The sequence below is a fragment of the Sturnira hondurensis genome, unplaced genomic scaffold (genome assembly GCF_014824575.4).
Source record: "Sturnira hondurensis isolate 20B ecotype Veracruz unplaced genomic scaffold, ASM1482457v3 Scaffold0021765, whole genome shotgun sequence".
NCBI classification, from domain to species: Eukaryota; Metazoa; Chordata; class Mammalia; order Chiroptera; family Phyllostomidae; genus Sturnira; species Sturnira hondurensis.
This window is the reverse complement of record NW_028094396.1, coordinates 1,733,096-1,851,861: the sequence shown is the minus strand read 5'-3', so window position 1 is coordinate 1,851,861 and position 118,766 is coordinate 1,733,096. Positions and strand designations below refer to the sequence as shown.

At 39.0% G+C, this 118,766-nt stretch overlaps 1 protein-coding gene and 1 non-coding gene across 3 annotated transcripts; one reads left to right on the top strand and one right to left on the bottom strand.

Annotated features, from left to right (window-relative positions):
• The first annotated feature begins 846 nt into the window (after positions 1 to 846).
• LMLN (leishmanolysin like peptidase) lies at positions 847 to 75,706 on the top strand. 2 transcript variants are annotated; one of them, XM_037033676.1, is made up of 17 exons: positions 847 to 1,065; positions 15,012 to 15,109; positions 15,785 to 15,815; positions 16,931 to 17,013; positions 17,498 to 17,615; positions 26,450 to 26,628; positions 31,878 to 31,983; positions 35,966 to 36,060; positions 37,148 to 37,265; positions 39,155 to 39,262; positions 42,611 to 42,687; positions 55,487 to 55,597; positions 59,621 to 59,753; positions 61,458 to 61,617; positions 63,215 to 63,345; positions 67,925 to 68,135; positions 73,548 to 75,706. In XM_037033676.1, the coding sequence occupies exons 1-17, from the start codon at positions 847 to 849 to the stop codon at positions 73,646 to 73,648; spliced, it is 2,079 nt and encodes a 692-aa protein (XP_036889571.1). In that variant the 3' UTR covers positions 73,649 to 75,706. The 2 variants fall into 2 exon arrangements, with proteins under 2 accessions (XP_036889571.1, XP_036889572.1); XM_037033677.1 differs by lacking the exon at positions 55,487 to 55,597.
• A 28,096-nt stretch (positions 75,707 to 103,802) lies between these two features.
• Positions 103,803 to 103,934, bottom strand: LOC118978321 (small nucleolar RNA SNORA51). The gene has a single exon (XR_005064689.1). It is a non-coding gene; the product is annotated as a small nucleolar RNA SNORA51 (small nucleolar RNA).
• Positions 103,935 to 118,766: the final 14,832 nt, after the last annotated feature.

Below are 118,766 nucleotides of genomic sequence, written 5' to 3'. Positions count from 1 at the left end.
AAGTGTTTATACTTTGTCATTTTAATTGTTTCCTCAATGGGGCCACAGATTTGTCCCAATTTTCTAAATTTTTTTGTAGTTCCTCACAGCTCATTTTTTTTCTTGTACTGTATTTTTTCCATTACTGTTTATCCCCCTTACACCCTCTTCTACCTCCACCCATATCCCTCCCCTCTGCAATCACCACACTGTTGTCCATGTCCATGAGTCCTTTTTCTTTTTAGCTCTTCCACTCCCTAACCCCCACCCTCCTGCACGGCTTAGTTTGGAAGGTTAGTGCCCTTAATGGCAAGGATCCACCCAATCTCTTACTGGGTTAATACAATTTCAATTTTGGGGTTTTAAATAAGGGGTGGGGTTGAATAATAAAGGACAAATCGTTGATTTTACAGTAAATGACTTCAAAAGAAATGGACCTGCAATTGGTGACTTACGATAAGAACTAAAAATGAAAAGTATATTCCATTCACCTTTTACATCTAGTGCTAAACCATAAAAAATTCTGCAGCAGTTCATGTTTATCTAAGCCACCTGGCACCTAGTGGGTACATATCCTTTCCGGAAATAACTGAATTAAAGAGTAAAAAACTCCTCAGTAAAGACTCCGACATACTGCCAGCCCTAAAACCATCAACATCACTAGTCTCACAGGCCAACTCACGTGGGCCGCTAAACAGCATTTATTGGCTGACTTCGGGCAAAGAGACTCGTCCCAGGTTTGCGTTGAACTTCTTGCGGGTGACGCTGGCCAATCAAAAACAGCTTTTCGCTAAAGGCCCCCCCCCCCACCTGTCCAAAGTGGTGAGGGGCGGGGCTGGCGCCGGGCGCGGAGGCGTCACGTAGTCCATGGTAACGACGCTCAGCCCGAACATGGCGCCCGAGTGGGGTGGAGGAGTGAGTTCCTCGGGTTCAGGCCCGGGCTCGAGCCGTTGGGGCTGGAGCAGTCCTTTATGGGTCCAAGGCGTTTTACTCTTGTTGGGCGCTCTGCGGGCCAGCGCTACATCTATTCCTGTCTCCTTGGGCAGTTCACCTCCTTGCCGGCACCACGTCCCCTCTGACACTGAGGTAGGGCGGCGGTGGGGCGGGAGCGGGCCCTGTGAGGGTAGAGTAAAACGGGAGGCAATGGCAAAGAAAGTAATGATTGGAACTAGGTGTACGGGAAGAGGAAGCGAAAACTGGGCCAAAGACTGAACTCATGGATGGTTGAAATCTGCCATCAATTCCCTTCCTCCACCCAGCGAAGCGCTGTGTGGCACTTAGATCTCATCACTTTCATGTGCGTAGAGTTGAGCGTAGCAGGTAGACCTAGAGCAGTGATTTCCAAATTGGAGCATGCATCACAGTCACCTGAAGGGTTTGTTAAATCACAGATTGTTGTCCAACTCTCCTACTTTCTGACTCATTAAGTCTGGGATGGGTCCCCAGTAATTGTAGTTCAAGTTCCCAGATGTTTGGTGATGTTGATTGTTCAAGGACCACACTTTAAAGGTTTGAGAAGGCATTAGAGAGATATTGGCGGTTTTGAGGAGACAAAATTCAGGTTTATTTTCAAGTTACCTCATCACATTGCTTGCTTTACCCTGTTCTGCCCTGGAAGTGCCTGCCTCCTTCCCACTCCATTTTGCTTCCTGTCTAAATTCTTTCAGTCTCAGTTTAAGTTTCCTTAGCTCAAGTCATCCTGTTGAAGCCACACTAGCAGAATGCGCTTTCCATTTCTTGGTAGGTCTTATATGTACTCTCTTCTCTCAATCAGGTACTACTATGTGTTGCTGGCTTATTTTTTAGGCATGTCTTGCTTTGGTAGTTAAATTTTTTCTTAGTATATATTTTTGAAAGTTTTATTTGTTAGAGATAGGGAATGGGAGGGAGAAAGAGAGGGAGAGAAACACCCATATGCAAGAGAAACATCAGTTGGCCGCCTCCTGCATGCCCCCAACCTGGGACCTGGCCAGCAACCCAGGTTTGCGCCCTCGGGAATGGAACTGGTGACCGAGACCCCTCACTTTGCAGGACACCACTCAATCACTGAGTCGCGCTAGTCAGGGCTGTAAATTGTAAGGTTCCTTAGAATCAAGTTCCTGTCTTATACTTTGATTACTCCACAGTACTTAGTTCAGAGGAAGGTCTCAAAACAATCACTATTCTTTGAGGAAAGGAGACGCAGTAACTGGGGTTGCGTGTTGTGATTAGTTGTACAATTTGTCATATTACTTTATCAAGAAATGTTAACCTAGAAATCTTCAGTTCAGCCCAGAAATCTAAAACCACTTATTTTTGTGGTAATTTACAAAAAATTCTATGCATACTGTTCAACTGTAAGTGCCAAAACACTAAGTTTGGGTTTTGTAGTGGTATTACAGTTTTTATCGGGACACTGCATTTTGGCTGAATTATTTTATTTTTTTAGGCCCTTAGCAACTTTTAAGTTTATAATACATTATTGTTGTCTATAATCACTATGCTAATGTACTAGATTTCCAGGATTTATTTATGTACTGGTTACAAGTCTGTACCCTTAAACAACGTATCTCCAATTCACCCACTCCTCTGATAAATTCTTTTTAAAATAATTCCCACAAGGCCCTATGCTTCTCTCTTTTAATTTAGATTAAAGTAGGCAGTAGTTCAAACACCTGCAAAATCTCTGTTAGAAGGAAACTCAATAGCTGTTTTCTCCTAGTGGTTTTTGCCAGTGTACAAATGTCCAACTTCTATTTTAATATCTCCATGAATAGGGGAATTATCTCCAGTGACAGATCCTATGCTTTTTGGAGACTAGAATTGTTCAAGTTTTTTTAAAACAATTTTTAAGGATTTTATTTATTTATCTTTAGAGGGCAAGGGAAGGAGAGAGGGAGAGAAATATCAATGTGTGGTTGCCTCTCACATGCCCCCTACTGGGGACCTGGCCTGCAACCCAGGCATGTGCCCTGACTGGGAATCAAACTGGTAACCCTTTGGTTTGCAGGCCAGAGCTCAATTTGCTGAGCCACACCAGCCAGGGCTGTGTTTTGTATTGTTTTTACTTTTTACTATACAAATTAAAACTAAAAACAGACTAGTATAATGAATTCCCATGGATTTATCACCCTGCTTCAACACATCAATATTCTGTCATTCTTGTTTCGTGTACTTCTATCCATTTCCCATCCTTCCACTTGCTACTTTTTAAAGTTTCAGAAGGTGAAATTTACATATATTGAAATACAACAGATGCAGTCATATAAATTCATGTAAAACTCACAACCCAATCATAATGCAGAACATTTCCATATCTTCAGGAAGTTCCCTCCTGTCTGGTGCCAGTCAGTCTCCTGTCCATCCCAGGCAATTATTATTCTGATTTTTATTTTATATTAGATTTAGATTTTACAACAGATCAGTTTTCCTGTTCTAAACGTAGTTGGCATAAATGGAGTGATACAATATGTATTATTATATAGTAGATTATATTGAATTTTTAGTAGTAAATCAACCTTGTGTTTTTGGGATAGACGCTACTTGGTCATGATATATAATTTTTATATACCTCAAAATTCAATTGGCTAATAGATTGTTAAGGACTTTTGTGTCTATGTTTATGAGTGATGTTAGTTTAAAATTTCCTTTTTTTGTCAAGTTTTTGTTAGCTTTTGATATCAGAATTATACTGACCTCACAGAATGAGTTTTGAAGTGTTCCATCCTCTTATAAAATTGAAATCAGCCCTGGCTGGTGTGGCTGAGTCAGTTGGAGCATTGTCCCATGAACCAAAAGGTTGCTAATTCAATTCCCAGTCAGGGGACATACCTAGGTCGTGGGTTTGATCCCTGGTTGGGGCATGTATGGCGACAGCCAGTCTCTGTTTCTCTCTCTCTAAAATCAATAAACATATTTTTTTAAAAATCTGGAACAGAACAGAGAGCCCAGGAATAAACCCAAGTTTCAACAGTCAATTAATATTTGACAAAGGGGAAAGAAGCATAAAAGGGAGCAAAGATAGCCTATTCAACAAGTGGTATTGGGAGATCTGAACAACTACATGCAAAAAAATGAAACTCAATCACAAGCTCATACCATACACAAAAATAAATTGAAGGTGGATAAAAGACTTAAGTGTAAGTTGTAACACCATAAAAGTCCTAGAGGAAAACATTGGCAGGAAATCTCAGATATTCCACACAGTAATATCTTCATGGATATGTCCCCTAAAGCAAGGGACATAAAGGAAAGAATAAACAAATGGGGCTTCATCAAATTAAAAAGCTTCTGCATGACTAAAGAAAACAGCATTAAAATGAAAGGAGTGCTAACCATATGGGAAAACATATGTGCTAACCATTGGAAAACATTTGCCAGTGACACCTCGGACAAGGGCTTGATCTCCAAAATATATACAGAACTCACACTACTCCACTGCAGGAAGACAAAAAAAAATTAGAAAATGGGCAAAAGACCTGAACAGTCACTTCTCCAAAGAGGACATACAGAAGGCCCAGAGATATATGAAAAGATGCTCAGCATCACTAGCCATCAGAGAGATGCAAATGAAAACCACAATGAGATACCACCTCATACCTGTCAGAATGGCCAACATAAACAAATCAACAAACAAGTGTTGGAGAGGCTGTAGAGAAAAGGGAACTCTAGTGCCCTGTTGGTGGGAATGCAGACTAGTGCAGCCACTGTGGAAAACAGTATGGAATTTCCTCAGAAAACTAAAAATGGAAGTGCCTTCTGAGCCAGCGATTCCACTGCTGGGATTATACTCTGAGAATCCTGAAACGCCAATCCAGAAGAACCTATGCACCCCAATGTTCATAGAAGCACAATTGACAATAACTACATAGTGGAAGTAACCTAAGTGCCCATCAGTAAATGAGTGGATCAAAAAATGATGGTACATATACACAATCGAATTCTACACAGCAGAGAGAAAGGAGCTGCTACTGTTTGTGATAGCATGGATGGAACTGGAGAGCATTATGCTAAGTGAAATAAGCCAGTTGGTTGGACAAATACCATATGCAATAAGCCAGTTGAGGGACAAATACCTTATGATCTCACCTTTAACTGGAATGTAATCCACAAAAGAAAAAAGCAAACAATATGTAACCAGAGTCATTGAAATTAAGAACAATATAACAATAGGGAGGGGGGAGGGGACTGTGGGCAGAAGGGTTTTTAGGAACTGCTATAAAGGATATATGGACAAAACCAAGGGGGAGGGTGGAAGCAAGGGTGGGAGGTGGGTTTGGAGGGGGTGGAGGGGAGGGATGGGGAGAAAACAGACAACTGTAACTAAACAACAATGAAATAGAAAATAAAACTCTAAAATCAGTGAACATTTTTTAAAAATAAAAATAAAATTGAAATAATTTCCTTAAATTTTTGGTATAGTTCATAACTAAAACCACATTGGCTTGGAGTTTTCTTACAGAGAATTTTTTAAATACCTTTTTTGAGCTATAGTATATATACTGTGTCATAAAATTTATTCACCTAATTGTCCAGTGAATGATTTATTTATTTATTTTTTTAGAGGGGAAGGGAAAGAGAGAGGGAGAAAAATATCAACATGTGGTTGCCTCTCGTGCGTCCCCTGCTGGGAACTGGTCTGCAACCCAGGCGTGTGCCCTGGCTGGAAATCGAACCGCGATCCTTTGCTTCACAGGCCTGCACTCAATCCATTGAGCTACTCCAGACAGGGCTCTGTCCAGTTGGTTTTTAATAAGTTTACAGAATTATGCAGCCATCACCATAATCCAGTTTTAGAAAATTTCTATCACTCCAAAAAGATCCTTTGTGCCCATTTATACTCAATCCCTATTTTCAAGCAACCACTATGTAGAGAGGTTTAGATAAAACTCTTTCTCTGATGTAAGTTTATTCATGTTTTCTACTCGATGTTGTCATTTTGGGTAACTTGTATTTTTCAAAGACTTTATTTCATCTGAATTGGTTAATTTATTGGCATAAAGTTGTTCATAATAATTGATCCTTTCTAAGAAGTTAGAAAATAGTCATGTGGATATAAAATACACCATAGCGAATATAGTCAATAATACTGTAATAACTAGGTGTGGTGCCAAGTGGGTACTAGAATTATCAAGAGAATCACTTCACAGATTATATCATATCTAACTACTAGGCTGAACACTTGAGGTAAATTTATAAAAGAGTTACTTTTTCGTCTCTGTAGGATCTGGAGTGATATCTGTTCTTTCATTTCTAATGGGGTAATTGGTGTTTATTCTGTTTTTTCCAAGTTCAGTCATGCTAGGAGATTATTAATTATATTAACCCTCACAATAACCAGTTATTGCCATTGGTTGTTAGATAATGGTAAAATAGATAATGATTGTTATCTATTTTATTGTTTTCTGTTCTTGATTTAATTTTCTCTTATTATTGTGGATTTACTTTGTTCACATTGTTAGATGGAAACTTAGATCATTGTTATGGAGCCTTTTTTTCTTTCTAATATAAACATTTAGAGATATAAATTTTACTCTAAGTAGGTACAACTTTATGTGTCACAGGTTTTGACACATTGTATTTTAAATATTGTTTAGTTCTAAGGGTTTTTATTTTCCCTGGCAATTTTTTCTTTGATCCATGGGTTATTAAAAATGTTTAAAATATAATTTCTAAATATTTGGTCTTTTCTAGATACCTTATGTTAATAATTTCTAATTTAGAGAGTATCTTCTATAAGGTTTCAGAACTTTGAAATTTGATACTGTTTTATTTATACTTCAACATATGTTTTATCTAACTTCTCATGTGTACTTGTAAAGAATATGTATTTTATAGTATAGGTTTCTATACATGTTAATAAGGTATGGTGATTGACAGTTTAGTTCAGATTGCTATATCCTTACATTTTTTTGCCTAATTGTTAGTGTCTTATAAGTCTCTAAGATTGGTTTTGGCCATGGTGAAAGCATAGGTAAACACACCTTACCTCAGCACACAAGTATAGCAGAAAATACAGCTAGCTATACTACAAAACAAATATACCCAGAATTTTCAGAAAATCCAAAGATAATTTAAAAAAAAGAAAGAAAGAAAATCCAGCTGTGTGAAAGGCTGACAATGAAGAATTTAAAGAAGCCACATTCATCCAGATGGGTAGGAGGGGTGGAGATGCAGAGAGGCACAGAGGTGGGAACTGGTGGTTCTAATCCATATGTGGTGGATAAAAAATGGGAGGGATAGCTCAGGAGTGAGGGATGCTAGCTCCAAGTCCAGACCACTCAGCCCAGGGGCCCAGCACCAAGAGGATAAGTCCATATAACTTTTGGCTGTAAAAACCAGTGGAAGAAATTGTATCCTCTTTAAGGGCTCACAACAGACCTCAGACTCATACAGACATACCACCTCTGGGATTCAGCACCAGGGCAATAGCTGCAAGGGCACTAGTGGCCTACGGAGAGAAAGTAAAGCACAAGTGGGAAGAGAGCTTCCACCTGAGCAAAACTACCAAGGCTAGGCAATGACATTTTCCCCTCTCTGAGACCTCTCCCACACAGAGCACCAGAGCAGTCACACAGGTTGCCCTGCTCTAGTGGTTATCTAAAGCTCAGCCCCATACAATTTTTTTTGTTGATGAATATGTATTTATTGCCATTTTATTTTATTTTTATTTTTAAAATATATTTTATTGGTTATGCTATTAGTTGTCCCATTTTCCCCCCTTCACTCCCCTCCATCCTGCACACTCCCTCTCACCCACATTCCAATTCTTTGGCTTCTATTTTCCCCATACTATTCTTACCCTCCCCTGCCTATTTTCTACCTGTCGTCTATGCCACTTATTCTCTGTACCTTTCCCATCCACCTCCCCATCCTACTCCCCATCCTACTCCCCTGTTGCTAACCCTCCATGTGATCTCCATTTTTTCTGATTGTTCCAGTTGTTTGCTTAGTTTGTTTTTGTTTTAGGTGTGGTTGTTAATAATCGTGAGTTTGCTGTCATTTTACTGTACATGTTTTTATCTTCTTTTCTTAATTAAATCCCTTTAACATTTTATATAATAAGGGCTTGGTGATGATGAACTCCTTTAACTTGACCTTACCNAAATTGTATCCTCTTTAAGGGCTCACAACAGACCTCAGAGTCATACAGACATACCACCTCTGGGATTCAGCACCAGGGCAATAGCTGCAAGGGCACTAGTGGCCTACGGAGAGAAAGTAAAGCACAAGTGGGAAGAGAGCTTCCACCTGAGCAAAACTACCAAGGCTAGGCAATGACATTTTCCCCTCTCTGAGACCTCTCCCACACAGAGCACCAGAGCAGTCACACAGGTTGCCCTGCTCTAGTGGTTATCTAAAGCTCAGCCCCATACAATTTTTTTTGTTGATGAATATGTATTTATTGCCATTTTATTTTATTTTTATTTTTAAAATATATTTTATTGGTTATGCTATTAGTTGTCCCATTTTCCCCCCTTCACTCCCCTCCATCCTGCACACTCCCTCTCACCCACATTCAAGTTCTTTGGCTTCTATTTTCCCCATACTATTCTTACCCTCCCCCGCCTATTTTCTACCTGTCGTCTGTGCCACTTATTCTCTGTACCTTTCCCATCCGCCTCCCCATCCTACTCCCCATCCTACTCCCCTGTTGCTAACCCTCCATGTGATCTCCATTTTTCTGATTCTGTTCTTGTTCCAGTTGTTTGCTTAGTTTGTTTTTGTTTTAGGTGTGGTTGTTAATAATCGTGAGTTTGCTGTCATTTTACTGTACAGGTTTTTATCTTCTTAATTAAATCCCTTTAACATTTTATATAATAAGGGCTTGGTGATGATGAACTCCTTTAACTTGACCTTATCTGGGAAACACTTTATCTGCCCTTCCATTCTAAATGAAAGTTTTGCTGAATTGAGCAATCTTAGATGTAGGTCCTTGCCTTTCATGAGTTGGAATACTTCTTTCCAGCCCCTTCTTGCCTGTAAGGTTTCTTTTGAGAAATCAGCTGATAGTCTGATGGGAAGTCCTTTGTAGGTAACTGTCTCCTTATCTCTTGCTGCTTCTAGAATTCTCTCTTTCATTTTAATCTTGGGTGATGTAGCCCTGGCTGGCGTAGCTCAGTGGATTGAGCGCGGGCCTGCGAACCAGACGATCGCGGTTCGATTCCCAGCCAGGGCAGATGCCTGGGTTGCAGGCCGGTTCCTTGCAGGCTAACTACCAGCAGGGGACGCACAAAAGGCAACCATACATTGATGTTTCTCTCCCTCTCTCCTTCCCCTCTAAAGATATATAAATAAATAAATAATCTTTAAAAAAAAAGTTTAATCTTGGGTGATGTAAGTAAGATGTGCTTTGGTGTGTTCCTCCTTGGGTCCACCTTCTTTGGGACTCTGAGCTTCCTGGATAACTTGGATTTCCTGGAAGTCTATTTCCTTTGCCAGACTGGGGAAGTTCTCCTTTATTATTTGTTCAAATAAGTTTTCCACTTGTTGCTCTTCCTCTTCTCCTACTGGTACCCCTATAATTCGAATGCTGGAACGTTTAAAGATGTCCTTGAAGTTCCTAAGCCTCTCCTCATTTTTTTGAATTCTTGTTTCTTCATTCTTTTCTGCTTGAATGTTTCTTTCTTTCTTCTGTCCCACACCGTTGATTTGAGTCCCAGCTTCCTTCCCAGCACTATTGATCCCCTGTACATTTTTCTGTATTTTACTTAGCATAACCTTCATTTTTTCATTTAATTTGCGATCAAATTCAACCAATCTGTGAGCATCCTGATCACCAGTGTTTTGAACTGTGCGTCTGATAGGTTGGCTACCTCTTCTTCTCCTAGTTGTGTTTGTTCTGGAGTTTTGATCTGTTCTTTCATTTGGGCCTTTTTGTGTGTGTGTCTTGATGCACCTGTTATGTAGTGAGGGGCGTAGCCTTAGATGTTCACCAAGGTGGGGTAACCCATGTTGCTGTGTTGTGATACTGTATGTGGGGGAGGGGTCCAAGAGGGAACAGTGGTGCTTGCTCCACTCTATGCCAGATTTCAGTCACTTCCCACAAGCAAATTGGGCCCTCTTGGTGCTGATTCCCATGTTGATGGGTTTATGTACATTCTAGGACCCTGTGGGTCTCCAAGGAGCTCTCCTGCGAGGCTGGGAGTTCCTGCTCCTTGTTTGTTTTGCTTGGTTTATCTGAGCATGAATGTGGAACCACCTGGTCTGCCACTGCCTTGCTGGCCAGCTGCAGCCTCACGTACCGTGTTCCACAATCCACTCCCTTGCTGGGTCCACCAGCCACTCCCTTGCTGCAAGTCCTCTCCGCCCCCTGCCCAACTCCACCCCTCCTACCAGTCTGGATGAATGTTTCTTCTTTAACTCCTTGGTTGTCAAACTCCCATACTGTTTGATTTTTTTTGTCAGTTCTGGGGTTTTGTTTTTAAATTGTCGTTGTCCTTCTTTTGGTTGTGTGAGGAGGCACAGTGTGTCTACCTGCACCTCCATCTTGGTTGGAAGTCCTGCCTATTTTTAATTTTTTAAATTGTTGTTCAAGTACAATTGTCTCCATTCTTCCAACACCACTTCCCCCAATCCCACCTCCCTGCAGTCCTTCCCCCCTTTGGCTTTGTCCATGGGTCCTTTACACGTGTTTCTTGACAGCCCTTCCCTTTCTTTCCCTGGTTATTCCCCTGTTATTCCTCTTCTGCCTCCTCCCTGTTTACTGTCAGTTTGTTCTTTATTTCAATGTCTCTGGTCATATTTTTCATGCTTCTTTGTTCTGTTGATTCAGTTCCACTTACAGGTGAGGTCATGTGGTATTTGTCTTTGACTGCCTGGCTTATTTCATTTAGCATAATGCTCTCCAGTTCCATCCATGCTGTCCTGAAGGGTAAAAGCTCCTTTCTTTCTGCTGTGTAGTATTCCATTGTGTAAGTGTACCACAGTTTTTTGATCCACTCCTTTACTGATGGGTACTTATGTTGCTTCCAGCACTTGGCTATTGTAAATTGTGCTGCTGTGAGCATTGGGGTGCATAGGTTCTTTTGAATTGGTGGCCCATACAATATAACAGGTGCACTAAGACAGGGAGTCAGAGCAGCTCTACCTAATGTACAGAAACAAACACAGAGAGGCTGCCAAAATGAGGAGACAAAGAGATATGACCCAAATGAAAGAACAGAACAAAACTCCAGGAAAAGAACTAAACGAAATGGAAATAAGCAACCTCTCAGATGCACAGTTCAGAACACTGGTAATCAGGATGCTCCAGGAACTTATTGGGTATTTCAACTCCATAAGAAAGACCCAGTCAGAAATGAAGGTTGCATTAAGTGAAATAAAGAAACATCTACAGGAAACCATCGGTGGAGAGGATGAAGCTGAGAATCAAATCAATGATTTGGAACACAAGGAAGGAAAAAACATCAATCAGAACAGCAGGGAGAAAAAAGAGTTAAAAAAATGAAGATAGCCTTTGCAGTCTCTGGGACATCTTTAAATGTACCAGCATTGTAATCATACGGGTACCAGAAGAGGAAGAGCAAGAAATCGAAAACTTATTTGAAAAAATAATGAAAGAAAACTTCCCTAATTTGGTGAAGGAAATACACATCAAGTTCAGGAAGCACAGAGAGTCCCAAACAAGGTGGACCCAAAGAGGACCACGTCGTAGTTAAAATGCTAAAGGTTAAAGATAAAGAGAGAATGTTAAAAGCAGCATGAGAAAAAAAGACAATTACCTACAAAGGAGTTCTTATAAGACTGTCAGCTGATTGCTCAAAAGAAACTTTGCAGGCTCGAAGGGACTTGCAAGGCATTCCAAGTGATGGAAGGCAAGGACCTACAACCTAGATTACTCTATCTAGCAAAGATATAATTTAGAATGGAAGGGCAGGTAAATTGCTTCCCAGGCAATGTGAAACTAAAGGAGTTCATCATTACCACGCCATTATTATATGAAGTGCTAAAGGGAATTATTTAAGAAAAAGATGATCAGGCCCTGGCTGGTGTAGCTCGGTGGATTGAGCGCAGGCCTGCGAACCAGAGGATTGTGGTTCGATTCCCAGTCAGGGGACATGCCTGGGTTGTAGTCCAGTTCCCTGCAGGCCAGTTCCCAGCAGGGGATGCACAAAAGGCAACCATACATTGATGTTTCTCTTCCTCTCTCCTTCTCCTCTAAAGATAAATAAATAAATAAAATCTTAAAAAAAAAAGATGATCAAGACAGTGAACATTAAAACAGCAGTAAATTCACAACTACCAATAATTGAATCCAAATAAACTAAGCAAAGAAGCAGAACAAGAACAGAATCATAGAAATGCAGATCATTTGGAGAGTTATTAGTTGGGAGTGGAGTACAGGGCAGATGGGAATAAAGGGGAAAAATGGGACAGCTGTTAATAGCATAATCAGTAAAATATATGAAAAAAAGTTTAAAAACTTTGTACTATATCTATTCATCTTTTTCTCCCCCTTAACATCTCCCAAACACTGATCTTTGTGCTGTGTCTATATTTTTGCCTTTTCCAGAATGTTGTATAGTTGGAATCATATGATATGTAGTCTTTCAGATTGCCTTCTTTCACTTAGTAGTATTCATTTGAGGTTCTTCCATGTCTTTTCATGGCTTGAAACCTTATCTTTTAGCTCTGGATAATATTTCATTGTTTGAATGTACCACAGTTTAATTATCCATCACATACTGAGCAACTTGGTTGCTTCTAAGTTTTGGCAATTCTTAATAAAGCTGATATAAACATCCATGCATGAATTTTTGTATGGACATGTTTTTAACTCATTTGAGGAAGTACCAAGAGCACATTTCCTAGGTTGTTATGGTAGGCATAAGTTTAGTTTTATAAGCAACTGCCACACTGTATTCCAAAGTGGCTGTGCCATTTTGCATTCTGAGCAGCAGTGAATGAGAGTTCTTTTTGCTCCACATCCTCATCAGCATTTGGTGCTGTCTGTGTTCCAGATTTTGGCCATTATAATAGGTGTGTAGTGATATCTCATTGTTGTTTTAATTTGTGTTTCTGTGATGACATATAATGTGGAACATCCTTTCATATCCTTATTTGTCATTTGTATATTTTCTTTTCATGAGGTGTCTATTAAAATGTTTGGCCTTTTTAATATATTGGGTTGTTTTCTTAATTGTTGAATTTTAAGAGTTCTTTGTATATTTTGGATAATAGTCATTTATGAGGTGTGCTTTTTGCAAATATTTTCTTCTAGCCTGTGAGTTATTTTAGTCTCGTGAAATTATCTTTCATTGAGAAGTTTTGAATTTTAATAAAGTTAAATTTATCAATTATTTCACTCATGGATGATGCCTTTAGTGTTCTATGTAAAAAGTCATTCCTATACCCGAGGTCATGTAGGTTCACAACTATTGTATCTTTTAAGAGTTTTATGGCTTTGCATTTTACATTTAGATAGGTCTGTAATCCATTTTGAGTTAATTTTTATGAAGGATGTTAGATGTGTGTCTAGAGTCACTTTTTTCGATGTGAATATCCAGTTATTCTAGTACCTTTTTAAAAAATTATTTATTTAATTATTTTTTAAGATTTTTATTTATTTATCTTAGAGAGGAAGGGAAGGAGAGAGAGAGAGAGAGAAATATCAATGTATGGTTGCCTCTCGTGCGTCCCCTGCCAGGAACCGGGAACTGGCCTGCAACCCAGGCATGTGCCCCGACTGGGAATCAAACCGCGATTGTCTGGTTCGCAGGTCCGCGCTCAACCACTGAGCTACGCCAGCCAGGGCCAGTTATTCTAGTATCTTTTGTTGAAAAGATTATATGCTTCATTGTACTGCCTTTTTACCTTTCTCAAAGATCACTTGACTGTATTTATATGGTACTATTTCTGGGCTCTCTATTCTGTTCTGTTGGTCTTTTTGTTTCTTCTTTTGCCTCTCTATAGGCTTTGTAGTAATTCTTGAAGTTGGGTAGTGTCAGTCTTCCAACTTTATTCTTTTTCTTCAATATTGTGTAGGCTATTCTGTTTTTTTTTGCCTCTCTACATAAATTTTAACGAACTATAGAAATGATCCCTGAAAGTTACGTCTTTCTATTTAAATTTTAGAATCAGTTGCTTTATATCCACAATATAACTTGCTGGAATTTTGATTGAAATTACATTGAATCTATACATCAAGTTGGGAAGAACTGACATCCTGACAATATTGGGTCTTTCTGTCCATGAATATGAAATATCTTTCCATTTATTCATTCTTTTATTTTTTCTTGGTAGTATACTTGAATTTCAGTTTACTAATATTTTTAAAGAGTTTATTTTTAGAGAGAGGGGAAGGGAAGGAGAAAGAGGGGGACAGAAACACTGATCAGTTAACTCTCACAACCCCGAAGTGGGAGCCTGGCCCACAACCTAGGCATGTGCCCTCACTGGGGCATGGAACTGGCGACCCTTCAGTTTGTGGGATGAAGCTCAACCCACTGAGCCAAACCAGTCAGGGCTAGTTTATTAATTTGTTTTTAAAAGATTTTATTTATTTTATTTTTAGAGAGAGGGGAAGGAGAAGGGGAGAGAAACATCAATGTGTGCTTGCCTCTTGTGCACCAACTACTGGGGACCTGACACACAACCCAGGCATTTTCCCTGTGTGGGAATCAAACTAATGACCCTTTGGTTCTCAGGCCAGCACTCAATCATCTGAGCCACACCAGTCAGAGCTAGTTTATTAATTTTTTCCCCAAATTTTTTATTTAATTATTTTTCAAGTATAGTTTTCTGTCTATTACTCCCATCCCATCCCACCCCCGTGCTCCCCTAGTTTATTAATTTTTTAAAAGATTTTATTTATTTTTAGAGGGGAAAGGAAGGAGAGAGAGAGAAATAGCAATGTATGGTTGCCTCTGGTGTGTCCCCTGCCAGGAACTGGCCTGCAACCCAGGCATGTGCCCCGACTGGGAATCGAACCGCGATGGTGTGGTTCGCAAGCCCTTGCTCAATCCACTGAGCCACACCAGCCAGGGCTAATTTTTAAGTCAGGACCTCAGTTGGCTGATCTATATAACATCTTTTTAAAATCTTTTTTTCAGGTCATAAATAAGGTCCATCTTAAGGCAAATCATGTTGTAAAAAGAGATGTTAATGAACATTTAAGAATCAAGACTGTGTATGATAAAAGTATTGAAGAGTAAGTACATATTTATATTGTCACCTTTTTTATTAAGAATTAAATTATTAAATATATTTTATGTGTTATCTGAAGGTTCATAGATTGAACTAAGTGCCAATGCACCTTCAAGATGGAATTAAGCTAAAAATACTCTTTAGTTGGGAAAGATGATGACCATGAAGTATGATTAAAATTTATACATCTGAATAATTTGAACAGAAAAAATGTAGATCTATTTAGCTGTGGTCAATAACAGACCTAGAAGGCACCTCTTCAGTGGTTACTTGGAAGAAGAGTAAGAGGAAGTGCTTACATATACAATAATAAGAACATTTATAAAATTATTAACCAGAGATGATATAGTCTAAATTTATTATCTAGTGTAAGAGGGGTCCAGAAAACAGATAAATTATGAATCTATGGTAGTTTATGAAGCTCTATTAAGCATAGTTGATGTCCTTTCCTATCTTGAACTTCCCAAATGAATGAAATAGCATATGATTATGTACAGTGCTGTGTTTTGGCACAGAGTAAATTCTCAACTGTTCATTGAGATAAATTAAAATTTGGGGGGGATCTATACTGTATGTTTCCACAAAGCATTCCTTGGGGCTTCTGCCAGATGTTCTGAATAAACGAGACCGTGCTCTGCCCCAGCATTGCAATTCTTATGTTTCATGTTGTCAATTTCAGGTTGCTCCCTGAAAAAAGATACCTTGTTAAGGTAGGTAAAAAAAAATACTCATGGCTTGAACTGGGTACTTAAAATAAGTATATTTAATTATGTAAATTCTACTTCAGTAAAGAAAAATATATACATGACTTTTGTGAACAACTCAGTAAGACTTGTCTGAATTTGGTATTATGTTAGTCTTTTCATTTTATAATTTAATATTAAATTAATCTTCTCATTTTCTTGTTCTCTCAAGTTTTGGGGCAGGAGAACATAGTGTAAGGATAGTGTAAAAAAGCTGATTTTTTAAATACATTGAGATTATGTTGTGGTGGAAATGCTTATTTTTCTGAAGATTAATTGACCTGAAAGGATGATATGCCAACGTTGTTTATAGAAGCGCTAATCTCATTAGTTTTTTAACTGTTACAGAGAGACTCAGACACACACAAAGCCAATTGATAATTGATTACAGAAGTAAGTGAGGTTAAAGCAAATCTTCTAAACATAAGACTGACTTTTTATTTTCCTAAATTGAATTATTGGGATAACATTGATTAATAAAATTATGTAGGTTTCAGGTGTACAATTCTATAATACACCATCTGTAAATTTTATTGTGTATTCACCACCCCAAGTCAAGTCTCATTCCATCACCATTTATCCTTCCTTTACCCTCCTCAACCTACCCCATCCTCCTCTCCCTTTGGTAATCACTATACTGTTGTCTGTGTCTATGAGGCTTTTTGTTTCTTTGTTTGTTTGTGTTTTGCTCATTCCCTTCAGCAATATAAAATTTTCTTAACATAAACTACTTTAATGTTGGAACCAACCAACTCAGTCCCAAATATGAAGTAATTTAGATTAATAGTTGAGATTTATGTTTTCCAATATTCTATTTAAATGGAGATAAGGAAGTAAGTTTACATCTAGTGTTCTTTCCTTAAAATCAGCTAGAAAAGTAGGAAATTCCTTTGCACCTAGACTTATTTACTCTTTTCCCTACTCCTTGTCATACAACCTTTGACTAATGAATATCTGTATTCCAGAATTGTAAGGCGCTTTTTTTTACCCTCAGTCATTAAAATCCTGTGCCTACTTGTTTTAAATGTAATTTATAATTTGAGTATAATTCTGACTGGTTTCTTTTTTCAACTTTTATTTAGAACAAACTTTTCCCACAAGCTATTTCTTATTTAGAGAAGACTTTTCAGGTTCGCAGACCTGCAGGCACTATCCTACTTAGCAGGTATGTATGTCACATTAAACTCAGATCATTTTCCTGTCATTTAGCACTCTGCCCTTCCCATTCTAACCAGTATGGCAAATTATTAAATTTATACTAGAATATTTCATTATGCCTTTTCTTACAGACTAACATGCAGGTATTTTTAAAGAATATAAAAGCATCTGTTGGGTGATCACTCTTTTCTGATTTTCTGGTACATGGTGACCTACTAGATGTTTTCCCAGGGTGTAGTTGTTCTCTCCCTCACTTTCTCTGTTTCCTTTCTCCCTTCTTTGTTTGTCCTGAGTATTAGCTTTATGAAATATTTGGGTATTTGAAAACCCAGATCAGGAGGATTTCCCATGAAACCAAAATTCTTTCTTAGTCACTTTCTAATTATCAATTAACGAATATAGCAGTTACTAGTTTTTTTTAAATGCCTTTCACTGATATAAACTATTTTTCTTTTTTTTGTATTAAACTTTGATGTTCAAATGAACTGTAGACAATGTGCAACAAACCAATACCTACGGAAAGAAAATGATCCCCATAGATACTGTACTGGAGAATGTGCACAGCATACAAAATGTGGCCCAGTTATAGTGCCTGAAGAGCACCTCCAGGTAATTCAGCCTGCTCTTGCAATGTTTCTATTCTTAGAATAAATATAATGGAAATTTTGAATCTGTGTCAAGAGATTTTTAAATTTAAAAGCTTCATTGTTCTACCCAAAGTAATCACAGTTAGGTATACTGATTTTATTCTTTCATTGGTTTTAAAATGAATTTAATGATATTTTCTTTCCTTTTTAAAATTTATCTCTGGGACTGCTTATTCAGTTCAGCTTAGACCTTCATCTTTATTCTCTAAAACATCTTTTAGCAGATATATATTCGAAAACTATAAAGGACAATTTGACATTATCTCTTAAAATTAAAAAAAATCTATACTTCAACCCAACCTACAAATATATTCCATAAAAACACTTATAAATATGTAATATATGTACAAGGATATTCTTTGTAAAACTGTAAATGCGACTCTTTCTCTTGCTCATGACCTGTACTCAGTCTGTGTGTTGGCATGCTCACTCTGGCCCAGAGCACATGATCACATGAGTTTAGCAGCTGCTGGAGTCCACAGCTTAATATGAAGCAAAAACTCTGGACACAGGCTTTTGTTTTGGCCTTGTTGAAGACAAAGTTGGACCTTTTTTCATGGTGGAATGGACAGAGAGGGGACACAGGGGCAACCTTCTATATGAATAAACCTTGTTATCACACCACAGTCTCCCTGCATGGGTTCTTGAAATGCTTTCCATGTGATCCCATGGAAGAACCTGATTTCCACCTACAACATTTTGCGAGCCAGCAGGAGGGAGGGGATCTATGGTTTGTGAATATAACAAGGATGCCAGCCTGTCCAACATCGTAATCCTGTAGACATTACATATGCTGCCTCCAAGGGACAGCTCACTGACCTGAATTTTGCAAAATTCCTCCACCATGTATGAAGACTCTCCTACCGTTTTATTCCTTTATTCCTTTAACAGATAGAAAGATCCTCTGAGCCTGGGAATAGACAGGACTACACCCTTGACAGTAAAAAAAAAAAACAGCTACAGAAGATGAGACCTGCATCCACTTACCCTTGTAAGATTGTAAGGCTTAGGGTCTTCGGGGGGAATGTTAACGTAGGTAGTTAGCTAATTATTAATAAAGAAAGTAAAGTAAAGGGAATTAGACATTGAGCTTAATAGACTGGTGTAGCCAGGGGGCTACAGCTTCACACACTAGAGCATCATAGCCTTGCTCCACCAAGGCGATTAACACTCCTTTCATCTACCCTGGTACTGTATTGCTAGGGGTGCAAAAGGAGGTGCTTGACCATAGAGGTCTGTCAGTCTAACCAGAGGGTGAGCCCATCAACAATCCCATGAAAGCTTGGGAAGTTCATTAGTTATTTTGAAAAAGCACCTGGTTTATCCTGAACCCAAGGTAATATAATTCCAGGGGAACAATGAAACTCTTTCAATCTGTCTTGCTTGTTACCTGCACTTGCCACCTGTGTTTGCATACTTTCTTGCCTGGGTGTGTGCAATCATGAGTTTAGCAGCTACTGGGGCCCACAACAGGTGGTGTGGGCTCCAAAATACTGAGCTTTATTTTTTAAAGATTTTATTTATTTATTTTTAGAGAGAGGGGAAGAGAGGATGAGAGAGAGAGAAATGTCAATGTGTGGTTGCCTCTCACATGCCCCCTACTGGGGATCTGGCCTGCAACCCAGGCTTGTGCCCTGACTGGGAATCAATCTGGTAACTCTTTGGTTTGCAGGCCAGCACTCAGTCCACTTAGCCACACCAGCCAGAGCAAGGACTAAGCTTAATAGGAAGTGAAAACTCTCAACATTGGCTTTTGTTTTGGCCTTGCTAAAGACAAGGTTTGACTTTTTCCATGGTTGAATGGATGGAGAAGGAACACAGGAGCAGCCTTCCACATGAGTAAACCTTGTTGCCACATCATAAACACCAAAATACACTACAAATATGCCTGTATTATTATTAGTTAAATTATAGTCTAACCATGTAATGGAATACTCTGTAGCTGTTGAAGAATGAAGTAGATCTCTACATACTGACTTGGAAAGATATTTAAGCTCTTAAATGAAAAAAAGTTTTAAGTTAGTATATGTAGTTAGCCTATTATATTTAAAAGTTACTAAATTATTCAACTTTCAGTAAAGCTGAAATAAAAACAATTTTTAAAAAGATACATTCATACAATAAAAATTTATGAAACTTTCTGGAGGTATATACACATACTAAAAAATCTGAACACACACCAAAATCTGCTTTTCTTTAAGAGTTGTATTGTGCAGGACTTTTTTTTTGGTATGGTATATATTTTTGTAAGGTTCAAATTTTTCATAGTATATTATATCAAAAAAGATAAATTTAAATGCATAAATCAGAATACAGTTTATTATACTTTTAAAAATATGATTATTGCTATATTTTGTATGTTGGACTGTGTTCTCACATTATAGAAAATGAATATATTACTAAACATTGATTTGTAACCAAAGTTAAGCGTTTGTTTAGATGAAGTTTACTTTGTAATTTTTTTCCTTTTTAACATTTTTTATTGTTGTTGAAGTACAGTTTTCTGCCTTTTCCCCCCACTTCTTCCCACCACCCCATCCCTCCCCACCTCCCTTCCCTGTTCCCATCCGCCTTGTTATTGTTCACGTGTCCTTTATAATTGTTCCAGCAAACCCTTCACCCTTTCCTGTGGGGGCCCGCTAGGCCATAAGGGGACCAAGGACAGAGTTCTCCACTGTGAAAATGGTGGATGAACTTGGTTTCTGGTNCTTTTCCCCTATAATCTCCTCCCCTGTCGCCTCTGGTCACCATCAGCCTGTTCTCAATTTCTGTGTCTTTGGTTATATTTTGTGTGCTTGTTTGTTTTGTGGATTATGTTCCAGTTAAAGGTGAGATCATATGGTATTTGTGTAATTTTTTTCTTAAGGTATTTAAAGCTCAGTAAACGCTTTTAGACCCCTATGTATTGGCACTAATACAACTAAATTACTTTTTTTCTCAAATTTCTTTAGAGTATAAAGGTTTGTAGGGACACATTTAAAAATTAAAATAGCCCTGGGTGGTGTGACTCAGTGGATTGAGTGCTGGCCTGCAAACCAAAGGGTCGCTGGTTTGATTCCCAGTCAGGGCACATGCCTGGGTTGTGGGCCAGGTCCCCAGTATGAAACATATGAGAAACAACCACACACTGTTGTTTCTCTCCCTCTCTTTGTCCTTCCTTTTCCCTCCCTTTAAAAATAAATTAATAAAATTTTAAATAAAAATTAAAGGAACTTGTTAATTACATATCCATCTCTTTTCCCAAGACATTAAAGACATTTCCTACACATTTTAAAACATGTATCTTCGCTTTGGTTCTAAGGCAGTTTTTGTTTGTTTTTAATTATTTTGGCTTTTCCAAATTCTGCTTTCTACTTCTTGAGAAACCTGTGTTTTGTTTTGTTTTTGTTAAGTAAATGAGTGATCATGGGAAAGCTTTAAAATCACATCTTTTAGTAACACCAACTATTAATAGGTTAAAGTTATTGAATTTAAAAAATATATATTTGTTAGAGAAGCAAGAGTAAACAATGTAATGAAATGGGCATTTCTGATTTTTCTCTCTTTTCAAGCATCACTTATGCATAAAAAATCACAATTTACTGATTTTTCATTTATAATTTGAAGATAATGGTTGTTTAGGAACTTTTTAAATAAAAGAAGTTCTCTAAAAACAGATGGACAAAGTACAATTTGCTTAGAAAGCTAGAAACAAGGGTAACATTACACAATGACTAACCTTTTTACCTTATGTACTTCTGTATTTAAATTTTTAAAGATACATGAATTATTTATAATAGGAAATATATTAAATAAAACATTTTAAAATAATTTTGAAATAACTGTAGATTTGTAGAAAGTTGCAAAAAAAAATGTATAAGGGCAGCAGGTATCTCAAGTTTGTGCCCCTTGTCCTGCTTGACTTCTCTTGGGGCATGTACAGGCCAATGTTTCTAGAAGGAAAATGGAGCAAGAAGCCCAGTCAAAGGCAGCCCTCTGATCAAGGTTTTGCGACTTTCTATATCAGGAGCCTTCTTCTCCAGACATAGGAGATACTAACATATGTGTGTCTACTGATGGGCAATAAGCACCTCACAGATTCCAGCTTTGGAACAAGAGACCGTGGTGAGACCAAACCATTGCTTTTGAAGTTGTCAAAATCCGTTGGTACACAAAAGACACTTATACTATGAAAGAGGTTATTTGGGGGGAGCTTTGCCCACAGAGCTCCCGTCTGCCATGAGTGAGAATAAGTCTACCAAGACTCCTCACCATGATCTGCGTGGGGAGGAAAGGTGGCCCATCTCTCAAAGGAGAAGAACCAGGAGCCTTTTCCTCAATGGGCTTTTATTGGGTTCAGTTTGCACAGGTGTACTGGTGAAGCTCATCAGTCATTGTCAGACAGTGAAGATCAAACAATAGATAACATACAAAGAGCTACGGGGGTTTATTCTGAGTCAGGTTCAGTTAACTAAGGGGCTATAAAACTTCGGAAAACAAACTCATTTCCTGCTCAGACCCTTATCACACAATTGAGGGCATTCTTAGCAAAGCAGGTTTCACAGGAGTTTATGTATTCTTTCTTAGGCCTGATCACCCCGGGGAACCTGCCCTTTCCACCACGGGGCTGCACCGCCCTCGTCATTGTTTCAGGCTTAAGTCAGGCAGGGGAAGCAAGGCAGCCAAGAGATTAGGAGACTTCCTGCAGACAGAATGAGGACTCAGGCTATGTCAAAGCTGAGGGGCAAGGGTCCATCACCCCCTTTTTCTATAGCCCCCCCCCCAAGTCCTTCCCTGTGGGGCCCCTTTTGACTGTGCCTGTCTTAGGTTGTCCCTCCCTTGAGGAATCTTACCCGTCATTGGCTAACTAGTCAGGCTGGGGTCAAGCAGGGTGACATAAAGGGGGCAGAGGCCCCTACTAGGGAGATAAGCTCTGTCTCCTTAGCAGTTTATGGTCCCAAGATCTCTCACTCAGCCTTGGCTATGACGAGGTGGGGGTTACAGCTTCTGAAACCAGGCAGGGTGGTTCCCAACCAGTTATATTTTATCTTGGGCAATATATTATGAATAAACAATTATATGATGAGAAGGAACAACATATTGTGTATCGTTCAAATGATCTAAGGGGATTTGTTTGGAGTGTCAAGTTTCTCTATGGAAGAACACAGGAAAATATATACAGTGATCTACAGAAACTTGGTAGTAGTCAATCAGCAGGAACCATCAGATTCAGGCACATCTGTGAGTGAAAACAGGTGTCACCTTGAAGATAGTAGTGAAAAAAAACCCTGTGCAAGAGCTATAGGAAGTAAAACCTTCATCTTCAAAGTTGGTTTCTGGACCATCTCTATCATCTAGACGGAGAACAATTAGTGACACAGAAGAAAACTTGGGTGAATTACTCAGGGAACATCAAAGAAAGTGCCACAAATCTGATAGTATTTCCTTTTCCTTTGGTGAAAGCCTTGCTCTGTGTGTAATAAGGGAGATACGTTGTGAAAGAAGCAGTAGGAGTGGGTCAACAGGGACTCCATCAAACCCAGATCTTGATGCTGGTGTAAGTGAACCATCAAGTGATTGGTTGGATCAAGATTAACTTTCAGATAGATTCAGAGTAGAATTTGAAGTTGAGTCTTTCAATTCAGGAGATTATAACCCTACTAAGGTTATAAGAAGGACAAGAACTTTCAGATGAAGATGATGAAGTATATCAAGTTACTGTGTATCAGGCAAGGGAGAGTGATACAGATTGATTTGAAGATGATCCTGAAATGTTCTTAGCCAGCTATTAGAAGTATCTTGCATGCAATGAAATGAACCTTCCCCTTTCATCATATTGTGGGTCCTTTGTGAGAATTGGCTTCCTGAAGACAGAGGCAAAGAAAATGGGAACATGCCTGAGAAGACCAAACTAGAAAGCATAAGCAGAAGAGGGTTTTGATGCCCTGATTGTAAAGAATATGTGTGTGTGTGTGTACATATAATGATTTCCAAGAATCGTATGTTGAGGAAAATGAAAAGATCACATGAGCCTCCCAGTCCCCCAAAATGAAGACTGTTCTCAGCCATCACCTTCTAGTAGCATCATTTATAGCAGCCAAGAAGATACCAGAGTTTGAGAGAGAAGAAACACAGACCAAGAAGAAAGTGTGGAATCTCATTTTTCCAATAATGTCATCAAACCTTGTGTGATTTGAATTTGCCAAGGCTGACCTAAAAATGGTTGCATTGTCCATGGCAAAAAAGGACATCGTAGGGTATGCTTTCTTTACATATGCAAAGAAGCACACAAAAGCCCTACACACACAAAAGCCCTACACACACAAAAGCCCTACACACACAAAAGCCCTACACACACAAAAGCCCTACCTGGTATGTAGACAACCAATTCAAATGATTGTACTAATTTATTTCTACTAGTTGACCTACCTATAAAAGTAGGTTTATATGTTTCTAACTATATATATCTAAAAATTTAGACATGAAATTTTACTTTTTTACATGTATCAAAGCAAGAAGGTATGTTAGTGCATCTAGGTTTGTGTTGTGTAATTTACTTACTTTGGGAGACAGAATAGTGAGTATTTCCTTTAGGGAAATTTCACTTCTGTTTATATTTTATGTTTGGGTTTTAATGAAATTTGAATTTAACATATAGCTCATCCTTTATTCTTGCCCCTCATTTAAATAATTTCCACTTTCTCTCAAAGAGGTATCTTACCTTTTAAAAAAGTTACTTTAGGTAGGACTATAAGTGTAACTTATTTAGTATCTTTCATGTAAGAAGAAAAGTTTGTGTGAAAGATATGATATTTAAATTTTAGATATTCTTAAACCTTTTGGTTCTTAGTTTCTCTGCTTTTTAGAACCTCTTAAAATACTCTTTCCAGATAAAGAGAAATTGGTAGTTATAATTACTGTGTAGGTAAAAATCTTACTATCTCAGCTTCTTTGATATAATAAAGGATAAGTGGTAATGATGTTAGTTTGAGAAGTTATTGAGAATAACCATCATTTACCCATAAACAAATTTTTTTAAAAAATTTATTTATCTTCTTAGAGGGGAAGGGAAGGAGAGAGGAAAGAAACATCAATGTATGGTTGCTTCTTGTGCATCCCCTGCAGGGAACTGGCCCCTGCAGGAAACTGGCCTGCAACCCAAGCATGTGTCCTGACTGGGAATCGAACCGCGATCACCTGGTTCACAGGCCCGCACTCAATCCACTGAGCTACACCAGCCAGGGCTTCCCATAAACAAATTTTAAGGCTCCCCTGTACAATTTGGACTTGTCCTAGGCATCTTATAGACCGTCCCACGCCTAGTTTCTCTTATAGACTCTCTCCCACGCCTAGGATTTAATGCAATGTACTGTTTAAGTTGAAAAATTCTAAGACACTTGGAAGTGCCTTCATGGGCTGGGTTTCATGGTTCTTTGAAAGTTACCTAAGTTTCAGACTTTTGCTTAAGGCCAGTTTTAGAAACCAGTAAATTTACAAAGACTAGATGAGAAATTTAATAAACAGAAGGACTGTTTGTTATTAAACTAGCTGGAAATGTCATAACTTGACTGAAAAATTGTCCAAAAATTTTGCATCACTTTTCTTTAAGAATGATAGTGTCAGAACATAGGGTTCTAAGATATCTCAAATTGCATAGATTAACATCTTGATTTATATTTAAATATAACTCTTCAGCAAACCAGTGAAAGTAATCACTTTGATTGAAGGTCCCAGTGTTTTACTCCCATGTATGACAGTTGTCCACACTCAGATGTGGACAATAAAAGCAGCTGAACTACATTTAGAAGGATAATTTCCCATAGCAGGTTTGGGCCAGTTACTAATGTTATAGTGTATTAAACTTTAAAAACAGAAAACATACTTGTGACTTACCTGTGTATACATATGTTAAGTACAAAACAAATGGCTGAAGTGATTATTACCTTGGCCAAAGAGTGATGCTCAAATTCAGTAAGCTTTATTAATGTAGGATTTATGATATTTTAAGTGGAATTGTTTCTGAGGACAGTTGGTAGTTAAAATGACATAAACACTGTACATTCAGGGTATGTTAATGCAACAGTTATTCTATTTACAAAACATTCAGATCTGTGCAAATAGTCTCATTAGGTATGCATATGCATTAGACAATCTTGATTGTCTAAAGTTTTGGTTTGGTGTACTTAAATGTATTGATTATGAACAAATGATTTATTAAATATTTTTAAAAATGTATAAGGAGGCCCCGTATAAGTTTCACCTAGTTTCAGGGTTTAAAACTTTTTATATTTCTGCACTGGCTGGTGTGGTTCAGTGGATTGAGCGCCAGCCTGCAAATAAAAAGGTCACCAGTTCGATTCCCGGTGAGGACACATGCCTGGGTTGTAGGCCAGGTCCCTAGTTGGGGCATGCAAGAGGCAACTAGTCGATGTATTTCTCACATGTTGATGTTTTTCTCCTTCTCTTTCTCCCTTCTTTTTTCTTTAAAAATAAAAATAAATAAATCTAAAATAAAGAAAATCTTTAAAAATATTTTATATTTCTTTTTTCTGTCCTGGCTAGCTGCCCTTTATAAACAGCAATTGTTTGTTTGGATTAAGATTATATATTTATGATGATTTTACATAAAGTAGAAATTTTAGTAAAATAAATTCAAAATTAGAGACAAGAAGTGAATGGAAGGAAGTATGGATTTTGATGAAATTTGAGAGGTACATAAAAATTATGTGTATTCACAGTCTGGATTCACTATAAATTGAAAGTCCCCACAGCTAACTTTGTCTTGGTCTGATTTTCTGTTACTCACCATGAGCACAGCAGTGCAGGGTCTGCCGTGGGGGTAAGTGGCCCTGTGGAGCCGTGGGTGTGCCTGACCAAGAGGGCGTCCAGGATGCTGACTTTGTTCTCTATGTTGGTGCTCTGGCCACTGAGAGGTGCAGCCATGAAAACATCATCTCTTATGCAGCCTATTGTCAGCAGGAAGCAAAAATGGACAGGTAAACTTCACATGAAACTTGCTTTCCAAGATCTAATATGGGAACTCTTAATAGATACTGTATGTGTTTGGAATACAAGAAGTTTGCATCTTCCAGTTGTCTTCAGTACTAAGAAACAGTACACTGCCTGGATGAGGATGGGGTGGGGAGTTATAGGATTATAACTCCCCCCCCCTCAGGTTATTGGATTTTATGGGTATGGTAATGTCAGTACCAACTCCAAAGAAAAAGTCTCCTGTTAAGAGAATTTTTTTTTGGCAGTAGAAACCTTACTGAGGAGAGAATTTGAACTTAAATTTTAGCAATTCTGTGCTAAGCTGTAAAATATTAAAAATAACTTCATCTGTTGTAATTGTCATATCATTTGATATGTGCTTTTACTTAGCTAAATTATCATTTAAAAATTAAAGCCCATTTTTTTATTTACAAAAGGTTTCTAAAAGATATTTCCAGTGGAGCAGCCTTGAAATGAAAAGTTATTATATATCCAGAAGAAAGACAAATCAATTAAAGGCAATAGAGATTTCAGTCTCAGCATAGACTCCATGTAACATTCTCAAATCTAGGAGAGCTGATGTGATCAATTCATGTGTATATAAGGATCATTGCTAAGGTCTTGAACAGTCATGTGTCTGTTCAAAGGCGTACTGGCTTTAAAGAATTGTTTCGATTGTATTGACATAATTTATTGACATAAATAAATATTGACAATTGTATTGACATATAATTTATTTAAGGAAGAAAATTATTTGTTGAACCAAATAGTCATACAAAGGATACACTGATATGTGCTTCAGAATTATACTGTCAGTACAGATGGTGGTAAGGTCAAAATCAGCATCATGCATTAGGAAAAGTACTCTATAACCATGATACTACATAATTGTTGATCCATGAAGTTAGCTCAAAAATCTTTAGTTTCTGAATGTTCAGAAAGCTTATAGTCAAATATTAAATGTATGTTTTACAGAAGAAAGTACTGTATGCTTTTCAGATATGTAAGTAATATTATTTAATAAAAAGTATATATATTTAATAGAGTATTCCTTTTTTCCTGAGAAGCTGTCATTAAATTTGTGATAGTTTATAATTAATGGTGCTTTGGTATCAAGGAAAAGTGGTGTTTAAAGTGCTAAATGAATGATAAAATTAGTTACTTGATAAAATGAGATAGTTTCTTAAAGTAAATGATTTTGAGAAATATATCTTCATAATAGTAGTACTGTAAAATCATGGTTCTTTGTCTTGATTTGAACCGAATGGATTAAACACACACATACACACAATACCTCATTTTGAATATCTCATGGTGAATGTCAAAAGAACATTGTGAAACAGTGTGTATGTGATTCCATATGTGTTTTCAAACTCTCTCTATATTTGAGTGTGCTAAGGGAAAAGTCAGAAATAGTGTTATCAACCATCCCATTGCCCAGGACTACCTTGTTTTAGCACTGAAAGTCCCATGTCCTGGGGAACCCCCTCAGTTCTGGCAAACCAGGATAGCTGGTCACCCTAAAAATAAAGCACTTCATATCATTGATAGCTGTTGTCTCTAATAGTGGAATTTAGTGGAGGTAGATTGTAAAACAAAAAATTTTCATTTTTCTCTCTCTATATATATTTTTAATTGATTTTAGAGAGAGAAAGAAGTGCAAGGAGAGGGTTAGGGAGGGGAGAGGAGGAACATCAATTTATTGTTCCACTCATGCATTAATTGGTTGCTTCTTGTATGTGCCCTGGCTATGGATCAAACCCACAACCTTGCCATATCAAGATAACAACTTTGACCAACTGAGTGAGGGCCCTTTATATATTTCTGTTGCAGACTGCTCTGCCTGGTTCTAGGAATTGTAACTCGACCCCTTGTGGCTAAGGGCGAGGGACTACCTCTGGAATGCGAGCAGCAGAGACAAACCTTGTCTCTGGTAGCAAACACTGCCTCAGTCTCCTCTCCCTGCCCCCAAAGCTTGGTCAGAAGTCAATGACGGGTAAGACCCCTCACAGTGGGGGGCAACATAAGCCAGGCTCAATCACGTGGGAGGCCTTCATGGAAGGACTGGGGGGGGGGTGCTGCAACAAAGAGCAATGGACTCTTACCCCCCCCTCCGGCTTTGACGTAGCCCAAGTCTCCATGTTTTCTGGGGAGAAAGCGCTTCGGGGCTCTAATCCTCTAAAGCCTGAATACCTGATGGGGAGAGGTGCAGCTCCTTGCCTCGGTAGAGCGTGTCCTGGGGAAAAATCTGGCATCACAAAGACTTCCTGATAAACCTGTGAAATCTGTTCTGCTAAAAATGCTGTCGTTCATATGTTAAGGGTTCGCGAGCAGGGAACCCTAAAACTGTTCCTGACAGACTCTGACTCATACTAAAGCTGTCAGATTTCTTTGAAATGTTATCTACTGTTTGATCCTTGCTGCCCTGTATTCCTGTGTATTAGAACCCAATAAAAGTCCCTAGAGGAGGGGGCTCAAGGCCTTTTTCTCCTTGGAGAAACTGGCTGCTGCTGGCCTTTTACTCCTGAGAAACTGGCCACTGCTCATGGCCTTTTTCCTCTGGGAAAATGGCCACTTCTCCTCCCCAAGCAGATCACATCATATCTCTGTCATGGTTACTTTCATCTGTGGGGGCTGGGGGGACTTGCAAGGAAAGTTGCCCCCAAATATTTCTATATTATTTACATATATATATATATATATATGCAGTGAGCTTTTATTACTTTTTTATATAAAAGACATTCTAAACTGAACATGTTATTAGGAACATAAGGCTTCCCTAGGGAAGTGGAGGGAAGGATATAAAATCCCATGTTGAGATGGGTCTAGATCAGTGATTTCAACCTTTTTAATTTCATTGCACACATAAACTAATTACTAAAATTCTGCAGCACACCAAAAATATATTTTTTGCTGATCTAATGAAAAGGTATAATTTTGATTGATTTATCCCATAAAAGTAATAGTAATTAGCTACCCTTTTTGCTCCAAAGTGACTTTTTAAAAAATCAGGTGCCTATACTTATATATAAGGACTTCTGGTACCAAGAATTAACCAATCAGATGGAACCTTATTATGTGAGGTGACCAATAAGATGCAATTCTGTTATATGACCTATATATTTATGGTTCAAGACAGCATTCATGCCATGGCCTGGTAGCTCAGTTGGCTAGAGCATCATCCTGATACGCCAAGATTATGGGTTTAATCCTCAGTCAGGGCACATAAGAGAAGCAATCAGTGAGTGTATAAATAAGTGAAACAACAAATTGATGTTTCTTTCTCCTCCTTTCTCTCTCAATTAAAAAAAAAGCTTTCACGCTGGACAACTATGCCCTTATTAATTTGACAAGCTAAGGGAAAAGAGGTCAGTGTTCCAGGGGGGGTGAGCGGAGGTGGGAGAGGGGATTGGGGGATAAATGGTAATGGAAAAATAGAATTAAAAAAATGAACTATTAAAAAGATTCTTGGGGCACACCAGTGTGCCACAGCACACCAGCTGCAAGTCGCTGGTCGAAATAATGCTGATATCTAACAATGCTTAAACTACCTGGAGTATCTAACTGTCTCTTGACGAAGAGAATCCAGCATGGCAGTTGTCACATAGATGAGAATCCCGCGGCCCAAAAGTGCATTTCGGTTTCATTGCTGTACTGTTGTTTGTTTCTCTTTGATATGAATGAGTAGCTGAAAGAATAAATGTTCTTTGCATCAGTGAATATGAAGCTATTCATCTATGTCTTCTCATAGCTGGGGAAAGATTTTGGTTTCTTCTGAGGAGAATGTTGATGTTGGAAGAAAGAGCAGTATCTTTGGTTGTCCTTTTGTAATTTTTTCAAAGGAAGTAAAACTTTCCTTCAAAACTGCTGTATTGCATTAATTCATTCCATGAGTATTTGAGTGCCTAAGGTTGCTGGCAGACTAGGTGAACAAAGGACTATAAATTACAGAGGGAGAGAGATATTAGTTAAATTTTCTCACAAATAAATTTAAAAATATGATAACTATTCTTTGTAGGAAAAAAACAGGGTGCTGTAATAATATACAAGAAAACAAAAGGGGGAACATAATTTAGATCAATTAGACAAACAAGGCCTCGTTGAAAAAGGGAAATTTTAGCTGTAACATGAACATTGATAGGCTTCCGCCAGATAAAGAGGTAGAGAAAGAGCTTATGGTAGGAAGAAGCCGTGGGTACCTGCTGCTGTTAGAAGACACTTCGGTGGACACTGTTTGAGGATGAAAGCTTCTTGGGATGGATTGGAGGGGAACACAGGGCTGTTTTAGTCTAAACGCTGTAGAAGTCCCCGATGGGTTTTAAGCCTGACAATGACATTCATTTTATATTTTAAAGGTTACTGGCAATGTTTTGGTAACTGAAGTATATATATACATTTTCCTAAGTATAAGTTTGTTGTTTTCAAGTGTGAAGAAATGATGTTTTTTATTTAAATAAGACAAATGTTACTTTGTAAATAGATCATCAAAGTTTAGTGAGTTTTGTGGTATTTCTATGATAAAATGTTAAGGTAGTGGTGGAAGAAAGGCCCTTGGGGTTCCTTACCATTGTCTGTGTGTTTGCCATAGCTTTTGAAAGACAGGTAGGTGCGTGGTGGAACTGACCTAATTACTCTGGGTCCCAGTCAGCTCTTGGACTCTCAGGTTCTGAGTGCAGAGGAGATGTAGAATTCTGTAGATTCTAGAAGGTATACAATGTGAAAGAAGATAATGCGAAGATAAAGATTTTTATATGAATAACCAGTGTTGGCACAGGAGAAAGGGAATAGTGAGATGGAGATAAGAAGGTTCAGCAACTTTCAGCAATTGGAATAATTTGCTTATTGTCCTGTTGTATATCTGGTTTCTCTCTCTACTTACTAGTTTGTCCCTTTGCCTGTTACTTACCATGAAATGGTGAAGTTAAATGTGGATTTCTCAAGTAAAATAGTGTTAAAATTTGAATTTTTTAGTACATTCCTTTTTTGGAATATATTGACATATTTTTAAAAATTCATACTACAGTATAATTAACTGATTAAATTCTTTTGTGGTGTTGATTAGCCGTGCCATAAGAACACAGAAATATATGTCTTCAAAGTAAAATGCAGTGAAAGTTCAATGTCATGGTACAAAATGACATTTGGTATTTAGCAAAGATTCTTCTGACCTTAGCCAGTTTATGATAGAAAAAGCTAGATATTATAGTGCCTATTGCTCTAGAATATAATGGAAATTCAATGTCTGTTTTAACAGGCCGGTAGCAGGATATGCTAATCTGTGTCCAAATATGATCTCTACCCAGCCTCAGGAGTTTATTGGGATGTTGTCCACAGTGAAACATGAGATTATTCATGCCCTGGTAAGTTTTGCTATTAACTGTTTTTTGTTTTGGGGGGTTTTTTGTCTTGGTTTTCTGTTTATTGTACTCTCATTTTGATGTATATATAAAATTTTTTTAAAGATCCTTTTTTTTAAAAGATTATTTATTTATTTATTTATTTATCTTTTTTAGAGGGGAAGGAGAGAGGGAGAGAAACATCAATGTATGGTTGCCTTTTGTGCATCCCCTGCTGGTAGTTAGCCTGCAAGGAACCAGCCTGCAACCCAGGCATGTGCCCTGACTGGGATTGATGTATATATTAAATTTTAAGATTATGTAGATTCTTAGATTCATGTTCTGTAAAACCTAGTTGATTAGGTTTCTACCTACAGAAAATTTATAATGACTAGCATATGGGCTAGGTTGAGTTATACTACTTAAAATAATTAAACAAGTTGTTCCATTAGGCAAAAAGGGGTTTTGAGAAAGTGATTAAATTTCTTCAGGAAAAAAACATTACTTTAGAAAAACTGACTTTCCTCTAAAATGACAACTGATATACAAATTGCAGATCTGATCTACTACAGAGATCTCATTTCTAAAAGTCCTTTTGGTCTATATAGGTTTTCTAAATTTATATATATTACCTGATTCAGAACTTCTTTCATATCTCTAATATATCCAAAATAGTGAATTTTTACTATATGTCTAGGGAGTTAAACAACATTGCCTAAAACCCTAGGAAATGTTCCTCTGATGTTATTTATGTGTTTATGAAGTAAGTATGTGGCAGTAAAATAGAGACAATGGGTGACACATGTGGGTGTAATTCTTCTTAATTCTGTCACTAAAAAGCTTTGGGATGTTATGCAAATACTTAGCCTTCATAAGCCTCAATTTCACTTGTAAAATGAAGCTAGTGGTACATACTACAGTGGATTTCTTTTCTTAAAGATTAAGCCATTTAAATGGCTTAGCACCTTGATATACATAATAAGGTGTAATAAAATTAGTGACTATTATTTATTAGTTTTATTTAGTGAATTAACATGTATGACCTTGAAATGCAAGCCTCAGGTTTTTTTAAATTGATACTAGAGAGAGAGAATGGGAGAGAGAAAAATGCCAATTTGTTGTTTTGTGTATTTAGGCATTCATTGGTTGTTTCTTGCACTTGCCCTGACCGGAGGTTGAACCTGCAACCTTGGTGTATCAGGACTACACTCTTACCAACTGAGCTACCTGATCAGGGCCCCCAACCCAAACATTAAAGAAATGTATTGATTTACTGGAAATACAAAGTGTGGGGTTCAGGACTAACTTAACTTTACAGTCCAACTCCATTTCCCTGTGCTTCCCTTAGTTGCATCCTTCTTACGAAGCTTCAGTCTTTTTTTTTTAAGATTTATTTATTTATTTTTAGAGAGAGAGCAGGGAATGGAGGGACAGAGGGAGAGAAGCATCAATGTGTGGTTGCCTCTGGGAGCCCCTACTGGGGACCTGGTACACCTCAACCCAGGTATGTGCTCTGACTGGGAATTGAACTGGTGACCCTTTGGTTCTCATGCTGGCACTCAGTCCACTGAGTCACACCAGCCAGGGCAAACCTCAGTCTTTAAATCTGCAAATACATTGAATGACTCAGTGAAACTGTAGTGTAACCAGATAGCACTCATATCTTTCAAGTTAGGAAATTCTAAAATGAATTATCTGTTTTTCCTTTATTAAAAAGATAAGTTATGCCTGCTAAGTTTGGTAAAAGACAAGCATCATTCTAAGCAGCATTTTAAGCTTTAAGTTTTTAAAATCTGTAGATACTTGATGAAAGGACCAAAGGAGGCCCTGGCTGGTGTAGCTCAGTGGATTGAGCACGGGCCTGTGAACCAGACAATCGCAGTTCGATTCCCAGTCAGGGCACATGCCTGGGTTGCAGGCCAGTTCCCAGCAGGGGCCAGTTCCCAGCAGGGGATGCACAAGAAGCAACCATACATTGATGTTTCTCTTCCTCTCTTCTTCCCTTTCCCTCTAAAGATAAATAAATAAAATATTTTTTTAAAAAAGAAAGTACCAAAGGAAAACAACAGGTTTTAAGTCTAGTTCATAAATGAACATGAATGCAGAGGTCAGAAACATTAGGTAAACTAGGTTATTAATAGACTCACAAAAGAAAATATTCAGTTAGCCAAGAAATGTATGAGAAGTTATTCACCCTTACTGTGAACAGTCAAGTAATTTCAAATGAAAGTGAGGCACAATTGAATATAAAAACATGTGTGAGAATTATGCAAATTGACTTCAAGTTAGTGGTTACCCTCTGGGAAGAGAGGGAGGAGAAAGGGTTTAGGGAACGAGGCTTCAGCAGTATTTACTCTGCAGTGTTTGAATTCTTAAAAAAAAATCCGAAGAAAATACGGCAAAACTAACATCTTAAATCTTCTTAGAGAGGATGTATAAGTTTCTATTAGATTTTTGAAACTTTTTTGTATATTTGAATCATTTTAAAAATGGTTAAAGAACTCTAAGAAATTTAAAGATTAGTTTAAGTCTCAAAAACTATCCTGGAAGATGGTAAGAATTAAATGTTTAACCACAGATACTCCCTGTAAAGTCAAATATGTTCATAGCTGTCACCCACAATCACCCATGGTACTTTGAATACTAGAGAGTCCTGAAACAGGAGTGCTTAGAAGAATTTCCTGGTTGATAGGGTAGAAAAAATGTGCACTTAGAATATTATAGAGGATGAGACAAATCATACTATTTAAAGCTTTATATAACCAGTGAATTGTATATTAAAAACTAGATTTTCTTAGCTGATTCCATTAAGTGTCCTTTGTTTCTTCAGAGATTAAAAAAGAAGAAGAAATATAGTGATAAAAGAATAATCTGGATTCCATTAATCATTTTGACAAGCCTTGAATGACACAGAGGCCACAGTTATGTAAGCAAGGAAATTTGACAGTGAAATTAAGTGATCATTTATGATTGTTAGTTATTTGAATATTAACTATAGCAGACTCTCATGTATACATAAAGTAGTTACAGAAATGCTTTGTTTTAGTTATTAGATTAGGAAAGAAAGCAAGAGAAGAAATCTCACTAATGAAATAGGAGATAGCAAATGTCAACGATTTTTATTTTTGCCCATTTTCTCATCTTATTTGAGAGAGGAGAGATAGAGAATAGTTATTTGAATACCTTTTTGTGAAGAATACATTATCATTAAAATTGCAGTGTTCTTAAAATGCTATTTAAAAATGTGATTATAAACATACAAATTCACATTGTAAAACAATTTTGGGAATGTGAGTGATTTACATATTACCCTACCAGCAAAAGAACCACAGCTAACATTTTGATATATGTGTTTCCATTCTTCTCTTTTTTGTTTTTTTTGGGGGGATGGAGGGAAGAGAAAGAAAGGAAGATTGCCTCCCATGTGCTCCCTGACTGGGGATTGAAACCGCAGCCTAGGTGTGTGCCCTGACCGGGAATGGAACCCACAGCGTTTTGTTGTATGGGAGGACCTTCAGACTACTGACCAGGGCTGGTCTTTCTTAACTGTGCTCGCACACAAATACCACACACACACATTTGCACTTTAAAAAAATGAAAATATCTATTAAATGTGGACTTTGGGATCAAAGACTGAATTTTTATGAATGCTGTTAGGAGCACACTTGATCACTCATCCCTTACTCTAAACTGTATTGTTGTTCTTAATAGTCGCATTCCCTGGATGCGATTACAGAGTTTGGTAAGTTCTCATGAAGATCAACTGTGATAAACACATTCTTAAACAAATAAATGCATTGTCTATATGCATTTATAGACAACTAACTTTTGGTTTCCTCACTCTGTAACCTCAAGTAATTGGAATTTAAAATTCAGAAATATGAACCACTTGTCCAGTTCCAGTGTGAGAAGTTCCTGTAGCTTTCATTTGGTTACCTCAGTGTATGATGTCTCCAGTCAGGGTTGATATTTTCCACTTTAAGATATTTTGAACTTTCTCTTACAGGGTTTCTCTGCTGGGCTGTTTGCATTCTACCATGATAAAGATGGAAATCCTCTGACATCAAGATTGGCAGATGGTCTCCCATACTTTAATTATAGGTATTTGTTATATTTGTTCTTGTCCTCTTTTAGGAGGGTACTAAGACTAGAACCTGAGAACCGTAGCATGTTAGGTGCCATAAATAGCAGTGATTTTATGGCTAGCCTAAGGAAATTGTAGCTGTTAAAACAAAATAGGATATAAAAGGTTATTTAGCTTCACTTTTCATTTAAAGATGAAGCAGTTGAGAACAGAAAGGTTAAGTGACTTCAAAGACCCCAAACTCTCCTTGCCAGACAGGGCTCTTTTCCACCGTATTATAACTGGTACTGCTTTACAGTAAGACCACGGGAAAATGTGGGTTGCTTATATTTTGGTTTATTAATAATTATTGCCTCTACATGGAGATATGTACATGTAAACTGACATATATTTTATTTAGCACAGCATATTAACTATGATCTTAGAGGTTCAGGGCCTAAAATAAATAATATTTAAAAACACTAAAAATTATCAAGAATTATATGTAGAATATCAGTTATAGAACTGTAATTCTTTGCATGTGTTCATATAAAAGTCTCTAGTCTAAGAGCTCATGTCCACAAAAGGAGGACGTGCACGAGATGCTCATGGCAGTTTTGTTGTTAATACCCCCCAAATGGGAACTACCCAAAGGTTCATCAATAATAGAATGAAGGAATAAGTTGTGACATATTCCTGTAATTGAAAACTACAAAGCAGTGTAAAAGGATGCACTATTGCTGCATGCAAGTAAATTATACTTTCCCACTACAATAAAGTGCCATTATTTTTTGGTTACATTTCCTTATATACTTGGATATGTCTTTGGACTTGCTTTTACTTTTAATAAATTTAGTGAAAGGAAATAATTTATTGCCATTTTAGCCAAGTATTGGCTATGTGGACTTCAGCAAGTTACTTAATTTCTCTAAGCTTCTGTATCTGTATCTACAAAATGGTAATGTACTCTCCTGAGGCTGTTGAAAAGATTAAGTATTATCAAATACTTCAGAAGGACTTGGTCCATAGTAAGGTCAAACATTTTAATTCATTGATATTCATAAACACTTAAATTTAGTGTGGTGAATTTATGAAAGTGACCGTCTTCATGTCTTTTAACTACAGTCTTGGATTATATCAATGGAGTGATAAAGTAGTTCAAAAAGTGGAGAGATCATGGGATGTTCGAGATAACAAGGTAGTTCCTCACACTGTGTATCTCCTAGTAACACCTCGTGTTGTTGTAAGTATTACTGAACTTAATGTCTCATGAGCCATCTGCTCTTTTCCTTCACTAGTGTCCTTTCTTTACTAATCATTTGTTTAAGAATGTATGATTAAATTTTAGAGCCTACAATAGGAAAAATAATATAAAGGCAATACAGTAAAGCTACAGGCTCAGAGAAATCTGAGGAAATGGAAATTTGGCAATGACTCTCCTGGTTCCTATTTGACCCACTGCTTTAAGCCAGTGTGCCTGGTTTGATACCTCTTAGGATTACTGGTACTGTTTGCCTAATTGCTGGTCATTGAATTTGGGTTTGTATTAGTGAGAGTTCTCCAGAGAAAGAGAACCAGTAGGCTGTGTTGTTGACAGATGCGGGTAGAGGGATTTTATTTTAAGGAATTGGCCCCTGTAATTGTGGAGGTCTAGAGAATCCATAATCTGATAGAGTAGGCTGCAGGGCTGACAGGCTGGAGACTCAGGGAAGAGTTGTAGTTTGAGCCCAAAGGCAGTCTGCTAGTGGAATTCCTTAGTGCTCAGGTAAGGTCAGTCTTTTTTCTTTAACTGATTGGATAAGGCCCATCTAAATCCTTTCAACTAAATTGAATGTTAATCTCATCTCAAAGTATCTTCATGCCCTAGCCTGGGGACTCAGTCAGTTGGAGTGCTGAGGGTTTGATTTCCGATTAGGATACATACCTAGGTTGCATGTTCAATCTCCGGTTGGGGCACCTATGGAAGGCAGCTGATCAATGTTTGTCTCTCACATCATTTCTTCTCTCTCTGTCTTCCTTCCTCTCTCTCTAAAGTCAATAAAATATATCCTTAGGTGAGGATTAAAAAAATTGCATCCTCACAAAAACATCTAGAGTAATGCTTCCCCAAATATCTGGGCACAGTGGTGCTGTCAAGAAAATAAAAAATTAAGCATCACACTCTTATATAATGACAGAAACATTCTTTCTTCTTTGTTGACTGAACACAGCTCTGTCTGCCTTCTGAACTTTTGCACTACTCTTGGCATATTTTCCATTCCTGGAAATGTCTAACTGAAAGACAGGCAAAAAAATGAACAAAATTGTATTCTGAGAAACAACTTACTTTTCCTACTATGTGGATATGGATACTGTATCCATAATAAAAACAGTTTATACCTAATTAACGTTGTTGACACACAGTAACAAATGGCAATGGTACTAATCTATAACTTTGTTGAAATATATGTGAGTTAAAGTCAAAATCTTTAAATGGATAAAAATATGAAGAGAAATAGTAATTTACTAGCAGAGTGTGACTTTATGAAAATATTTTATTTAATTAAGAACCATATTTTTAAAATATGTTCTCACCAAAGTAATTTTTTTAATCCTCACCTGAGGATATGTTTATTGATTTTAGAAAGAGAGGAAGAGGGAGAGAGAAAGGCAGACAGAGAGAGAGTGACAGAGAGAGAAACGACGATGTAAGAGAGAAACATTGATTGGTTACCTCCTGTACATGCCCTAACTGGGGACCTAACCTGCAACCTAGGTATTTGCCCTGAGCAGAAATTGAACCCACAACCACTTGGGGCGTGGGACAATGTTCCAACTGACTAAGACACCTGGCCAGTGCACCAAAGTAATTCTTTTTTTTTAAAATTTTTATTTTATTTTATTTTTTTATCAATGTATGGTTGCTTCTCATGCATCCCCTGCTGGGAACTGGCCTGCAACCCAGGCACGTGCCCTGACTGGGAATTGAACCGCAATCCTTTGGTTTGCAGCCCCACATTCAATCCACTGAGCTACACCAGCCAGGGCCCCAAAGTAATTCTTTAATGTCTACTTTATTACATCTAGCATGATAGAAAATTTGCCATTTCCTTATGTATTTTTGTAAGGTTTATTTTTTTTCCTGATTTTTAGGATGAAGCACGAAAACATTTTAACTGTCCAATTCTGGAGGGAATGGAACTTGAAAATCAGGGTGGTATGGGCACTGAGCTCAATCATTGGGAAAAGCGTTTGTTAGAGGTCAGTTTATTTTAAAATTTTACTAGACATATTTTAAAAAATATTTGGACATTTTTTCTTTCTCATGGTAAAGTTATTCAAATAGTTATAATAGAGTATAAAGTAAAAAAAAAATTTAATTCCCGTTTCCCCTTTAGCTTTCTAGATCCACTTTCCTGAAGTAATCACTTCTTAAGTTTTTTGTATATCCTTTCAGAAATATGAACTTAATACACATACTTTTTAAAAAATGTATCATTTCATTTTTTATACATTTCAGGTTTCATACATTTATGCAACTTTTTCACTTAGAGATATGTCATACACATTTTTCCAAGTTAGTAAAGTGCTTCTGCTATAATGCAATGTGTGCTTTCCTAAAACAAACAAAAACAAAACAAAACCTCTTTCTTCACAATTGAAAGCTAAAAATAATAAGGCTTGTGGGAAAAATAAGTACCAGAGCACTAATAAAAGCAGTAATAAAAATACTAGCTTGGTTTAAAGCTAGTATTTAAATGTTTCCAAAAAATAAATTCCTGTATCTACTCTAGTATTTCTTTACGTTAAACAGCAATAACGAAAAACAATGATAGCTGAGTGGGAGAATATAAATCTGGGCAATGAAAGAAATGAGTAAAACTGTACAAAGATAAGAGAGAACCATGCAATAAGCACTTCTAAGTCAACGCATCTGGCCATGCTAAGCCTGGTTGAAGAGCATGGAATGAATGGGCATCATGTGCAGTATAGCATTTCTCTGTTGTTGTATCTGGCTATCTTAGTATACTTTGTATTTAGCTGCTGTTGCTCCATTGCACAAACGTTAAAATCCAGGGAAAACATCATTGTGGACCAACATGACTCCTTATTTTGGTGATGATGCTTTCTTTCTTGTCAGTCTCAATGAGCTCATTTATATTACAGAAACATATGCTTTAGCAGCATAGACTGTGTATTGGATCTACTCATTTTTTAAAATAGCTATAGAGTATTATATGAATGTAACAATATTCCCATGTTAATGAATAACTATGTTTTAAATGTTTTACTTAAAAATATTGTAATGAGCAACTTATTTATATCTGCAATGCTTTTTAGGAGTGTTGTTCTGGAGGTAGTTCTTAGGTTCAAATACACAAACAAGACCTCAACAGGCCACATTGAAAAAACATTTACTTAGAAGGATAGAAGAAAGAGAGCACATGCCAGCATGGCCATCAGGCATTTCTCCTGTTTTCTACATTGCAGTCTAGGGGCTGTATATGGACATAACTTCCAGAACTTGAGGGACATGCCTGTAAGAGTCCACTGCACACAGGGAAGTCCCAAACTGGCTTACCAATAGTTCTTCATGTTCACTTACAGTAATTCTAAGTCCAGAGGCATATCAGGAGGTCTTTTCCTCTGTGTACTGTTGCCTGGTAATACTGTTGACATTCCACCTTTATTAAGTTTCCAGAGGGCCAGAGTTAGGAAGTTAACTCAAGGTAGATTTGTTTATATAGAAAGACAAAAGATAAATCACTGCAAATGGAATTTTTCGAAGAGTGCATATGTATCTTAGATCTGACATCAAAAGCATAAACAACCAAGGAAAATAGATAATGTGAACATCATCAAAATTAAAAACTTTTATGCTTCACAAGACACTGTCAAGAAAAAGACACTCACAGAATGAGAGAAAATATTTGCAAATCATCTATCCAGAATATGTAGACTCTTACAACTCAACAATAAAAAGACAACCCGATTTAAAAATGGTGAAGGATTTGAATATGAATGTATATTTTAGAGGTGTTTGGCTCCTTAGATGGTTGCAACTTACGTATATTATGACCCGAGCTAGCAAAGTTAGGAAAAGAGTGAAATTAGTACTTGTGCTGATTGTTCTTATCTAGGCGACTACAAAGTATCAGTGATAGAATGCTATGGAAGACACATTTATTTCTCCCATGCGAACTTCAGTTTACTTCCTTTAAGCAATTTTATGAAGTGATTCCCTTTAGAAAGCTATAGATTGATCAGAAATAAAAATTTTTTTTCAGTAGAAAACTTGAGAGTAGTTCTTTTATTAATTTCATTGACTTAGGCCTTTCTCTGCACTCAACTTTGTGTTCTTGAACTATATTTTTAAAAGACAATATTCAAGTACTTGAGGAGATCATCTAGTGTTCAACATAAAGATTTGAAGAATAATCAGAGCTGCCCAGAGATGGAATACACTTTCTTAAGCAGCAGTGAAGTCCCTACCATTAGATGCCCTACTGATAGGAATTTTATGATATGAATTAAAACATTGAGTAGATAGACCTTGATGATATTTTAGGACCCTCAAGGCAAATCCTTTGATCCTGTGATTCTGTAATATTTGTTTTGCATATATATGTATTTCTATGATCACAAAGTTGAGGGTTATGAAAGCATTTCTATGTAATTATTACCTTGGCATCTGTCTCAACCACTCACTTTACTTTGCCTAAATAGTGTAAGATTTTTGCAGTATTTCTGTTTCCGTATATTTATCCTCATTTTCCTCACAGAATAGAAATGCTGGTTGTCTGTGATGGATCCTGGCCTGCAGGATCTGTGTATGTTGTGGCTGCTAATTAGAGAACAAATACACGTGGACTACAGAAGTCCTGTGGAGAAAAAGGGGTGGCATGGCCACTCTCTGAGAGAGAGAGGGTGAGAGGGCCAGAGAGCTCAGCCCTGCCTGAACAGGCTTTTATTGCTTCTCTGCGTACATTACATGGAGGGTAGTCCTCATTTACTATGCACAGGTTCACTGCAGGGGACTACTTTTACAGATAACAAAGGAAAGAATGTTGCTAATTACTTCAAAGAGAAGGACTTTTCAGACCAAAGGGAAAAGTGGTTGAACCAGTTACACTCCATACTTGGGAGGTTTAGCTCAGATTTTAGGAAGTTGCAGTAAGCCCTTGCTGCCTCAATTCAGGGTGAGGGAGTTTTAGCAAAAACAAATCTCATAGCAGCCTAGGTACAATGCAGGCCTGATTCCCCAGAGAAAACCTATCCGTGGGTGTGGTTCTGTGTGCCACTCTCTCCCCACTGGTTTTCCACATGAGTGTTGAGCTACATTTCCACGCCATTTGAAGTGGGTCCCTATAGTTGTCTGCCATTCAAGGAAAATTATACACAATGTAGACATTTGAGGTAGAAATTAGATTTGGCTTTAAGCTTCAGTCTTGTCATTTTAAAGAAGCCTTATGTATTTCACTATTTTAAGTGCATATTTTATCAGCCTCTTACACTTGAGACATTTTAAATATACATCAAAGTAATCATGAAAATTATTGCAAGTTGCAGAGTCCAGTATTCTAATTAAAATCTGTTGGTGATTTTCAGAATGAAGCAATGACTGGTTCTCACACCCAGAACCGAGTCCTCTCTCGAATCACTCTGGCATTAATGGAGGACACTGGGTAAGATATCTTTGAGAGTATTATATGACTTGCTTATTAAAATGAAATGAATATTAACATGATTAAGATGAAATGAATATTAGCTTTAAAAAAGTGCTGATATACCTAGCTGAGTGACTGAGTATTATCCCATACACCAAAAGGTTGTAGGTCAGGTCACAAACCTTGGTTATGGGTTCTGATCCCCAGTCAGGGTGTGTACAGGAGGCAACCATTGATGTTTCTTTCTCACATTGGTGTTTCTCTCTCTCTTTTCTCTTTTCTCTCTGCTTGCCTTCCTTTCCTCTCTTCCTCTCTCTGAAGTCAATTAAAAAAATATTTTCAGGTGAGGTTAAAAAAAATACTAGCATTTTACACAGAAGCAAAATATTCTTTGAATTTTGCATAGTTAGCTATTCATTACCCATAACAGCTACATTCATTCAATTATTTGAGGCCCTGAGGTGCAGGAATGAATGGAACAAAATTCCTGGTATTATGAGATTTATTTTTTAATAAGTAGAACCTAGAACCAGGCTAATATGAAGGAAAGATTAATACAAACAATTTTTAAAATTATAAATGAAATAGATGATGTATAGATTCCTGATTTTTAAAGCAGTAGAACCTTCTGATAAAGTGGCAGAATGTTGTTTTTTAATAACTCCAGTGGGAGTCTTTTCCTTTGTTGGTTCCTGGGTCCTTTTGACAAGATTTGTTTTTTGATAGCCTCCTTGCTTTCCGGTGAGGTAGGATGTACCAGGCTAATCAGCACATTTCCCCTGAGCATCAGCCAGTCTTCCAAGGAGCACTGGTTTCTTTTAATAGGAGTAGTTTTTAGAAACCACAGCCTAGGCATTGTTCATTACTACTAGATTATCATACTTTACAGTAGACCAAGTTAGGAAATTCATATATACAAAAAGGAAAAAAACAACTGCTGGATTTTTTGTGCCATTATAACATTTTTTCATATATCCCTGAATAAGCAATGGCCAGCAGAAGTGGTCCTGCTGCTCTCCTTAATAACCTGTGTAGGTTAACCTATTAACCTGACCCTTTTATAAACAATGCTAGTTTCTTTAAGATACCAGTTGGGTCTAGAAGCACTGTAGAGTGTGTGAATCACTAATGAAAAATCATGGCCCTAGCAAATTTTTTAACAGTTTTTCTTTTTTCTGAGGTAACACAACAGCAACAGAATCCATATGTTTCTAAATTTCTGGGAATATTTTTAAATTGTAGACATGGAAATGAATTTTTATAAATCCATATGACTTCATTGTAACTTAACTGAGTTGCTTCTTCCAGTAAAAGACATTATCATTTATCTATCCAGAAACCCAGGAACCATCTTTGATGACATCCTCCCCCACTTCTCATATGTAATCAGTCATAAATCTTTTTTGATTTTTAACTCTCTAGTATCCTTAGATTCTGTCTACTTTTCTAGTCACCATTGCCTTTATCAAAGCCACCATTATCTTTTACCTGAGTTACTATAGTAAATTTTTAAAAATCTATCTCCCTACATCTTAAATGTTTCTTTCTACAGGCTTTTACACATTTTGTACAAGTGTCCTTTAGAAGTCTGTCAGGCACAGTACTTTACACAGTAAGAAATACATCATGATCAAAGTACACTTACACATATATAATATTAAGAGCAAATAAATTGACCAGGGTGTTAAGATGATTCAGTGGAGAAAGGACAGTTTATTCAACAAATTTTGCTGGGGCAACAGGATACAAACAAGCAAAAAAATTAATCTTTATGACACATGACTTTTAAAAATTAACTCAGAATGGCTCAAAAGACCAAAATATAAGACCTAAAACTATAAAAGTCTTAGAAGGAAGCATAGGTGTCAGTCTTACTGTTGGATGAGGAAGTGATTTTTTTAAGATCTGACCCAAAAGTATAAGCAACCAAGGAAAATAGATAACATGAACTTAATCAAAATGAATAACTTTTGTGCTTCAAAAGACATTATCAAGAAAGTGGAGATCAAATGAGGATGATCCAAGATGATGGAGGAATAAGTGGAAGCTGTACTAAACCCCTCCCAGAACCAATTTGGAATTGTAACTAAGTTGTAGAGAAATCATCCAGAATAACCAACTGAATACTAGCTGGAGAGAAGCCTTATAACCAAGAAAAGACAGAAGAAGCCACTTCACCACGACAAGACTGGTAGGGAGTATGGAGGAGGCACGAGAGGACTGAATGGGCTCCCACAGACAGCAACTGAAGTTCTAGAGGGATTTCCAGTGGCTGGGGAGTTCCCCACTGAGAAATGTGAAGACTAAACCCAAAGCTGGGCTTCCTAACCTACAGCACCAGAGCTGGAAAGGAACCCAGATAATCCAGCTGTGTAAAGCAACAGGATTTCTGTCTGCCAAAAAGAGACAGCTGGGGATGCAAAGAACCTCTTAAAGGGCCGATGCGCCAAATTTCACTTGCAGCCACTTACCCTGGGCTCCGGTATAGAGAGCCCAGAGTAGACTAGAGACACCTAAGGAGGGTGTGTGTTTAGTGGCTCTGGGGAGAGAACTGAATGAAAAGCTGTCAGGATCCCTGTGCTGAGTCGTTCCCCATACTGGAGAAGGCATCTTTATAGGCAGGGCACTCCTCTCCGAGTGGCATCAGCCTGAGGGAAGCAATACCTGCACCCACAGGAACTAATCTGCCCCAGTCTGTAGAGCTTAAGCTAACTATTGATGATACTTTAATTAGTTTAACAACCAGCCTTTTTAACACCCGATTAGCTTACTCACTGAGAAGCATAGCACTGATTAGTTTAACAAACAAAGGTGGAAATTACAGTGAAACAGCCAAAATGGGAAGACAAAGAAACAGACTCCTAATGAAAGAACAAAAGAATTCTCCTGAAGAACTAGATGAAATGGAGGTATGAAATTGACCAGATAGAGAGTTTACAATGATGATTATAAAAATATGCAACAGCATGTAAAAAGATATCGAAACCATAAAAAGGATATATCAGAAATAAAGAATGCAATATCTGAAATAAATAATACATTAGAAGGAATAAATAGTAGGTTAGATGAAGCAGAGGATTGTATCAGTACTTTGGAAGACAAGGTAGAAAAAAAAAAACCCCTGACAGAGTAGCAAAATGTAAAAAGAATTTAACAAAATGAGGAGAACTTAAGAAACATTTTGACATGAAGCATAACAATATCCACATCATGGGGATGCCAGAATGAGAATAGAGCAAGCAAAGGATCAGGAACCTATTTGAAGAAATAATGACCAAAACTTCCCTAATCTTGTGAAGGAAAAAGACACACAAGTCTAGGAAGTTCAGAGAGTTGCAAACAAGTTGGACCCAAAGAGACCTACACCAAGACCCATCATAATTGAAATGATAAGACTTAAAGGGGGGAGAATTCTAAAAGCCACAAGAGAAAATCAGGTAGTTAGCTACAAGGGAGCACCAATTAAAATGTCATCTGATTACTCAACAGAAACATTTCAGACCAGAAGGGAGTGGTGTGAAATATTCAAGGTGATGAAAAGCAAGCAAAGTAGACTATAACCAGTCTACTTTACCTAGCAAGGTTCTCATTTAAAATGGAAACAAATGAGCTCTCCAGATAAGGAAAAACTAAAGGAGTTTGTTAACACCAAACCAGTACTGCAACAAATGTTAAATGCCTTGCTTTAAGAACAAAATAAGAAAAAGAGAAGGAAAAAAAAAGAGGAAAACAGTCTAATAATAAAATGATCCTATAGCCCTGGCTTGTGTAGCTCAGTGGATTGAGCATGGGCCTGTGATGCAAGGGGTTGCTGGTTGGATTCCCAGTCAGGGCACACGCCTGGGTTGCAGGCCAGGTCCCCAGCAGGGGACACATGAGAGGCAACCACACATTGATGTTTCTCTCCCACTCTTTCTCCTTCCCTTCCCCTCTCTCTAAAAATAAATAAATAAATAAATAATATTTTTTCAAAAGTTAAATCTATATGTTAAAAAAATGACCCTACATACATATCTGTCAATAATCACCTTAAATGTAAATGGCCTAATTGCTCCAACAAAAGATATAGGGTACATGAATGGGTGAGAAAAGAAGACCCATACATGTGCTGCCTCCAAGAGACACATCTCAGATAAAAAGATGCACACAGACTAAAAGTAAAGAGATAAAAAGATATTTCATAAAACGAAAAAAGCTGGGGTAGCAGTACTTATAGCTGACAAAACAGACTTTAAAACCAAGGGTATACCAAGAGACAAAGAAGAACACTATTTAATAATAGAGGAAACAATCCAACAAGAGGATATAACCCTAGTAAACATTTACGTACTCAACATAGGAGCACCTAAATGTGTAAAGCAAATCTTAATGAATATAAAGGGAAAGATCAACAGAACTCCAGTCATAGTTGGGGATTTTATTTTATTTTTATTTATTTATTTATTTTTTAATTATTTTTTTTTTTAAAGATTTTATTTATTTATTTTTAGAGGGGAAGGAGAGAGGGAGAGAAACATCAATGTATGGTTGCCTTTTGTGCATCCCCTGCTGGTAGTTAGCCTGCAAGGAACCGGCTTGCAACCCAAGCATGTGCCCTGACTGGGAATCGAACCGCGATCGTCTGGTTCGCTATTTTTATTTTTTTTTAAGGTGATGGGCATGAAGCAAATTTTATTTTATTTTATTTTTTATTTTTTTTTAATTTTTTATTTTTTAATATATTTTATTGATTATACCATTACAGTTGTTCTATTTCCCCCCTTTATTCCCCTCCACCCTGCACACCCCTCCCCCACCATTCTCCCCCCCTTAGTTTATAACCACGTGTCTCAATTTCTTTAGATTCTGTATTTCCCCCACTATTCTCGCCCTCCCTCCTATCTATTTTCTACCTACCATCTATGCTAGTTTCTGTGCCTTCTCCCCCCTTCTCCTCCTCCCACCCCCCTGTTTCTAACCCTCCATGTGTTCTTCATTTCTGTGGTTCCACTCCTGATCTACCTGTCCTCTTGGTTTGCTTTTGTTTTAGGTGTGGTTGTTAATAACTGTGTGTTTGCTGTCCTTTCACTGTTAATATTATTCATCATCTTTTCCTTATATAAGTCCCTTTAGCATTTCATATAATAAGGGCTTGGTGATGATGAACTCCTTGAACTTGACCTTCTCTGAGAAGCACTTTATCTGTCCTTCCATTCTAAATGAAAATTTTGCTGGATAAAGCAATCTTGGCTGTAGGTCTTTGGATTTCATGACTTGGAATCCTTCTTTCCAGCCCCTTCTTGCCTGTAATGTCCCTTTTGAGAAATCTGCTGACAGTCTGATGGGTACTCCTTTGTAGGTGACTGTCCCCTTATCTCTTGCTGCTTCTAGAATTCTCTCCTTCATTTTGGTCTTGGCTAATGTAATTATGATGTGCCTTGGTGTGTTCCTTCTTGGGTCCAACTTCTTTGGCACTCTCTGAGCTTCCTGGATTTCCTGGAAGTCTATTTCCTTTGCCAGACTGGGGAAGTTCTCCTTTATTATTTGTTCAAATAAGTGTTCCACTCGGGCTGTTTCTTTCCCCCTTCTGGTACCCCTATAATCCGGATGTTGGAACGTTTAAAGATGTCCTGGAGGTTCCTAAGCCTCTCCTCATTGTTTTGAATTCTCATTTATTCATTCCTTTGTGGTCGGATGTTTCGTTCTTCCTTCTGGTCCATTTCATTGATTTGAGTCCCAGTTTCCTTTCCATCACTATTGGTTTCCTGGACATCTCCCTTCATTTCAATTAGTTTAGCCTTCATATGTTCCTCTAATTTGTGACTATAATCTACCAATTCTGTGAGCATCCTGATAAATAGTGTCTTAAATTGGGCTTCTGAGAGGCTGGCAATTTCCTGGTCGCTTAGGGTTATTGGCTCTGGTACTTTGAGTTCCTCTTGCGCCATCTTTTGGGCTGGTCGTGCCGTCCCCGTTGAACGGTTCGTAGCTGTCGGACTTCCGTATAATTCCATGTTCTGGTCTTTGGGTGTGTTCTAGTTCTCCAAAACTTTTGTTGTAGTCAAACTTGGTTGTGGGAGAAGGCACAGTGTTTCCACCTATGCCTCCATCTTGGCAGAAGTCTCCATAGTTGGGGATTTTAACACTCCATTGACTTCAATGGATAAATCTTCCAGGCATAAAATCAACAAGGAGACATCAGCCTTAAATGACACACTAGATCAAATGGATTTAATTGATATCTTTAGAGCATTTCACCCCAAAGGAGCAAAATATACATACTTACCAAGTGCACATGGAATGTTCTCTAGGATAGACCACATAGTAGGACACAAAACAAGTCTCAATAAATTTAACAAGATTGAAATCATACCAAGCATCTTGTCTGACCACAATGCTCTGTATCTAGAAGTCAATCACAGAAGAACACTGAAAAACATCCTAGACAGGGAAGCTAAATATCATGTTATTAAACAATGACTGAGTCAACAATGAAATCAAGGAAGAAATCAAAAGATGCCTTGAAACAAGGACACAATCACTCAAAATCCGTGGGACACTGGGAAGGCAATCCCAAGAGGGAAGTCCATAGCATTACAGGCCTATCTCAAAAAACTAGAAAAAGCTCAAATAAGCAACCTAACTACTCTTAAAGAACTTGAAAAAGAACAACAAACCCCAAAGTGAGTAGAAGGAAGGAAATAATAAAGATCAGAGCAGAAATAAATGAAATAGAGTAAAAAAATTGATACAAGAGATCAATGAATACATGAGCTAGTTCTTTGAAAAGATAACAAGATTGACAAACTGTAACCAGACTCATCAAGAAAAAAGAGAAAGGACCCAAATTAATAGCATCAGAAATGAAAGAGGAGAAATAACAGTGGACACCAAAGAAATACAAAGGATTATAAGAAAATGTTATGAACAACTATATGGCAACAAACTGGAAAACTTGGATGAAATGGATAAATTTCTAGAAACATAATCTTCCAAAATAAATCAACAATAATCAGAGAATCTGAATAGACAGATTACACCTAATGCAATTGAAGCAGCAATTAAAAAACTCTCAACAGACAAGAGCCCTGGACAAGATGGCTTCACAGGTGAATTTTACCAAACATTCTAAGAAGAACTAACACCTCTCTTCAAAATGTTTCATAAAATTCAAGAAGGAGGAAGGCTTTCAAACTCATTTTATGAAGCCAACATTATCCTAATTCAAAACCAGATAAAGATACTACAAAGAAAGCAAATTGCTGGTCAATATCCTTGATGAACGTAGATGCTAAAATTCTTAGCAAAATATTAGCAAACCGAATATAGCAGTGCATCAGAAAGATTATATACCACGATCAAGTGGGATTTATTCTGCGAATGCAGGGCTGTTACCACATTCACAAATCAGTAAGTGTGATTCACCACAAAAAAGCCACATGATCATATTGATAGATGCAGAAAAAGTATTTGATAAAATCCAGCACCCAATTACAATAAAAACTCTCAACAAAGTGGGAATAGAGAGCACATACCTAAACATAATAAAGGCCACGTATGACAAACCCACTGCCTGCATCAGATTCAATGGGCAAATACTAAAAGGGAACAAGACAAGCATGTCAGCTTACTACTTACATAGTACTGGAAGTAATAGCCACAGCAATCAGACAGAAAGAAGAAATAAAATGCAGCCAAATTGGAAAGAATGAAGTAAAACTTTTTATTTGCAGACGACATGACACTGTACATAGAGAACTGCAAAGATTCCACCAAGAAACTACTAGAACTGATAACTGAATTCAGCAAAGTAGCAGGATACAAAATTAATATGCAGAAATCAGTTGCATTTTTACATGCTAATAACAAACTAATAGAAAGGGAAATTCAGAAAACAATCCTGTTCAACAGTTGCTTCAAAAAGAGTAAAATACCTAGGAATAAAGCTAACCAAGGATGTAAAAGACCTGTACTCAGAAAATTATAAGACACTGAAGAAAGAAATTGAAGGTACAAATAAGTGGAAGCACATACCATGTTCCTGGATGGGAAGAATTGGCACCATTAAAATGTGTATACTACAGAATGCAATCTATAGATTCAGTGCAATTCCTATCAAGAATTCCATGACAGCCCTGGCTGGCATGGCTTAGTGGATTGAGTGCTGGACTGTGAAGCAAAGGGTCACTGGTTGATTCCCAGTCAGGGCATGTTCCTGGGTTGCGGGCCAGGTTCTCAGTGTGGGGCACACAAGAGGCAAACACATATTGACGTTTCTCTCCCTCTCTTTCTCCCTCCCTTTCCCCTCTCTAAAATAAATAAAATCTTTTAAAAAGGAATCCTACGACATATTTCACAGAATTAAATATTTCAAAAATTTAAATGGACCCGCAAAAGGCCCTACATAGCAACAATAGCCTAGTGAAAGAAGAACAAAGTAGTGTGGAGGACTCACACTACTTAATATGAATTTATACTGTAAGACTATAGTAATCAAAACAGCCTGGTACTGGCATAAAAACAGACACATCAATCAGTGGAACAGAATAGAGAACCCAGAAATAAACCCACACCTTTAAAATTGGACAGATACATGTAGAAAAATGAAACTAGACCATCTCTTTGTACCACACAGAATACATTCAAGATCAAAGACTTAAATGTTAGATCTGAAACCATAAAAATCCTAGAAGAAAACACAGGCAGCAAAATCTCAGATATTGCTGGTAGCAATATTTTATGGGATATATCTCCACAGGCAAGGGAAACAAAAGGAAACCATCAACAGAATAGAAAGACAACCCATAGAAGGGGAGAACATATTCATCAAACATCTGATAGGAGGTAATATTCAAAATTTGTAAAGAACTTACAAAACTCAACACCAAATAAATGAACAACCCAATTTAAAAATGAGCAAAGGACCTGAATAGACACTTCTCCAAAGAGGATGTACACATGGCCAACAGACATATGAAAAGATGCTCAATATCACTAATCATCAGAGAAATGCAAAGTGAAATCACAGTGAGATATCATCTCACACCTGTCAGAATAGCAATCATCAATAAATCAACAAACAACAAGTGCTGGTGAAGATATAGAGAAAGAGGAATGCTTTTGCACTGCTGGTGGGACTGCAGATTGGTGCAGTCACTGTGGAAAGCAGTATGGAGATACCGCAAAAAATTAAAAATGGATCTGCCTTTTGACCCAGCAATCCCACTTGTGGGACTATATCTGAAGGAACCCAAAGCACTAATTTGAAAAAACATAAGCACCCCAATGTTCATTTCAGCGTTATTTACAATCACCAAGATATGGAAACAGTCCAAGTGTCCATCAACAGATGGGTAGCTAAAACAACTATGGAACGTTTACACAGTGGAATTCTGCTTGGTCATAAAAAAGAAAATTTGGCCCTTTGCAACAGTGTGGATGGACCTGGAGAACATTATGCTGAGTGAAATTAGCCAGTCAGAGAAAGACAAGTACCATATGATTTCACTCATCTGTGGAATCTAATAAACTAACTGAACTAAGAAGCAAAATAGAGACAGACTCATAGATGGAGAGCAGATGGGAGAGGTTAGGGAGTGGAGGGATTAAGCTCAAAGGAAAAAGGACTCGTGGACATAGACAACAGTGTGGTGATTGCTGGGCGGTAGGGGTTATAAGGATGTTAAATGGTAATGGAAGATATACAGTAAAAATCAAAGTTAAAAAATAAAAATTCATCAAATGAAAAAGGTGAAGAGACAAGTCATAGGATGGGAGAAAATATTTGGAAATCATCCATCTGATAAGGGTCTAGTATCCAAAATGTAAGAATGACTGTTATAACTCAACAATAAAAAGACAAGCAGATTTAAAAATGAGTGAAGGATTTGAATAACTGTTTCTCCAAAAAAGATATACGAATGGCCGATAAGCATATAAAATGTTTCTCAGCATCATTAGTCCTCATGGAAAAGCAAATTAAAATGTCAGATTCTATTGGTACTTCACACCCACTGGGATGGCTATAATGAAAGAGACAGATAAAAGCAAATGTTGATGAGGATGTGGGAAAATTAGAACCCTGGTACATTGCTGGTGGAAATGTAAAATGGTGCAGCCACTTTGGAAAACAGTTTGGTAGTTCCTAAAATGTTAAACAAAGATGTACCATATGATCCACTAATTCTACTCCAAGGTATAATAATATCCAAGAGAACTGAAACCATGTTCACACAAAAAATATGTATGTGAAGGTTAAGAGCAGCATTACTCATACAAGTAAAAAGTAGAAACTATCCAAAAGGCCATCAACTGATTAATGGATAAAGAAAGGTGGTATATATCTTTATAATGGAATATTATTCAGCCACGAAAAGGAATGAAGTCAAGAGAATGAGAAAACAAGCTACAAAGTGGGAGAAAATATTTGAAAATACTAGAAAAGGCCTTTTCTAGTAAAGGACTATTCAAAATATACAAAGACCTCTTTAAACTAAATAATTAATAAAACAACACAACTATAAATGGCCAAAGATCTGAACAGAAAGACCTCACCAAAAAAATATGCAAATGTAAGTGAGCATATGAAAAGTTGCTCCACACATGTCACCAGGGAAATGCAAATTGAAACAAGATACCACTGTACACCTATTAGAATGACCAAAACCATAACACTGGCAGCACTAAATGCTACCAAGGGTGTGAGACACCAGGAATTTTTTCATTTATTGCCTCTGGGAATTCAAAATGGTATAGCCATTTGGAAGACAGTTTGGCAGTTTCTTAGAAAACTAAATATACTCTTAACAACCAAGCAAATGATGCTCTTTGGTACTGAATTCAAAGCTTATGTCCACACACACACACAAAAAAAACTGTATATGGATGTTATAGTTGCTTTATTCATAATTGCAAAAACTTGAAAGCAACCAAGTTGTCCTTCAGTATGTGAATGGATAAACTGCTGTACATCTAATCTGTGGAATATTATTCAGAGATAAAAGGAAATACCAAGCTATAAAAAGACACGGAAAAACCTTAAATGCATGTTACCAAGTAAAAGAAGCCAATCCTAAAAGACTCTATGTTTCCCAGTGTATGACATTCTGCAAAAAGGCAAAACTGTGGAGACAATAAAAAGATCAGTGGATCAATAAAAAGGTTAGGTGGGGGAGGGGAGGAATAGGAAGAACACAGGATTTTAAGGGCAATGAAATTATTCTGTATGATACTGTAATTGTGGATACATTTGCCGAAACCCATAGAATTGATACTGAGAGTGAACCCTAATGCTAACTATGAACTTTGGGTGATAAAGATGTGTCAATATAGGTTCATTGATCGTAACAAATGTAGCACTCTGTTGCAGGATGTTGGTGGAGGAATAGGGTATGTATGTTGGCGGGGCAGGGGATGTATGAGAACCCTGTACTTTCCTTTCAGTTTTGCTATGAACCTGAAATTGTTCTAGAAAATAAAATTGATTTAAAAAAAGATGGAAGTACTAATAAATACTTCAACATATATCAACCTTTAAATATTATACTAAATGAAGGAAGCAGACATGAAATACCACTTTTCTTCTGTGATATGTCCAGAATAGGCAAATTCATAAGAGACAGGTAGTAGATGAGTGATTGCCAGTGGGAGTGACTGCTGATGAGTACATCATTTTGGGGGGGATGATACAAATGTACTGAGGTTACATAGTGATAATGGTGGCACAACCTTGAGAATGTACTAAAAACATTGAGTTGTACACGTTATAAGGGTGAAGTTTCGGATATGTGATTATATGTCAGTTTTTTTTAAAGGCCCACAGATGTTGAAGCCAGAACCGTAGATTCAGATTCTAGCTCTACCACTTACTTGCTGTATCTTTGCCTCAGTTCTGTCACCTGTAAATCGGATGAAAGTGATACGTCCCACTGAGTTTTATGTTGTTTCAATGAGTTAATATATATAAAACCCTTAGTACAGTGCTTGCTATGTTGTAAGTACCAACTAAGTGTTAGCTATTATACAGGGTGTAGCAAAAACAGGTGTAGGGTAAGTGGAGGCAGTCTGGCTTCCTCACCCAGGTTCTGGGTAACTAAGAGAAGCAGTGTTCCCATGGCCTCGGAGGGGCCTGATAACCAGTGTTCTCACAGCCTTGAGACTGGGTCCGATAAAGTGTTCCTGTAACATGAAGTGGTATCAGCTATAACTGATAAATAAAAAATAATTTTAAAAAGAAAAATGAATAAAAGTAAGCTTGTGATTAAATTTGCCAGGAAACTGAATTACTTTTTTTCTGAAATGAGAACATTTAAAAAGTGTTACACATTTTATTCATTTCTCTTATTATAGCAGTGTATTGTTTAATCACAAGTAGGACCTGTATTGATAAAACTGCACAAATTCAAGGCCAGAGAAGCAAGGAGCTAGGGCCAGCTGAATCAGATCAGGTAAAGGCTAGTCAACTAATTCCACTGTTTATTTCTCAGTTTACTCTCCTCTTTTTTTTTCCTCATTCTGTTTCTGTGTCTTTGTTCCTTATTCCCTTTGTCTCCTACCTTAACCAGTTTCTATTCTGTAACTTGGGTTATCTTTGGAAATTACAATGGAAACATGTTTTTTTGCAGCTGTGAATACCCTCACCATGAGACCGAAGTTTCCCAGTCCCTGCTCCAGTGACCCTGTGCGGCAGGGGCCTTCTCAGTAATGCTCGTCTGTGGCAGTGGTCACCAAAGTCCTTTTTGAGATCCTGGTTTTCTCACTGTTGAGATTGTCATTGGCATGCTGGAACTCTTTTTAATCAACAGTAATAAAAAGTGCCTTGTTTGAATTATTTCCACAGCTGGTATAAAGCTAATTACAGCATGGCTGAGAAGTTAGACTGGGGCCGAGGGATGGGCTGTGACTTTGTCAGGAAGAGCTGCAAATTCTGGATCGATCAGCAGAGAAAAGAGTAAGAATACGTTTCCTCAGACTGTTTGATAACAGAATTTATTTCTGATTTTGTTCATTATCTGGAGACTATAATGTCACTGTTTTCAAAATATGGTCAGAACAGTTCATATTCTATGGTGCTTGGTGATGCAGTTGCAGTCTTGTTTTTAATCAGATACTTAAAGAATCTACAGTGTAAGAGCGAGAACTGTAAAACATTTCTGTTTAGCTTATAATTCATAAATACATAAAATATTTCTGTTTAGCTTATAATTCATAAATAATTATATACTTTTGAAATATAATTTAAAAAAAAACAATTATATAGCTGATGAAGGACAGAGCTGGAACTTGAACTTCTCTCTCCAAGTTTAGTACTTTGCCTGTTAAATCACAGGTACTTCTTTTGCCGTAGATGTTATTCTTATCATTTCTTACCGAGGTTAGGTCTCAAAACAGTTTATATTACTCACAGTTTTTACTAAGAAGTCTGACCCCTTAGTTATAACCCCACGGTAAGAAGAGTAGCTAATAAGCAGCAGCAGAAAGCACCTGCAGCTACTTGGGAGCTAGCTAATTAACTCCACCGCCACAACTTGCTCTGCTAGTGTAGTGTTTCCCAAATTTTGCTGCACATTAGAATCATCTAGAGAAATTGTATTTAATCCTCACCTGAGGATATGTTTGTTCATTTCAGAGAAAGAGGAAGGGGGGTAGGCAGAGAGAGAAACATCGTTTGGTTGTGCAATCCCCGACCAGGGATTGCACCCACAACCCAGGTATGTACCCTGACTGGGAATGGAACCTACAACCTTTTGGTGTATAGGACGTCCATTGTTCAAGGCAACTGAGCCACCTGGCTAGGGCTTATCTAGATAGACCTTTTAAGTCTCCATGCCATGTTGCTACCTATACCAGTTAAATCATGTGTGGAGGTGGGAACGAGGCATTACTGTTTTTTAAAGATATTGCCAGGTGATTTCAATGTACAGCAAAATTTGGGACCCACTGTTTCCGTGTGTTAAGGAAAGTATGTAGCTAACTTTGCAGCTGCAAGAGTTTAGAAAGATTATTTTTTCTTTTAATAGTTGCAAGTGTGTTCCCCTTTGGGTTCAAATCATAGGATTACCTAAAACCAAAACAGAAGGAAATTCCCTCTTCTCCATTTTTCAGAACTGAAACTGTTGGCCCCCCGAATTCTCTCCTATCCTTTGAACCATAAGCTAGAGATTAGCAAACTTGTTTTTATAAAGAGCCAGATATTTTATTTTAATAAATAACTTAAATAAAAGTAATATAAATATTTTAGGCTTTGAGGATCATTCAGTTTGTGGTCACAACTCTCAGCATTGCTTTTGTACATCAAGAGCAGCCATGGACAAAATGAGTGGACAGGGCCATGTTCCACTAATGCTTTATTTACAAAAATAGGTTGTGAGAGAAACAAAGGAAAGAAAAACAGGTTGTGGGCAAGGGTCGCAGGCAAAAAGTTGAATTTTGCTAACCCCTGCCATAAAATCCAAGTGTCCTACTTGTAGAGATCGATGTCCACAAGCATTTACAGGACAGAAGCCAACTTCTGGCACCACTGTCCAAATCTAGATATCTCCCTAAGTCATCACAGACATTTTAGCATGACCTTTCTTTGCTCAAGTTCAGTGCAGCACCCCTTCTTTTCCATTGTTGGGTGACTGATGTGAAAAGGGTATGGCTGAGCACAGTCAGAGCCGTCTTTGTTTGAATTACTTGAATCTGTGTACACACAAAAAAGGTTGTAACTAAAATGATAAATTACCCAACTCCTCTGCCTAGTTTCTTTGACATTGATATCAGCTCGAGAGCAGCACTGTTCAGTATGGTGGCACTAGCCACAGTTGACTATATAAATGTTTATTTAAATTAATTCAATTTAAGTAAAATTTAAAATCCTGCTCTTCAGATAAAATCCTGTATCTGTGGACAGCACAGATACACTACAGAAAATTCTACTGGGCAGTGCTGCCGTGGAATATAGCCCATGAATCTTGCACAACTCTAACTTTGGGATTTTTAAAAGATTTTATTTATGTATTTATCTTTAGAGGGGAAGGAGAGGGAGAGAAACATCAGTGTATGGTTGCCTTTTGTGCGTCCCCTGCTGGGAGTTGGCCTGCAGGGAACCCGCCTGCAACCCAGGCATGTGCCCTGACTGGGAATCAAACTGCGATCCTCTGGTTCACGGGCCCACGCTCAATCCACTGAGCTATACCAGCCAGGGCTTCACTTTGGGATTTTTTAAATCATTATCTTTTAATGTCTTTATTTATTTTATTTATTTAGCCATAACTCATTTGTTAATTAAAGTAAATATTATGTACTGTTTTATTTTAGAGAAAAAGGAAATTCATTTCATGGTATCAAGAAAGTGCCTTAATAAGAACTACTAGTCATACTCATTAGAAACTTTATTATAGAAAGTTATAAAATTTCCCTATATGAAGATTTTATAAAAATGGTATATACGGTAAAATTATATTTATTGAGTAACCTGTATGTGCGAGGCACTGAAAGCCTTATAGTTGAAGCTCAGGAAAGTTAACACCAGATAAGCCGGTACGTGAAACTAAGCCTGTGTAATGATACCTTTGCTTTCCTATTATACTGTGCTCCTTCAAGTTTACCAAAGACTGGTCAGTATTTTATACATGTTTTATCTCAAGAAGCTGTAATTCCCTAGAGATTTGGGGGGGTTATACCCTGATAAGTTAAATGAGGCAAGTATCAATCTTCCTTAAAATAAATCTAACCTGCACTTGTTTCCTTAATAAGAATATGAGAAGCGCAGGCTGCGAACCAAAGGGTCGCCAGTTCGATTCCCAGTCAGGGCACATGCCTGGGTTGCAGGCCAGGTCCCCAGGGGGGCCATGTGGGAGGCAACCACACATTGATGTTTCTCTCTCTCCCTTCCCCTCTCTCTAAAAAAATAAATAAATAAAATCTTTTAAAAAAAAAGAATATGAGAGAAGAGGAAAATTATCAGGGATCTTGTTACAATTTGGCAGACAAGTCTTAATGGGATTTATATTGTTTAGGAATACTGTAACTTCATTTATAACGTTACTATTATGACATTAATATATTTGTATTATAATTATCACTAGCTGACTGATCAGAGTCATAGGTTTGTTTGAAGGCTATTTTGATAGGACAGTGCAAGAGATTCTGATGCCTTAGGAGAATTACAAGACCCTTTTTTCTAAGTTGTACCTCCAAGATTAGATTTAACAGAGAATAGAACAAGTTGTAACAATTAAGATATTCACATAACCTTCATTTTGCACAGAAAAACAAGATTGTATTATGAATGTGTTTAATTTAACAAATTATTGAACATTTTTTGAACTAGATCATGGCATAGAAAATATTTCACTCTCTGTAACTGCAGGACAAAGGGGACAACATGTCCATTTGTTTCTGAGACTCCATTTGTTAATTATAAAGATTTGTATTTTACAGCAGAATCTGGATTTTCCTTATTTGTCATCAAAAATGAAAATCAGGTCTTTAAATCTCCATTTTACTGACAAACATGGAGAAAGAGATAAATAGGATTTTATTTAATAGCAGTGAAATAATGTTATAACTCATTTTGCGTTAATCTTTCACATCTACATTGTGTTCCTTTTACCCTTTGAAAAACATGTTTATAACTTGATTTAGCAATTGGTTTTAAGTTATTAAAACATATTGAAATTGCCCTGGCTGGTATAGCTCAGTGGATTGAGCACAGGCCTGCGAACCAGAGGATCGCAGTTCGATTCCCAGTCAAGGCACATGCCTGGGTTGCAGGCCAGTTCCCCGCAGGGGATGCACCAGAGGCAACTATACATTGATATTTCTCACCCGTCCTTCCCTTCCCCTCTAAAGATAAATAAATAAAATCTTTAAAAAATTTTTAAAAATATTGGAATTATAATGGAAAAGATAAGCTTATAATGGGAAAGAATAGACTTGTAATATTTTCTTTACAGTTTTATACTGTTGTGCTTATCTTTGTATGCAGGAGGCAGTCGCTGAGCCCGTACTGCGACACCCTCAGAAGCAATCCGTTGCAGTTAACTTGCAGACAAGACCAGAGAGCAGTTGCAGTATGTAATTTGCAGAAGTTTCCAAAACCTTTGCCTCAAGAGTACCAGGTAAGCACTTGTTTGAAGCACAACTTGGGGAATCGGCTTTTTAAAAATAAGTCTCCATTTTGATTTAGAAGAGTAAATTCTCATAAGTTTTTCAATTTATAAGGCCTCATTTGTTTTCTGTAAGTCAGACAAAACTGAGGAATTCCTCCATTTCTTTTAACCAATGTGCTGATTGATAGTAATTAATATCTGGCAATGCTGTATAGAAATAGTTAAGAGATATTTAGAATATTTATTTTGATCTACATATTTTTATTTTTTTGATTGAAATATTTTGAAACTGTATTTTTTTCTTTCTAATTGTTTCCAAAGTCTTCATCTTTAATTTCCTCTAATTTACATAGAAAACAAAGTTCTTTAAAAAAAAAAAAACAGAGGTACTCAAAGCCAATTAATTAGAAGGCTTGGAAGTTGTACTTTAGGAAAGGTTTCACTCAAGAAATCTAAAAGGTGAAGGAAATGGTCCCACATGTTCAGCCAGAACCTCTGATTTGACCTTTAAGTTGTTTTTAAATTGTTGACACTATTATAGATGTCCTTCATTTTCCCTCCTCTGCCCTTGACTGCCCAGCCCCTGTCCCCAACACCCACCCCAGCCTTCACCACATTGTTTGCCTGTGTCCATGGGCTATACATATGTGCATATATGTTCTTTGGCTAATCTCTTCCGGATCTCAACATCACCCTCCCCTCTAACATTGTCAGTGCGTTCCATGTATCTAAGTTTTTTGTTGCCATGTCTATCTATAAAAAGGCTCAGCTCTGCCTGTTGTTTTTAGAAAACAGACATTGTTTTTTATGTTTTTTAAAAACATAAAAAAGTTCAGTGCACTTTTAGTTCAGTTGACTAAAGGATACTTTAGTCAGACATTGTATCTATGAAGCTGATTTAAAATGATTGCGGCTAAATTTTGAGCTTCCTACATATGTTTATGACCTTTCTTTGAATGTTTCAGACACCATATGATGGCAACTATATTTCTAGACATAGTGCACCAATGAGTTGGTACAAAATGTGAAGTCTTTAAGATTTATCTGGTACCTTGTTCCTTTGGTGTTGAAAGTATTATATGTAATGTCTTTCAGTTTTCTCAATTTTAGTTCTTCAAGTTTGTCAAAACAACATATAAATTAAGTCTCCTAAAATTACTTCCAGTAAATTTTATTTTATTTATTTATTTTTTAAAGATTTTATTTATTTATCTATAGAGGGGAAGGGACGGAGAGAGGGAGAGAAATATCAATGTATGGTTGCCTTTCATGCGCCCCCCACTGGGAATTGGCCTGCAACCCAGGCATATGCCCTGAGTGGGAATCGAACCGTGATCCTCTGGTTCACAGGCCTGTGCTCCATCCACTGAGCTATACCAGCCAGGGCAATTTTTATTTAAAATCTTAATTCTATACTTGTTTTATGTTTTGTCAACTCTTAAAAGTCTTCCAATTTATCCTATAAAAACACTAGTCAAATTTGTCATCTAATAAAAAACTTAGACTAGTTTACTTTGCTTATTTCTAAAACTACAATAACTTTAATATCCTGAGGTAGTATATTACTATCTTTGTGTTGTACTATATATGAAGAAAATTACATTAATTTTTTGTATTATTCAGCATTAGAGGGTTGCTATAAATTGCCTGGACTTTGTTTTGATTATACAAAATGTTTCTTTCTCTCCTGTCTTCCTAATAATTGTTTTGTAGTACTTTGATGAACTCAATGGAATACCTGCAGAAGATCTGCCTTATTATGGTGGTTCAGTAGAAATTGCTGACTACTGCCCTTTCAGTCAGGAATTCAGTTGGCATTTAAGTGGTGAATATCAGCGCAGCTCAGACTGTAGAATATTGGAAAATCAACCAGGTTAGTAGTCTAGAGAAATGAATGCTATAAACATATTACAGTTGTGTATCAGCAATGTGCAGTAGTGGTTAAGAGCATAAACCCTGGAGTTAGAGTGTCTGTGTTGTGGTTCCATCGATTGTGAATAACCCAGCTTCTCTGGGCCTCAGTTTCATCCTCTGTACAAAGGGGATAATAATACAGAGTTGTAGTAAGAATTAAATGAATTAATGTAATAGGAGCTTAGAACCATGACACATAGAAAGGATTGCTAGCTATTAGATAGATTCGCATATGTATACACACACTGCTTTTTAGTAATACCTTTCATCTGCATGACACTTTTCATTTGCTAAGCACTTTCATTTTTATATTTCTTTTTTTTTTAATACTCACCTGAGGACCTTTTTCACTTGCTTTTTTGGAGAGAGAGAGGAACATCGATGCCAGAGAAGCATCGATTGGCTGCCTTTGCCTACGTCCAGACCAGTGATCTGGGGCTGGGATTGTACTTGTCTGGCCACGGCCTGGTCCGGATGGGGGATGATGCACAGCCCAGGCATGCGCCCCAGCTGGGATCTAAGCTGCAACTTTTTGGTTAAGGGAGGACGCTCCAACCACTGCACCATACCTGCCAGGAGTTATATTTCATTCTGTTCTTATAAAAACCTGATGAGAGACATAGAGAAGATACTGAATTTCACAGATGAATGAAAAGACACTGAATGATACAGTTAATTAGTGTTAGTGCAAGATTCTCCAATGCAGAGCTCTTTTTAGTTAATCACATTATCCTATTTTTTCCCCTCCTGAGGAATGCATTTTATATAATTTAGAAATAACATTCTTCAGATATCAGAATAATATTGTTATCCATGGGTAGTAAGATGTTGCCATATTATTTATTCTTTTTTAATACATATAAATTAACAGAATGTCAGGTTATCAACAGAATAAACAATATGGCAGTTGGATATTCAACAGTAATAGAGCTCATAGTGTCCACCTTTGTAAATAAAACGTCCTCACGTCTGACATGTTACCAAACAGCAATAAGTAGTTTTTCTTTCAGTGGTCATCAAAATTTTTAACTTGATTCTTCCTCCTCTCCTTCCTTATTCCATGCTTCATTACAGATTAAGTCATTTAAGTTTTAAATTTCCATAAAATTTTATTCATATTAAACCTGGCAGATTTAACTGGATGGCATCAGCTGAAAATACAAAAGAAGTTTCTCAAAAGTGACACCCCCCCCAAAAGTTTTCATTGTTGTCCTCATTCTATTCTGGGTCATTTAGGAGGTGACTCCTATTTAGGCAACTAGTGAACAACTAGTGAATGTGACTCTTAGTGCCATTTCCTCTATATATCTTACTTAAATACTTTAGGCTCAGTTTTATCACTTGTTTCTGGTATAATAATTTTCTCCCACTAGTTCCTGTATTGAGAACACAGTATGAGTTTGGAGCCTTCTTTCTCTTGATTTTCTGTCATTGAAAATTTCCATTAAACATATTTGTTTTTAAAACAACCTTAAATCATAAAAATGGAATACTTCCATTTTTTGTTCTTTGAGCCAACAATCAATTTTTAAGAAAACTTTTCTGGTTTGCTTCAGACCTTTTTAAAAACTATGGTGCTGAGAAGTATGGACCTCATTCAGTCTGTCTAATTCAGAAATCAGCCTTTGTCATGGAAAAGTGTGAAAGGAAGCTGAGTTACCCAGACTGGGGGAGTGGATGTTATCAGGTAAATTACATGATTGTTAATAATTATACCAATATTGTATAATTTTATCCGATTATTCAGTTTTTATATTTTAAAATACATTGTATCTTTTTATAGTTAATTTACTGATTAATACTTTAACTTAGGTTTGTTTATGTCAATATTAGTTTGGACGTTTGTGTTTTGTGAAAATACCCTTTTTTTTTAGAGAGAAATTGCCTTTCTCCATTTGTTTAAATATGTATATATTCGATATATCAGTAAGTTTTACAATAATTTTACTTCTGGGCATATGTCCTAAGGAAATAATGGAAAATATATAATTTTGTTCTTGAATACATATTACTTTAAATGGAAAAAATTTACAATTTTATTTCATAAGCCCTGAGGAAAGCATAGCTCTAAGAATTAATAAATCAACTACTCATTAATAATAGTTTTTTCTTTGAAAGTAGAAATCCAAAGGGGGCAAATTACTATTTTCTTAATTATCTTATTTGCATGTCTGGTATTAAGTGAGTGTATCACCTTATTAAAAAATTATTGAGCCCTTGTTTATTGAGCCCTGGCTGGTATGCTCAGTGGATTGAGTGTGGGCCTGCGAACCAGATGATCGCGGTTCGATTCCCAGTCAGGGCACATGCCTGGGTTGCAGGCCAGTTCCCAACAGGGGACATATGAGAGGCAACCATACATTGATATCTCTCACCCTCTCTCCTTCCCTTCCCCTCTAAAGATAAATAAATAAAATCTTAAAAAAAAAACGTATTGAGACACAGGCATTCTGTAACTTAGGAGGATTCAATTTAATGAATGTTATGTATCACACTAATGGATATGAAAGAAGAGAGTGTGCTCCTGGGAAGTGAAAAATAAGAATTTGTTGTACCATTTCAGCTGCAAAAGCTAAATGGACTTCTGTAGCTGGGAATTTAAATATGATTTTTAAAGTTACTTAAAAAGTTAAAATTTTTGGAGTAACAGCTTTGTTGATATATATTTTATACATCATGCTATTCATATAATATTATCTTTTAAACCTTATACAAGATAATTAAAAGTGAACACTTTTTAGCTGTAATCTGACAACTATTATCTAACAACCATTTTCTGATAAATTTCATTAAAGATTTATATATTGATTAAACACATAGTTTTGACCTATTGTAATCATAATACATAATTTTGTTTTACTTCCTTCACTTAGTACTTTTTTTAAAGATTTTATTTATTTATGTTAGATGGGGAGAGAAGGAGAGAGGGAGAGAAATATCAATGTATGGTTGCCTTTTGTGTGTCCCCTGCTGGGAATTGGCCTGCAACCCAGGCATGTGCCCTGACTGGGAATCGAACCTCGATCCTTTGGTTCGCAGGCCTGCGCTCAATCCACTAAGCTACACCAGCCAAGGCTACACTTAGTACTTTTTATGCAGAGAAAAACACCCTTTTCACATTTTTCCAATAATAATATTTACTATTCTTTATCACTTTAGAACATTGCATTATAATTTGGGAAGTCGCTTGCTTGTTATATATTGAGTTTTCACTCTGTAGAAGTGATTTTATAAGTATAATTACATATTTTACTGTTTTCAAAATTTATTTTTTGAAATAAATTTTTATAAGTGAGAATATTAGGTTAGAGGCATAAAGCTAGAACAGTGGCAGCTATAATACGAAGATGGCCTTTTCAGGCTATTTTAATGTTTAATCAGCACTACCACCACCCCAAAGGGATTATGCAGATTTGAAACACCATCCATAAAGATTGAATGTACTATTTGACTCCCCTGTACCTAGTATTGTCAATTAACTTTGCTAATTTAATGCTAGCCACTATTTATGAGGGGGAAAGATGTAAGATTTAAACAATTCACATAGAAGTTAACATTATATTTTTTGTTTTCCTTATTTTGACAGAAATCGCAAGAATAGTATAAAAATTGTTGTTAAGATTATTTATTTACTTATTTTTAGACAGAAGGGAAGGGAGAGTGAAAGGGAGAGAAACATCAGTGTGGTTGGCTCTTACATGCCCTTTACTGGGGACATGGCCTGCAACCCAGGCATGTGCCGTGACCTGGAACTGAACCAGCGACCCTGTGGTTTGCAGGCCGGCACTTAGTCCACTGAGCTACATTAGCCAGGGCAAAACAAAATGTTTGAGTCATTGAAGTATAAATTGCTGATATGCTCCCCTTTCAGTCCCAAATACAGGGTCTGGCAGAAGTAATGCTTGCTTGAGTGTGGTTGGTAGGGTAATAATATGGGTGTAATAATTTATAGTTTTAATTTGAACATTTCACCTAAAATGTCATACAGTGTGCTTGAGTGTGATATTGTTATGTTACAGAATTACATACTTATGATTTTGTAATAAAAGATTTTGTAATAAAGGGGCATTATTTGTGCCAGATCTTGTATATTAATGTATGTTTCTTTTTTAAAGATTTTATTTATTTATTTTTAGAGAGAGGGAAAGGGAGGGAGAAGGAAAGGGAGAGAAATACCAATATGCAAGAGACACATTGATCAGTTGCCTCCTGCAGGCCCCCAGCCACACTCCACCCACAACCCAGGCATGTGCCTCATCTGGGAATCAAACCAATGATCTTTTGGTTTGTGGGACAATGCCCAACCCACTGAGCCAAACTGGTTAGGGCTTAACATGTATTTCGTGTAAACAAGGATGTCTTCATACACAACCACAATGCTATTAAAAATACTAGGAAATTAACATTGATACATAAAGTTCTTCTACCCCATTCAAGTTTTGCCAGTGGTCCCGGTAACGTCCTTGTAGCAGTGGGGCCTGGACCCATCTCACATGTTGCGCAGTTGTTTTTCTGTCTCTGCTTTTTCAGTCTGCAACAGTTCCTCAGTCGTTTCTTGACTTTCATAACCTTGACATATTTAAAGATTACAAGCCATTTCTTTTCTAGGAGAAAAGATATCTGATATTTTATTAAATTCAGGTCATGTATTTTGGGCAGCAGTGTCACAGAAGTGATGCTCATGTTCTGGTGGTACATTCTTCTGATTTGTCCCTTTGCTGGGGATGTACATGTGTTGGTATACCAGGCTTCTCTATTGACAAGTTTTTGTTTCTGTTTTAATTAATTACCTCTGTAGTTAATAAGTACTGGGGGGAGTATTATCATTACTGTCATTATTTAGTTTGATACTGAAGTTGCTCTAGCTTTGACCAGGGGGAGTCCCTACAGTTTGGATCCTGTGTCTTTTGGCTTGTTCCCATCTTTCTTTTAGTATTTCCTAGCTCTCTGGCCAGGATATTCTAGAACCATCTTTACTTTCTTTGCCCCTGTCTAGAATCAGCCATTTCTCCAAGGAACTCTAGTGTATTTCAGTGGAGTGTGGTACTTAGAGACTAAGGTGTGGTGCTAGATGCACTGCTCATGGCTACTACAATACAGCTACTCTCCAGGCCCTTTTCATAAACAGAGCTAGGAAATATATGCATAAGGAAATTTTATATATACTACTCATACATGTGTAAATATACCACCATGATTTTGCACCAGTATCTCTGATTCCAGTCTAACACCAAAGGGTTCGTTTTAGTTTTCTCCTTTTCTGTATTTGTAACTCCTTTCTCTGACAGTGAGAAATCTGGCTTTCACTGTCCTCAGTTTGTTTATACTTATTTGATCTGTCTGTATCTTCTTCACCTTCTCCACCTTCTCCCACCCCCACATCGTTGCCTGCCTCTCCCACCAGACTCTATGCAACCCACCAGGTCACAACCTCTCTCCCTCCCTGTGATCCAAATCCTGTGCACGTCTTAAAGAAAAAAATGTATATCTCTCCCTTGTTTTCTCATTTAAAGCTGCTAGAGGGCAGGCATTGTTTTGCGAACTTCTTTTGTGTCCTTTTACTAAACACAATAATCACTTCTCACTTAAAAGATGATTGCCTTGCAGTATAGCTATGGTGATGCTCAGTAGGTGTGGGTCATTGAATCACAGGCTATGGAAGAGGTTACTCTTTGTTGTTTGTTTTCTTAAAAGTATATTATAACTTAAATTTCCAAATGATTATTATATTTAAATGTAATTGATGATAGAGTTATTTCAAAAATGACTGTACTGTTGAAATACATTTTTGGAATTCCTGTTTTGAAATTGCCTTTGGAAATGGTTTAGTAGTGATCTGAGAAATTCGCTTTTAGTACTTTACATCACTAAAAGTACTAAACACTGTTAACTGTTTAGTACTTAACACTGTTAACCTAGTATTAACCAATTTAGTCAACTACCTTTATCAGATTCAGTTCTGGGAAACTTTACATCCACTTATAAAGTGAAAATTTGCTATCACCAAACCTATGTTTTCAGAAACATGCATTTGCTTTGAAGATAGTTCCAGGAGAGAAGTTTTAAAATATTTAAAGTGAAGTAGCATAATTGAAGTTAATGTGAAGTTCTTTTAGAAAACAACTTTGAAAAACAGACATTTGTTTTAAAATGTTTATATCCCAAATTGTGTTTTATGGCCAGTATTTTTAGTAGATTCTAATTTTATTTCTGAAAATGAAGGTGAGTATACTTACTGATTTGATCTTTTTAAATTCTGTTTGAAGGTTTCTTGTTCTCCACAAGGTCTAAAGGTTTGGGTCCAGAACACTTCATATTTGTGTAGTCGGGCTGGACAGGTCCTCTTTGTTAGTACTCAGATGCACGGCTGGATTCACGATGGAAACCTGCTCTGCCCTTCGTGCTGGGACTTCTGTGAGCTCTGTCCTCCAGAAACAGACCCTCCAGCTACCAACATGACCCGAGCTCTTCCCCTGGGTGAGTCGTCTCTGGCTGGTGTAAAGAGAGAGGTTCTTCTTATAAGATGTTGAAAATTTCCTTCAAGGAAGCTTTAAAACAGGTTGAATGTCTTCTCTTTTAATTTTAGTCTTATGGGCCCTGGCTGGTGTAGCTCAGTGGATTAAGCGCGGGCCTGCAAACCACACGATCGCGGTTCGATTCCCAGTCAGGGCACATGCCTGGACTGCAGGCCAGTTCCCAGCAGGGGACTCACGAGAGGCAACCATACACTGATATTTCTCTCCTTCTCTCCTTCCCTTCCTCTCTAAAGATAAATAAATAAAATCTAAAAAAAAAACAAAAAGAATTTTAGTCTTATGGGAAAATCTTCCCCCTGCTGAATTTTTAAAAAATTTCCTAACTGGAGCAATATTTGGTAATCATGTTATTTCAAAAATGACTCCATTGTTGAAATACAGTTTTGGAACTCCTCTTTTGAAATTGCCTTTAGGAATAGTTTAATAGCCATCTAAGAAAATCAGTTTTAGTACCTATGTTAACCTTAGTACCTAGGTTAACACCTATGTTAACCTAGTGTTAACCTGCTTAGTCAACTACCTTTACCAGTCTCAGTTCTTGACAGTAGATGCCCTCTCACTCACAGCACATCAGTTTCAGTGCACACATTACGTCCCAGTCACTGGCCTGTTTCAGCACAGAGGGGCCTGTTCACCCAGCACCACATGTTCAGAGGGCACTACAGCCTCCTGGATCCAGCTTGATGCTCTTCAGAGTTCATCGCTCTGAGTTCTTTGTTGAGGACCTGCACTCCTACACTGCGTCACAAGGACACAGGTCCACAGGAGCCACTGCTCCTTCAATAAAAGCTCTCTGAGGTAGTGAAGAGCTAGGCTGATCCTGTACTGTGGAAATATTTCAGGTTGTAATGATGTGAAGCCTAGATAAGTTTTACTTCTTCCATCAGTTCAATGCCAGAGAGAACTGTGCCAGATAGGTTCAATGGAATGAAAAACAAATTTCCAAAGTCAAAATACTGAGTCCTCAGTTTTATAACTTCTCCATTTTAACCTCTCTTTCTTTTATTTTAATGAATACCACAGAATCCCTTGACCAGACTACTGTTCCAACCTTCAGTAGCCAAAACCACATTGCCATGACAACTTCCTGTGTTCTTTTCTCTCTCCATCTTGATTCCTTATACCTGCTGATCCTCAGGCCACCTTTTACTCCCTCCTGACAGTCACTGTTGTGATGCGTGCCTCACCCAGCCGGTGTCTTCTCCGTGTTTCCAGTCAGTTCAGCCCCCATCCCCAATCTGAAAGCAGCACTGACAGCTTTGATGTGCTATATGTGACCCTGGTTGGCCATCTCAGGCTTGCTGTGTTAACTCTTCTGTGCAGTATTCCAGTGAATCAGCTGAGTTTTCTGCAGTTATAACAGGAATGGCACAATGAATTGTTTGAAATAATGTGAGAGCTTAGGTCCCTTTGATGTGGTGTATAGTATATGTAGTGTTAAGTACTCTTGGTTAACTCTTACTTTCATGTGAAGTAAGTAGGATAACTTAATTGTATTGTTACTGTTAAATTGCTTTGGCTGAAATTAGCAGGCTGCTAGTCCACAAGTAAGTTGTTCCAATGGAGTTTCCATCCTCAAACCTAATCTCAAGAGTTAACTGTAACAAACTGTCAACATCGTATTGTCCAAGAGATGGGTAAGGATTAAGCCACTAGCAGTTAGAGCTGAAATAAAGAGAGCATTACTCCAGCTGGTTCAGAGATAAATGTTTTTGGAGTATAGTAAAAGAATGTACAGGAATGTGGAGAAAGCCAGACCAGGGCGAGGGGCTAGGAAATTATTAGTTCCTGCCCTTGGAGTGTAACCAAGATAAAGGAACCTGTGGAAAGGAGGTGGGAAGTAGAATGGCACACCACCCCCCACCCCAGCCCGTCCACCTCCCACCCTGCACCTTGGACTCTGCTTCTGCTTATCCCACTCCCTCTTTCTCAGTCACCCTTCTGAAATGACTGTGCTATGGTGTGATTTTTCTTTCCCCTGTTAATTTTCTTTCGCCTGTTAATTATTTTTCTTTCCCCTGTTAATTTTTCAAAATTATGGTAATGATTTATAGATTACAATGCATGCCTCCTTACAGAATAAGGAGGCATGCTCAAAAAAGCATTGTAATCTATAAATCATTACCACAATTTTGAAAAATATATAAAATATTACAAGAACAGATGTATGTAGGCATTGCTTTTTAAACATTACAAGTATCATTGTTGAAATTCTAAAAACCCTGACTCCCCAGGTTTGTTACCATGGGGATGGAGCACACAGTAGGCCCTTACTGAGCCGTGTGCAGACTGTACATGCTCTTCCTTTTTGTAGGTAGTTTTTTCTCTTTAATACAGTCTTTTTGACCCACAAAACTTGTAAAAGTAAGATTTGACTCTTTAAATGTACTTCTGTGAGAAATAGTAATAATTAAATTTTAACCTACGATGAAACTTATTAAATGATCATCCTAATCTGTTATTTTTGGTTAAAATTTTCTTTTTTAATCACCACTATTTTTCATCCTTAGTGTGTTTTTTCCATTACCATTTAGTTCCCTTCTAATCTGTTTTGTGAATTAAATTTTTTTAGGTTTTTTTTAGTATGCTCTTAAAACACTAAAACTGCTAATATTCTAGAGGAAACGTAAAAAAGATTCCTTTCCCCGGATACTTCTGATTTTTGTTACTATTGATCTCAGGTTCACATAGCTTTTTCTTGCATTTATAATTTCTTTGCAATATAAAACTCTCATCTTTCTTCCTTTTCTCTGCTCATCAGTTTTAAATGCTAGAGTGTGGTTATATACTTGTTCTGTTTTGCCTAAGATAATGAATATGAAAGATTTATTTCTAAATTCTTTCTGGTCTCTTTAGATAGTAGGGGTTATTTTTGTTTCCGTTCATTGAATGCTGGCCATTCAAGGAAGTGTTCATTGAGCACTTGCTTTATGTCTGTATCATTGCATTTGATCATTACAAAACCTAACGAGGTAGGAATTATCATTTTATACACAAGAAAACTAAGTATAAAGATATTAAGTAATGTGTGAACTGTCATGGCTAATAAATAGTGAAATTCAGATCAAAGCCCAAATCTGATCACCTCTAATTCATTTTGAAATACCCTCTTTGAATCTTTTCTTGTTAGAGTACTGTCACAGAAACGTCAGCATTTTTGAAGGATAACAAATCTTCCAGAGCCACCATTAATGTTTTAATAGCTTATTAAATTTTAGTGCCAACAGTAGATAAACAACAGCTAGTCCTCCTCTATTTCCTTTGAGGCCAAACTGAGAATCAGGAGATAAAAGGATATGCCTGTGTGGTTAGACTCCAGGTTCCATTCCCTGTTCCAGCCAAGACCACTCTACCTGATGCGCTAGGCCAGACTTCATCTCCTAGAACATTCTCGGGTGATAGAAATGTCCTGTAACTGCATGGCCCAATACAGTAGTCATTAGCCACATGTGACTGTTGAATGTGTGAAATATGGCTAGTGTGACTGAGGAACTAAATATTTTATTTCATTTTACTTAATTTAAATTTAAGTAGCACATACAGCTAGTGGTTGCTGTATTGGACAGTGCAGTGCTAGGTCAGAGTTTCTCAAACTTCCGCATGCATCAGAATCATGTTAAAATGCAGGTTGCTAAGCCGCGCCTCCAGAGTTTCTGATTTAGAAGAGTTGGGTCAGAGCCTGAGAATTTGCATTTTTAACAAGTTTCCAGGTGATGCTGATGTTCAGTGTGATCCAGGGACCACACTTGGAGAAGGACTATTCTTGGCTATGTTGGATTTTTCTAAAATTTAACAATTACCAGCTGATTCCATTGGGAAAGAGTAGAAGTTACTTCATGGTTTACCTGAATTACATGCAGTGAAATCATTTTTTTAAATACTTATACCACAACTATATAGTGCTCAGAAGAACAGGCTACAGTACCTTGATGTTATCATTCTATACATTCTGTAGCTGAAGACCAACCCTGTTTTCCTTACCTTTTAAGCAAGTCAGACTTGAAGCTTAGTTGGTTCTTTATTGGTCAAAGTATTAGAAATAGCTCACAGCTCACCCTAAGATAGAGTCAGGTTGACCTGGACTCTTGGCTGCTATAAAAACATTTTCCATTCTGAGAATTGTTTTGGGAAATAGTTTTAGCTGTGAGAGAGCTCATGGCTAGGTTAAAATATACTAGTGCCCAGAGCCCTTAGAATCTTTTACTGTTTCCAGATCAAGCCTGGATGTGGCTATTTGGGGAGTTAGTTAGGGCTCAGGGATCTTGTGCCTTGGTTTGCCTGGGGTAGTCCATGTGCCTTGTGTCCTGATATAACGGATAATAGCATCCCCTGTGTTAAAATTATCAAAGAGAACAATTTAGTTTATCTAAGCAGATTTTATTTCACACTTCATGAAGGGGGCAGTCTGCACTCTCGAGAGTCCAGAAAACTGCAAAATAAGGGAAAAGGGCTACAGGCAGGAAACAGGGAAGAAGCACTTGGCTTAGGTTGATTGGCTTAGGTTGTGTATCTGACCTAATTTTGAAAGATAAAGGAACAAGGAGGTAACTATAGAACCCTGAGTTGTCTTGTTGGTTGGTGATTGGCTGACGGTTATATTCTGTTTCTGGTCAAGCACATGGATTTTATCTAAGTTTCAGTTTGCTGGTGTGGCACCGTCTTGGAACTAACAGTTTATTTCAACACTTGTCTCAAAATGATTTGGGATGATAAATTTTGGTTACCATCACAAAAGGGACAAGGAGGAACAGAAGAGAGTTCTACTTCCCATGTCAGAATAGCCAAGATACTAATTTATTTTCCTATGTGGCATCTTTTTTCTAATCCTCACCCAAGAATATGTTCTCATTGATTTTAGAGAGAGAGAAGGAAGGGTGGGGGGCTAGAGAGAGAGAGACGTTGACGTGAGAGAGAAGCATCAATCACTTGCCTCCTGTATGTGCCCCAACCTGGGACTGAATGCACAACCTAGGTGTGTGCCCTGATGGACAACCCAACCCATGGCCTTTGGTGTAGAGCTGAAGCTCCAACCAACTGAGCCACCCACCAGGGCCCTGTGTAGCATCTTTAATTTTGCTGGGATACTAGCCAAAGACATTTATTTCTTTTCTTGGGTGCTATTTTTTAACCTTGATAAGGTGGGTATATCTTTTCTTTCGGCATAAATGTTTTGTTCTTTTTCCAAAAATGACTTTACATATCTGGGCCTTAGGAAGTCATGGATTCTGCCCTCCAAGGTGGTGCATCCTTGTTCACCTTTTAATAATCATCTGTATTCACCTGTCACTATTTAGTTGATATGATGTATTCCAAAAATGTCTATAGAAAGTCAATTTTTTGTTTTCAACCCTAGATCTCTGTTCCCGTTCCTCTAGCCTGGTGGTCACCTTCTGGCTTCTGCTAGGCAATCTATTTCCTCTGCTGGCTGGATTCCTTCTGTGCGTATGGCACTAGGAATGGAAAAGAAAATTCTCAAGGCGTTCCTTTGTCTCATGTTCCTCTGAACAAAGCACAAAATCTGGGCAAGTGTAGGCCTACGCAGATGGAAGAAGTGGCATTCCTGACTTTGGCTTGCAAGTGTTGACCACAATGAGACCTCGAAGCAGAGCATTACGGCACTCACTCTCCATCAGCATCCCCACAGCCTCGGCTTGGAGAAGTGGAAGGAATTCCGAGTCATCAAGTCTCCTTATTTTTCAGGATACATAACCTTCCTGAAATTTTCTTTTGAAAATGGGATATTGGTGAAATTTTCAGAGTATATACCTCAGCATTCTCATTAACCTAAAATGATAGGAAAGTTCATCAATACTGCAATAATTTAAATAGCAAGATTATAAGTTGTTGATCCTGTCCCCAGAGGTATAAATTGTCTTTGACTTACAGAAAATAATTGAATTGAGGTTTGTACATCACTGTTGCACCTATTTTGAATTTAATGGCTGTACTTGGTACACTTAAATCATTATTCTCATTGTTCTAAAAGTTCTTTTTTAAAATTATGTTTTACTAAATCTTATGATTTAACTATACTTACCTTTTTAAAACTAGCTATGGGGTTCAGTTCACTACTGAATCATTATGTATTGGTAGCCCTCTTCCAGCTTTATCTCTTACTCATTGATCTTCATAGCTTAGTTTCCTGTGGTCTTCTCCATTTGTCTGAATAATGACTTGAAAAGCTGTCGAAGCAGAGAAAGAAAAGTGATGTGCCCTGTAGAAAACATTGAAGACATGCAAGCAGAAGAAAACATATATATACTTTTCAGATAATATTTATGACAATTATAATTCTACAAAAATAGAAAAGAAATTCTGGTGTAGACACAGATGCATTTGTCTTCACATGGGCTTAGGAATTGTTTCAGAAGAACTTCTGTCTGAAAATTATTTTATATATAAGAAGAAAAATAAGTCAAAACAAGATCGTCTGAATTGTTTCCCAATAGCAAAGTGTGGGTTTGGTGTACAGCCTATCCACTAGCATCCCCTTTCCCACGTAACAGATGGATTAATTCTCAGAAGTTGGAAGGTAGCCTTTGCTTTCAAAAGAGGTGGTGTCCTGTACCTCCTGCTCTGGACACTTGTGTCACCATGTAGATTCTGGCCCACAGAAGCACTTCTGCTCTGGATCTCACCAGCCCCACTTTACTGATTAAATTCTTTAATGATGAATGATGCCCAGTTTTTCTCTAAAGCTAGTAAGTCCTGTGGCATTATAAACACAGCCCTTGGACAAGCATTCATTCATTCATTGCTTAGCCCTTTAATTCAGCGTGTAGTTACCGAGCACTCCATTTATGAAGTTGTGCAAACAAGGGAGTAGCATAATTACTAAGGAATTTTAAATTATGGAAAGTAATTTCCAGCTGACTGGCACTGGGGCCAAACAGCAACCCCAGTATAAAGGAAAGTTGCCTGTTTTAATGCATACATTTTAAATATGTGTTTAAGCATGCAGTTTTGAATTTAAGGTATTTGTCAGTGCGAAAAGCTGGGGGTCTGTAGCATATCCACCTTCAGCTAAAGGGAAGCTAAGGGTAGAAGGGGGTGGGTCAGTGCTCTGTTCCCTGCCCATGTCCTGTGTACCTTAGATCAAGCAAGGTCTGAGAAGAGTATAGAGTATATTTTTAAAGAAAATTATAGAAATCTAAACTTGTATGCCTATTGTAATTATGAATCATCCTGCAAAGTTGTGTAAAGAATTTCACCAAAAATACTGTGGATTAAGAATACATTTGAAATTTACAATGATAGGTTTGATTATATTTTTGACTGTTGTGCAGTAATGCCATTTAGGTAGTATTGTTTCTGAGCATGGTGCTTTTTATACTTGAAATATATTTTTACTTTATTTTTTATTGATACAATGATATTTGCACTAATGACTTTCTGGAGAAAATATTATAGATGACATTTTTTCTATATATATTTATTAAGCTTGGAATCTGGTAGCCCAGTGTTTTTTCTGCACAAATACGAAACTTGATAAAGTATATGTTAACAAATCTTGAATTTCTGAGGGTAACTAAATGTGCTGGTGTCTTCCTTTGTCTTCAAGTCTTAAAATGATTGCTTATCACTGATTTTCATAGTTTACTCAGTGAAGACTTATGAGAAATTATAAGAGGCGCATTTTAGTCACTTAGACTAGGACAGTATTCTAAAAAAAGTCTTAAAATCTGAGATTTTAATGCAGAAATAGTGGGCTAGAGTTCAGTTTTGAATTGAAAATGAAAAATGGCATAAGTGTCAGTATTCTGTGGCAGGTTACGCCCTTCGTGCTAGCAAAACCAGTTCACTGAGAAGGAGACGGGGCAGCCATGGTCGAAGGGAGGCGGGGTAGGGACGGGGGGTGGGGAGTAGCTGGTTTGGGAGCAGTAGATTAGTCCCTTTCTGACTCAGAAAGTGTCAAGTGCTTATAAAAACTGACTACCTCAGTTTTCAGTTCAGACTTAGGTTTATTTTGATAGTGTTAAGGTCCCAATTGTATCAAGTGACTTTGTCTCTCAGGTTTTCAAGAACAGAATTTGTCGGAAGGAAGCAAAAGCCATGTCAGTAGACTTGAGCTGACAGCTTTGAAGAAACTGGCAAGCAGTTAGGAGGTCCCCGTGTAAATCCCTTCAATATTCTCCTGAAAAACGTCCTTTTCCTTTACTTACTTCTTAAGGATAGTTATTTTTATTAAGACCAAATAGACATTCTAAAAATGTTATAAATTATGCTTAAAATTAGTTTCAGTCTAATAAGTTGGCTTATATTTTATCAATACTTGAAGATGAAACATAAATTAAGTTTAAATAGTTTTAGGAAGATATATAAATAAGTATACTAGAGTATTCTATAAAATTCAGCATCGATATTCTCTTTAATATCAGAAGACTCACTGGTTAAAACCATCTGTAAAATGACCAGATGCTTTGTCAGACTCTTTCCAGCTCTGCTGTTCTGTGACTGCACTCATCCAGAATCGCTAGGTCACTGCGGGCTCCAGCCCACCCATTCTTGGAGTGTGCTGGCTTGCACGTCAGGGTCATCACAGTGTTGTGTGCTTCATGCCTTAGCAGTGTCCATGCCCTTGGGAGCTGAATGGAGAGAGAGGAGCCTGGCTCTCAGGGCCTTTGAGCAGTCATGGCAGGCGGAGGCAGACTTCTGTCACAGCCCCACGGGCCTGTTTTATAATGGGCTCCAGCCATTTGTGCCGGGTCCTCACCGCCCAGGAGGACTCACATTTTAATAAAGTCTGTGCTGCTCGTTCTGAAGAAAGAACTTACCTGAAGGATGACTCTGTGTGTGTGTGTGTGTGTGTGTGTGTGTGTGTGTGTGTGTAAGAGATACATTTAGTGAGGGTTGGATAAAGAGTGGTTAATTATTATTGTCTTTTATGTTTACATTTTAATAGTAAAATAGAAGATTTAAAAGCTAATCTTTATTTATGGTATGGAACATTAAGTGTAATATATTCCTTGGGAAAAGACAACTTAATAAAAATGAAAACTAAACCTGCATCTTGTCTTTACTTATTTAAAAACATGGATGAGGAACACAAACAGCCATGCATTCTGTTGGGGGAAGATGAGGTGTTCGTTACAAAGCATAATTCAGTTTTTATTTTAACTGGAGGAAAATTGTTGTACTTAAAGAATGAAGGTAGATGTTAGATAAAGCTGCAGAGTAGCCTTCCTCAGATAGTTAAGCAGAAAAGACAACCGACTAAAACAATTTAGGGCAGCCACCTCTGGCTGAAGATTATTCCAGTCCCTTCACTTGTGTGCTGTGGATCAGGAGTTACATTGCACGACCAGCCTGGTGCATTCAAGTTCCACACTCCATGTGGCAGCAGCAAGTAGATTGTGTCTGTAGTCCTAGAGGGTGACTCTTCCTCAGAACCTGAAAGTAGTTTGCGAGCGTGACCTGGGACCTGACTTCACCATGTGCACTAACAGCCATTGTGCGCTGTGGCACGGAGCCGAGCACTTTGTGAAACTAACTGAACGTAGCCTGTGTGACCAGACCGCTGAGCTGAAATATTTGCGGGAAATTTTAGTAATACGTTTAGAGTTTTTTGAGGTTTAAATATTTCATGATAAGTAGCTAAAACTATATACAACACATACGTTCAAGTGCCTGAGTAAATCCAATATTATTTGCCCATTGTACTGAGGATAAATCTCATACATTACTTGTTTATACTTTTAGTATGTTCATAGACTACACCTTATTTAGTAGGCGTTAATATGTAAGCTGGTCTTTTGTCCACAACCTCTCTAGATTTGCTGACATGGAGGGGTTTATTTAAATCAGTTTTGTTAGTGTTCATTCTTTAGTGTTGCAAGTACATAGGACATATTTGGAGGTAGTTGTCCAAATATATGTGATCTGATAATGTAGTAGTAGACCAATACCATCCCCACCGTGTATGTGTAGATATGTTTTTTCTGCCTATAGACATTAGTGTACCTTAGCTCCAGGGCCACTTTAACTCTTAATGCTGACAGTCCATTTTTTCAGTTCCAGCAGAAACAGTCACTTGGCAACTTTCTGTCATTGTTCCATTTGAAAACACTCAAATCACAAAAGTAGGTTTCCAGTTGTTCATATGGAAAAAGACATGCAGGTTATGATTATTACAATAGTTATATCAACTCAAAAGAATGTTGCATGCAACTGTAAACCTATTTTTGCCCCCCCCTGTATAACTACCTGGCTTCCTCCCTCCTCACACTGGTGTCCCCTGCTGACATTTCAGGAGGGCTGCAGGTTGATTGGAAGAGCTTTCACATGTGCTGACACACAGGCGTTCACGCGTGTATACAGTAAAGGTCTTGTTTTGCTGTATCTGGCTGAGGTTATGAAAATTGAATGTAGACAAAAGATGCAGAAGCAGGGTAGTTGCTAATAGCAACAGAAGCAGAAAGATGGGCCGTGATTAGCAGAACCTAATTTATGTCCAGAATCCTAGCTGCAGGGTAATTACAGAAATGTAGTTTTAAGCTTCACTCTACCAGACATAAGGATGGAGGTGTGGAGGCTGAGTGAGCTGCTCCACAGTATTTATCATAATCTATGTTGCAAATACTTTTTATAAGAGTCATTTATTGTAAGTTTCACATTTTCAATAATTTCCTATCTAGTTTTTGTCTTTAGTATTATGCTTAAAAGACCTTCTTTACCCCTATTATATACTTTTTCCACTTTAAAAGTGTAGGGAACTGGTTTGTTTGAATTTGGCGATAGTGACTCAGCCCTGTATCAAAAGCCAACAGGAGCGAGGTGCTGGGCAAGAGCCAGACCCTCAAACTGGTTTTCCCCTGGGAATCAGGCCTAGAAAACGCATCCAGACTGTTACGGCTTGCTCTTGCTAAAACTCCCTCACCCTGGTCTGCAACAGTAGATGTTTATTGCCTATCTTCAAGGTAATTTCCAAAGCCTGTGTGAATTTTCCCAAGGACGGAGCTAATCAGCTTGCCACCTTTCCCTTCTGCATTTGTTATTTTCGTTGCCTTGATTTTACCTAAAATGTAGACAATAACATTCTATGTAATAGATTATAAATCCTTCCCTGATGTAGGACTCGAGAAAAACAATAAAAGGCTGTTCAGGCGACGGTCAGGGCGCTCTCCCCTGAGAGAAGCGGCCGTAGTACTGTCATCTTGAGAGTACTGTACCGTCTCTTTCCCCTGCAGGACTGCTGTCGTCTGCATTTGTTCTGTCTTCAGCCACAACATGCAGACTCTGCTGGCCGGAGTCTGCCACATAAAAGTTTGTTAAAATTTTTTTCTCTGGAAAATATTGAACACAAAAAATTGAAATCATTCATAGCTCTACCACTCTTTAAAGAAGTAAAAGTGCTTCCACTTCCTCTGGCCCCTCCATTTCCATATCCCTAAAGGTGACCTAGAGGGTTTCAGCTTGGTACATATCCTTTCAGACTTTACTGTATACACTACCCATACCTTCAGTATCCTGCATGTTTGCTCACAGGTTCAGCACAGTCATGCTTCCAGGTCAATAAACTTAGATTTGCCTCACAGACTGTAGTGACTTCATGATACTTTATTGTGCGTATGGCATCATTGGTTTAGCCACTCCCTACCGATGGACAATTTATGTTATTTCCAGTATAATTATTCATCTATATTTTATTCTTGTTATTTTAATTTTTTATTCTATTCTTTAATACAGCAGGAATTAATTTTGATGTTTGGCCTAAGGTATTGAACTTTTTTTTTCAGGATTGATTGAAGTAATGTATGTAAAACAGCTAGCACAGTGTCTGGCATGTAATAGCTGTTATCTTCACTATTGTGTTCTCCCCATGATGAGGAAGAGGATGGTAGTGGTGATGGTTTTCACTTTCTTACCATTCATTGTAAGGGAGACATGCAAGAAGAAAAACAACATGAATAATAAAGCATACAATAAAAAATCACACACGTGCACACGACACATTCACCCTCGATTTGGGGATTTTGTTCCCTGTCGTGCACTGTTAAGTAAGATACAGGATGAGTATGAGGCATTATCAAACATTCCCAGAGCACACAGTCTAGATGACAAGATTAATATTCCTCTTCCCCAGGGCTCCAGATGCACCATTGTTCTCCTTTGTCACTCAGCCCCACTGGGACAGCTTCCTAGGGACTTCGTGCTTTGCTTTCCTAACCTTTACATATTTGTACTTTTCTTAACTCTGTGCAGTTTTTCTCTGGGTTTTGCTTTTCTCTTGATGCATTCTGATCTGTGTGGGTACACCTTCTCTTCTGATGTCCTCCCTCACCCCTGCCCCCTACCTATTCCAATTCCTGTCTTCTCTCATCCTTCCTTCCTGCAGGTCTCTTTGTGGGACTTTATTTTACCCAAGTAAGCTTACATAAGCTTTTCCCTTCTACTGTTTTCTCCCTTATTCTTTGTTGATTCTTATTTAACCAAACAATCCCTTAATGTAGTTCCATGTAGAAGTCTAGTGCCCAAACTTGGTACCTATAGCTTATTCTTTCTCCTACATCTGATTTCCTGCCTTTCCCAGGCTGGTTCTTCATCCCCTCTCTGTCTCTCTTTTTCTTTATCTCTCTCACACACACATCATTCTTATTCTTTCCTGCTTAAATCCCCACATACATTTTTTATCTTTCTCAAAAAATGAAAGCATTTAAAGATACATATTTTATGTATTACATTTTTAATTTTTAAATTTAGACCTTTAAATTTCCATAATTTAAAATTTATATTTATTTCCAAAAGGGTTTTATACCTTGAATCCAAAAGTAATTATCATCTTATTATTTTAATCTAACATTATGGTTATAAGTATTTTTCTGTTATTAGCAATCATGAGGATTCTCTTTTTTTTGTCTTTCATTTCTTTTTAAATTTAATAAAGGTTTTCAATTACAGTTGACACTCAGTACTTTATTAGTTTAAGGTACACAGTGTAGTGTTTAGACATTTACATAATTTACAAAGTGATTCCCCTGATAACTGGTACACACAAGGCATCACAGTTATTAAAATATTACTGACTATATTCCTTATACTATACTTAACATGCCTATAACTTTTTTCTTCTAAAAAATTACATTTATTGGGGTGACATTGCTCAATTAGGTCATAGAGGTTTCAAGAGTGTGTTTCTGTGGTGCTAGATCTGTGTGTTCCACAGTGTGTCCACCACCTAAAGTCAAGCCGTGTTCCGTCACCACGTGTTAGGCCCCTCCACACACACTCCTCCCTCCCCTTCCCTGGGGCAACCACCACATTGCTGTGTGCCTCCATGCGTTTCAGTTTTATATCCTACATAGGAGTAAACTCATATGGCTGTTAGCTTTTTCTGACTGATTTATTTACCTTAGCATAATATTATCAAGGTCCACCCAGGTTGTCACAAATGGCCCTATTTCATCTTTTCTTATGGCTGAGCAGTACTCCATTGTACATATGCACCACATCTTCTGTATCCATCTTCTGTCGAAGAACTCTTTGGTTGTATCTATGTCTTCCCTACCATGAATAATGTTGCATTGAATATAAGGGTGCACATATCTTTGCAAACACATGTTTTTGAGCTTTTTGGGTAGATACCCAGGAGAGAGATTACTGGGTCACATGGTAGTAACTCTGTTCTTAATTTTTTTAGAAACTGTCAGAGTGTTTTCCACAGTGGCTGTACCAGTCTACATTCCCACCAGCAGTGAATGAGGCTTTCTCCCATAATCTGTACAGCACTTGTTATCACTTGTCTTGTTGATAATAGCCATCTCATGGTAGTTTTTAAAAAGACTTTATTTACTTATTTTTAGAGAGAGGAGAAAGGAAGGAGAGAAATATTGATGTGTGTGAGAGAAACAATCATTTGCCTCTCACACACCCCCAACCAGAGACCTGGCCCACAACCCAAGCATGTGCCTTGACCAGGAATCAAACCAGTGACCTTTTGGTTTGCAGGGTGACACCCAATCCACTGAGCCACACGTCAGGACTAAGAAGTTGTTGTTGTTGTTGTTTTAATTTAATTCATGTTCAAGTACAGTTTTCTGTCTTGTATTCCCAGCCCTGCCCCACCCAGTGCTCCCCACCTCCCTCCCATTTCCACCCCCTACCTTAGTTATTGTCCATGTGTCCTTTATACTTGTTCATGTGAGGACTCAGAAGTTTTGATTTGGAGAAAAGCGCTGGCCCGAGAGCCCGCGGCCGGGCCACCTAGGTGAGCGTGCCGAGGCGGCGGCAGCGCAGGCTTCCAGGACTTCTGCCAAGATGGAGGCATAGGTGGAAACACTGTGCCTTCTCCCACAACCAAGTTTCAATACAACAAAAGTTTTGGAGAACTAAGACACACCCACAGACCAGAAAATGGAATTATACGGAAGTCCCACAGCTAAGAACCATTCAACGGGGACGGTAAGAGAGGCGGAGCCAGCAGCAGAGCTGGGTCGGGCAGGACAGATCCCCCGACCTAGGCGCGCAGGCAGCCCAGAACAAGTCAGGGTGCGGGGCAGACTGACCAAGGTCGCACATTCGTGCGCAGTGAGACGGACCACGCAGGCCCCAGGGGGCAAACCCAGTGGTGGAGGGCTGACAGCGGTGGCACACTCGCGTGCCGAGGAGCGGGGCACATGGCCCTGGTGATGGTGGTGGCTGCGGTGCCTGTGGGGGTCGCGGCAGCAGGCGGCAGAGGGAAGCCATTGTCCCTCTTTGACCCTGCCCCCACATACAATGTCACAACCCAGCGACTTAGTTGCCCTCCCCTGGTGAAAACCTAGGGCTCCGATAGTGCTACTTAACAGGCACGAACAGCCCAAAAGATGGTGCAAGAAGAACTCAAAGTCCCAGAACCAATAACTCTAAGCAACCAACAGATTGCCAGCCTCTCAGAAGCCCAATTTAAGACACTATTTATCAGGATGCTCACAGAATTGGTAGATTACAGTCACAAATTAGAGGAACATATGAAGGCTAAACTAATTGAAATGAAGGGAGATGTACAGGAAACCAATAGCGATGGAAAGGAAACTGGGACTCAAATCAATGGAATGGACCAGAAGGAAGAACGAAACATCCGACCAGAAAGAAATGAAGAAATGAGAATTCAAAACAATGAGGAGAGGCTTAGGAACCTCCAGGACATCTTTAAACATTCCAACATCCGGATTATAGGGGTACCAGAAGGGGGAAAGAAACAGCCACGAGTGGAAAACGTATTTGAACAAATAATAAAGGAGAACTTCCCCAGTCTGGCAAAGGAAATAGACTTCCAGGAAATCCAGGAAGCTCAGACAGTCCCAAAGAAGTTGGACCCAAGAAGAAACACAGCAAGGCACATCATAATTACATTAGCCAAGACCAAAATGAAGGAGAGAATCCTAGAAGCAGCAAGGGATAAGGGGACAGTCACCTACAAAGGAGTACCCATCAGACTGTCAGTGGATTTCTCAAAAGAGACCTTACAGGCAAGAAGGGGCTGGAAAGAAGTATTCCAAGTCATGAAATCCAAAGACCTACAGCCAAGATTGCTTTATCCAGCAAAACTTTCATTTAGAATGGAAGGACAGATAAAGTGCTTCTCAGATAAGGTCAAGTTCAAGGAGTTCATCATCACCACGCCCTTATTATATGAAATGCTAAAGGGACTTATATAAGAAAGAGATGATGAAAAATATGAACAGTGAAAGGACAGCAAACACACAGTTGTTAACAACCACACCTAAAACAAAAGCAAACCAAGAGGACAGATAGGAGTGAGACCATAGAAATGAAGAACACATGGAGGGTTAGAAACAGGGGGGTGGGAGGAGGAGAAGGGGGGAGAAGGCACAGAAAATAACATAGACGGTATGTAGAAAATAGATAGGGGGAGGGCGAGAATAGTGGGGGAAATACAGAATCTAAAGAAATTGAAACACGTGGTTATAAACTAAGGGGGGGAGAATAGTGGGGGAGGGAGGGTGCGGGTAGAGGGGAATGAAGGGGGGGAATAGAACAACTGTAATGGTATAATCAATAAAATATATTTTTTAAAAAAAGTTGTTTTGATTTGCATCTCCCTAATAGCTAGTGAGGTTGCACGTCTTTCCAAACATCTTCTCTCCATATATCTGTTCATTGTTTGTATGTCTTCTTGGTAGAGGTTTATGTTGCATCCACCAACCGAGAGAACAAATGTTGGAGACTTTCAGAGTTTCAAAGATGTTACTTTATTGGCCAAGTTTAACCTGCGCAGGGGCAAACTCTCAAAGTGTCCAAAGACACAGTGCCTGCAAGGGCTGCAAACAAGAGTTGCGCACAGCGCTTACAGCCAAGTCCTTATATAGGGGCAAGGAAGCAAGCGTTGCATAGAAGCAGATGTGGCGGTTAGCTGTTGGCTCACAGAGCCCGTGCACGGGAACAGGGTGGGGTCTGACTCAACTTAAAGGAAAATTCTGAAACTAAACAGATGGCAATCAACTTACAGGATGTTTGCTAGGGAAGCAGGCTCCTTGGGGCTGAGACTATTTTTCTTGTTCCCAACATTCCCCCGTTTTCTTTGGGGGTATGTCAAACCCTTGACTTTTCTTTATTTGGGATGATCAGGGGTCCTAGGACGGGGGCTAGGAAGGAGAAAAGAGTGTCCTGCCACTAGAAGGATGCTCCTGTCCTGGCCCTGGGCCATAGTCTGTCTTTAAGTCTATTTATGCATCATAAGTTTTCCTCAACTAAGCCACTTTCATTAACAAAATAGCAACACTCTTCTCCTAGGAATATACAGGTCCCCCCTGTTTTTGGATTCAGAGCATTAATGAGGTTTCTTTCCTTATCAGTTTTCTTTTCTTGTGATTAACTATTAGGAGGGGTTCTGAGATTCCTTTTTCCTTCTGGAATCATATAAAGGACAGTGGACGGAGATCTCATCTTCTTATAACTACTTCAGGCTGGACATGGACGTCGTCCTACCTACCCTTGGGTCAGGGGTACCCTGAAAGAGGAGGAGGTGGGTGCAGCACAGAGGGAGTCCTTCCTGCAAGGGGAAGGACCTTACAGGGTCCTGGTCAGTTGGCTGTCACCAGGAAGTCGCAGGCTTGGTGTCCAAAGGCTGGCATTACTGGACTATTGGCCTTCTGGTCAGGTCATATTGTGGAGGTGATAGATTAAGCAGGCCATAGGCATACAGCCTATGTAAACAGAAGAACACACAGGTTAATTCACACAATAATCCCCAAACCAGTTGCTGTGCCTGTGAGACTGTCTTTTGGGATGACATTCCATTGTAAGGTCCTTCCTGAAATGACATTTAACAGTAGCAATTTGACAGGTCCTTTGCACCTGTAAACTGTACATCTTTGGTGACATTACAAACCAGGTTTCAACTCTTAAATGAAAATAAGACAGTTTTAAGACAGTTAGCTGCGCCATTCTGATATCCAATACTGAGCGTAGTGATTTTCCTAGAACTATAATTTTTCTCCTTAAGATCACCCTCACTGTTATTACAGGGACTACTTTGGGTCCCACTTTTGATTTTGACTGTTCATTTGCATAAACACACCAAGAGCAGCCTGGATCACTTATGATCTTCAAGTCTGCTTTGCTGGAACTCACACAGGGAACCTTCAGATTGACTTCTCAGTCCACCCCTTGGAGCACAGAAGCAGAGCCACACATCCACCATCTGGCTTCGCCTGTACCAGTCATTTCACTCAAATCCTTGATCCTCCATTGTGCCTACAGGTTCCTTTTTAGCCATCTTTCAGGAAGGCAACCTTTGTTCCTTCCCCGGAAAGACTGGCATGAATTGCACAACAAACCAATGTACCAGGCTTTTCTCGGGGGCTTTTGCTAGCTTCACAGGTCAATCCTAGTTCCTCTGAGCTCTCTGGTAACGACCAGAACCCATACATGCCTCCTTCAGGTGTGATATTCCAGTCAAAGTCTTGGTTAACAAAACCACTATTAATGACTGGTCTTATTGGTTTTATGCAAAGAAACCATATGTTATCATTCATTCCTTCTGAATGCCAAATTCTGGAGGGATCAGGTAGGGAGAAAAACACAAAGCTTCAAGGAAAATCTTTCTCCTTCTAATACCCATCAAGATGCATCTCCATGCCTTATACCTTCTATTACTAATACTACATAATTTATTTCCAAAATTTTCACATTTCCATTTATTTTTATAACTTCCCACAGACTTTCTACAATATTTATAAATCTTCTATAGCCTTTTTACCTATCCAGATTTATCCATAATTCTCTTTTAATCCCTGTTCCTTTCCCACACTGGGAAGGACTGTACTTAAACTCAGTATCTGGCAGCTAAAAGTCCCTAGATTTGTAGGGACATTTTTTCACCTTTCTGAAGCTTGGACCTTGCAAACACCCTATAAATCAGATGGTCAGCCTTGGACCTCAGTTCATGACCTTCAAAACTAGAGCCATTCCTATCAGAACCAGTTACACAGAGAATCTGACTGCTGCAGGGTCCACACAGCAGCAGCACACAGCTAAGCAGGTTTACAGAAGCAAGAAAGCAGGGCTACTGATAGGGTAATGTTCTTTTGTTCTTACTTCTTAGTTACTTAGTTGTTTACGCCTCCTTATTTTAGTGGCTCAGCAAACTGACCCAGTCTCTCTGACTTGTCTGGGCTTGTCTAAACAGGTCTCTTGCTACATCTCCCCCTTTATCTATTCTGAGGATGGGAGGAGGTCTCCTGAAGACTTAGGGGCATTCCTAATTCTAAGCAGTGCCAGTGGCAGCAGATCTGTCCAAGGTCATCCAGTCTCCTTCTCAGTGGATGATTTTAGATCTCTGGCCAGGGCCTCTCCGAGGGGAGTGGGAATTTCTGAAGCTCTGTGGCAGTCTGGTCTGGGTCTAAGCCAGCTAGGCTGAAGACTGTAGGCACCTGTAACTCTGGTCTTTGTTGCCTGCCAGTGGGCTTTTTCTCTTCCCTTTCAGATACAGATACAGAACAAAATCCAAAACACAGAGTTCCGAAATAACACACAGGCATTCTCTTGCACCAGTGTGTCCACTGGTGCCTCACAGAGACATGCTCCTCCAGGCCCAGTCTCATGGCAGAGACATGCTGCTTTGCCTCAGGCTGAAGCACTCGTCAGCCCCAATTGACCCTTCCTGGGTCCCAAGTGGCAAAGGCATTTTCCCCAACTGGCTACAGGAGACCTTTCCTAGATCTTACAATACAGGTTTCTGATCAGAAATAGAACCACATGTGAGAAATTTGCTCTTTTCCCATGAAACCAGAAAACAAGTAGTTGAGGGTTCCTTTACTCCAGGTTTAAAACTTTCACATCCTTTATACATATTTTTACTTATCTTTCATTGTTTTACTCTTGGTTCCTCTGCCTCGGGATCGAGGGGTGTATATACCCTATATGCTTCCACAAGCCCCTCCAGGAATGCTGCTGGGGATTCTTCTCTGCCTTGGATGACTTCACTGACCTTACTAAAGTTGGTAGGCTTTCCCGCAGCTGCCCCGAGCCCCCCCAGCAGAGCCCAGCGACACTGGAGGAGCGCATCCCTTCCCCCGGTAGCACCAGGATCCCAGGCCAGGGGCCGAGAAGGGAGATCAGCCCTTGGGGTTTCTCAGAGAACGGAGGACTCCGATGTTTCCAATTACATAAGTCACCAGTGGAAAAGTGCACATAAACCAGGCGGGGAGGCGCCCACGGAGGAGCGTCCAGTGCCAGCTGTGCTTCCTGGAGAGGCAAAATGGCAGCGCCTCCAGTCCCTCCAGCAAGGGGGGGGTGTCACTCTTGCTCCATAGGTTTTTCACCTGCGGAGCTACAAGCACAGTCACTCTTACAAACACACAGACAAACATTCAAACAAATAACACAGTTCCACGAACACAGGGACCATCAGACGCGCCCGGCACACAAACTGAGACTAAACGCAGCGCGGCGCAGGGGAAGGGAAACCTAACGTGACCGATCACAATCCAAATTACCAAAACCAAATTCCAGAGGGCCGTGTCCCACCTCTGAAAGTTGCTGGGTAGGTCACAGATGGCGTCCCACCTACCACCTCAGGATTATTTGCTCTAGAGCATCAAAACCAAAAGGGGATCCCCACCAAATACTTATTAAGCCCGGGCTACTGTTCGGTCTCCGATCCAAAGTTCCGCTGAGGGAAAATCTCGCTGGGGCCTCCAAATGTTGCATCCACCAACCGCGAGAACAAATGTTGGAGACTTTCAGGATTTCAAAGATGTTACTTTATTGGCCAAGTTTAACCTGCGCAGGGGCGAACTCTCAAAGTGTCCAAAGACACAGTGCCCGCAGGGGCTGCAAACAAGAGTTGCGCACAGCGCTTACAGCTAAGTCCTTATATAGAGGCAAGCAAGCAAGCAAGTGTTACACAGAAGCAGATGTGGCGGTTAGCTATTGGCTTACAGAGCCCGCTCGCGGGAACAGGGTGGGGTCTGTCTCAACTGAAAGGAAAATTTTGAAACTAAACAGATGGCAATCAACTTACAGGATGTTTGCTAGGGACGCCGGCTCCTTGGGGCTGAGACTCTTTTTCTTGTTCCCAACAGTTTACAATCGAATGGTTGGTTTGGTGTTGAGTTTTGTAAGTTCTTCATATATTTTGGATATCAAGCCTTTGTCAAAGCTGTTGTTTGCAAGTATTATCTCCCATTCAGTTGGTTGCCTCTTTGTTTTGTTGTTGGTTCATTTTATTGTGCAGAAGCTTTTTAGTTTAATATAATCCCATTTATTTATTTTTACCTTCCCTTGCCTTTGGCATAAAATTCATAAAATGTTCTTCGCAACCAAGGTACATAAGTTTAGTACCTATGGTGTCTTCTATGTAATGTATTGTTTCAGATGTTATATTTAAGTTTTTCATATACTTTGAATTAATTTTTGTACATGGGGAAAAGCTGTAATCCAGTTTCATTCTTTATTTTAATATATTGTATTGACAGTTGTCCTATTTTCCCCCTTCATTCCCCTCCACCTTGAACACCCCTCCCCCACCCTTTCCCCTTTAGTTTATGACCACGTATATCAAGTTCTTTAGATTCTATATTTCCCCTACTATTCTTGCCCTCCTCCCATCTATTTTTTACCTACCATCTATGCTACTTATTTTCTGTATCTTCTCCCCCCTTCTCCTCCTCTCACTCCCCTGTTGCTAACCCTCCATGTGATCTCCCTTTCTATGTTTCCACTCCTGATCTAGCTGTCTTCTTAGTTCGCTTTTGTTTTAGCTATGGTTGTTAATAACTGTGAGTTTGGTGTCCTTTCACTATTCATCTTTTTTATCTTCTTTTTCTTAGATAAGTCCCTTTAAGGTTTCATATAATAAGGGCTTGGTGATGATAAACTCTTTGAATTTGAACTTATCTGAGAAGTACTTTATCTGCCCTTCCATTCTAAATGAAAGCTTTGCTGGCTGGAGCAATCTTAAATGTAGGTCTTTGGATTTCATGACTTGGAATATGTCTTTCCAGCTCCTTCTTGCCTGCAAGGTCTCTTTTGAGAAATCTGCTGACAGTCTGGTGGGAAGTCCTTTGTAGGTGACTATCCCCTTATCCCTTGCCGCTTCTAGGATTCTCTCCTTCATTTTAATCTTGGCCAGTGTAATTATGATGTGCCTTGGTGTGTTCCTTCTTGGGTCCAACTTCTTTGGGACTCTCTGAGCTTCCTGGATTTCCTGGAAGTCTATGTCCTTTGCCAGATTGGAGAAGTTCTCCTTTATTATTTGTTCAAATAAGTTTTCCACTTGTTGCTGTTCCTCTTCCCCTTCTGGTATCCCTATAATTCGGATGTTGTAATGTTTAAAGATGTCCTGGAGGCTCCTAAGACTCTCCTCATTTTTTTGAATTCTTCTTTCTTCATTCTTTTCTGTTTGGTCATTTTTTTCTTCCTTCTGGTCCACTCCCTTGATTTGAGTCCCAGTTTCCTTTCCATCACTATTGGTTTCCTGTGCATTTCCTTTCATTTCAATTAGTTTAGCCTTCATTTATTCCTCTAATTTGTCACTAAAATCAACCAGCTCTGTGAGCATCCTGATCACCAGTATTTTGAACTGTGCATCTGATAGTTTGGCTACCTCTTAGTTGCTTAGAATTATTGGATCTGGGGCTTTGAGTTGTTCTTGAGCCATAATGTTATGGTCTGTTTGCGCCTGTTATGTATGAGCGGCGGAGCCTTAAGTGTTCACCAGGGCAGGGTGACCCAGTTGCTGGGTTGTGATGCTGTATGTGGGGGAGGGGTCAGAGAGGGGCAATGGCTGTCCCCTCTGTTGCTTCCCACAAGCCTCTGAGTCCTGCACGGTCTGTCTCACTTCTCGCTCTTTTGCCTGGTTTATCTGCATGCGAATGTGTGACCATGGTCAGCCTGCTGCCTTACACCCTCACTGGGTCTACCTGTTGCCACCCCATGCCTGGGATCTCCCAACCACCACCTGCGAGCCTGGGTCAGTCTGGTCGATTTTTTCTGTGCAGCCCCGCTCTGCCAGCTCCACTCCCTTACTGGTCTGGCTGAACGGTTCATTGTTGTCAGACTTCCGTACAGTTCAATTTTCTGTGTTTTGGTTGCATTTTTATTACTAAAACTTTGTTGTCTTTAAACTTGGTGTGTGAGGAGGCACAGTGTTTCCACCTATGCCTCCATCTTGGCCTCAAGTCTCCAGTTTCATTCTTTTGCACAAGACTTTCCCATTTTCCCAGTGCCATTTATTGAGGAGGCTCTCTTTTCTCTATTGTGTGTTTCTGGCTCTTTTGCTGAAAATGATTTACCCATATACATGTGATTTTATATTTGGGCTCTCATTTCACCCTGTAACTGCTTTGTAATTATCAATTTGTACTACTTAATGCCTTTACCTTTTTCAACCATCCCCCCAGTACCCCTCCCATCTGGCAACCATCAGTTTGTTCTCTGTATCTATGCGTTTGTATCGGCTTTGTTTGTTTGTTTGTGTAGATTGCACATATAAGTAAAATAATATGGCATTTGTCTTTGTCTCTCTGACTTACTTCACTTAGCATAATATTCTCTAGGTCTATCCATGCTGTTGCAAAAGGTAAGATCTTTTTTATGACCAATTAGTATTCCATTGTGCAAATTTACCACAACTTTTTATCCACTCATCTACAATGGACACTTGGGCTACTTTCAAATCTTGGCTATTGTAAAGAACACTATAATGAACATAGGAGTGTGTGTATACACATATATCCTTTCAAATTAGTATTTCAGGTTTCTTTGGCTAAATACCCAGAAGTGAGACTGGGTTATATGGAAGTTATATATTTTTTATTTTTAAGAAACCTGCATACTGTTTTTTAAAGGATTTTATTTATTTATTTTTAGAGGGGAATGGAAGGAGAGAGGAAAAAGGAAGGAAAGAAACATCAATGTGTTGTTGTCTGTCACACACCCCCTACTGGGGACCTGGCCTCCAACCCAGACATGTGTCTTGACTGGAAATTGAACCTCAACCCTTTGGTTTGCAGGCTCGAGCTCAATCTGCTAAGCCACATCAATCAGGGCTTTTTTTTAATGCATACTGTTTGTAACAGTGGCTGTGAAACAGGAAAAGTCAGTGTTTGTGCTGCCTGTCACTACCAGAACCAATAAGTTAGAGACAAGGATTGAATTTTTATGGGTGCTTTATTCAGATGCCAGTATTCTGAGAAGAGAGTGCATTTTGTGAAGAGAGTGCACCTTACCCTCAAAAACCATCTTAACATTTCATCTGAGGCCAACCTTTTTATAAGGAGAAGAAAGTGTAGGTAAGGTGTTTGGGGAAAAAAGGTTAGTGGGATCAGAGTTGCACTAGTATTTCTTTATCTGTTGGTCAACAATTCTTTATCTGCATTTCCTGCCTGGAACATAATGGCTCAGATACTGTCTCTCTGATGTTTGTAGACCCCCTTGGGGCACAAAGGTTGAATTGCCTGCCCACCTCCTGGAATCCTGCATTCTAGTTCCTGGAATAACAGCTTTCCACGTGCATTAATCACTTAAGCCTATCAACTATGACAGAAGTTAAAATCTTTAACTCTTGAGGCTATCCCCACCAACACTACTTGAGTGTAGCCTTTTTTCTGCATGTTCACCAACACTTGTTATTTGATTTATTGATGATAGCCAGACTGACAGGTGTGAAGTGATACCTCATTGTGGTTTTGATTTGCCTCTCTCTGGTGATTAGTGACATTGAACATCTTTTCATATGACTATTGGCCATCTGCTTTCTTTAAAGAAGTATCTGTTCAGATCTTCTGTCCATTTTTAATAGGATTATTTGTCTCTTTGTTGTTAAGTTGTATGAGTTCTTTATAGATTTGGGGTAATAACTCCTTATGAGATGTATCATTGGTGAATATCTTCTTTCATTCAGTAGGTTGTCTTTCCATTTTATTAATGATTTCCTTTGCTGTGAAAAGCCTTTTTAGTTTGATGTAGTCCCATTTGTAATTTTTTCTTTTGTTTCCCTTGCCTGTGGAGACATAGCCAAAAACAAATACTACTAAGAGCAATGTCGGAAAGTCTACCTTTCTCTTCTTCTAGGGGTTTTATAGTTTCTGGTCTTATGGTTAAGCCTTTAACCCATTTTCAATTTATTATTGTATATGGTGTAAGAAAGTGGTCTAATTTCATTTTTTACATGTATCCAATTTCTCTAACACCATTTATTGAAGAGACTGTCTTTACTGCATTGTGTATGATTTATAAGGGTTCTTTTTAAAACATTTTTTCTTTTATTGATTCTAGAGAGAAGGGAAGGGAGGGAGAAAGAAAGGGGAAGAATTATCAATGTGATTGATGTGAGACAGAAACTGTAATGCAGGAGCTCCAATCTGGGGAGCTGCACTGCACTTGTGTTCATGATATTTTGAAAAAAACACCCAGAGGATCAGCAGATATGAGCATGCCATGGACATGCCATTTATTACTCACATTACAGGGGGCTGCACCAATGGTGGCAGATCAGTGCAAAAGAGACCTCACCCTACTTCCATCCTTGGTGCTATTTAATTGGGTTGTGGAGGGAGCGGCAACAGTGTGTGAAAATGCTACTGGGTTGTGATAAACATGGGCCTTGAGGAGGCTGAGACTCCAGATACAGACTGTTTTCCTCACTCCTTATGGTTGCTGGCCAGGCAGCCACCCATTCTCTGAAGTCATGGAGGGGCCATGTCCTGAGTTACACCACACTCCACCCCAATACTACTTTTCTACCTCACAATATTTGCATCAGTTCTTCTGCACATGGAGTCCCTGGGTGGTGAGAGCATTGGCACACTGCACCCATATGCGACAAATAAAATATAAGCTATACCCTAAGAGGAGGAGAATAAAGCAGAAGCCAAGAAGGCCAAGGAGGACTTCACTTTTGTTCTATGGGACCAGATAACCCCTAAGATTTTGACAGAGAAACCAGATCCTGCCTGCATAGGGTCTGGAGGTCTCTCCCTGCCTGATCTAAGGGAGACAAGAGAATGGGATCTGAGACTGGAACAGAGAGGCTGTGAGCTGATCCTGCCAAGTATGGATAGGCTGGAATCCCTGAAGCATCATCATCTTGATATAGAATGGTTATGCTCAATTCAACTATGTAGTACTGGCAAGTCCATTCAGCCAAGTTACTGAGTCCAGTTTCAGGAGCTGGTGATGCAGATGGGCTTCTGAAGTGAGCCTTATACTGTGTAAACAAGCAACCAGTTATGAGAATGGACAGAACCCAAAGGTTAATTAACACAGCAAATCATAAACCAGTTTCTGAGTCTGAAAGAATGTCAGATGAGAAGACTTCCAGATGCAAAGCCTTTGCTGGGATGAAATTAAGAAGTGAGAATCTGATAGATCCTCTTTATTTCTAGTTTAAATGTCTCTAGAAAGAAAACAAGAAAAATTCATGATCCAGTCTAGTTCATAGGTGAGAAATAACATTTTACAGGCTATTCACTGAATTAGAGTCTAATTTCCATAATTATATATTATACACTTGATAGAAACATAATTATTTCCTAAAATCATCCTCATTATATCAAAAAGCCAAATCAAGACCAGTTCATCTACTGCATTAAGTCCACTTTCAGTTTAGCCTGATTATTTGCATAAATATAACAGGAATAGCAATTGATCGTATATGCTTTCTTAAATCAACTTTGCTGAAAAGTTACAAGGAATTCCTAGGTTGAATTTCTTTTTTGAGAAAATATATTTTATTGGGGCACTTCCAGTCAAGATGGAGGCATAGGTATACACACCATGCCTCCTCACACAACCAAAAGAAGGACAACAACAATTTAAAAAGAAAAAAACAACCAGAACTGACAGAAAGTTGAGGGAGGAAGTGCTACAACCAAGGAGTTAAAGAGGACACACTCATCCAGACCACAAGAAGGGGTGGAGACAGGCAACCAGGTGGAGAGGACCTGCAGCAAGGTGGTGGCTGGTGGACCCAGGAAGGCAGCAGATTGTGGAGTGAGCAGTCCCACATTTGCACACAAATAAAACAGGAGAAACAACTGGGGAGCTGGATGGTCTGTGCAATCCCGGGCTCCAGTACAGGAAAATATTGCCACAAACTACTGATTGAGTACACCTGTGGGGGTTGAGGCGGCAGTGAGAGAAACTCCCAGCCTCACAGGAGAGTTCATTGGAGAGACCCACAGGATCCTAGAATGTGCACAAACCTACCCACATGAGAATCAGCAGCAGAAGGGCCCAATTTGCTTGTAGGAACTGGGGGAAGTGACTGAAAGCCAGCAGAGAATGGAGCAAGTGTCATTGTCCCTCTCAGGCTCCCCACATATAGCATCACAACCCAGCGACTTGGGTTGCCCCACCCAGGTGAATACCTAAGGCCCTTCCCCTCACTATGTAACAGGTGTGTCAAGACAAAAAAAATGGCCCAAATGAAAGAATAGATCAAAGTTCCAGAAAAAAATGCAATTAAGCAATGAAGAGATAGCCAACCTATCAGATGCACAGTTCAAAACACTGGTAATCAGGATGCTCACAGAATTGGTTGAATTCAGTTGCAAATAAGGTGAAAAAAAATGAAGCTATACCAAGTGAAATAAAGGAAAATGTACAGGGTACCAACACTGATGGGAAAGTAACTGGGACTCAAATCAATGGAGTGGACAAGAAGGGAGAAAGAAACAACCAAACAGAAAAGAATGAAGAAACAAGAATTCATAAAAATGAGGAGAGGATTAGGAACCTCCAGGACATCTTTAAACATTACAACATCTGAATTATAGTGGTACCAGAAGGGGAAGAGGAACAGCAACAAGTGGAAAACTTATTTGAACAAATAATTAAGAACTTCCCCAATCTGGCAAAGGCAATAGACTTCCAGGAATTCCAGGAAGCTCAGAGAGTCCCAAAGAAGTTGGACCCAAGAAGGAACACACCAAGGCACATCATAATTACATTAGCCAAGACTAAAATGAAGGAGAGAATCCTAGAAGCAGCAAGAGATAAGGGGACAGTCACCTACAAAGGACTTCCCATCAGACTGTCAGCGGATTTCTCAAAAGAGACCTTACAGGCAGAAAGGGGCTGTAAAGAAGTATTCCAAGTCATGAAATCCAAAGACCTACAGCCAAGATTGCCCTATCCAGCAAAGCTATCATTTAGAATGGAAGGGCAGATAAATTGCTTCTCAGACAAAGTCAAGTTAAAGGAGTTCATCATCACCAAGCCCTTGTTTTATGAAATGTTAAAGATATTTATCTAAGAAAAAGAAGATAAGAAACAGGTACAGTAAAATGACAGCAAACTCACAGTTATTAACAAGCACACCTGAAACAAAAACAAAAACAAATTAAATAAACAGCTAGAACAGGAACAGAACCACAGAAATGAAGATTATATGGAGAGTTAGTAACAAGGGAGTGAGAGGAGGAGAGAGGGGGAAAAGGTACAGAGAATAAGTAGGATAGAAGGTAGGTAGAAAATGGGGAGGGTAAGAATAGTATGGGAAATGTAGAAGCTAAAGAGCTTGTAAGTATGACACATGGAGATGAACTAAAGAGGGGGAATGTGGGTGAGAGAGGGTGTGCAGGGTGGAGGGGAGTGAAGGGGGGGAAATGGGACAACTGTAATAGCATAATCAATTATATTAAAAAATAAAATAAAATAAAGACCAAAAGTTAAACACATAAAAAGAGATGGAACATTTGCATTTTGCATATCTGTTTCACATGTAAATACCTGGTGCAGGATCTGACAATAGTGATATACAAGGTCTGTCTGAAAAATTTCAGCCATTATGAATATAACAGCAATGGTTTGCATGACATCGACTTAACCTGGCAGCCAAGGAGAGTCGACTGGAATACACATACGAGAACAATGACGACTTCACCGAACTAGCCTATGGGGGTGGTAGATTCTGTTGAGTGAGCATGTGTACTATGTGGCCATTGTATTCAAAATGACTGAGTAAAGAAATGAATCTGCAACTGATTTTGCAGTAAGCTTTGACATTCCTTCATGGAAACTATTTGGATGATTCAGAAGGCTGCAGTTATGGGCAACCAGTGATTGGAAGCTTCATCACAACAATGTGCCACTTAGCAAGAGGTACAGGGACTGGGGGCCCACTGAGGCTGGCTGTTACTTGTTTGAGGAGATTTAGGAAGTTATGAAGCCTGAACCAAGACCAGTCATTCATATAGAAAAGCAGCTTGGGTAGGCCTGTAATTTGGATGGGACAGAGTCTCTGAGGATCTCCATGGAGGGGCAGAGAGTGTTAGCCAGGTTGATGGAGGCTCAAGTATGGCACCCACCTCCTGGCTCTGTGTTCGAAGGGGAGGATTCAGAAAAGGGACAGTGGCCTCTGTCCACCTTTCTGTCTGAGAGAAAGCTGTCCCCAAGCTCTCACCTTGATGCCAGACACTTCAGTTCCCCCTGAATGTCACTGGTGCCTTTCAAGCTGCTTGTGATGGAGCTCAGAGGGAGGGAGTCTGAGTAAGTGTGTGTGTAGGTTCTTTAGGAGGAGCTCCTTGGGACTCCAGAAGTGTCTTCTACTGACTCAGTCTCTGCTGGGTTTTGCAACCAGAAGTTATGGGGACTTATCTTCCTGGTACTGGAATCCTGGGCTGGGGGGTCTGGTGTGGGGCTGGGACCCCTCTCTCCTGAGGTATCCCCCCCAACTTTTTATCCACCACATGTGTGTGTGTAGGACCAGCCCATTCCTTGTTTCCACTCTTCCTACCAGTCTGGATGGATTTTTTAAAAAATTCTTTAATTGTCAGACTTCCATTCAACTTGATTTCTGATGGTCCTGAGTGATGATTGTCCTGTAGTTTAGCTGTAATTTTGATGTGGCTGGGTGAGGATGCAAGCTGTGTTTACCTATGCTGCCATCTTGACCTGAAGTCCTCTCATAATCCAAGTATGAAGTCTTTATAATTTACGACATTATAATTCAAACACTGCCAATATGAAAATCAGTGTCATTTTCTGGGTTTCACAATAAAAAAGGTGTAAAAAGAGCCATGATGAAATATTTTGTTCTCATTATTAGACTATAAAATATATATTTTTAAAGATTTTATTTATTTATCTTTAGAGGGGAAGGGAAGGAGAGAGGGAGAGAAATATCAATGTATGGTTGCCTCTCGTGCGCTCCCTGCTTGGAACTGGCCTGCAACCCAGGCATGTGCCCTGACTGGGAATCGAACCCCGATTCTTTGGTTCACAGGCCCATGCTCAATCCACTGAGCTACACCAGCCAGGGCTGGACTATAAAATATTTTTTGAAGAGAGGTGCATACCAGTGTTAGAAGAAGGACATCAATAATACATAGTCTAAAATTAGAACAGAAGAAAGGAAAGACAGAAGGAAGTAGAACAACCAACCCTTCAGAGGGCACCATCAGTCTTCCACTCACTGTGAAGGTGAGGAATATGGACTTCCTTTCTTACATCCTCTGTGCCTCGTCAGCCTCCTTCTTCCTTACTTCCTCCTCTTACCTACTTTGGACTTCAAGGTCTCCCATCAGTCTACTCCATTGGGTCTCAAAGTGTGGTGCCTGGGCCAGTCACACTTACTAGAAATGCAAACCACTGGGTCATACTCTAGACCTACTGATTCAAAAGCTAGGGTAGGACCCTTCAATCTGTGTTCTAACAAACCAAGTGATGCTATTGCAAATGGAAGTTCGCAAATCACTGCCCTAAACTCTTATGGTTCCATCAATATCCACCTGATAAAGTTCCAAGTCTGGATGCACCCAGTTATCTGCCTTGACATTACCTGTAGCTAAACAACTGAGCACTTCTGGAGAAAAGTACTCAGCTGAGTATTAGCTTGTGTCATTGTAAACTCACAGTTACCATCCTCAATTAGGTACTACCCAACACTCTTATCTTTCTCTAGTCACTTACTCCCATACTTTTAAGGTTGCCTGAATTAGCAAAGAAAGAAAACAAAGGAAAACAAGATGCCTAGTCAAATGTGAATTTCAGATAAATATATACTAGAAAAGTATTTGTTGTTTTTCTGAAATTCGCATTTTACTGAGAATTCCCTCTTTTTATTTGCTAAATCTGGCAACCCTAACTAGGAGATACATATAGTCAGCAGCAGGCAGTTGGAAAGAGAGGGTGGACATAAATCAGGAGAGAGCAAACACAAGCTGGAGCCCACAAAAATGAAGTGAAACTGTGTCAGTCCCTGTTGCCCCTGACCTTGATGGTATGGGACCCTGGTTAGTTTTGATCAATATAAACACCTACCTGGCCCAGAAAGCCAGAGATGCTTTAGGAAGATCCTGGGGAAGATGGAGCAGTTGCAGGCCTGGCTTCTGCCTCACACCAGCAAGGGGAGCCAGAAAATAAGTGACAATGTGTGTGAGCTAAAGTGGCTGTTGCTTCACTCCTGCCCTCAATCACCCACAAGAATGTCTCTGTGGATCATACTAACTGGAAACACACAAGGAAGGGACTTTTCGGGAAAGTAGTTCAACCTAGCCAAGATGACACATTACAGTCTACCACACCCACTCTCCATCTTAAAAAGAGGTTTGACTCCTATCTTGGTGGCTCATTTGGTTAGAGCATTGTCCTGATAACACCGAAGTTTTGGGTTTGATCCCAGTTCAGGGCACATACAAGAAGAAACCAATGAATGTATAAATAAGTAGAACAACAAATCAGTGTCTCTCTCTCTCTCTCCCTTTTTTGCTCTCTCGAATCAATAAATTAAAATAAATAAATACAAATAAAAAGAGGCTTGATTGAGTACTACTTTTTGTTGAATACTTGTTATTTAGGCACACCTCATAAATAAATATTCTTTATATACATTGTACTTATGTAATATACCCATTACAAACATCATCTCATTTGGTCCTTGTAACAACACCAATGAGGTTGGTATTACTAATACCATCTTACAGATGAAGAAATTAAGGGTTGGAAAGGTAGAGAAGTTTTCCCTGGCCTGTGTGGCTCAGTTGGTTGGAACAATGTCCCATAGACCAAAAGGTTGCAGGTTTGATCTCCAGTCAGTGCACATGTGGGAGGCAGTGGGTTGATAGTTCTCTCTCACATCAATGCTTCTCTCTCTGTCAATGAAAAAAAATATCCTCGGTTGGGGATTTTTAAATTTAATTTAAAAAATAAAAATAAAGGTGGAGAAATTTACCCACAAACATACAACAAGTGAAAGGCAGAGATGTGATTTGAAGCCAGGTCTCCCTATGCTGCCCAGCCTCCAAAAAAACTGTAGACTTTATTATTTCATAGGAACTAAATCTGGCAAGGTAAAGGAGAGTAATGGGGGGAAATGGGAACAGCTGTTGTTGGGAACCGCCCTGCCTGGTTTCAGAAGCTGTAACCCCCCATGGCTAAGGCTGAGTGAGCGACCTTCGGACCATAAGCCACTCAGGAGACAAAGCTTATCTCCCTGTCAGGGGTGCTGCTTCTGCTCCTTTTACTTCATCCATAACTGGCCCCTGATGCTTGATCGGTTAGCCAATGTTGGGTAAGATTCCTTAAAAGGGGAATGACCTAAGATAAGCACAATCATGGGGAAGCCTCAAGGAAGGACTTGGGGGCTATAGCAAAAGGGGGTGATGGACCCTTGCCCCTCAGCTTTGACGTAGCCTGAGTCCTCATTCTGTCCGCAAGAAGTCTCCTAATCTCTTGGCTGCCTTACTTCCCCTGCCTGACTTAAGCCTGAAACAATGACAGAGGGCCGTGTAGCCCTCTGCTGGAAAGGGCAGGTTTCCCAGGTGATCAGGCCTAAGAAAGAATAAATAAAATCCTGTGAAAACTGCTTTGCTAAGAATGCTCTCAATTAAATGATAAAGGTCTGAGCAGGAAATGAGTTTGTTTCCCAAAGTTTTGTAGCTCTTTAGGTAACAGGTCCTGCCTCAGAATAAGTCCTCCTAATTCTTTGTATGCTATCTATTGTTTGATCCTTACTGCCTGACAATGATTAATGAACTTTACCTGTATTCCTGTGCAAATTGAAACCCAATAAAAACCTGTCAAGGCAAGGGTCAGGCGCGCTACTCTTGAGAGAGTAGTGATGCCATCCCTTTTCCTCCACAGGACTTGGTAGTCCGTGTGAATGTACCTCGTCTCATCCATAACACCTTGCATCAAGCTGTAATTGAACAACAATAAAAAAAATTTAAGCACTAAATCTGCACTCAAACTACAGATCAACTAAAAAACCTTCATGCACTGGTGCTTAGTGATTCATACTTGACACCACTGGTTTGGGAACACATTCTTGATGTGCTCACCACACACCCTGAGAAATCATCTGAGTTGGAGTCCCAACCCTCTCATTTAGTAATTAGGTGACCCTGGGAAATTTACTTAGCTTTTATCAGCCTTCCAGTAAACAAATGGGACCTCATCAAAATAAAAAGCTTCTGCATGGCTAAAGAAAATAACAGTAAAATGAAAAGGGATAAAACCATGTGGGAAGTATATTTGCTAATGATAACTTGGACAAGGGTTTGATCTCCAAAATATATAAAGAACCCACACAACTCCACTCCAGGAAGACAAACAACCCAATTTAAAAAATGGGCAAAGGACTTGAACAGACATTTCTCCAAGGAGAACATATTGGGAGCCCAGAGACATATGAAAGGATGCTCGGCATCACTAGCCAACAGAGAGATGCAAATTAAAACCACAATGAGATACCACTTCATACCGGTCAGAATGGCCATCATAAACAAGTCAACAAACAGCATATGCAGGAGAGGTTGTGGAGAAAAGGGAACCCTAGTGCACTGTTGGTGGGAATGCAGACTGGTGCAGCCATTGTGAAAAACAATATGGAATTTCCTCAGAAAACTAAAAATGGAAGTGCCTTCTGAGCCAGCAATTCCACTGCTGGGATTATACCCTAAGAATCCTGAAACACCAATTCAAAAGAACCTGTGCATCCCAATGTTCATAGCAGCACGATTTACAATAGCCAAGTGTTGGAAACAACCTAAATGCCCATCAATAAATGAGTGAATCAAAAAACTATGGTACACTTACACAATGGAATACTATGCAACAGAAAAAAAGAAGGGCTCCTACCCTTTGCTACAGCATGGGGAGAGCTGGAGAGCATTATGCTAAGTGAAATAAGCCAGGCAGTGAAAGACAAATACCATATGATCTCACGTGTAAGTGGAACCTAATCAACAAAACAAAGAAGCAAACAAAATATAACCAGAGACACTGAAATAAAGAACAAACTGATAGTAACCACAGGGGAACAGGGAGAGGTATAATGGGGGAAAATAGGGGGAGGGCTATCAAGAAACCTGTATACAAGACACATGGACAAAGCCAAAGGGAGTAGATTTGAGGGTAGGAGGCAGGGTTGGGTGGGGTGGGGGCTGTGGTGGGGTGAAAATGGAGACAACTGTGCTTGAACAACAATAAAAAATATTTTTAAACTTTTATCAGCTTTTTGTCTTCATGGGGGCAGCAATTCCTGCCTTACGAAATGTAAAGATTAGATTATATTAACACCAGTAAAACATATGGCACAGCCTGATCATTCTGGACACCCCACAAATTTAAAAAGTTTATAATCCTTTCTTTATAGATTAGCTATTACAGTCTACATTCAGGCTGAAGACCCTTTAAACTCTCCAACTTTAGTGCTAACCTCTTATTCTTCCTCCAGGTCTGTATTTTCTGTTTCTCACCAGAAAGCATAGCCAACTCTAAATGATCTTACATCGGAAAATTATCCCCAGTTGTTCGATACCATCAATGCCACCTTCAATACCATCTCTTCGATCCTTGAGCTGACTTCCTTAAAATCACTTTCATTTCTCTTAACCTCTGCCTTACTCGGATATAATGTATGTGTCCTAAACATTCTGTCCTGAGAAAACTTTTCAACTGCTAGTGCCAAATTTTAAATACTGTAGTGGTAAACTATGTTGGAAAGTTGCCAAGAGGACCCCAGCCCATGCAACTTAGTTAGATGGGCATTGTCTTTCAAACTGAAAGGTCACTGGTTCAATTCCCTATCAGGGCACATACCTGGGTTGTGGGTTTAGTCCCTGGTGAGGGGGCCTACAGAAGGTAACCATTTGATATTTCTCTCCCTTCCTCCCTCCCCCTGTCTCTAGGTTAATAGTAATGATAATAATAATAATAATAATTTATTATAAATAAATAAATAAACAAACAAATAAATAAATGGAAAGAAAGTTTCCAAGAGAAGAGATTTTAAAAGTTCTAATCACAAGAAAAAAATTGTAACACTATATGGTGTCAGATGTTAACTACACTTTTGTAGTTATCACATTTTGTAATATATACAGATATCAAATCATTATGTTATACATCTGAAACTAATGTGATCTTATGTGTCAGTTATACCTCAATAATAAAAATCAAACAGAAAAGAGGTATATTGGCAAATGGTATAACATTGATTTTTCTCAATTAGTGTCTCAATTTGATCACTATAAACTTTAACTGGTCAACCCAACTATGGAGTGTTGTCCAGCAAGAAATCTCCAGCATGAAACTTCGCAGATCACTTTAGATACATTCGCTCAGTAATGGTATCTTCTCTATACATTGTACAAATCTTTTTTTGCATTCTGGTTGCGTTTTTATGTTTCTTGAAATAATAAAGCATACTATGCCAAAAATATTGCATATTTTCTCCCATCTTCAATGTTAAACTGGCTATACAAAAATTTGCCACTATTGATATGTTTTTTAAAATGCACTCTGATATGACAGTTGTCACAATACAATTTAACAAAATTGTTTTGAATGAAGTTAAAGACAACTAAGCGATTCTACAGCCATCATACAGGAAAAACTAAAACTTTTTGGCCAACCCAATATACATGTATATGTTGTGAGGAAATGGAATTTTCTCCTTTAGAACAGAAGCTTAAGGGTTGACATTGGGAAGAGAAAGTTCTTTCTCCATGGTCTTCAAAGTGTAGACCCAATCTATAGTAATTGTATTTCTGCTCAATGTAAGGACATTTTGAGAACTTGAGCCTCTGCCAATAAGGTGGGGTACAGCCATTGAGGATCTCTGTCTCACCAACTTTCATTCTCATTTCTGCCTGGAGGAGGACTTTAGCAAAAAGGGTGTTTGCCTTCTAATATAAGAATTTTTTTTCTTTTTCTTTTCCCATGTCCCCCTATTCACAATGCAGACCAGGCAAAGGGCTTGGGCTGAGATGCATATAGGATGCATTTACTCTGCCTCCTCTTTCTGTGCAGTCAGTGTTAGAGCACAGGCTGTGGTAAGCACTGGGAGCCCCTGCTGTAAGAATCTTAAGGAAACAACTTGCTAAGCTTCAAGCACATGCATACAACACCTCTGCTGAATAACCCTAGACTAGGTAGGTGCAAGCACAGGCCACTGTTGACCTTAAACAAATAAACAGGTATTTCTCCAACAAAATGGGTTTATTCGAAACAAAGAATTGGGGTTCCAGCCAAGATGGAGGCATAGGTGTAAACACTGTACCTCCTTGCACAACCAAATTTAAGGACAACAAAGATTTAGAAACAAAAACACAGCCAAAACAGACAGAAAATTGAACAACAACGAACCGTTCATCCAGACCAGTAAGAGGGGTAGAGTCGGTGGCCAGAGGAGAGGGGTCATGGCAGGAAAAAGCAGTGGCTGCCAGACCAACCCAGGTGTGCAGGCAGTGATTGGCAGATCCCAGGCTTGAAGTGGCAATGGGCAGACCCAGTGAGGGCTCAAGGCGGCTGGCCGACTGCGGTCACACATTCACGCACAGATAAACCAGACAAAAGACAAACAGTGAGACAGACTATGCAACATGGGCCCCCAGAGATGGGAATTAAAGCCTAAAAGCACCAACTGAAAAAACTTTCTATGGTTGAGGTGCTGGGAGAGGCTCTAAGCCTCACAGAAGAGTTCATGGGAGAGACCCACAAGGTCCTAGAATGTACACAAGGCCACCCACACGGGAACCAGCACCAGAAGGGCCCAATTTGCTTGTGGGAAGCAGCAGAGGGGACCGATATCCGAGAGAGTGGGGAACAAGCGCCATTACTCCCTCTCTGACCCTGCCCCCACATACAGCATCACAACCCAGCAACGTGGGTTGCCCTGCCCTGGTGAACACCTAAGCTTCCCTCCCCCCGCCCCCGCCAATATGTAGCAGGTGCGAACAGAACAAACATTATGGCTTAAGCAGAAAAACAGCTCAATGCTCCAGAGCCAATACTTCTAAGCAACAAAGAAATAGCCAACCTATCAGACGCACAGTTCAAAACACTTGTAATCAGGATGCTCACAGAACTGGTAGACTTTAGTCACAGGCTACACTAAGTGAAATGAAAGAAAATGCACAGAGAACCAGTAGTAATGGAAAAAAAACAGGGACTCAAATCAATGGAGTGAGCCAGAAGGAAGAAAGAAACAACCAAACAGAAAAGAATGAAGAAACAAGAATTCGAAAAAATGAGGAGAGGCTTAGGAACCTCCAGGACATCTTTAAACATTCCAACATCCAACTTATAGGATAGGGGCACCAGAAGGGGAAGAAGAACAGCAACAATTGGAAAACTTATTTGAACAAATAATAAAGGAGAACTTCTCCAATCTGGCAAAGGACATAGACTTCCAGGAAATCCAGGAAGCTCAGAGAGTCCCAAAGAAGTTGGACCCAAGGAGGCACACACCAAGGCACATCGTAATTACATTAGCCAAGATTAAAATGAAGGAGAGAATCCTAGAAGTAGCAAGAGATAAGGAGACAGTCACCTACAAAGGAGTTCCCCTCAGGCTGTCAGCGGATTTCTCAAAAGAGACCTTACAGGCAAGAAGGGGCTGGAAAGAAGGATTCCAAGTCATGAAATCCAAAGACCTACAGCCAAGATTGCTTTATCCAGCAAAGCTTTCATTTAGAATGGAAGGACAGATAAAGTGCTTCTCAGATAAGGTCAAGTTCAAGGAGTTCATCATCACCAAGCCCTTATTATATGAAACCTTAAAGGGACTTATCTAAGAAAAAGAAGATAAAAAATAGGAACAGTGAAAGCACAGCAAACTCACAGTTATTGACAACCACACCTAAAACAAAGGCAAACTAAGTGGACAGCTAGATCAGGAGCGGAACCATAGAAATGGAGATCACATGGAGGGTTAGCAACAGGGGAGTGGGACAAGAAGCGGGGAGAAGGTACAGAGAATAAGTAGGATAAACAGTAGGTAGAAAATAGACAGGGGGAGGGCAAGAATATTGTGGGAAATGTAGAAGCTAAAGAACTTGTGACACATTTACATGAACTAAAGAAGGGGAATGGAAGGGAGAGGGTGTGCAGGGTGGAGGGGAATGAAGGGGGGAGATGAGACAACTGTAATGGCACAATCAATAAAATATATTTTTTAAAAACACAAAGAATTGCAATTTGGAGCATGCAGTCTGTTAAACCACGTTCAAGTCTCAAGAAACAAAGGAGAAGAAACTCTTTCATAGAAAAGAAGTCATTAATATTATTCTAAACAAAGAGTCCTTCCTGTTGAGCTTCGTGATTGGTGTAGAGGATGAGAGCTCCCCCTTCTGGCCACCCAGCTTTATTTTAAATGAGTTTTCTGTCGATTTTTCCACTATCCGTTTTGGATCTTTTTGAAATCTGCCTTTTGGACCCAGGAACATAAAATCTGAAGGCCAGTGATAATAAAAAGTTTATAACCCTTCTCTAAGCCAACCAGAGACCTGACCTTACAATATTGCCTTCAATAGTAATGTATTACTTTGGTGTGGTTAATACTTTCATTTTTCAGCTTGGAGAACTCCAGTTTCAGACTATAATTTGGAGATAAATATATATTCCTTCTAATTGAGGTGGTCAGTACCAGCAAGTCACAGGCTTATTATTATTTTTTTTACTAATTTTAACTATATTTTATTGATTATGCAATTAAAGTCATCCCATTTTTTCCTGCCCTTTATCCTGTACCCTCCCTCCCAATAGCATACCCCCCCAACTTTGTTCATGTCCATGGGTCCTACATATAAATTATTTATATGCGTCTACACTTCCTATACTATCCTTAACCTCCCCCTGTCTATTTTGTGCCTACCAGTTATGTTTCTTATTCCCTGTACCTTTTCCCCAATTCTCCTTCTCTAAAAAGTAAGTATTCAATTTCTTGCTCTGGCTCTTCTCCTTCTGGCATCCCTATGATTTGGATATTTGAGCACTCAAAGTTGTCTCATAAGTTCCTAAGCCTCTCCCTATTTGGGGGGATTCTTGTTTCTTCATTCTGTTCCATTGGATGTCTACTTCTTCCTTTTGTTCCAATTGTTGATTTGAGTACCGCTTACCTGCCCATCACGGTTGGTCCACTGTACATTTTGCTTTCTTTCACTTTGAGTAACCTTCATTTCTTCCTTCATTTTGTGGCTGAGCTGATGTAGTTCTGTGAGCATTCCAATTATCAGTATTTTGAACTCTGCATCAGATAGGTTATCTATCTCCTCATCACTTAGCATTCTCTGGAGTTTATTAAAATATATATTTTATTAATTATGGTATTACAGTTGTCCGATTTTGTCTCCCCTTTTTTTCCCCTCCACCTTGAACACCCTCCCCCACCATCATTCCCCTAACTTAGTTTATATGCATGGGTCATACATATAAGTTCTTTGGCTTCTCCATTTCCCATACTATTTTTTAATATATATTTTATTGATTATACCATTACAGTTGTTCTATTCCCCCCCTTCATTCCCCTCCACCTGCATACTCCCTCCCCTACCATTCTCCCCCCTTAGTTTATAACCACGTGTCTCAAGTTCTTTAGATTCTATATTTACCCCACTATTCTTGCCCTCCCCCTATCTATTTTCTACCTACTGTCTATGCTATTTTCTGTGCCTTCTCCCCCCTTCTCCCCCTCCCACTCCCCTGTTGCTAACCCTCCATGCATTCTTCATTTCTATGGTTCCACTCCTGATCTAGCTGTCCTCTTGGTTTGCTTTTGTTTTAGGTGTGGTTGTTAATAGATGTGAGTTTGCTGTCCTTTCACTGTTAATATTTTTCATCTTCTTTTTCTTAGATAAGTCCCTNTAATGAGAATTCAAAAAAAATGTGGAGAGGCTTAGGAACCTCCAGGACATCTTTAAATGCTCCAACATCCAAATTATAGGGGTACCAGAAGGGGAAGAGGAATAGCCACAAGTGGAAAACTTATTTGAACAAATAATAAAGGAGAACTTCGCCAATCTGGCAAAGGAAATAGACTTCCAGGAAGTCCAAGAAGCTCATAGATTCCCAAAGAAGTTGGACCCAAGAAGGAATGCACCAAGATGCATCATAATTACATTAGCCAAGATGGAAACGAAGGAGAGAATCCTAGAAGCAGCAAGAGATAAGGGGACAGTCACCTACAAAGGAGTTCCCATCAGCAGATTTCTCAAAAGAGACCTTACAGGCAAGAAGGAGCTAGAAAGAAGTATTCCAAGTCATGAAATCCAAAGACCTACAGCCTAGATTGCTCTATCTAGCAAAGCTTTCATTTAGAATGGAAGGACAGATAAAGTGCTTCTCACATAAGGTCAAATTCAATGAGTTCATCATCACCAAGCCCTTATTATATGACATGTTAAAGGGACTTATCTAAGAAAAGGAAGATGAAAAATATAAACAGTGAAAGGACAGCAAACTCACAGTTATTAACAACCACACCTAAAACAAAAGCAAACCAAGAGGACAGCTAGATCAGGAGTGGAACCATAGAAATGAAGATCACATGTAGGGTTAGCAACAGGGGAGTGGGAGGAGGAGAAGGGGGGAGAAGGTACAGAAAATAGCATAGACAGTAGGTAGAAAATAGGGGGGAGGGCAAGAATAGTGGGGGAAATATAGAATCTAAAGAACTTGAGACACGTGGTTATAAACTAAAGGGGGGAAATGGTGGGGGGTGTGCAGGGTGGAGGGGAATGAAGGGGGGAATAGAACAACTGTAATGGTATAATCAATAAAATATATTAAAAATATAAATAAATAAATAAATAAATGATAGCTTTGCTGGATAGAGTAATCTTGGATGTAGGTCTTTGCTTTTCATGACGTCAAATACTTCATTCCAGCCCTTTCTTGCCTGTAGGTTTATTTTGAGAAATCAGCTGACAGTCTTATGGGAACTTCTTTGTAGGTAACTATCTCCTTTTCTCTTGTTTTTAAGATTCTCTCCTTATCTTTAACCTTGGGTAGGTACTTATGATGTGCCTTGATGTGTGTTTCCTTGGGTCCAACTTTTTTGAGACTCTCAGAGCTTCCTGGACTTCCTGGAAGCCTATTTCCTTTTCCAGATTAGGGAAGTTATTTTTCATTATGTTTTTAAATAAGTTTTCAGTTTCTTCCTCTTCCTCTTCTCCTTCTGGTATCCATGTTTTTTTTAAATATATTTGATTGATTATGCTATTACAGTTGTCCCATTTCCCCCCTTCATTCCCCTCTACCCTGCACACCCTCTCTCACCCACACCCCCCCCCCACTTTAGTTCATGTCCATGTGTCACAAGTTTTTTTTTAATTTTTATTTATCTTTAGAGGGGAAGGGAAGGAGAGAGGGAGAAAACATCAGTGCATGGTTGCCTCTCATGGGTCCCCCACCTGAAAGCGGCCTGCAACCCAGGCATGTGCCCTGATCAGGAATTGAACCATGATCCTCTGGTTCACAGGCCTGTACTCAATCTACTGAGCTATACCAGCCAGGGCACAAGTTCTTTAGCTTCTATATTTCCCATACTATTCCTGTCCTCTTCCTGCCTATTTTCTACCTACCATCCATGCTACTTATTCTCTGTACCCTTTCTCTCTCTCTCGTCCTCCAACTCCCCTGTTGCTAACCCTCCACGTGATCTCCATTTCTATGGTTCTATTCTTGTTCTAGTTTTTTCTTAGTTTGTTTTTGTTTTAAGTGTGGTTGTTAGTAATTGTGTTTGCTAGCATTTTATTGTACATGTTCCTTATTTTACTTTTCTAAGTCTCTTTAACATTTCATAAAATAAGGGCCTGTAATGATAAACTTCTTTAACTTGACCTTATCTGAGAAGCACTTTATCTGCCCTTCCATTCTAAATGATAGCTTTGCTGGATAGAGCAATCTTGGATGTAGGTCCTTGCATTTCATGAATTGGAGTACTTCTTTCCAGCCTCTTCTTGCTTATAAGGTCTCTTTTGGGAAATCAGCTGATAGTCTGATGGGAACTCCTTTGTAGGTAACTGCCTCCTTATCTCTTGCTGCTTCTAGAATTCTCTCCTTCATTTTAATATTGGGTAATGCAATTGTGATGTGTCTTGGTGTGTTCTTCCTTGGGTCCACCTTCTTTGGGACTCTCTGAGCTTCCTAGACTTCCTGGAAGTCTATTTCCTTTGCAGATTGGGGAAGTTCTCCTTTATTATTTGTTCAAATAAGTTTTCCACTTGTTGCTGTTCCTCTTTTCCTTCTGGTACCCCTACAATTCAGATGTTGGAATGTTTAAAGATGTCCTGGAGGTTCCTAAGCCTCTCCTCATTTTTTTGAATTCTTGTTTCTTCATTCTTTTCTGATTGGTTGTTTCTTTCTTCCTTCTGGTCCACTCCATTTATTTGAGTCCCAGTTTCCTTCTCATCACTGTTGATTTCATGTACATTTTTCTTTATTTCAGTTAGCTTAGCCTTCATTTTTTCATGTAATTTGCAACTGAATTCAACCAATTCTGTGAGCATCCTGATTACCAGTGTTATGAACTGTGCATCTGAGAAGTTGGCTATCTCTTCGTTGCTTAGTTGTATTTATTTCCAGAGCTTTGATTTGTTTTTTCATTTGGGCCATATTTTGTTGTTGTTTTTTTTGCCTTGATATGCCTGTTACATAGTGAGGGGTGGAGCCTTAGTTGTTCACCAGGGCAGGGCAACCCACATTGCTGCATTGTGATCCTGAATGTGGAGCTGGGGTTCAAGAGGGAACAGTGCCACTTGCTCCACTCTCTGCCAATTTTCAACTACTTACCCCACTAACCACAATCAAATTGGGCCCTTCTGGTTCTAACTCCCAGGTAAAGGGTTTGTATACTCCCAGGTGGGTTTGTGTACATTCTAGGACCCTGTGGGTCTCTCCACCAAACTTTCCTGTGAGGCTGGGAGTCTCTCCTGCTGTAACCTCATCCCCCACAGGTGTTTCAATCAGTGGTATGAGGGTTTATTTCTCTGCACTGGGGTGCTGGGGTGTGTGGTCCTTCCCATGCCCCCTTTGTTTTACCTGGTTTATCTGTGCATGAATGTGGGACTCTCCGGTCTGTCAGCAACTGCCTTGCTGGCAAGCTGCCGCCTTGCATGCCCTGTACTGCAATCTGCTGCCTCACTGGGCCCACCAGCCTCTGCTTTGTGAACCCTGGTCTGCTAGCCTGTGCCTTGCTGTGAGTCCTCACCACCCTGGCTGCCTGACTCCACCCCTCCCACTGGCCTGGATGAATGTTTCTTCTTTAACTCCTTGGTTGTTGGACTTCCATACAGTTCAATTTTCTGTCAGTTCTGGTTGTTTTTTATTGTTAAATTTTTGTTGTCCTTCTTTTGGTTGTGCAAAGAGGCACAGTGTGTCTCCCTATGCCTCCATCTTGGCCAGAAGTCTTAGCAGCTTATCTTTTAAATGACCCTTCTGACTCCCAGTGAAGGTAGAGGCATAGGTAAACACGGTTGGCCTCCTTGCACAACCACAATCAAAATTACCACTAAACTACAGAACAACCATCATTAGAATGATCACAAATTGAGCTGAATGGAAGTCCTACAACAATGTAATTAAGAAGGTACATCAAGACGGGGAGGAAGGATGGAGATACAGAACAGCCTGATACCATACCCACGTGTACCTGGAGGGATATCTCAGGAGCAAAGGATCCCAGCCCCACACCAGGCTTCTCAGGCCAGGATTTCAGGGCAAGAAAGAGAAGTTGCCATAGCTTCTGACTGTAAAACCCAGTGGGGATTAAGGCTGTGGAAGGCAGAATCTGTTGGACTCCCTGGCAGTTCCTCTTCAAGGACCCATGCACAGACTTATTCAGACCTGTTGGGAAACACCCTGCCTTGTTTCAGGAGCTATAACCCCCCATGGCTAAGGCTGAGTGAGCAACCTTTGGACAAAGTTTATCTTCCTAGCAGGAGCGCTGCTTCTGCTCCTTTTCCCATAACTGGCCTCCAATGCTTGATCAATTAGCCAATGATAGGTCAGATTCCCTAAGGGGGGAACCTCCTAAGACAGGCATGATCATGTAGAGTCCTCAGGGAAGGACTTGGGGAGCTATGGAGAAAGGGGGTGATGGACCCTCATCCCTCAGCTTTGACAAAGCCCGAGTCCTCAGTCTGTCTGCGAGAAGTCTCCAAGAATTCTTTGGCTATCTGTCTCCTCTGCCTCACTTAAGCCTGAAAACAATGACTGGGGGTGGTGCAGCCCTGTGCTGGGGATGGCAGGCTCCCTGGGCAATTAGGCCTGAGAAAGGATATGTGAAATCCTGTGAAGCCTGCTTTGCTAAGAATGCTCTTAGTTAAATGATAAAGGCCTGGGAAGAAAATGAGTTTGTTTTCCCAAAGTTTTGTAGCCTTTTAGCTGATAGATTCTGACTTAGAAGAAGCCCTGATAGCTCTTTGTATGCTATCTACTGTTTACTACCTGACAATGATTAATAAGTTGTACCTGAACTCCTGTGCAAACAACAACAACAACAACAAAAAACAATAAAAGCCTGTCTAGGCAAGGGTCGGGGCGCACTCTCCCCTTGAGAGGGTGTCCAGACCATTCTGAGGCACTCCCCATTTGAGGGAGTAGCCATGCCATTCCTTTTCCTCCACAGGACTTGGTAGTCCATGTTAATTTGACTTGATTTTCCATTTATAATGCCACAGGCTCTTCAGGCCAGTGCATGCATCACAGACCCACTCCCTCTGAGTTGCATTGTGGGTGCAGAAGATTGAAAGGCATCAGAGACATGGGAGTGGGAACTGAATTGTCTGGCATCAGGGAAATATCTGTGGGACAGCTTTCTCCCACAGAAGTGTTGGTAGAGGCCCCTATTTCTTTCCTGATCCTCCTGCACAGTCATAGAGCTGATAGGTGGGTACAATATCTGAGACTCCATCAACCTGGCTAACACTGTTTGCCCCACTCTACTGACTCTCTGAGATGCTGCCTTACCCAACTATTAGGCCTACCCAAGCTGTTTCCTTTGTCTCTTCTACACAAATGATTTGTCTCAGCCCATGCTTCATATTTTCCTAAATTCTTTTAAAAAAAAAGCAGATCTGGCCTTAGTGAGGCCTGTACCAATTACTAAGTTGCCTGAGGCACATGACTAATAGCAGCTGGCCTTGGTTCACAGCCTGGCCCTGCATGTGTACCTCCATGCCAAGCACAAGTAGCCACCATCTGCAGATCATTTTGTAGCTTATGCTGTGTGGCCATGGACAGAACACAAGTGGTGGCTGACCTAGGACATGCCAACAGCAATCAAGGATCAACTAAAACAGGAAGGTGCACAAAGGTCACACACAAGGCATATCTCAAATGCCCAGTGTGAATAATACAGGAGGCTGTGCCACTACACTCTACAGTATACCTACTACATTAGGAGACATAGTAGCTCTACTTAATACATAGAAACAAACTCGAGGTGGGGGGGGGATGTAAAAATGAGGAGACAAAGAAACATGGCCCAAATGAAAGAACAGGACAAAACTCCAGCAAAAAAACTAAACAAAATGGAAACAAGCAAGCTACTAGATGCAGAATTCGAAACCTTGTGATAAAGATACTCAGGGAACTCAGTGGGTACTTCAATAGCATAAAATGATGTAATCAGAAGTAAAGGAGACAGTAATTGAAATAAAGAATAATTCGGAGGGAATCAGCAACAGAGTGGATGAAGCCAAGAATCAAATCAATGTATTAGAACATAAGGAAGGAAAAGACATCCAATCGGTACAGCAAGAAGAAAAAAGAATCCAAAAAATTGAGGCTAGTGTAAGAAGCCTCTAGGACAACTTCAAACATTACAACATTTGTATCAGAAGAAGAGAAAAAGCAAGAAATTGGAAACTAATCTGAAAAAAATAATAAAATAAAACTTTCCTAATTTGGTGAAGAAAATAGACATGCAAGTCCAGGAAACACAAACAGTCCCAAACAAGATGAACTCAAACAGGTCAACACCAAGATACATCATAACTAAAATGCCAAAGGTTAAAAATGAAGGGAAAATCTTAAACACAGCAAGAGGAAAGCAGATAACTACAATGGAGTTCCCGTTAGACTCTCAGCTGATTTCTCAAAGGAAACTTGCAGACTAGAAGCGATTGGAAAGATATATTCAAAGTGATGAGAAGCAAGGACCTACAACCAGGAAAGATTACTCTATCCAGCAAAGCTATTGTTTAGAATGGAAGGACAGGCAAAGAGCTTCCCAGACAAGAAAGAGCTAAAGGAGTTCATCACCACCAAACCAGTACTTTATGAAATGTTAAAGGGTCTTCTTGAAGAAGAAGAACAAATATATAAACAATAAAATGGCAACAAATACATGTCTATCAACAATTGAATCTAAAAAACCCCCCAAATATAAAAACAAGCATAACAGTAAAAGAATCATAGATACAAAGAGCATTTTGATGGTTGCCAGATGGGAGGAGGTTCAAAGGGTGAGCAAAAGGAGTGAAGGAATTGAGGAGGGCAAATATGTAGTTACAGAGTAGTTATGGGGATCTAAAGTACGATGTAGGAATTAAAGTAGCTAAAGGACACATATGCATGACCCACGTACATGGAAAACAGTGTGAGGATTCCCTGAAGGAGTTGGGGCAAGGTGCTCAGTGGAAGGGGGCAAAGGGGGAACATTGGGACAACTGTAATAGTATAATCAGTAAAATATATATTTTTTAAATGGTTCTTCTGCTTTTAATAATGTGAGTCTCAGCTCCTGGCTTTTCCCAGGTTACACCTGGAGGAGATGACAAGACCAGAATAAGCAGAAACAAACAAGCTGTGAGCATTTTCATAGGTCTCATTCATCCTCACTAGAGTGTTAGTTCAACAGGGCAGAGATTTCTGTCTGTTTAGTTCATTGATATGACCTCAAGCCAAGAACATTTCCTGGTACATGGTAAGTGCTCAATAAATATTTATCTCATTTTTTTAAATTTTAAAATTACTTTTTCATTTTTAACACTTTTATTTATTTTTAAACATTTATATTGTTGTTCAAATACACTTTTCTGCCTTTCCCCTACACAACTCTCCACCACCCTAGCCCTCCCTACCTCCTTTCCCTGTTTCCAACCCCCATTGTTATTGTCCGTGTGTCCTTTATAATTGTTCCTGTAAGCCCTTCACCCTTTTCCCCTATAATCCCCTCCTGTCACCCCTCTGGTCATTGTCAGCCTTTTCTTAGTTTTAATGTCTTTGGTTATATTTTTCTTCTTTGTTTGTTTTGTTAATTAGGTTCCTGTTAGAGGTGAGATCGTGTGATATTTTTCTTTCACAGCCTGGCTTATTTCTCTTAGCATAATGCTCTCTAGTTCTATCCATGCTCTCGCAAAGGGTAGGAGCTCCTTCCTTTTTTTTTTTTTTTTTTTTTTTTCTGCTGCGTAGAATTCCATTGTGTAATGTACCATGTAATGTACTATAAAAAATTGTAATTAAAAAATCTATGGTACATTACACATTTCTTGTAATGTACCATAGATTTTTTATTACAATTTTTTATACTCCATTCCAATTCCATTGTAATGTACCATAGATTTTTTATTACAATTTTTTATTGTTTTTCAAGTACAGTCTTCTGCCTTTTCCCCCTAACCCGCCCCACCACCCCAGCCCTCCCTGCCTCCCTCCCCCATTTCCTACTCCCCCTTGTTGTTGTCCATATGTCCTTTATAATTGTTCCTGTAAACCTTCACCCTTTCCTTCCTTTATCCCATCCCCTCTCCCTTCTGATGACTGTCAGCCTGTCCTCAATTTCAATGTCTTTGGATGGAACTGGAAAGCATTATGCAAAGTGAAATAAGCCAGGTGATGGAAGACAAATACCAAATTGTCTCACCATGAACAGGAACCTAATCAACAAAATGAACAAGCAAGCAAAGTATAGTCAGTAAATAGTTCTTCAATGTTTGAAGAGAAAGGAGCAAATCACCTGTTTTTGTTTGGAAAAGGCAGGCTTCTGGCCAAGATGAAGGTGTAGGTAGATACACTTTGCTTCTTTGTACAACCAAAAGAAGAATTATAACCAGAACTCCGAGAAAATCAAACTGTATGGAAGTCCGATAACCAAGGAGTTAAAAAAGAAACATTCATCCAGACTGGTAAGAGGAGTGGAGACAGGCAATCAGGGCAGAGAGGACACATGGGAAGGCAGCATCTGGACCAGGAGGGCAACGCAGTGGCTGGCAGACCATATGGTCCCATATTTTGTATGCAGATAAAACTGGGAGGAACAACTGGGGTGCAAGACAGACCATGTAACCCAGGTTTCCAGTATGAGGAAATAAAGCCTCAAAACCTCTGGGTGTAAAAACCTGTGAGTGTTGTGGCAGTAGGAGAAACTCCCAGTCTCATGGGAGAGTCCATTGGTGGGGCCATGGGGTCCTAGAATGTGCACAAGCTCACCCACCTGGGAATTAGCATCTGAAGGGAACAATCACTTGTGGAAAGCTGGGGAAGTGACTGAAAGTGGGGCAAGAGCTGAGCAAGTAACATTGTTCCCTCTCTGACTCCTCCCCCACATATAGTACCAAAACACAGTGAAGAGGGTTGCCCCATCCTGGCGAATACCTATGGCTCCACCCCTTACAATGTAACAGGTGCAATAAGACAGAGAAATATGGCCCAAATGAAAGAACAGATCAAAGCTCCAGAAAAAGAACTAAGCAATGAGGAGATAGCCAACCTATCAGATGTAGAGTTTAAAAACACTGGTATTCAGGATGGTCAGAGAAATGATTGAGTACAGTTACAAGATTAAAGAAGAAGTGAAGGCTATACAAAGTGAAATAAATAAAAATATACAGGGAACCAACAACAAAGTGAAGGAAACTGGAACTCAAATCAGTGATTTGGAACAGAAAGAAGAAATAAACATTCAAATGGAACAGGATGAAGAAAAAAGAATTATAAAATTGAGGAGAGGCTGAGGAACCTCTAGGAAAACTTTAAACATTCCAACATCTGAATCATAGGGGTGCCAGAAGGAGAAGAACAACAGCAAGAAATTGAAAACTTATTTGAACAAATAGTGAAAGAAAACTTCCCCGATCTGGAGAAGGAACTAGACATGCAAATCTGGAAAGCCCAGAGAGCCCCAAAAAGTTGGACCCAAGGAATCATACATCAAGGCACATCATAATTACATTACTCAAGATTAAAGATAAGGAGAGAGGACTTCCGCCAAGATGGAGGCATAGGTGGAAACACTGTGCCTTCTCCCACAACCACATTTGAATACAACAAAGGTTTGGTAAACAAAGATGAAGCCAAAGAACAGAAAATTGAACTATACAGAAGTCCGACAACAACGAACCGTTCAACTGGACCAGTAAGAGGGGCAGAGCCAGCAGTGGAGCGGGAACAGGCAAGAAAGATCCCCCCACCCCAGGCACCCAAGCACCCAGGCAGCCCCGCGTTGGGTGGACCCAGTGAAGGCTCAGGGCGGTGGGCTGGCTGTGGTAACAGATTTGTTCGTAGATAAACCAATAGCAGAGTGAGCAGTGAGATGGACTGCGGAGGCCTCAGCAGCAAACCCAGTGGTGGCAGGCTGACCATGGTCGCACACTCACATGCAATGGGACAGACCATGAGGGCCCTGGTGGCAGCTGCAGCGGGCGGCAGCGGGAGGCAGCAGAGAGGGTCGCCATTGCTTTCCTTTGACCCCGCCCCCATGTACAGCATCACAACCCAGCGACTGAGTTGCCCCACCCTGGTGAACACCTAGGGCTCTGCTCCTCATACGTAACAGGCATGAACAGTCCAAAATATGGCTCAAGAAGAACTCAAAGCCCCAGAGCCAATAACTCTAAGCGACCAAGAAATAGCCAACCTCTCAGATGCACAATTCAAGACACTGGTGATCAGGATGCTCACAGAACTGGTTGATTTTAGTCACAAATTAGAGGAACATATGAAGGCTAAACTAATTGAAATGAAGGGAAATACACAGGAAACCAATAGTGATGGAAAGGAAACTGGGACTCAAATCAAGGGGGTGGACCAGAGGGAAAGAAGAAATGACCAAACAGAAAAAAGTGAAGTTACAAGAATTCAAAAAAATGAGGAGAGGCTTAGGAACCTCCAGGACATCTTTAAACATTCCAATATCCAGATTATAGGGGTACTAGAAGGGGAAGAGGAACAGCAATAATTGGAAAACTTATTTGAACAAATAATAAAGGAGAACTTCCCCAGTCTGGCAAAGAAAATAGACTTCCAGGAAATCCAGGAAGCTCAGAGAGTGCCAAAGAAGTTGGACCCAAGAAGGAACACACCAAGGCACATCATAATTACATTAGCCAAGATTAAAATGAAGGAGAGAATCCTAGAAGCAGCAAGAGGGAAGGGGACAGTCACCTACAAAGGAGTTCCCATCAAACTGTCAGCGGATTTCTCAAAAGAGACCTTGCAGGCAAGAAGGAGCTGGAAAGACATATTCCAAGTCATGAAATCCAAAGACCTACATCCAAGATTGCTCTATCCAGCAAAGCTTTCATTTAGAATAGAAGGACAGATAAAGTGCTTCTCAGATAAGGTCAAGTTCAAGGAGTTCATCATCACCAAGCCGTTATTATATGAAATGTTAAAGGGACTTATCTAAGAAAAAGAAGATAAAAATATGAACAGTGAAAGGACAGCAAACTCACAGTTATTAACAACCACACCTAAAACAAAAGCAAACCAAGAGGACAGCTAGATCAGGAGTGGAACCATAGAAACGAAGAACACATGAAGGGTTAGCAACAGGGGAGTGGGAGGAGAAGAAGGGCGGAGAAGATACAGAAAATAAGTAGCCTAGATGGTAGGTAAAAAATAGATAGGGGGGAGGGCACTAGAATAGTAGGGGAAATATAGAATCTAAAGAACTTGA

Bases quoted from the DNA above. Each gene is read 5' to 3' on its own strand.
- LMLN (XM_037033676.1), top strand. From the start codon at position 847: ATGGTAACGACGCTCAGCCCGAACATGGCGCCCGAGTGGGGTGGAGGA. The intron at 42,688-55,486 runs GTAAGATATCTT...TTATTTCCACAG, and splicing joins GCATTAATGGAGGACACTGG to CTGGTATAAAGCTAATTACA. The intron at 59,754-61,457 runs GTAAGCACTTGT...ATTGTTTTGTAG, and splicing joins CTTTGCCTCAAGAGTACCAG to TACTTTGATGAACTCAATGG.